The sequence below is a fragment of the Micropterus salmoides genome, unplaced genomic scaffold, assembly GCF_014851395.1.
Source record: "Micropterus salmoides isolate LMB-PRFRI ecotype aquatic unplaced genomic scaffold, ASM1485139v1 Ms_hic_scaffold_3, whole genome shotgun sequence".
Lineage (NCBI taxonomy): Eukaryota > Metazoa > Chordata > Actinopteri > Centrarchiformes > Centrarchidae > Micropterus > Micropterus salmoides.
Window position 1 is genome coordinate 4177582 of NW_024042261.1, and position 116918 is coordinate 4294499.

The 116918-nt window shown below is 40.9% G+C and overlaps 2 protein-coding genes and 1 long non-coding RNA gene across 5 annotated transcripts; 1 reads left to right on the forward strand and 2 right to left on the reverse strand.

The window, feature by feature from the left end:
* Positions 1–22645: 22645 nt before the first annotated feature.
* On the reverse strand, positions 22646–75692 carry ngef (neuronal guanine nucleotide exchange factor). Of its 2 annotated transcripts, XM_038693063.1 has the most exons (16): positions 75165–75692; positions 69894–69920; positions 69580–69685; positions 68197–68526; positions 67744–67808; positions 62543–62793; positions 50914–51074; positions 50682–50834; positions 40074–40203; positions 39821–39895; positions 38640–38729; positions 30618–30781; positions 27929–28087; positions 24654–24733; positions 24460–24564; positions 22646–24314 (listed from the first exon to the last, which is right to left on the reverse strand). In XM_038693063.1, the coding sequence occupies exons 1-16, from the start codon at positions 75376–75378 to the stop codon at positions 24073–24075; spliced, it is 2352 nt and encodes a 783-aa protein (XP_038548991.1). In that variant the 5' UTR covers positions 75379–75692; the 3' UTR covers positions 22646–24072. The 2 variants fall into 2 exon arrangements, with proteins under 2 accessions (XP_038548991.1, XP_038548992.1); XM_038693064.1 differs by lacking the exon at positions 69894–69920 and having other exon boundaries at positions 75165–75690.
* An 11809-nt stretch (positions 75693–87501) lies between these two features.
* Positions 87502–101855, forward strand: mrps23 (mitochondrial ribosomal protein S23). Of its 2 annotated transcripts, XM_038692225.1 has the most exons (5): positions 87502–87657; positions 92244–92420; positions 98230–98307; positions 98555–98678; positions 100830–101855. In XM_038692225.1, exons 1-5 carry the CDS (start codon positions 87614–87616, stop codon positions 100947–100949), a joined length of 543 nt encoding a protein of 180 aa, XP_038548153.1. In that variant the 5' UTR covers positions 87502–87613; the 3' UTR covers positions 100950–101855. The 2 variants fall into 2 exon arrangements, with proteins under 2 accessions (XP_038548153.1, XP_038548154.1); XM_038692226.1 differs by lacking the exon at positions 92244–92420 and having other exon boundaries at positions 87529–87657.
* A 3679-nt stretch (positions 101856–105534) lies between these two features.
* On the reverse strand, positions 105535–107416 carry LOC119882239. Its single transcript, XR_005440477.1, has 3 exons — positions 107277–107416; positions 106581–106796; positions 105535–105615 (listed from the first exon to the last, which is right to left on the reverse strand). It is a non-coding gene; the product is annotated as an uncharacterized LOC119882239 (long non-coding RNA).
* Positions 107417–116918: the final 9502 nt, after the last annotated feature.

Consider the following 116918-nt stretch of genomic DNA (forward strand, 5'->3'; position numbering starts at 1 on the left):
AAGCTCTTCATGGCCTCTCGCCTTGTCATATTTCTGAACTTTTAGTCCCATACACACCAGCACGTACCTTGAGATCCTCGGGCAGAGGTCTGCTATCTGTTCCAGAGTCTCGACTGAAAACTAAAGGGGACAGAGCCCCGAGGCTCTGGAACAGCCTGCCCGAGGAAATCAGGTCGGCTGAGTCAGTGAACTCTTTTAAGTCCCTTCTTAAAACATACTTTTATAGGAGAGCCTTTCCCGATCTTTCCCGATCTTATTTGACTTTATTTTATCCCTTTTATTTTATTGTATTTTACTTATTTTATATTTATCTTAAACGTCTATTTTAGCCTTTTCAATGTTTTCATGCTTTTATCTTGTATTGTTTTTGTATTATTGTCTCTTGGGTATTATTGTCTTTACACTTGTTAAAGCACTTTGTAACTTGTTTTTGAAAAGTGCTTGTTATTATTATCTCGGCCACACTTTGGACCTCATTATCTTACATGGGCTTTCAGTTTTACTTGAGGAAATAACAGAATCCGGTATCTCAGATCACTTCCCTATTAGATTTGAGATCAGTGTCCCACCACCCGCTAGTAGACCTGTCTCCTCAGCCTCTAGGCGCCGCTGCATCACACCCTCTATAGGTGTAGAGTTTGCTTCTGCGTTTATGGGCTCACAGTTTTATGCTATGAATGGTCTGGTCTCTCCTTTTTCCCCAGATAATGTTCTCTCTGTGTTTCATTCCACAAGCACTGAAATTTTAGACTCTATTGCCCCTTTTTGGACTAAAGCTATTAAACCTAAGGTGGATCCCTGGTTAAATGACGCCTTAGGCAACATTGTCGACAAGCCGAACGAAGATGGAAGAAGGACAAATTATTTACTTCACTGTGCCTATTAAGGGACAGCCTAGCCGCATACCAGAAGGCTGTAAAGGTGTCGAAGATCTTTCTTCGATCATAACTAGCAGTTGCCATGAACCTAGAGTTTTATTTAATACCATTAACTCTGTGTTGAATCCATGTACCTCTGATCCGACAGAGGTTTCAATTAGTACATGTGAGAAATTTCTTGGCTATTTTACTGACAAAGTAGCATCTGTCAGGCAGAACTGCAGTGCTAATTTTAACGTGTTTGTACCTGCTGCTCCTGTGCGTTCTGCTGTTTTTGAGGATTTTAAACCAGTTTTGCTTACGCTGCTTTCTGAGGTAGTGCAACACACGAAACCCACTTACTGTCCGTTAGACATTGTCCCAACCAGGATAGTGAAGGAAGTTTTTAGTCTACTCACGTTAATTAATTCTTGTCTTAGTCTAGGTTGTGTCCCAGCTGCATTTAAACATGCTGTGGTCAGGCCCCTACTTAAGAAACCAAATCTTGACCTTCAGTGTTATCTAATTTTAGACCAGTTTCTCATCTGCCTTTTCTGTCAAAGGTCTTGGAAAAAGTTGTTTTTATACAGCTACAAGCCTTTATGCAGAAAAATTCTGTGCTTGAAAAATTTCAATCTGGTTTTAGATCACGTCACAGTACTGAGTCTGCACTGCTCAGAGTTCACAATGACATTGCCTTGTCTCTGGATGCCGGGAATCCTGCTATTTTAGTGCTTTTGGACCTCACGGTGGCATTTGATACGGTGGACCATGCAGTTCTCCTCTCTCGCCTCGAGCATGATGTAAGCATTCGTGGTTTGGCTCTTCAACGGTTTAGCTCCTATTTAGCAAGTAGGAGCTTCGCTGTTATAATTAGTGAATGCTCTTCGTCAGCTGCTCCTCTTTCTTGTGGGGTACCCCAGGGTTCAATTCTTGGCCCAATCTTGTTTTCTTTATGTATGTTGCCGTTAGGGAGTATTATAGGAAAGCACAACCTGTCCTTTCACTGTTATGCCGATGATTTGCAGATTTATTTGCCTTTAAAACCGAATGTTAGTGTCGCACTAGACTCCCTACTTAGTTGTATTAATGATATTAAGTTGTGGTTGTCACAACATTTTCTTAATTTAAACAAAGCAAAAACTGAGTGTATCATCTTCGGTAACCCAAATGGTTCAGCGTTGAATTTGGGGGCTCTGGCTCCATACCTTAAGCCTGTTGTCAGAAATTTTGATTGCAACATGAAATTTGACATGCAAATCAGTAATGTTGTCAAAATGGTTTTTTTCCAGCTTCATCTTCTATCTAAAGTTAAGGCTTTTCTTAACAGGCATGACCTAGAAAAAATGATTCATGCCTTTATTAGTTCAAGGTTGGATTATTGTAATGTTTATTATGTTGGTTTAAATCAAAGCTTCATCTCACGACTTCAACTTGTGCAAAATGTTGCTGCTTGGTTTTTAACAAATACATCTAGGCGTGCTCACATCACTACCGTCCTCTACACTTTACATTGGCTCCCAGTGCAGTATAGAATAAATTTTAAGATTTTGCTGTTCGTTTTTAAGGCCCTAAATGGCCTGGCCCCGGAGTACTTAACTGAGATTTTAACCCTGCGTGAGCATAGCCGGTTGTTATGGTCTTCAAACCAATTGGTTTTAGAAGTCCCAAGGTCAAAGTATAAGCGATGGGGTGATCAGGCATTTGCAGTCGCTGCTCCGAGACTCTGGAACAAGCTACCCCCTGATATTTGCACAATTGCAGATGAAACTATTTTTAGGTCTAAACTTAAAACCCACCTGTTTAGAATGGGTTTTAATACGCAGTAGTGGTGTGACAATTTCCCTTTTCTTGTTTCTTTTTAACTTTTCTTTTCTTTTTTTGTTATATGTATCTATTGTATGATATACTGTTTTATTATATTCTGTGATGTGAAGCACTTTGGATACCTGACGGTTGTTGTAAAGCGCTATAGAAATAAATGTTGATTGATTGATTGATTGAAAGTCATCGCACCACCTGCTGGCAACAGGAAGTGACACGTTTTATGCTGTAATGTACTACTCCTAGCAGGTTGGACATATCACCTTAAAACTGTTCCAGAAAACCCTTAACACATTGATGAAGCCAAGTTGTAAAACATGTGTTTGCAGTTAATGGCGTGGCAGCGAAGTTCCACGCTTCGCCATGACACAGGAAGTTGTTGTAATTTGACTGTACATGCTCAGACCTCTATCAAATTTTACACATTTATCAAGAGTCCCCCCCTGAACACATGTACATGCCGTGCACGTTTCACCTACATGTATGAAATTTCTGTGGCACATGTGTCCAGACGTACCAAAAAGCCTCTTGGAGCGATGCTCTAAACCAAACAGGAAGGCAGCCTGTCATGGAACTGCCCCATGCCGTCATTTAAACCAGTGGTAGCATGCTAAGCCAACTTTAGCATGAGCATTAGCATTACCTTTAGCATGTGGGATAGCATCAATGGACACATAGCTTGCCATTTCATGTCATTTCAGTTCAGTTCATTTAAGTACTAGTCGAAAGAGTAGAAATCATGATTAGATAAATATAGCACATACAGTTAATTTCAAGTCGTTTATTTTAGGTTATTGGATTTTACCCAAGGTCATTGAAATGTTTGCATGTTTCATTCACCTGTTCTCATCTTAAAGCAGGGATCTGGGTCGAAGTGGCAAACAGGAAGTGACGGAGTAATTTACAGGGGGGAAGACCTGGAATGGTGGGAGCCAAGATGGCGCTGGTCTGAGGAGGCTGTTTTGAACTCTGTCAGAAAAGTGGAGGTTTTTGATTACACAACCTAATTAGTTTGACTTGAAACTGGTGTAATGATGGCTTGAATGTAAGGTGAAACCATTTTTGGTGCTATGGGGCAGCATGTTGTGAAAATACGCTCACCATATACATTTAAAAAAGCCGTCAAAAGGAAAAAGTCACAATTGGCGGTACACTAGGCTAAAGTTTTGTCACAGGAACGCACGCCATAGGGGGAAAACAATGGAAGACAACTCTAACGTCAGTACCACGGACGTTTCTATGGTAGACTCAGGTAAACAAGATGTATCGGATAAACTTGACATTAACCCAGAGGTCACAGGTGACATTCTTTCCACTTCACCTCATACTGTAACTCTAAGAAACCTGTCACAAAGAAGAAGAAGGGTGAGCACAGTAATGGAAACGGTGACAGCGAAGAGAGTGGCCATGCGGACATTTTGGCTGCTATCCAAGATTTAGCCAAAACTTGTGGTGAGCTAAAACTTGTGGTGAGCTAAGTAAAAAATTCAACAATTCATTCCATAAAATTTCGGTCATTGAACTGACAACAACTGCAACCTCTAAGCAAATTGATAAACTCTCATTTACTGTTGAAGAACTTGTGGTGGACGTTGAGCAAAATAAAGAAGTACTAGAAAACACGAAGCAAGAGACTGAAAATCTGAAAGAAGAAAACCGAATCCTCAGGGAAGGAGTCGCCGAATGCAAGCGTTATAGCTGGAGATGGGCGCCAAAGCTGCACGGGCTGAAAGAGGAGGCCAACGAGGATGTGAGAAAGGTGGTGATTACTGTGATTGGAAAGGTCGCTCCTGGGCTACAAGAATACCTGGAGGAGGGGATCGACATTGTCCATCGTGTTGGCCCTAAAAAATAGGATGGTCCCCACAGATCTGTCAGTATTCTGTTTGCACTCCGCTGCATCCGTGATGGTGTTTGGAAGAGCGCCAAAGGGAGCAGGTTCCTGCATGACAACAAGCTGCGGCTTACCGAGGCTTTGTCTCCAGAGGACAGAATTGCCAGAGAGAAGCTCTGTGTGTGTGTGTTTGGTTCTGGATTAACCTTATATAATATGTTCTCCTAAAGGAGTTAGTAACTTTTCAAGGTAATACCTTAAGTTCAGGTGTATAATTAAACTAAGTTGATATAAGTAGTATATACATAGCTATGTTAAAGGTAGTTTGGGATTTAGTTTATTATACCAAATCAAATATATGGTGCCTTAATATACATTTATTTAGTCACCATTTGTTCACCATAATCTTAATGGTTGTGTATCAATCCTTCTTTCAACGGTTACTAAAACACTTATTACATTTCGTGTTACATGTTAGTTAAGAGCTTGTTTTAGTTGTGTCTTATTGTTTTTCTTTAATTTATTTGATGGATGTTAATTTAAATTCTCTTACTGTGATGTCATTGAATGCCAGGGGTATACGGGACTCTGTAAAAAGGAAACCTATTTTTTTTGTTTTGTAAAAGAAGTGAGGCTGACTTGATTCTACTTCAAGAAACACATTCTTGTGAATCGGATATTAAGTTTTAGAAAGGGCAATGGGGAAACGGAATTTACTGTAGTCATAGCACTAATGACTCAGCAGGGGTCTCTATCTTTCTACATAGATTTAAAGTTGATATTCTAGAAGTGGCATCTTCTGATGATGACAGATGGTTAACTATTGTTATTAGGCAGGATAATGCAATCCTTATTGTATGCAATGTTTATGGTCACAACTCACGCTCTCTGAACAAAGGGCTTTTCTCCCATATAGTCTAAAAATTACAAAATGGACGAACTGCTGCTCCTCAACAGAACTAACTCGGACTTCTGCAGATCTGCCGCCCTCTGTTTCACCGAATCATGACCTTTTAAGAGGCAGAAACCTCGAGCAGAACCATGGCTCAGGGTGGGCGGCCATCTGCCTCCACCAGTTGGGGGTGAAGGAGAGAGAGAGAGACAGAGAGAGCGAGAGAGGGCGAAAGAGAGAGGGATTGAAGGAGAGAGAGAGGGGAGAGAGGCACCCTACATAATATACACACAGAGGTACAGACAGTAAAGGTGATGTTGCTATAGACTAAATGAAAAATGGTATAGATATTTATAGTAGTGTTAATGATAATAATCGTAATGTTAATGATTATAATAACAATAATAACAATAGGACTAGTAACAATAGTTGTAGCAGAGGGTGTCGAGCAGGAACACGGGGGCAGCAGGTGACCCGCAGCCACAGATCCAGACTCCACAGCTCCAGAGCCAGAAACACCTGCAGGAAGTGATAGGAGGAGAGAGGAGAGGGACGAGAAAGCACAAGACTACCAGAAAGGGGAGAAGTTGTGTTAGTAACATGCAATAATGGGATGAGGTTGCATACAGAGGGAGAGTAAGTAGAGGAGAGAGGAGCTCAGTGCATCATGGGAAATCCCCCGGCAGTCTAGGCCTATAGCAGCATAACTAAGGGATGGTTCAGGACGAACCTGAGCCAGCCCTAACTATAAGCTTTATCAAAGAGGAAAGTCTTAAGCCTACTCTTAAATGTGGAGATGGTGTCTGCCTCCTGAACCCAAACTGGAACCTGGTTCCACAGGAGAGGAACTTGATAGCTGAACGCTCTGGCTCCAAGTCTACTTTTGGAGACTCTAGGAACCACAAGTAACCCTGCATTCTGGGAGCGCAGTGCTCTGGTGGGGTAGTACGGTACTATGAGCTCTTTAAGATAAGATGGTGCCTGACCATTAAGAGCTTTGTAGGTAAGAAGAATGATTTTAAATTCTATTCTGGATTTTACTGGAAGCCAATGCAGAGAAGCTAAAACAGGAGAAATGTGATCTCTTTTCCTGGTTCCTGTCAGAACACGTGCTGCAGCATTCTGGATCAGCTGAAGAGTCTTAATGGACTTTTTCGAGCAGCCTGATAATAAGGAATTGCAGTAATCCAGCCTAGTTGGTATGGGGTCTAAGAGGCAGGTTGATGGTTTAGATGAAGAAATTATTGAAGTTAGTTGGTAAAGATGGAGGGGAGCAAAACAGTCTAAACATATATCTGGTTCTACAGCTGTTTCTAAGGTTCCTGAGTTTAGAGTTATAAGTTGGTGCCAGTTGAGGGCAGGTGTTTCTAATAGTTAGAATTTTATCATTAAAGAAGCTCATGAAGTCGTAACTACTGAGAGCTATGGGAATACTTGGCTCAATAGAGCTGTGACTCTCTGTCAGCCTGGCTACAGTGCTGAAAAGAAACCTGGGGTTGTTCCTATTTTCCTCTATTAATGATGAGTAGTACGCTGCTCTGGCATTACGGAGGGCCTTCCTATAAGTTTTAAGACTATCTTGCCAAATTGAGTATTTTCCTGTTTGGTGGAACGCCAATTCCTCTCAAGTTTCCACGATATTTGCTTTAATTTGCGAGTTTCAGTATTATACCATGGAGCTAACCGTCTTTGTTTTATTATTTTCTTTTTTAGAGGGGCTACAGAGTCGAGTGTCATTTGCAGCGAGCCTGCTACACTATCAACAAGATGATCGATTTGGGAGGGACTGAAATTAGCATAGGAGTCCTCTGTTACTTTGTGACTTGATAATGAATATAGAGCTGGTGGAATCGCATCCTTAAATTTAGCTACAGCACTATCAGACAGACATCTTGTATAGAAATGTTTGCCCAATGGTGTGTTGTTCAGCAATACAAACTCAAAAGTTATCAAACAGTGGTCAGATAAAGAGGGATTCTGTGGAAACACTATTAAATGTTCAATTTCAATACCATACACCAAAACAAAGTCGAGGGTGTGGTTAAAACAGTGAGTCGGTTCATGAACACTCTGAGAGAAGCCAATGGAATCTAAAAGAGAGATAAACGCAGTACTGAAGCTGTCATTCTCAACGTCCACATGAATATTAAAATCCCCTACAATAATAACTTTGTCCGTTTTAAGGACTAAAAGATCACTGTAGCTGTGTGAAGTTCCCTCCTGCTTCAAACGCTCCACAGTCATCCCGGTCCCTAAAAAACCCTCCATCTCTGGACTACAGGCACATCGCCCTGACATCTGTAGTCATGAAGTCCTTTGAAAGACTGGTGTTGGCCCACCTGAAGGACATTACAGGCCCCCTGTTGGACCCCCCACCAGGATCCTGTTCGTGGACTTCAGCTCGGCGTTCAACACCATCATCCCGGACATCCTCAGCACCAAACTCACCCAGCTCACTGTGCCAGCCTCCACCTGTCAGTGGATCACAGACTTCCTGACTGACAGGAATCAGCAGGTGAGGCTGGGAAACATCACATCCAGCACTGGCGCCCCCCAGGGGTGTGTGCTCTCCCCACTGCTCTTCTCCCTCTACACCAATGACTGCACCTCAGGAGACCCATTTGTCAAACTCCTGAAGTTCGCTGACGACACAACGGTCATCGGCCTCATCCGGGACGGTGGCGAATCGGCCTACAGACGGGAGGTTGATCAGCTGGCTCTATGGTGCGGTCAGAACAACCTGGAGCTTAACATGCTTAAAAGTGTGGAGATGACCGTGGACTTCAGAAAGAGCCCCCTCACGATGCCCCTCATCACCATACTCAACAGCCCTGTGTCTGCTGTGGAATCCTTCAGGTTTCTGGGTTCCACTATATTCCAGGACCTGAAGTGGGAGCCCAACACTGACACCATTATCAAGAAGGCCCAGCAGAGGATGTACTTCCTGCGTCAGCTCAGGAAGCTCAACCTGCCTAAGGAGCTGCTGATCCAGTTCTACACAGCCATCATCCAGTCTGTCCTCTGCACCTCCATCACTGTCTGGTTTGGATCTGCCACCAAAAAGGACAGGAGCAGACTACAACGGACAGTCAGGACTGCAGAAAAGACCATCGGTGCCAACCTGCCCTCCATTTAGGACTTATACATTTCCAGAGTCAGGAAACGAGCAGAAAACATCACTGCAGATTCATCTCACCCCGGACACAACCCGTTCCAGCTTCTCCCCTCTGGTAGGCGCTACATAGCACTGTACGCTAAAACCAACAGACACAGAAGCAGTTTCTTCCGACAAGCAATCACTCTGATGAACAGCTGATTTCTGACTCACAGTGTCAGGAACAATTCCTGTGCAATAACCCAGTAACTCTGTCTCTAATCAGCCACCTGTCCACCTGTTTACTGGTTACCACTTATTATTTATTTATTCACCATTCTCTATTTCAGTGCTTTTCATACTATGTCATATTCTATACTGTATACCAATACACCCATCTCAGGTCATAAGGTCATAGGTCTTATTCATTTTTTCCAGCATCCTTTGCACTATGATCCATCACACTGTGTACATGTGTACATGTATGCATGAATGTGTATGTGTACCTGTATATCACATCCACCTTCAACATGTACATAATAATAGTTTACTCTTGCATCCTTTGCACTCTGATCACTGCACTAATTGTCAATGTCTAAATTGTTTTGTTCATAGTGTGTATATTAGTGTTGTCTATACTGTAGTTTGTGTCTGATTTTATTTTATTATTATTGTGTTATTATGGTATTTTTGTATGTATGTATGTATGTATGTATGTACAATCCTGAGTCAAATTCCTCGTATGTGTACACAAACCTGGCAATAAAGCTAATTCTGATTCTGATTCTGAAATTAAATGAACTCTTACAGAAGTATTCAAACTCCCTTTTAATTTTAAGTGGTGACTTTAATGAATGTGCTGATGATGCAAAGGACAGGTATCCTCCCAAGATTTGCCAAACTTGACAAAGTAACAATCTGATTTTAAAACTTGTTGTGACTTGTCTCTGACTGATGCATGGCATGTCATGTGGTGGCTGAGTGCAAGAGCAGAGAACTGAGGTGTGGACCCAAATGCAGACTGTAGGCAAAGTAAGATCATTTATTAACACAAACAACTTACTGAAGCAGGCACAGTCCAGTCAAAAGTAATCCAAACGGAAAATGTAGGGAAAAATCCTAAAACAGAGTATCCACAAGACACATCCAAAAGATACAAAGAACGAGGCACGGTGGAACACTCAACATAGACGACGCAAGGACGTGACGAAGACTGAAGACACAAGCAGGCATATACACACACACACACACACACACACACACACACAGGGACTAACGAGTGGGGCAGGAGCAACACAGGTGAGGGGGATCAGGACTAATGAGACACAGGCAGGCAGAGAGACAGCAAGGGAAACAGACAGACCCCAATAAAGGCCATAGGGAAACTAATAACCAGGAAGAAACAGAATATAAATAACTGAACCAGAACATAAGCAGACAGATCACTAATATACCAAAAAACTACAACTAACAGGGAAAACAGACTGAACTAAGATTAAACAGAACACAGAGCAAACATGGACAATGTACACAGAAGCCTGCAAATAGGTGTAGACACTAAGACACGAATAAAAATGCAGGACATAAATAGAATACGAGACAAGACAGATACTAAGAAGACATGCGAATGAACAAAGGACTAAACTAGCTACAAAACCCTAAACAAGATCAAATAAAGCTATAGAAACACACAATCCAAAAACAGACTAAAACAGGAAAGACATGAACACAAAACACTCCTAACAAGGCGCTTCTTGAATCCTGATATGTTGGATTTGTTGGACTTGGTCTAATAGAAGTTTGTCGTGCAGATCTAGAATTTATTTTTTTTAATTTCAACAAATGCTCTTCATTTTGTTAAAGACCTGTCTAATTCTTCTGCCCCTTTATCAGATGATAAACAAATTATTCTGAAATTAGGTGGTTCACAGGAAACTGCAAACTTAAGAGGTTACTGGAAATTCAATAACTCTCTTCTCCAGGACGTCAACTTCAATGATAGTATTAAAAAATAATTGAAATATATAATGATAATACAAATTGCAAATTCAAGCAAAAATGGGAATACTTTAAATATATGGCTAGATGTGCTGCTATTAAGAGAAGTAAAGAACTTAAATTCCTTAGAAATCAAAAAGAATCAGAATTATTTAATAGAATTAACATTTTTAATTAAAAGTACTGTCGTGGGTTGGTCTCTCTCCCCTCTTTTCCTCTTGTTCCCTGTTTCCCCGCCCCTGTTTCTGTCAGTCATGTGTGTCTTGTCCCATGTCTGTGTGTGGTTGGGCGTGTCCGAGCCTGGCCTCTCTCCACCTGCAGCACTCCGCACCTGGGACTTATCAACTCATCAACGCCTGCAGTCTTAAGCTCTGGTTAAGTCTCCACTCGTTGCCAGTTTGTCCGTTTACCCACAGTGGCATATCGCTCCGGCCTACTTCCTAGTTTTGCCTAAATACCTTTTGTGATCTTGCCTAACCTCTTGTTTCCTGTCTGCCACAGTTTCACCCTGGTGCGGAGTCGCTGCCTGCCTGCCCGAACTCAGGATTGCCAGCCCGTTGCTCTCAGCCTGCCTGAACTCAGGATCTCCAGTCCGTTGCTCACTGCCTGCCAGTCCGCCTGCCCATCTCTGTGCTCTTTAAATAAAATCCTGCCTGTGTGCCTGCCTACTTCCGCTCACGAGTCCTTTCTGTGATCCCTAACAAGTACTGTATCTTCCGAAATGGAGTTAAAGGAAATACAACTAAAAATAGATCAAATGTATAAGGATTTAGCTAAAGGTGCATTTATTAAGGTCTAGAGCCAAATGGCTGGAGGAGGGAGAAACCAACTCCAGTTACTTTTTTGCTCTGAAAAAAAGAAATGGAAGGAGGGAATCACTGAATGTTCTTAATATTAATGCAATTCACTGTTCAGATACAACAGAGATTTCCAACTTTGTCTCTTCATTTTACAGTCCCCTTTACACTTTCAAATGTGAAAATTTCATCTCTGAATTAATGAAGGATATTCTCTCAAGGATGTGATATGTTACTATGATAATAGTAAAGATCAGTCTCTAATTTATGTGGTTAACTTTTTTTTATTTTACTGGGGAAATTTTTCATTCAAACAAATTCTCAGGGTCTCAACCCTTATTCCCTCTCTTTTTAGTGGAATTTCACTTTTCAAATCCCTTTCCCTGAAACAATAGCAAAAGCAACAGATTCATAGTGTTATAAAAGTGTAAGCTTCCCTGATATCATGGCGATTAATTTATCCTTTATGTCTTGTTAGTGTATGATGAGTTTACTTTTTTTTTTTTTGTATCCCGTGGCTGGTTATTTCTTACATGTATTCTCTTATATTCTTTTTTGTATGTATGTTGTTTTTTTTTCAGACAAGAAAAGGAAGCTACAAAACAGGAACAGAAATACAGTGTGCTGAATCACCAAGTCACACAACTTCAGTTGGATCTTGAGGCCTCCAGGGGTGGCCATCAACCAACACAAACAGCTGGGGCACTAAAAGGAGAGCCTAAGCTGCAACGACTTGAAGACTTTGATGACATTGAACATTTCTAGGGCTGTCTCCGACTAAAGATTTACAGAGTCGAATCAGAATCGTCATGTCCTGCCTATAGTCGAATCAAGTGTGTTTTTGTGCGCGGCGAAGAGAAGCTGCAGTCTCTATTCATTCAACTTACACTGTCAATTTCCAGCTAAACTGAGGCTTTTTGAAGACCCTTTTCTCTCTCTCTCTCTCGCCTGTCATTCACCGGTCTTGTGCAGAGTTTTGCGTGCATGCCGTGCTGCTGACAACTGCACGCACGTCGCGGTTCCTCGCAGGTCTCTTTCAGGTAGCCGGCTATTTAAAAACAATAAAATATGTTTAGTTTGATTCATTAACAGTGATAAATTATCCAAAAGTCCCGCGGGGTGCGGACAACTTGACACAACACCAATGAAGCTGGGGCTCGGTCTCTTCAGCAAGTGTTCCTCTGCCACTACACACACGCTACGCCTACACATGCGCACTGATGACTTAGGGTTACAATTTTAGACTTATTCACACACTTTGCATTTGTTGGAAGTTTTATTCTTTTTACATATTTATTTACAGCATTAAACATTGAAATGTATATTGTAATGTATTAACTTGGGAGATATTAACTGGGAGAAAACTGGTAGTTCTATGTAAAATCAGACATTGAGCACCCCCATATAGCCAAAATGGCATGATCCTTGTTTCGCTGCGAAGCTTCAACTGTGAGACTGACAGTCGAATTAGGCTCCGCCCATCAAATCTTCGACTATTGGGGGTCAGCCCTAAACATTTCATTACTACTTTTGCGAGGTTGGCTGAGGTCTACAACTGGCCACATCAAGAGTGGGCTGTACGTCTGATCCCACTTTTGACTGGTAAGGCCAGAGGGGCCTTTGTGGCAATGAATCCATCAGATACAACAAATTATGTCTTGTTGAAAGCTGCAGTGCTGAAAAAGTGTGAAATCAATAGAGAAACTTACCGTCAACGATTCCGCTCTTATGACACACCAGCTGAGGAGTCCCTCCAAGAACTGTGTGCTTGACTCAAAGACTCTTTTTGCAAATGGATCCAGCACGACACCTGCAGGAAAGAGGAAATAATGGAGAAAATTGTCCTGGAGCAGTATTTGAAGGTGCTTTATCCAGAAGTGAAAGCCTGGATATGATCTGACTACTGCTGCAATGGCTGCTAAACAGGTGGATGCCCATGTTTCTGCTCACAAGGGACCAGGATCTTACCGTTACGCAGGACAACGCAGACTGCAAGGGGGAAAGTCTGAGGGTTTTTTGAATCAGATCAGACAAACCAAAGGGTTTGGTCAGGTCGTAAAGCAGATGTAGTTTGTCACTGCTGTGGTTAGGCAGGCCATACACACCTATTTTGTCCAGTTAAAAAGCCCAAAGCTACCAAAGTCATCTGATTCACTAACTGTTACAGTCCTGGTAAATGGTAGAAACCTAACTGCATTACTAGACACAGGTTGTACCCAGTCTCTTGTCCAGGCCAAGCTTGTGTAATGAGAGCTTTGGAATATAGAGGAGACAGAATCAGTTGTTTGTGTTCATGGCCACACTTCGGAGGTGCACACAAGAGTTTTTTTGTTTTTTTTTTAAAGTACACAACCAACCTTACCTCATGAAAGTAGGGGTAACTCCAGAGTTGCCATATCCTGTGTTTTCCCATTCTCTTGGACTTAATTTAAGAGTGTAGGGAAAAGTTGTTTGGAGTTATCACTAGGTCTAAGGCAAAGGAACTCTCACCTTTACCAGTGTTAGTGGATCCAGAGACTGAGTCCCATTCAAGAGGGCTATAGTCAGTTAGCCCTGTCTCACCCTTTGAGACTGCCTGAGTGGCTCAAGCCAGCACCAGTGGATGTAGGGAGTTCAGCTTTAGAGGCAGTTCAGCTTTAGAGGCAGGTCCTGCAGAGAAGCAAATAACTGCTATAGACAGCCACATGCCCTCTAAGCAAGTTCCAGACCCAGTTGACACATTACATCTTATGCCATTTCAAGCTGTGTAAGGAGTCACACAGGATGACAGGTTGGAGTCACACAGAGCAGGTATTGGAATGGTTAAAACAGCTGAACAGCCAGAGTTGGAAGTTGAGGCTCCAGGGCCAGCTGAGGAAGATGTTTCCTTCCCCTGTAATCTTGCTCGTCAGCAGAAAAATGACCCCACACTAGTAGAGTGCTTCAGAAATGCAGGGACTAGTCATGGTTCACTTGCTGAGCTTTTTGTGGTGGAAAGTGGTATGTATCTACTGAAATCCTAGGCTAAACAATGGTATGATTGTTCAGCCAGAAAAAGGAGCTTGGCAGTGGCTGAGCAGGTGTTACTTTTGCAAACATCAGAAAACAAATTGCTGGCAAAATGGCAAGGCCCTTATGAGGTGAAGCAGAAGATGGGTGAGGTGACTTTCATGCCAGAGCGGGAAACAACCACTTCAAACATTTCACACTACTATGCTGAAGAAATGGGTCCCCCGGTCAGTTCCAGAGGCATCTTCACCTTATTCTCTTTTTTCGAGCTGTGGAGGAAAGGAGGATTTGGTGGAACAATATCTACCTACTGAAGAGGAGGAGAAGCAACTGGATCTCACTCACCTGTCAGGTGGGAGGAGAAAGGAACTCCTTGACATATTGCCTCTCAACCTTTTTCTACAGACACCAGTCGTAGAACAGGTCTGTAGAAATGCTCCTTAACTTCTCTGAACCACTTTAGGGATCTGAGAATGTGCTGCCACCCTCGTATTCTGCGATACCCAATTCTCAACATCGACCTGGATCATCCTCCTGGGCATCGGTTGTCTGGGATGGCGGTGGGGGTGCTGGATGGTCCTCCCGCAGGAAGTGCACATCTCCCGACAGCACTTCCTCAAATTCCCGGGATGCCTCTCCCTCTGGTAAGTGCCCCAGTGTGGACTCATCGCTGGCTTCATCTGCTTTACCTGGACTCCCTCTCCCACCTCTTGCCACAACAACCAGCGTTAATGTGGCTACAGCTAACAGCAAAGTCTGCTAATGCAATTGTCTCTTCTTCACATCTCACAAATATATCCTTATTGGCGATTCCATGGTCAGATCAGTAGCTATTCCAAACTTGGCTTGTGGTTATGGTTACATTGGACTCATTTTGGAACAAAGACCACCTGTACAAACAAGACAATCTTCACCTCAACAGCAAGGGAATAACAATTCTGGCTGCCAACGTTTCCTCCTATCTTTCCAGTCCTGCAGACTGAAGCCCAGACCCTATTATATCCCCCTCTCCATCCATAAAAAACATTCTGACCCCTTCACCTGCCCAAACAAACTCCATTCAATTCCCTGTCATTGTAAATCACAGACCTAAAAACGACCAACAGCTACAAAACACTTCTCACTGTCTATCACTGTTTCTGGAGACACTGCTCCATCAACGTCCTTTGTTTTAAACAAATTATTTATATAATAAAATATTAGGTCCTTAGCAAGCAAGTCATTTTTAAATAATGATTTAATTAAATGAAGAGAACATCAATTAGACATTGTGTTTTTAACTGAAACTTGGCTCAATGCAAATAATAGTGGTATGGTACTTATTGTGTCAGGTCCCCCCAGTTTCTGCATTATGAGTGAGGTCAGAACCAACAAAAAAGGCGGTGGAGTGGCTGCCCTGTACAGGTACTTGTCATAAGAATAAGAATATCATCAAAAAGTTGATTTATTTCAGTAATTCCATTCAAAAAGTGAAACTTGGATATTATATTCATTCATTACACACAGAATGATATAATTTAAATGTTTATTTCATTTAATTGTGATGATTAAAACTGACAACTAATGAAAATCCCAAATTCAGTATCTCCAAAAATTAGAATATTACTTACAATATACAAAAAAAGGATTTTTAGAAATGTTGGCCAACTGAAAAGTATGAGCATGTACAGCACTCAATACTTAGTTGGGGCTCCTTTTGCCTGAATTACTGCAGCAATGTGGCGTGGCATGGAGTCCATCAGTCTGTGGCACTGCTCAGGTGTTATGAGAGCCCAGGTTGCTCTGATAGTGGCCTTCAGCTCTTCTGCATTGTTGGGTCTGGCATATCGCATCTTCCTCTTCACAATACCCCATAGATTTTCTATAGGGTTAAGGTCAGGCGAGTTTGCTGGCCAATTAAGAACAGGGATACCATGGTCCTTAAACCAGGTAGTGGTAGCTTTGGCACTTTGTGCAGGTGCCAAGTCCTGTTGGAAAATGAAATCTGCATCTCCATAAAGTTGGTCAGCAGCAGGAAGCATGAAGTGCTCTAAAACTTCCTGGTAGACGGCTGCGTTGACCTTGGACCTCAAAACACAGTGGACCAACACCAGCAGATGACATGGCACCCCAAACCATCACTGACTGTGGAAACTTTACACTGGACTTCAAGCAACGTGGATTCTGTGCCTCTCCTCTCTTCCTCCAGACTCGGGGACCTTGATTTCCAAAGGAAATGCAAAATTTACTTCCATCAGAGAACATAACTTTGGACCACTCAGCAGCAGTCCAGTCCTTTTTGTCTTTAGCCCAGGCGAGACGCTTCTGACGCTGTGTCTTGACACAAGGAATGCGACAGCTGAAACCCATATCTTGCATACGTCTGTGCGTGGTGGTTCTTGAAGCACTGACTCCAGCTGCAGTCCACTCTTTGTGAATCTCCCCAACATTTTTGAATGGGTTTTGTTTCACAATCCTCTCCAGGGTGCGGTTATCCCTATTGCTTGTACACTTTTTTCTACCACATCTTTTCCTTCCCTTCTCCTCGCTATTAATGTGCTTGGACACAGAGCTCTGTGAACAGCCAGCCTCTTTAGCAATGACCTTTTGTGTCTTGCCCTCCTTGTGCAAGGTGTCAATGGTCGTCTTTTGGACGGCTGTCAAGTCAGCAGTCTTTCCCATGATTGTGTAGCCTACAGAAGTAGACTGAGAGACCATTTAAAGGCCTTTGCAGGTGTTTTGAGTTAATTAGCTGATTAGAGTGTGGCACCAGGTGTCTTCAATATTGAACCTTTTCACAATATTCTAATTTTCTGAGATACTGATTTTGGGGTTTTCATTAGTTGTCAGTTATAGTCATCAAAATTAAAAGGAATGAACACTTGAAATATATCAGTCTGTGTGGAATGAATGTATACATTATACAAGTTTCACTTTTTGAATGGAATTACTGAAATAAACCTTTTGATGATATTCTAATTATATGACCAGTACCTGTATAATGACACACTACAATGTAAGCAGATATCATTTGGAAAGTTTACCACCTTTGAATATCTTGCAGTGGTATTAAAATCATTCTCAGGTGTCTTATTACTCACGGTATATAGGCCCTCAGGATTCTCAGCAAACTTTCGGATGATTTCACGCAGCTCCTGTCTATCATATGCATCGATTTTGACTCGTTAGTTATTGTCGGTGACTTCAACATCCATGTAGACAACATCAAGGACAGCAGTGCATACGCTGGACTTAATTATATCCAAAGGTCCTGATATTTCCAACATGTCATTCACTGATGTTGCGCACTCTGACCATTACTGTATTTTAAATGTCTGTCAATGCCATGATTCACACTAGATTAGAGGTCACTTTGAGAAGGTATGTCAAAGAGAACACAGCTCAGTTATTTATTCAGGCCTTCTCTGCCAAACCTGCTCTTACTGCAGCTTCTGCTAGTGATCTTGTAGGGGAGTTTAACTCAAAAGTGCCCAATGTTATCGACACCATTGCACCTGAAAAAATCAAGACAATGTCTGGTAAGAGGAAAGCCCCATGGAGAAACTCTCATTTAGTTACGTAAATGTCATAAAACAGAATGCCGGAGAGCTGAACGCAGGTGGAGGAAAACAAAAAAGTAATGGTCCATCGAGACACTTACAAGGGGAAACTATCCACTTATAGGCTGGCACTGAAAAAAGCCAGAGTAATTTTTTTCTGAACTTATCAACAAAAATATTAATAATGCACATGTATAATTTTCCACTTTTGATAAACCCCAAAGTGAGTATAGCCGCTGAATTGCTCTACACCCAGTCATGCAATAACTTTGCCTGCTTTTTCTCAGAAAAAATAATAAAAAGAAATCAGCTCCTCCACTCCAAATCTGGTCTCAGTGACACCGGTGCATTTACACAAAACAAACTTACAAATCATGTCAAAGTTTAATCCAGTCAACCATAAAACACTAGAAGAAGTGATGGTCCATCTAAAACCCACTACATGTTGCCTTGATAGTCTTCCGACAAACTTTTTCAAAAGTGTCCTTAATTGTATTGCCACAGATTTACTGCAAATTGTTAACATGTCCCTCCTTTCAGGTGATTTTCTGAAGGCCATGAAAACTGCAGTTATTAAGCCTCTGCTAAAAAAGAACAATATTGACTCTTTGGTAATCAGTATTTATAGACCCGTTTCAAATCTACAGTTTCTATCCAAAATAATTGAAAAGATTGTTTTCTTACAATTAAATAGTTTTTTAACCTGTAATAACATTTTAGATATCTTCCAGTCTGGATTTCGTTCCCATCATAGCACAGAGACTGGTTTAATAAAGGTTTTAAATGAAATCCGTTTTAACCATGATTGTGGGAAAACAACAATTCTTGTTTTACTGGACCTGAGCACTGTGTTCGATATCGTAGACCATGACATACTCATAGATAAACTGGAAAAATATGTAGGTCTATGTCAAGTAAGTCCTATGTTAAAGATAGAGTCTACTGTATCCACTGTCACTAAGAGAATAAAAATGACGTGGAGTTTCCCAGGGGTCGATCCTCATGCATCTCCTGTTTAATTTGTACATGTTACCAATTGTCCAAATTTTCCAAAAAAACACCTCCTACAATAATTATGCAGATGACACTCAGATCTACATAGCACTATCAGCTGATGAATACGGGCCAATCAATTCACTAACCAAATGCATTGAAGAAATTAACAACTGGATGCACTGTAATTTCCTGCAGAAATAAACTCATTGTCTTCTGTGCCAAAGAGGAGAGACTTAAAGTTATTGCTCAACTCGAACCCCTTTCATTAATGACCACAACAAAGTAAAAAATCTCAGTATAATTATCGATTCAGAATTAAATTTTAACAGCCACATCAAAACCATTACAAAATCAGCCTACTATCACCTTAAAAAAATATCAAAAATCAAGAATCTAATGTTCAAGGAGGACCTTGAGAAACTCATACACGTATTTATCTTTAGTAGACTACATTATTGTTACAGTGTTTTCACAGGCCTCTCTAAAAGTTTGATAAAACAGCTTCAGCACATTCAGAATGCCGCAGCTGGAGTTTTAACCAGGACTACAAAATTTGATCACATCACTCCAATTTTGAGATCACTTCATTGGCTTCCAGTAAGTGAAAGAATCAAGTTTAAGGTTTTGTTGCTTGTTTATAAGGCACTCACTGGGCTAGGACCAGTTTACATAAATTACCTCCTTCAAAGGCATGAACCTGCTAGACCCCTCAGGTCTTCAGATGCTGGGCTGCTTGTAGTTCCCTTCTCAAGAACAAAACATGGAGAAGCAGTTTTACATTTTTATGCTCCTCATGCCTGGAACAAACTCCCAAAGCACCATAGACTAGCTAGCACCTTACAGTCTTTTATCTATCTTTTAGTCAGGTCTTAAAACATTCCTGTTCTCTGAGGCTTTTTAAACCTTTTAAATTTGTATTTATCTAATAAAGGTTTTTAGCCCAGTCCGATACATTTCTCTTTTAATCATTTAATTGTGTTTTAATATAAATTTTTACTTTTATTTTTAACTCTTGTTACAGTATTTACATTTTTTTTTTTATTCTCTTTCGCATATGTAATGCACTTTGACAGATAGATGTGTATTGTTTTAATCTTTACTTATCTATTGCACACTAATTATCTAGCTTCATATTATAAAGTAGGCTACCTCTGTATCTGTTTTTGTATCTTTGTGTCTGTAAAACACTTGAATGACTGTAGTGTTTGGAAGGTGCTATTTAAAAAAATTGCCTTGCCTAGGCTCCGGCCCCCCCCCCCCGCGACCCTGTACACAGGATAAGCGGTTGACGATGGATGGATGGATGGATGGATGCCTTGCCTTGCCTTGAAGAGTCCTGATTTACAACAGCCATTCATTCTCCAGACAGATGCATCTGAACTTGGGGTCGGGGCCGCTTTGGGAGAACCAGGTAATCTTCAGCCTGTGTTGTACATCAGCAGGAAACTCAACAAGAGAAAGAATGTGGAGAAAGAATGCCTGGCCATTAAGTGGGCGTTGGACTCTCTTCACTGTTACCTGCTGGGACGGTGATTCATTCTGGAGACAGACCACCGGGTGTTGACATGGCTCCAGAATATGAGGGACACAAATTCCAGGATAACACTGGTTTCTCGCCATGCAGCCTTTTGACTTTGACTTTGATGTTCTGTATTACTCCTAGCAGGTTGGACATATCAACTTCAGAACTGTCCCAGAAAACTCTTAACACATTGATGAAACCATGTTGTAAAACTTGTGAGTTTTTAGTTAATGACGTGGGGCAAAGTTCCACGCTTCGCCATGACACAGGAAGTTGTTGTTACTTGACTGTACATGCTCAGACCTATACCAAATTTTACATTTTTATTAAGAGTCCCGCCCTGAACACATGTACATGCTGACATTCACCAACAGTCATAGCACCACCTCCTGGCAAAAGCAAGTGACCTTTAAAGAAGCAGCCCCCTCCGTAAGTTTCACCTACATGTATGAAATTTCTGTGGCACATGTATCATGTCCAGACGTACCAAAAAGCCTCCTGGAGCGATGCTCTAAACCCAACAGGAAGTCAGCTATTTAGAATTTTATGGTCATTTTTGGATGATTTACACACTCCGTACTTTAATGAACACCTCCTAGGGATTTAGTCCAATGCACTGCAGAAAGAGCTAGGGGCAGTATCGCTTTCATTGTCTGCCATGACTGCATGACTACAAGAAACGAAGAAGCATTCAAGTGAGAAGCAGAAAGCAGCAGAGAAAGAGGCTAACAACATAACCATTAATTTTTTTTTTTTACAAGTTTTGTACGCTATTTCATCACTAAATACACTTTTGAGAAGTTTTGAGGGGAGAAATCAACTATGTAGATTTCGAATATTGGCAGTTTTCGAGGTTGAGAAGTTCCACAAGCGTCTGCGGGGTTAGTGTGTGAAGCCAGCCATAAAACTTAGGAGCACTTAATAAAAAATAAACAGAAGTAGTAGGAAAGGGGACTGTTGCTTTATTATTCTAATTCTTTTTTTATGCACCAATATACCAAAGAAAAAATATTGTAAATTAAAACCTACTTGGCAATAAACCTAATTGTGAGATTATTGTTTTGGCTGATAAAGCTTGGCTGTTATCTTGGAGCATTCCTGCCTTTCTATAGTTCTTTGCATTCTTGCTGGCTGGAGTAGCCTACTCTGTCTTGTCGTCTTCCCTATTTTCCCCCTGGCATTGATACTCGTATTCATTCTGAATAGTAAAACCTTGTTCACTTAATGGTAGCTAGTTAATCTGTGTGTTGGAGATCAGTAATTCACTTGAAAGAAATTTAATTAGTTAAATGGTTTAATTAGGGTTAGGGTTACAGGGTGACAAAAATAATTGTGACTAGTCGACTAATCTGTTAATCATTTTTTCGATTAGGAAAATAACCATTAGTTGCAGCCCTACTGATACTGGAAAGTCCCTGGTTGTCACGTTTGGCATACTTAAGCTCAGCTGGGACCCTATCATGACCTGTGGAAACCTGTATGATAGTACAAAATGCATGAAAATTCTGAGGCATGTCAACTGAGCTCCAGTAATGACACTGTGGCTGCGACACACCCCATGCAGGAATGTGCAGCCCGAACATCGCCGCTTGCCGCTTAATTTAAAATTAAATCTATAACACAATAAAATGTGATAAAACTGAAGAAGTCTGAATATTTTCTGAACCCATTGTATGATTCACCCATACCTTTTGCACAGGCCCAATGAAATTTGCGCCAGTTGTTGCACCAATAAAATAAGGCCCAAAGTGTCCAGTTCATAATAGATTTATGTTCCTCCTGTCGCTCTGGGTCTGTCGCTGTTTCCTCTTTTTACATTGCCAGGCCTTTGGACACACATTTTTGACACAGTAACTCTGTCAAAGATCCACCAGACACCCTGTATATCCAGCGGAGAAACCGAGCGGAGAAACCTCACTGGTTAGCTCCACTGACCCTCCTTGTCTCACACACGATGTAGCCACGCCTCCTACAGTCATTCCCTCACTCTGTTGCATTTTAAAAATATGCTTGGAGTGGGTTAATGGCTAATGGCACTCTCATAATTTGAGGGTGTAGTTACCCTTTAACTATAATTAAATGAGAATTGTGTGCCAACAGAATGCAGAACTGCAGTTCAGTCCTGAAACCTCATGTTTTAGTGTAGTTCTATCAATGCAAACATTTAGGAGAGGGGCTCCTTCCTGGCAAGTGTGAAGTTGCAGTGGAGTTTAAAGGAAAAAGAACAGCTATGCATGGGAATTTGTGTATTCCACATTGGAGAGAAAATAAACAAACAATTAAAATAATTAAGTCAGGCACATCTCTGATTAATCTTTTTTATGAATAATAATTTACATCTTACAAAATGAAATAATTATTTTAGTAATTATGTAAACACTGAATGTTTGCATTACTGTACACCATATTTAAAGACACACAGGCTTTACAATCATGCTGATCCAAAGTTAGGTTCATAGTGTTATACATTTTATACATTTACGACATATTGCAGATATTTGGTATTGAATTGCTATTACAGGATTTATCCCTTGTGTTTGTGTGTGTGTGTGTGCTCCTGTTAAATTGACAATTTTAAAATGATATGCCACACAAAATCTATCTTTTGAGTATTAAACACTGAAGGGCTTAGTAGATGGCTGTTGGTGTATAGCTACAGTCAGCTTGTGTTCATGAGAAAAAGAAAAAAGTTTGTGGTGGCTGGGCCTCACTGATTACTGTACTAAACCACTCCTTTCTAACTTTAGTCGATGATTTTGATTGATCAGATTTTATGGAGACAATATTAGCTGTAGCTACAGCTTACTGTAGCGTTAGCAACAAGTAAAGGAGTTTCCTGATGGACAGATAGACCTCACAGTGACCTCATTGGGAGCTGAAGCAGAGTTGCCGTAAGACATCAGAGGGAAAACTAATATATTTACCTTTCCTTCATAACCATAAAAGCACTTTCCATGAGACAGATTGAATAACCTCAAGCTCTAGCACAACAATGGCGCTTGGTGTTGTATTGATGAAAAGGTTTGGACAGTGGGGGGCATGTGTTTTCAGTATTCAAAACAATTTTTAATGATTCTGCACAGCACAGGGCTCACTGGATGTATATTAGATGAGTAGGCTATACGTTTTAGTGTGTGACCTGATCGGCTGCTGTCTTTCCTTAAATTTAAGTATTCTCAAGGTAAAAAGGGCCCATTAAAAATCTATGCACTGGGACCCATCCTTAGTAGCAGATGCCACTGATTTTTTTGGATGGACTGACACTTTTGTAGCCAAGCGGACTACTGATACTGTTCTACATAATAGAGCAACCTTTATAGCCACCTATCAAGTCTGGCTATAGTCAGTGTTTCACACTGATAAGATACATTTCTGGTGGAGTATCACTTTGGCTGATTCACTCATTTGAATATTCATATACACAAACTTTTTAAACAATCATTAGTGATTTTCATACAATACTATTTTATGTATTTATTTTATTAGGACACTTCACTGTTTGTATTGGGATTGTGTGGTACACATGTGTTGAAAGGTATTTTACAATAAAACAACAGTTATAAAACTTGCTCCTGCAGCTGAGGGATATTTACAGTACCTTTACAAGAACGTTTAGGGTTCTTGCCATCCCCACACATAGCTCCTAACCAAACAGAGACCACCATGTATCTTGACTATTTTTCTCTAAGTGCATATGGCCCTGAATGGTGACATTCATCACTGTTACAGATTCACTGCTTTACTTCACTGCCCTCCCCCCCCCACAAATTAGAAACCTTTGGGGTACGTCTCCCCACCCTTAAACCAATCTTGGCACTAGTTTGCAGGCCTCCTCCACTTTCCTGGGCCTGCTGGATCTTGAAGGCCTCCCTTAGGTTCTGAGCTCGGACCTCCTTGCTCTGGATCTCTTCTACTACTCGACAAGGGAACCAGCCCCTTTCCCCGTCATGGAGCCTTTCACCCATCATCCAGCCTGGAATAAAACAGACACAGAAAAACCAGAGGTAGCATGAAGATGAAAGAGAACATTTCAGAAAACAAAGACTAGAAATGTTTAATTGTTTATTTAGTGATAGTGCCTCAAAAGGGATTTAAAACAGATTTATGCCTCTACACACCATTGTCTGTTCTCTCTAGGAGGTTCAAAACATCAGCCATCTCAATGGAGAGTTCATCAGGCTCTTGAGATGAGTATGACTGAATACACTGCACCTGTGGAGAGTCTGATACATATCACAGATATGAGTTCATATCTCCACATCTGTATTTTGACAATTGTACTTAGTTTTGTTGTTGTGATATTTTGTCTCACCTGCTTGATGGGCATTAGTAGACGTAAAGCGTGTGCGCCGGTTAGGAGTGAGAGCACACATCCATCGAAGCTTATCACTCCTGTCCACAGGATGCCATTGATTAGTAAACAGTTAAAGGTAAATACATTTATTTATAACCTGAGTTGTTATTTGGTTTGTTCATCGTTCTGTATTTTTCTTAAGACCCATTAAAGAACCAAAATAAACAATGAAGTGATTCTACTAACACATTTTCTCTAAAGAATCCTCCAGAGTTGGTCGTTTTAGCCGGAGTTTCTAAAACCACAATTAACAAATTGCAATATGTTCAGAACTCTGCCGCCCGAATCCTGATGGGAACCAGGAAATGTGACCATATTACTCTTGTTTTGAAGTCCTTACACTGGCTCCCGGTCAGGTTCCATGTCGATTTCAAGATCATGATGTTGACATACAAGGCATTACATGGCTTGGCTCCACAATACTTATCTGGCTTATTAATCCCTTATACCCCAAATCGCAGACTGCGCTCCTCACAGTATAACCTCTTAACTGTCCCACTAATGCACCTCAAATCTATGGGTGACAGGGCTTTCTCTGTTTATGCTCCTGTTTATGCTCCTTCACTTTCCTCCTGAACTCAGGGAAGCCCAGACTCTTGGCATTTTCAAAGCTCTTCTCAAGACACACTTTTTTAAACTTGCATTTGACTGCTGATGTCTATTTATGATTGTTTTATAGTTATTTTTATTATCAATGTTGTTGATTTTTGTTCTTATTTATTTTTATTTGCTGTATTTTTCTGTGGACTGATTTTATGTTCAGCGCTTTGAGAAGCTGCTTTTAAAGGTGCTCTATAAAATAAAGTTTATTATTATTATTATCACAAATTACTGTGAGATCAGTTGTAACACCAGCGTATGCCGTGATAGTAAGCAAGTGCACTTCGGGCCGTGAGTTTAATTTAATTTCTCATCCAGTTCTGTGTCTGTAAGACGTTCTGACTGTATCAGCCAGGAAATAACGCAGGCTAATGCACACACAGAATTTGAAAAGTATGTACACGCTGAAATATCCACATGTATAAAACCAGGCATACGACAGGTCCTGCACACCTTTCCTTTATACATCTCAATCAACGTGAAATTGAGCACACATGCAAGAGCCAAATACTCAACCTTGGTTCCTCCCATAAATTACTAGGCAAATGACCATAAATACGCCAACGTCACCTCCTAAGGTCCGCATAACAACAGCTAATCTAAAAGAGAAAATACACCGAGTGTGAGATTGAGATGATGAAGTGGAGCCAAAAAAGAAATATTTTGATAGTTTGAACAGAGTGGCAGATTTTCACAAAGGTAGTCAATGCAGCCGGCTCAGAGACTGTACAAAGAAATAAAGAAAACATTGTCTGGCATAAAAGTGGATGTCAAAAAAAGACGAGTTTCTCTGATACAGAAATCGAGGTGTTTGTGAGGTTGAAGTTAAAAAACACACATTGTTTGATGCGGCTTGTTCAGAAACAAAAGATAATTCTGCGACTACAGAATTATAATATTCACAAAAGGGGCTTGGATGAAATAGCAAACATTATATATTTTTGATCACATCAAAGACACACCTGTTTGCTCATTCCTGCTACTAAGAGCCGGCTGCCAGAAACCCCACAGTGGTTACAGTCTACATGTACAGTATTAACCGAGATGGCGCTCTTCCATCGGGTTGATCTGTCTAATGCTGGACCAGTTCAGCACACAGATTCAGCTCTCGTCAATTTAAATTTACGTATTTGCTAACCATCCTGAGGCAGGAAATCATGGTCCCTCATTGACACTCTCTAATTCTTCTATTTGCGAGGTCCTCTGCAGTGTAGTGCAGTGTAATGCTGCATTACGCACGAGTGTCACGCAGTATTTATATGTTTACAGCACTCATAGTGAGTACTTCACACCTTACCAAAATGATCGCTTCAGTCAGTGGTATCTTCCACCCTGAAATATAATGTGAAGATGGAGATTTGACAGGTACTGTGGCTCAGGAGGTAGAGTGGGTTGCTCCCGATGGCTGTTCTATCGGTGTATAAATGTGTGTGAATGGTAGTTTGAATGTTTAAGACCTAGGCTCAGTGTTGAATGAGTTAATGTGATGTAGTGTAACAGCACTAGAAAGGCGCATACAGAGCATTTACATGTTGGTTTTATTATGTCTGGCCTGAATTTATGATGAGGACTTATGGTGAGGTTGGAATGTAGCGATTGTGCGAGAGCTGTCACTGGCTTTATTTCCAGACATTGCTAATTCACACAGTCAGGTGCAGTGCAGGTGGTGAAGATGTGCAGGTAGGTGAGAAGGCAGATCTATTTGTTCGGCTGACACCACTTTCTGTTCACTGCAGCGATTTTACAATCAAAAACTAAACTGGAGACTAAATGGTGATATACGCACAGAAGATATTATAAAAAAACTATTGATGCTCTGTTCTGCAAATCTTTAATGCTTTTAAATGTTATCTTGGATTTTTTGGATGATGATAATTCCATCAGTTAGCCAAGTTAAAGTCTGAAAAGGACTCGGTAGCTTTGTTTACATGTAACTGCCTGACATTATCCTGGCTTTATGCCGGCAGTTAAACAGCTGTAGTTCTCCACAACTGACACTTTATTATGTTTTTTGTAGACTAGCCAACTTCAAAGACAGAAACTGGAGTGGAAATATTAGGCCTATTTTAAAACATTTGGTGAGTTTCAGTACTTTGGAGTTTACTGACAGAGCCAGTTATACATCAGATGCGTGAGTTAAAACCAGCATACGTTACCTTTTTGTGCATAGGAAGCGTTTCTACATGAGGCCCCAGGAGTTTGTAACTGAATTAAAGTTAATTAATTTATCACTGAGGGGAAAAGGTACCACAAGCACATTTAAAGAGGTTGCTTCCCCAAACAGAAGACACAAAAGAGGAGGGAAGACTAAATCATGTGTCCGCAGCAGGGATTTTATTAAATGAGAAAAATAGATCTACATGAGAAACATATTTAAAAGCAAAAGCTGCAGAATGCCTGAGAGCTATTCTATCATGTTTTTATATTTTGAATTTTCACCTGCAGTATGAATTTTGTGTTTCCCTATTATATATATTTCCTCTATAAATTGATGCAGAAGTTTTTACTAAAATGCAGGAAATTAAGTGTTTAATGTTCACCTAGGGCTCTGACACTCTCAGGGCAAGCCCCGCCCTTACCCACCTCTTATTAGCAACCACTCATCCTAAGCTGATTCTGCTTCAGATACTCACATACTGGAGGTCTTGAGCATGTAGCTGACTGGACGCTCCTCTTGGTTTTCAAGTAGTTTAAGATTAAAGACATTGGCCAGTAGTTGGCCCTGGTCTTCAAGATCTTCAGTCCTCAACATAGCCCGTGTGCATGAATCAAGAACCTGGAACTTGTCCCCACTGATAACAAGTAAACTGAATTAATATTGCATGCTTTCAGTGCAAAAATTAACTGATGTGCATAAACACAAACAACAGTACACTTAGCTAAAACAAGTGAATAGTGAAGTGATGAAGTGATCAAATACATCAGTCCTTCAATAAATCCTACTTATATAAAGATTATAAAAGAGAGGTGTTGTTCAACTGTATCGGCATTTTGTGGTGCTGTTGAATTTTATTTTGTTATTGACAAGTGTTTGTATTATTTTGTCCACCCCATTTATATCATTGAGGGTAGGGTAAATAACAGAAACAACTCTCTGTATAATGCAATATAACTCAACAGCACCACAAACTGCATCCTCCAGTAGGATCATAATGTTGCATGTCACATTTTCAACAACAACACTAGACCTGCAAGCAGGTATTAATGGGGTTCAAGCCACCCAGCGCAAGCCGCACCCAGCAAACCCGCAAATCTGAAAAGAGTGACACCTAGTGGCTGACTGTTGCCTAAATTTGCACAGAGCCTCACTGGGACATGGTAATAAGCGGGGTGGAAATATATCAAATATTAATTGATAAAAAAGGAGGTGATGAAAATGGATGTGAATTGAAAAATAAAAGGGTTAAAACGGATGTGAAATGAAAAATAGAGTGATTTGATTAAAACAGTAATGATAGAAACATCCATCGTCAACCGCTTATCCTGCGTACAGGTTTGCTGGAGCCAATCCCAGCTGACATCGGGCGCAAGGCAGGGTACACCCTGGACAGGTCGCCAGTCCATCGCAGGGCCACACATAGACGAACAACCACTCACGCTCACACCTAAGGACAATTTAGGGAAACCAATCAACCTAGCCTGCATGTCTTTGGATGGTGGGAGGAAACCAGAGAGAACCCATGCTGACACGGGGAGAACACGCAAACTCCACACAGAAAGGCCGGGGCAACTGGGGTTTGAACCCACGACCTTCTTGCTGTGAGGCAACAGTGCTAACCACCGAAGCACCGTGCCGCCCAGAATTAAAACATAACCATTTTTATTCATTAATCATCATTCACAACCCAAAATTAGCATTCATCATTTAAAGCAGGGAGCCTCAAGTGTTAAAGTAACAAAAAGTTGATAATAAAATGGAGGTGATGAAAATGCATGTGAACTGAAATACAGAGTGGTTAAATTTAACGTGAATTGAAATCTAAAGTAATAAATTGTCAGCTGATGTGATAAACTTCATTTACCTTTCATCGTTCACAGCACCCTGCTGTCATTCATCGTTCTCCGCATGTAATTTTTGTTACTTCCTGCTGAAACTGTCAATCACAAACCACTCCCCCCGACGAACTGATCGAGGTTTTGGCTCCCAACTTGTCATCCTCTGAGCACGTGCTGGAGCTGGAGCGAGCCCAGCTGACCGGAGGAATATTATGCCGTGCTCTGCTGTTAATTGTACAACAGACTGAAGCCACTGCTCCAGTTGCTTTGGTGAGTGAAATTGTAGTATTTTATTTATGTGTTAGCAGGTATGAATGCCAATTTTGGGTTGTGAATGATGATTAATGAATAAAAATGGTTATGTTTTAATTCTATCATTACTGTTTTAATCAAATCGACTTAATTAATCAAATCACTTCAATATTTATCACTATTTTCACATTATCACATCTTTTTTAACCCTTTTATTTTTCAATTCACATCCATTTTCATCACCTCCTTTTTTATCAGTTAATTGTTATTATTTCCACCCCTCATATGGTAAAAGTACTGGCACAAGTTTATCGTAAATCGCATGAGGCTATATGGAGATGTCACTTCGTGTTTTGACCAGAACTTGCAGGAAGTTGTTCCTATATAAATAAGCACATTTTTTGGACTATCAAAATGATTTTAATAACTTTTAATCATTGAGTCTCTGTGCAAAGATTTGTGCAGATCGAACTCACCGCAAGGAGTTGGAAAAAGCAGGTTTCAAGGTATTTGAATATGCGACATGTGGGAGTTATGGGCCAAAACACAGATACTTTGATTATAATGCCACCTGCTGGCAGACATTTATAAATTTTGGTGTCTGCTGTGCACCATTCTATACATATAAAAAAATGATTTTAGCGTATATCAAGAGCGCCACCTAGTGGCCGGTTGGCGCCAGTGTTTTTGCACAGCCTCAGGGTGTCACGAGAAGCTACTGGCCCGAGTTGTGGGTAAATCAGACATACCAATGTGGAGATATGAGATCACTTCATTTTTAATGCCACCTAGTTTTTTTTTTACCACATTTTGCATAGAGTCCCTGTGGGGCATTGGAATATATCGTGCAGCAATCAAGTCCAAGAACGCTGGTACTGTGATTGGCTCAGACTTGAACCTCTAATTATAACCTTCATGAAGTTAGGATGAATTGCAAGACTGTTGTATTAGACAGCGTTAAATTTAGCTAGTTGTCTCTAAAAAACTTGCAACTGAGTGTAAAGAGACTGACAAAACAAGTAATTTGTTAAAAAACAAGGATTTCACAGTGAGAATACCTTACCAAATGCTTACCTAGAGCTGCGCTTGGTGACCAGCAGCAGATTGTTAAAAAGGAACAAGTAGACTGGTTGGTAGAGCTTACGACTCCGCATCGTCCTAGTGCTCTTAGGTCCAGCCATTAGCTGCACCTCCCCCTTCTTTAACAACCAGCGTGAGTGCGAAATGATGGGCACAGACTACAGAAGATAACAGATGTAAAAAGCGGTATAAAGCAATGTTTCAACAACAAATTCATAAAACTGTAATTTTTTAATAGTCTGTATGTCATTTGGTCACTTTGGATATTACAGAAAATCTTGTTACCCTAACTGATAGATGTACCATACATTTATATTTGCAACTGTGTTTTGTTTGACCTCTATGACCATCAGCAAGTGTAGAGAACAATCCGTGTATGGTCCATTCTTTGATTATTCCATTTAAAAACCAAATCAGAAAAACCACAAAAACAAGTTGTCTTTTGTCTTTTTTCCATTTTAAAACTAATCATTGAAAAATGGAAAAATGGTAATAAAAAAACCAGACATCTGTTTTTGTTTTGTTTTTTAACCCAAAACAGAAAAACAAAGCAGCTGCGTTTTGTTCTATCTGTGACCAGTGTTGTATCACTACTGGTTTTCAAACTAACTGGCTGCTGTGCAAGTGTGCGTGCTGTTGTTTGCAACAGCTGTGGTCTGCCTCCACCCCCAGATTGGTCACTGTAACTGACTCTGAGAAAAGTCTATTAAGAAGGTAACCACTTCAAATCTTTATTTTATTAGTTTCCTCTTTTAATATTATGAGTCCTTTATTAAAGCTCTTAAAAAAGGATAATTAAGACATAAGCTCCTCTGAAAACATGATTTGTGATATTTTTGGGGGGCCCCTAAAATATTAACAATATGCTATTTTTGCCATTCACTATTTTTCTGTATCATCATGGATCATGTGTAAATAAGGAGCGTCAGGGTTCACTGTCCATCCGCAGTGCACCGGGCCTCCTCTCCCTCGCCCTGTACACTCCAGTGCACAGCAGGCTAGCATCAGAGGTTTCCAATTTTTTAAGTTCAGAGAAAAATTATTTTCCGCCATCTTGAACCTGAATCTGCGAGCACTCACGTGGTCAGATCCACCCCTCTCTTAGTCTCTCCCTCTCCTTTGTCTCTCTCTCTCACACACACACTTGCTGGATTGTTGTATGTGTTTGTATGATTTGTTTATTGGCTTTATTTCATTTTACTTAGAATAGTTAATAGTGATTTACTTGCTAGTTGTTGGTCATTGATGTATGCTGGAGTTCAATAAATCCTATTATAATTTTAAGAAGTCGTTGTCTGTGATTATTTGTGTATAATGTTGTAGTTAGAGTTGTTTGCAACAGCCAGTGTACGGACTTACCCTTCTCTGTTTGCCATCTATAGGTGGACCCCTTTTTAGACTGATCATACTTGGCTCATATTTGGTTATTAGTCCCTGATACCAGAGTGGTATTTCTTAATAATAATTAATCATTTTGAATATTAATAATTGTGACATTTTAACCGTTTGTCTTTTTGGTATAATTAACAAAGGCAGAAACCAGAAACAGGCCATTTTTTCATTTTTTGAATTGTGTGACAAAACTAAAAAACAATATTCAGCTTGATTTTTCGTTTTTTTTTTTTTTTTAATCAAAAATGTCTCATTTTCCTTTCTTACAGACAAAACCAATTTATTACTCAATATTTCCTTTCATTGGTGGGTGGGACTTCATCAACCCCTTGCTTCTGATTGGATAGTGTGTTCTATCAGTTATGTTTGTGCTTCAGGCTACTCTTTAAAATTAAGGTTCTACCAAAGAATCTCTATTACTGCTGTGGTTCTCCCTCTTTGCCATAAGACGATGCAATGTCTACACAAAATTTTACACTTAGTTGACAGTTTATTAGCAAAAACTAATTACATAATGCAATAAATCCTCCTTCATGATAAGAGATTAACAGTTTATGAGAGGTGGCGATTCAACTGTATGAACAGTTTGGAGCATGTAGTTTGTGGTGCTGTTAAACCGTAGCGTATTAAACAAGGTGTGTCTGTCATTTAGTCTCGCCTCACAGATTAAGGCAAGCATGCCAAAAGGATTTTTTTTTAAAATGACCTGCAGGTGTTGCACTGCACTCCCTCAGCTGTGATCACCTGGAGCCACTTGAGAAAACTGCTCCACTGAGTTAATTCTGCAGTGCTTAAAGATTCATCACACCTGACATGGTCTAGTTAGGCTTAGTTTTATGTCTACTCAATTTCTATTGCCAATAGCAAGGCTAGGCTGAAGAGAGTGAAAACTTTTAGGGAGGCGAGATCATCAAAACCAATGATGCAGCACCGACATTTTCCACACACAGGATGAAAACAAATTGGTATAGCAGGCTGATAAGCTACAGTTGTCAAAAAGACCAAAAAGATAATTATCCCTATCTTGCGCAAAGCGCAGCGCAAGTGTCTAGTTTCCAACTGGCGCAGTTGACATTTGTGCGCCAAGCGACCAAGTTATAACAAATGCACTTGCGCCCATGGGAGTGTTGGTCCCCCCCCACAAAAAACAGGTCTAAAATCAATGGCACAGTATTTCATTATTTTTGTTATTTTAGGGCCGCATTACTGTGACACTGTGCGCATTTATGTACGAGGCACAGCAGCGTAACTTCATTGATTATTAAAATCTCCTGACATGCTCTGACAGGATTGGTCAGGATCTAATGTTAATTGATGTTCTGTGTTCTTTTACACATCCAAAAGGTCACAGTCCAGTCCAGGTTCATACATTGAAACTGTTTGGAGTAAATATTGGAGCCGTCCTCCATCAGAGTGTCTAAATAATTTCAGAAGCTATGTTGAATTCTGTTTCCTCTGGAGAGTTTCCTCTGTCCTGTCATATCAAGTTTATAACTTAAGCTTTTTTCTTTTTTGCTGCTCAAATACCCCACAATATTTGATGCAACTTTATTTAGCACATGATGTTTAAAATGACCGACAGCAGCCTCTCTAAGCATGAAAGTAAATCGTTAAAGAAAATATTCATACATCAATAACACAAAATAAAGAAACCAGTGTAGAGGAGAGATGTGACCCACGACCGGTTATCATAGTTTATGTTAATGCAGTGCAGTGAGAATCCAGCATCTGTCTGTTAACAGACTGGAGTTCCGACACTTCACTGATAAATTGCAACACAGGCTTCATGATCAGAGATGGTTTTTATATCACGTCCACACTTCTCTCCATCTCCACTCTCTGCTGTGAGTCTGCAGTTCAGTCAGTCAATTGGTGTTTTTCATAATGCGCCATTCACGCTATTATAATAGCAATGCGCCAAGGTACAAGCGCACCTGGCTTTAAAAGGGAAATGACACTGATTGGTGTATTGCATGTTATGCCCTACACACCCATGACTAATTCACAGACTAAGTGCGGACCTTTTTAACCATGCGCTGCCGTCAAACTAGCAAAATTGGAGTTGGATATGTATAAAGATTTGCCCACTCGCCATTTTTAATTGCCCCCTCAGTCACTTCATCCTAGCGCTAGGCCTGGTCAGACCGTCTGAGATGTAACGTTCTGTGTCTGACGCTGAGGCTACATCAAATGACTTGAACTGTGACGTACTGGCATTTGGGTTCTCCATCATGATAATACGCACACTCACAGACTGGAGATAGTTTAATGCGCTTGCTACGGCAATACGGGAAAAATGGTCACAGGAGTGTACATATGTTAGTACATATGTTTCATTAAAACTAACAAAAGCTGTTTGCTGTTTTGTATAGCAGCTGTTTTATTTGCAAATTTGACAAAACCTGGGCAATAGTAATTAATAAAATATGATATGGTTATTTAGTCTTATTGGCTTGCATCTGACATCAAGGCTATTTTTCAAAATCATATCAGGGGTGATAGAAGCTTCAGACATAATTGTGCTAAATGATCATCTATGGCTACAAAGATGCAAAACCCCTTCTCTTACTCAGGATTTGTTCAAATGTTGGCAGTCTTAAGTGTGTGTAGAGATGTTACTGTCAGCGCTATATTTAATATATTTAATGTGGTTTCCACTGTAATGGACCAAGCGGTTTCCCTTTTCTACCAGCAAATGGCACAATTTAAATGAATGCCTGGTTTGTGTCTTTGGTAACTGTTTTAAATCCAGATTATTGATATAAATGCATTTATTATTGTTCATTTTATTTATTTATTATTATTTGCAGCCTAGTTATCATCTTCATCATCCACCCTCAGCCCAGAGTTAAACCTGCATGCCCTTCTGTTCTAACCTGGTTCTAACACTGCTGTCAGCTTCTAGCAGCTCTGACAACAATGTAGGCCCTCTGGGCAAAAGAATGATTTACCAGTGTGCTATATACTGTGTGACTACTGTTTTAAGAGGTGAGTATATGAGAAATTGTATGGGCATGAAACGTACTGAACGTGGGTCATGCAGCAAGACAACAACCCCAAGCACACAAGTTGTTCTACCAAAAAATTGTTAAAGAAGAATAAAGTTTTTTGGAAGGCCAAGTCAAAGTTTTGACATTAAAATGATAGAAATGTTGTGGAAGGATGAGGAAGCGAGCAGCTCATGTGAGGAAACCAACCAACATTCAAGAGTTGAAGCTGTAATGTACAGAGGAATGGGCAAAGATTCATCCAAGTCAATGAGCAGGACTGTTCAACAATTAGCGGAAACGTTTAGTTGTTTAGTTGCAGTTATTGCTGCACAGGGGGTTGATATCAGATCCTAAAAGCAAAGGTTCACACACTTTTGCCACTCACAGATATGCAATATTGGATAATGCTGAGGCAGATTGGAGAGTACATATGGAGGTTTGTGGGGTGAGGAGTTCCTTGAAGTAGGGTGGGAAGGGGGTGGCTTCACCATGGATGTACTTGTGGGTAGGAGGGACACCTCGACTCAATCCTGAGTGAGACAGGAAGCCAGTGGAGTGATTTGAGGATGTACAGAAATATAGAAAATTGTAAAAGGTGCAGAAACTTCGAGCCCCACTTCGAACGTGAAACTGTAGACAGGAGTGTGTGTCCTTATTGAGCAGTAGGTTGTTCTCTGAGCACCACTCTGCAAGATTATCAATTTCCTCCCGATATGAAGTCTTATCGATGTTTGAAATCCGTCCGATGATGGTGGTGTAATCCGCAAACTTCAAAACAGAGTTGTCTTCATGTCGGGGGATGCAGTCGTGGGTGTACAGCGTGAACAGGAGGGGGCTGTGCACACTGTGTTGAGCACTAGAGTGGAGGAGGTGAGTCCGCCAATCCAAACTGACTGGGGCCTGTTTGTGAGGAAGTCTAATATCCTGTTGCAGAGTGTTGCATTAAATGTGTGAGTGCTGAGTTTGTTGATCAGTTTCATGGGGAGATTGTGTTGAATTCTCAAGGTGTGTGAGGGCTGAGTGAAGGGCAGTGGAGATTCTGAAAGAACTGGTGAGGGTCCAGGCTGGCTGCAATGTTTTTTTTATGTGCTGAAGAACCAGTTTCTCAAAGCACTTCATCAGAATGGGGGTGAGAGCCACAGGGCGGTAGTCGTTCAGACTAGACACTGCAGACTTTTTAGGTCCAGGAACGATGGTTGCTGTCTTGAAGCAGGTGGGAACCCTCTCCTGAGATACTGAGATGTTGAAAATGTCAACTAGCTGATTGGCAGGTTTGTAGTTCACGGCCAGGAATGTTATCAGGCCCAGCTGATTTACTCATATTCACTCTCAGCAGGACTCTCCTCACATCTGCTGTGATACTGACAGGGGCCGGTCCTCTGGAGGTGGAGTAGACTTTACAGCTGACTCTTTGTTGAGGAGATCAAATGGTGCGTTCCATTTACCTCGGAAGTCGGAGGTCAGAGCTGGGAATGACGTCACACCCGAGTTGACGACGTTCCAGTTAACAAGTTGGAAAACCTCGCTCAGCCAGGTTAGCCATTGATACGCCGGTTGATTAAAAAAACGCATTGGGCGGAATTTACTCACACTAAACACTGTAGCCACACGACCACATACAGCACTTTGTGTACGAACATTTCTATGAGACACAAGTACAGAGAAGTGCTAATAAACAGTATAAACTAGAGCTTTCACTAACTGTTGATACCCCGACAGCCATCTTAAGTCGGGATTCCAACTTTGAAATTTTGACCTTTGAACTCGGAAAATCCGACTTCCCATGTCAAATGGAATGCACCAAAAGCAAGCATAAAAGGTGTTAAGTTCATCAGGTAATGTGGCCTCACACATGATGGGGGAGCTCCTGCTTATGTAGCCTGTGATGTTTTGATGGCCTGCCACATATATTTGGTGGTGTTGGTGTTGAGGTGTTTAAAATGTTCTGGCTGATATTGTACAACAGTATGTTTAAATCTTTTCATTTCAAGCAAAAAGCTATTAAAGTTAAAAAGCAAAAAAAAGACTACCTTGGCGTGTGGCCTTCTTAATTTCTAATAGTGTCCCTCAACGTATTGACCACACCTGTTATTGAAAGAAAGTCTGAGCACCCAGTGTTCACCTGATCAACAATCAGGGCCGCAGTGCTGTAAGTGCGGGCATACTGTACCTGCTGAGGCCCAGCAGGTCTTCTGGCAGGCAGCTTTTCTGCAGTTAATTTTTGTAATGCCTATGTGTTTTTTGAATAATATATACATAAATACCAATTTTTTTTGACTCACATGGGGAGGAGTGCTCTCATAAAACACCTACAACATCGTAATCCTGACCGTTTTTTCTCTTCATGGAGGGAGGAGCTGCTCTCATAAAACATAGGAGGGAGGAAATGCTTGGTCAGGTCAAAGTTCAACTAAAAAGACGAAGTAGTCTTTTTTTGAATTTTAACTTTGTTTTTTGTTTGTATTTGTTAGCATACAATATCAGCCAGAACATTTAAAATATGGCCTCAGAGGCCTGACTGACGTCCTGAGAAGACATTCTCAGCGTTGACAATCTGTCTTTTAAATAATTTAATTTAATGTTTTTAGATTTTCTTTTGAGGACCTCATAAAATGTTACCTCATGGCTTCACAGTCAATGTTCTGCAGCCATAGATTGTACGTAGGTGCTATATATGTTGAATAAATGTTTAAGACTTAAATGGATTCTCTTCACTTGCATGACACAATGGGAGTGTTGTATGTTATACACACTGGAATGTGTATGGAGAAGAAAGATTCACTCCTACATTAGGACATTTCTGATGTGAGTTTGTTGTCAGTGCTGCTAGAAGCAGATTTTCATCACCCTGGCACAACGTTAGTGCTGCATAATGTTACAGATCTGACGATTGTACAAGCTTGGCTTTTATTTTAATATATTTACTATTACTTCCGGGTCACCTGGCCCACCCGTCTTGCTTTTCTTAATGTCTTTCTTGGATTCAGAAACCAAAAACTTTGTTTGTTTGGTTTGAAACGAAAAAAAGGTGGTTTTCCCATTTGTTCGTTTTGTGGTTCAAACGAAAAAACAAACTATCAAAATATAAACAGACCCAGGATACTCCAAGTAAGTATAAGGGGCAACTCAGCAATCCTCAATGAATTTCAGAGGTACTGGGTTTGTTCTTTTGGCTTTGTATATAAGACACTATATAGCTTTAAAATGAATCAGATTTTGTTGATTTTATTTATTCTATTTACAGTTGACTAGTGACCATCTGAATGCAAATACTGGGGAATTACGCTTTAAATAAGATTGTGGGATACATGTGCCTGCAAAGGATAAACCATGTGTCCAAAACAGGGCAAAGGAAAAGCACATTCATTACCTACATTTCTCAAACCTTTGGAATGGGACAAACTTATTAATTTATGATATGATGATAAAACATTGCACTGCTGGATGTTTAGAAGTTTAGAAGTTTGTGCTGACCCTCTCCTCCCGTTTTGTTCCAGCGACATCAGTAAGGCTTCATATTAAGAAATAAATGCAGGCCACATCAAAATTAGGAAGGGTACAGAGCCCCATCACGATAACTGAACAGTATGACTTCATTTCAGTTGAAATTGCAAGACAATAAGACTTAGTTTACCTTGGATTTAAATTCCAATGTTTTCTCAATGCTGATTAGCTCCTCAGTGCGACTCATTTTTCGCACCCCCTCGTTACACTCTTTCACAATCTAAGGAAGACAAAGACAAAGGCAATGTTCAGACTGCAGGCCAGAAGTGACACAAATCTTTTTTTTTGCTCATATGTGACTCAGATCTGATCTTTCTGTAACAGTGTGAATAGGCCAAGTCACATGGAATCTGATCTTTTCCAGTTTGGATCAAATGTGTGTCTAGACTCAGGTCGGAATTGATGGAACTTTGACGTCACTCTAGAGGGAGCAACGGTGAATGAAAAAGCTCCACAAAAGCCATAATTCTTCTCTACCTTGCTATTATCTGCCCACAAATTCCCTTTCTTGCACCTGAAATCCACCGGACCGCAAGCTCTCTATTGAGTTCAACACATGCTACTTGTCCAAGCAGACGCAGTACAGCGAGAGAGAGAGAGGGAGGGAGTTATGGGGCAGTTGCGTTGAGAGAAACCGGAATGAAAAGGACAGAGAGTTGTGAACACTTTTCATAATTCGGGAGAAATTTGACCCATGAGAGAACAATGAGGTTAGCAAGTAGGAGCTAACCGGAGCTAACCTCTATGGCTCTGTTTACTTCTACACGATAGCGTGCTATGTGTGACGTAAAAATCTGAATTGACCATTAATGCCTGCAGTCTGAACGTAGACAAATATACACCATCAGTCCATATCCTTAGAAAATCATACAATATTGTTTTCTCTTCTTTGTATTTTGTACTTAGTTGTCATCGTTATGGATTTATAAAAATACATGTAGTTTTTAAATACTAAAACTGGCAAAAAAAGTGAAAAACAATTTGAAAATCATATATTGAAATCATGAAGATGATGAACAGGGAGGTTGTCAGACACCAAAACAGTGCACAGCTGTTTGTAATTTTTATATAATATTTACAACATTAAAAAGTTATCATGGTAACAATAATTGTATCCTTCAACTCATCAATGTAAATTGTGCTGTTCATGATGCAGTAATATATGAGGAATCTGTGCTTGCACATATTTGATCTAGCCAATGCAGTGCGTAAATAAACGTGCCAACATAAAGATGGTCATTTCATTATGTTAGCACTATCCTTACAACTGCCTCACTGCATTTATGAACCCTACCTGATATTGATGCTCACCTGTTCCAGTTGCTGATGGGCTTTAATAGCATTAGCTTCCCTCTCTGAGTTTTCCTCTGCTTTTTTCAGGATATTCTGAGTAGAGAAAGTAAAATAAAAACAACAACAAAAAAAATCTACAGTGGCACCAAACTCCCATTTATTACTGTAAATGTAAATGTTTAAAATATGTCCAAACCCACTGCTAAATCTTACCATTTTATTGTACAGTATGTTTTTTATCCATTTAATTAACTCAAGTTGACACACTCACTTGTACGAGCAGCTTGAGCCTTGTGATTCTCTGGAAAGGAAGGATTAGGAATGAAGTAAAGGACAGCCCCCTAACACGTGGATGGTTCTCCAGCGTTGCCATGGCCTCCCGAAATGCCTGGTTTCCCTCCCTGAACAGATGTTAAGACAACACAATGCTTAGTTGATTGTCCATTACACACACACACACACACATACACAAATTCTTTCTCTTCGATGCAGTGATATGAGACAGAAGAAGACACTGTTACACTTGCCTTTGTCATCAAGATCACAATAGCTGTGTTGAGGGTTGATTGATTTCATTTTATTGAAGTTTCCCTGGCTGCACCACAACAACCCAGATCAAGCTATTACATTAAATGTGCAGAGAAGGCAGACTGTGTTTAAGTCAACGATGCTTGGTGCTCAGACGCAGTCATGGGGATTTGGACAATGTTTACCAGCTGTGGAATTTTGTATTGTTAAGATGTCAACCACATAATCTTCCCAGGGAATTCGCCAGTGTTTTTGTTGTTGCTGGTTACCTTCCTCCAGAAGTCAAATTCCCGTGCAAGGTTCTTCTCAGCTTTTACATTGGAGAAATAAAAAAGCATCCTGACTGAAAACATCACTAACTGGCATGGGATGTCAGAAGATCATTGGTACCCATCTCCTGAGCATCAGTGATATCGGTGAGGTGAGGTGCCTGCAGAGCCCAAAGGATACTAAAGGACAGCACCCAGCCAGCCACACCCTGTTCACCCTGATGCCTTCTGGGAAGAGATATAGAAGTTTCTGCTGCCACACCACCAGACTGCAGAGCAGCTTCTTCCCCCCAAGCTATCAGACTCTTAAACTCTAATTCATCCTCAGCACTGCTCCAGTGAATATTTTTCACACATCCATATGCCAATATTCACTCAGAGTCACAGCGCCACCTGCAGGCAACAGGAAATGACACATTTTACGCTATAATCTACTACTCCGAGCAGGTTGGACAAATCACTTTCAAAAGTGTCCCAGAAAACCCTTAACACATTGATGAAGCCGTGTTGTAAAACTTGTGAGTTTGCAGTTAATGTCGTGGTGGAGGCTTAGCGGCGAAGTTCCATGCTTCGCTGTGACACAGGAAGCTGTTGTAACTTCACTGTACATGCTCAGATCTGTGCGAAAGTTTAGTTCCCGCCCTGAACACATGTACATGCCGACATTCACCCATAGTTATAGTCCCACCTGCTGGCAACAGGATCTAATTAGTCTGTAATGTTGGAGATTTGAGTGATGTGAGCTGATCTCAGGGGGAGATTAGCTTTGGTGTGAGAGGTTGGACATGAGGATACATTGTGATTATAATTGGATGCTTATAACTTCAGCCATGTACAGTGATTACAGAGCAATTTATGTTGTGATATAGGCTTATTATAGTATATTATTAGATGCTTGGTGTTTGATGGGTGTTTGGTGTGGATAAAATTGGTTGGTTTGAGCTTCTAGCTGAGCCTCCTAGCTTCACAGTAGCATGAATAGGGTGACAAAACAATCTGATCGTCCACTGATTTGCCATTTGCGTTTTGCACAATACCGGGGGCGTTGGTGTTCAAATCAGACTGGAACTTTTCATAAACATTAATTAAAAATGTTTGCAGATGGGTAAAAACTACTTTCTCCAGGACTTTAGATAAGAAAGATAGTTTAGAGAAGGGCCTGAAGTTAGAAAGAACAGAGGGGTTGAGATTTTCCGTTTTTAACAGGGGCTGCATAACAGCCTGTTTAAAGGCAGACAGAACATAACCAGAGACAAGACAGGTATTTATCAATGACAAAATACATGGTCTAATAGCGTCAAAGACTTCCCTAATCAGACAAGAGGTAATGCTGTCTGAGAGACAATTCGTGGGCCACAGATGATGAACCTCTTCAGATAGGGAGGAGACTGATATTGGCTGAAACTGATCCAGGACGTCAAGGCACATAGGAGGAACAGATGGTTCATGGTCAGAGGATGTGGTTACAGAAGATTGAAGGGCAAAAATCTTTTCAAAAAATAATTTTAGAAAAGTCACAGAGGTCCAATGTAGGTATAACAGGATCAGAATCACGGGGATTTGTAAGGGTGAGACCAGGTTAGATCTAAAATTAGATTATGCAGATTTTACAGCTCTCTCTAGTCAGACAGATATTGCTGTAGGATGTCATATGACTCCACTTTCTCCATCCGCAGGTCTCCCAGCAGCTTCCGCTCCCCTATTTCCAACCTCCGGTGGATGCCAGCCTTGAAATTGGTGACTCCAGCCTTGAGGGAGCCAGGAGTGTGTCGTCTCTGTTCCACTATATGGCAAGGCAAGCTAACATTGAGCTAAAAGGATGCTAACATCAGGCTAACATGCGGTCTGCCCGTGGATCAGCCGGCTGTCGTTAGCCACACTGTGTGTGCCACTGCTGTTATGTTGTAACCTGCAGCTCGAGCACACAGTCCACTCCGTCTGTTCGGTCAGAGGGCCCTTTTCACACACCCCTCTTCACTGTCTGTGAACACTCCCCTTCCGGCAGAGACTGGCTGCGGGCTCGTTTGTGATCACGGCATCACCAACGCGTCCCCCTGTTTGAATGAGCCAACGGAAGCATTAATCACGCTTTGTGCGCACATAACATTACAGACACGCACCATATCAGATGATTTTCGTCCCGTAAAATCTGCTGGGTGCTATTTTGTCTTTATGCCACACTTTACGCAGTTCAGAACGCTGCCCTCCAGGCGGAACCGCAGGAACTCCTGGAGAAACAGGCTATCTCCAGGGTTCCTCTGGGGCAGGAGAATGAAGGGTTCTACTCCCATTATTTCCTGGTCAGAAAGAAGACGGGGACAATGGGGCCCATCCTAGATCTGTCATTGTTCAACAGGGCGATTATGGAAAGACCTTTTTGCATGTTGACGGTGAAGCAGGTGTTCAAGTGGTATGCCAGGGGGGACTGGCTCACCTCCATCGACCTGAAGGAAATGTACTTTCACGTACCCGTCATCCCAGAACACAGAAATTTCCTGCGGTTCTCCTTCTGGGGCTCTCAGTACCAGGACAACTGGCTGCCTTTTGGTTACTCGCTGTCCCCACGCACTATTTCCAAGTGTTGGGACGGCACTGGAGCCGTTGCGGTGGGAGGGCATCAGGGTCCTGTTTTATCTGGACTACCTGCTGCTATTGGTGCACACCTGTCACACCTGGGTTTTACAGTGAATTGGAAGAAAAACGCTCCTCTCCCCTCCCCTCCCAGAGGCTCACCTATTTGGGAGTGGTGAGCTGCTCTGCCATGTCATTCCACAGGTGGTAGTAAGGGCTCTGTCGATCATTAGGCTTCTGGGTCTCATGTTAGCAGGTCACGTGGTGGTTCCCCTGGGCCTCCTGCACATGAGGGGGCTACTAGCGGCCCCTACTGGGGTCCTGCTGGGCAGGGTCACATCCCATATCTCAGTCTTCACAGAAGCCTCCCTGTTGGGATGGGTAGAGACGTGCCTCTCTCAAGTGGTGGGCTATGGCAACCGGCAGCGCTTGTAGAAGCAGCAGCTGGTAGCTCCTACAAACTTTGCTACACTTTTGTTTTTTATCTGTTTTTCCCGGCTTTATTGCGTTACCTCTGACATAAATACTGTCATTGGAAGATGAAGACGAGGTTTTTGAATTAGAGCAGCCCCCCCTTCCAAAATATTGCTTCCAGCGCCCCCCATCGTCCTCGGAACGCCTCCTGGGGGGCACTGGAAGCAATATTTTGGAAGGGGGGGCACTGAGCTGCTTTTGGGGGGCGTTTGTTGGATAGAAATTCTAATGCGAGTTTACACTAAAGATTCACAACAATACGAGTTTGAACTTTAAACTACTTGCAAAAAACTGGTCTGCAACATTAAAACCTGCCAGTTTAGTCCACTGTGACTGGACGAGACTGTATTTTCTCTCCGTCAGCTACTTGTGGTGCAGCTCCGTGCTGCCTTCACGGGAACGGGAAACAATTTTACCCACATGGCGTTTACTGTGTAAACTCTGGAAAACTGACGTTCTCTTTCTTGGTGGAAAAGTGTTTATTTCTCTGAGGAATACACCATGAACACATTTACAAGACGGATATTCTGCTGTCGGACTCACCCTGAAAGCAACTTGGCTGCGACACCAGCGAGTGCTGAAGTTAACGTGTGTGGAATTATTCGTGAGCTTTCTGTCGGAACACAGGTGTTGGTTAGTTTTTTTCCCCCCGGCATGAGCGTCTCCTCGTCTCATTCAGTTCTGTCTGTTAGACGGCGAGGGGAAACTTCCAGCGAATCAGTAAGATAATGCAGTGCAGGGCATGTAGTAAAATATTCTGAATTCTCTTTAAATAGGCTAAAGACGTTAGTCTCCTAATATTACGACTATTTTTCTTTGCATGTCAGAGAACACAGATACGTGGGAGAGATTCTGAATGTGCACAAAGTTTTGAACATGAGCAGATAAGTTACAGTGTTTCCCGTACATTCATTTATTTGTGGCAGCCCGCCACAATATCAACGCTGACTGCCACATATTGATTTTCGATTTTAGGCCTATTTAAAACCTTATTTGAGCTGCAGGCAGCGCGTATTCACGCAGCACATCCTCTCGCTCGTCTCTCTCATCCGTCCCACGATCTCTCTCTCTCCCTCGTTAACACAGCTGCACACATCTGTCCAAGAAAACGCTGTCAATGTCGGAGACTCAGCTATTAAAAGTTATTAGCAAGCATGTAAGGAGCCTTGCTAATAAGGAGAGCCAAGTTAATGTTAGAATACAGCTCCACAGTTACACTGTCATTCTGTGGGAAACACTGAGTTATGATAAGTTATTAACAGATGAGCTAATAAAGTCCAGTCAATAACTGAATTAAAACGGATTAATTTATTACTGAGATGAAAGAGATGGTAAGACTTAATCATGTGTATTGACTCAGCAGGGATGATATTAAATAAGTTGATCTACAGGAGAAAAATATTTAAAAGCAATGAGAATGCCTGAGAGCCTCACTACATTATATTCTATTAGATTTATATATTTTGAATTGTCACCTGCCACCTGAATTTTTAGACATTTCCACCATAAATTGGTGCAGAAAAGGCAGAAATTGGAGGAGAATTTTCACCAGAATTCAGGAAATTAATTCAATTCAATTCAATTCAATTTTATTTATATAGCGCCAAATCACAACAACAGTTATCTCACAGCGCTTTTCATAAAAGAGCAGGTCTAGACCGTACTCTATGATGCTAAAATTAAGTGTTTAATGCTCAAAATCTTCTGGGGGAGGACCCCATACTCGCCGCTTATTAAGGGCGCTGGCCCAAAAAAGGTTGAGAACCACTGGTTTAGACCTATGCTGCTGCCATCTTGTCCTGTCATGAAGGTTTCAGTGACAGGTTTTCAGTTCGCTCACCCCTTGGGGAAGCGTTTCCTGAACAGGGCGCAGCTGTCCTGTGCCCTAATCCTAATCCTAATTTTATGATGCTCCTATGCTAAACCTGCTCGTGCAGGCCCTGCTTTGTGCGCAGCTGGAACAGTCGCAGTGCGTAACCTTCATCTGCACCTGCAAAGGCCCCCCCTATCCCATCTCAGGCCTCTTACGCATGGGGTTTGCCTCTTCCATATCGTCGGTGATTGGGCGTAGGCAGGTGGGCCTGTGCTTGGTGGTTCTGTATGGGCCCAGTGAGGCGTTGACTCATCCTGTTTCACCTCTAACCCAATAGCGATAGTCTAAGAGGGCTGCGCCTATACAAAATAGAACGTTACATGTTAAGATTCTATGAGTATAGGCGCAGCCCTCTAAAGCTGCGTTTCGACCTAAGGAACTAAACCCCGGAACTAGGAACCTTTGGAGGAACTCACTGTTTTTCCACCAGAGGGACCAGGGTCTAAATGTAGCTCTGGGGTCTTCATTTTACACCCCAAAAAGTCCCTGCTCGAGGGGTAGTACTTCCCAAAAGTACCAGTACTTTGGGGGGGTGGGGCTTGCATTGCAGTGAATTTCTGCATGGGCGAGTAGAGGCTACTGGCTTTAACTGGAGAATGTAGGGTGATTTTCTACGACTGCTCATCTCTTTTCCACCTTTGTTTGCAAACCAATAAATCACAATCAACAGTCAAATAGCCGCACAAGTCTCACAGATGTATGCCTGAGATCATATGTTGGCATTAAATATATTGGAAATAGCAGCCAGCTTGCAGCGGTGTGTTTACGCTAAATACTGGGTCGTAAGTTGTTTTAAGTTTTCATCAGTCAGGAGGTTTTTACACAGAGCCGAAGTCGGTCTCCTCCTCTCCAAAACAAGCGGGACAGCTGATTACAGCAGGTAATAAAGCTCGTTAAACCTCCCGTTCTTCTAGCGCAGCCGCAGACATGAGTCCTGCAGCTGATCTACAGCTTTTGTCGGCTGTTGTTTTAATAAACTGTCGCGATTTTATTTTTGTGTTGCTTTCTCTGTGGTGGAGTTATTTTAAGAACTTTATGGGTTTATCCAGTTTATTTGGCTAGTCCTGAACCATCCCTTAGTTATGCTGCTATAGGCCTAGACTGCCGGGGGATTTCCCATGATGCACTGAGCTCCTCTCTCCTCTACTTTCTCTCCCTCTGTATGCAACCTCTTCCCATTATTGCATGTTACTAACACAACTTCTCCCCTTTCTGGTAGTCTTGTGCTTTCTCGTCCCTCTCCTCTCTCCTCCTGTCACTTCCTGCAGGTGTTTCTGGCTCTGGAGCTGTGGAGTCTGGATCTGTGGCTGCGGGTCACCTGCTGCCCCCGTGTTCCTGCTCGACACCCTCTGCTACAATTATTCCGGACTATTATGTCAATTATGTCCAGACTGTCCAGAACTCAGCTGCCAGGCTTTTAACCAGAACAAAGAAATATGACCACATTACTCCTATTTTAGCTTCATTACACTGGCTCCCAGTGTGTTTTAGAATTGACTTTAAAATTCTATTGATCACTTTTAAAGCTCTTCATGGCCTCTCGCCTTGTTATATTTCTGACCTTTTAGTCCCATACACACCAGCATGTACCTTGAAATCAGGTCGGCTGAGTCAGTGAAGTCCCTTCTTAAAACATACTTTTATAGGAGAGCCTTTCCCGATCTTATTTGAGTTTATTTTATCCCTTTTATTTTATTCTATTTTACTAATTTTATATTTATCTTAAAAGTGTATTTTAGTCTTTTCAGTGTTTTCATGCTTTTATCTTGTATTGTTTTTGTATTATTGTCTTTTGGGTATTATTGTCTTTACACTTGTTAAAGCACTTTGTAACTTGTTTTTGAAAAGTGCTCTACAAATAAAGATTATTGTTATTATTGTTACTAGTCCTATTATTAACATTATGATTATTATCATTAACACTACTATAAATATCTGTACCATCTTTCATTTAGTCTATAGCAACATCACCTTTACTGTCTGTACCTCTGTGTGTATACTGTGTAGGCTGCCTTCCATCCATCTCTCTCTGCCCCCTCTCCCTTCTCTCTCTGTTCCTCTCTTGCCCTCTCTCTCTCTCCCCAACTGGTCAAGGCAGATGGCCGCCCACCCCGAGCCATGGTTCTGCTCGAGGAATTCTATAACTTGGTTATTGACCACTTCACCACCATGACAGACAGGAGAATGGCCTTACTTTTCAGATAGGGTGAGTGAAATGTCACGAAGTATCTAGGCCTATTTAATACATGCACTGCTACTATGCAAATGTCTGCAATTGTCTTCTGATTGATCTTGTGAATGCTTCTTTTATTCTTAACCCACACTAAAAGCAGCGGGCTATATATGCTGAGAGAGTGAGAGAGAGAGAGCGTACATCTCGGTAAATGCAACTTTCAGCTAACATCAAATAGATGGATTTTCTTGCATCTCCAAAATGTTAGTTCATAAACTGCTGATAGGCCTTTTGATTTTCTGAATACATTTCACACAACCAGTAGGTCTGATAGGTTTTTCCTGTAGCTGGTGTAAGTCCCATTTAGGCTACATTCAGATTGCAGGGTTTTTTTTTGCTCATATGTGACTCAGATCTGATCTTTTTATGAATATTTGAACAAGCCAAGTCACACGGAATCTGATTTTTTCCAGTTTGGAATTGGGCCACTTCCATATGTGGATCTTTTTAAATGCAACCTCAGTCTGGACACTTATGGAAGATTTAATTGGACTAATATTTGTAACCCACAGAAGACAATCCACAAATGTTTACTATGATTTACAAATGTAACGTGACCCACAAATTGACAGGAAGTAATCCGCAAATGTGTAAAAAACAGTTTTGTGTGTACATATCACTCTGTATTTTTGTGGATATGATTTGACACAACACAAATGTAAAAACACACATTTGTGAATAGTGAAATATTTGTAAATCATAGTACACATTTGTGGATTGTCTTCTGTGGGTTACAAATATTAAAGTCCAATTAAATCTTCCATAGACACTAAGGTTGCAATTGATGCGACTTTGACAGCACTTTAGAGCAGCTGTTGTCACAGTTCTGCTGTAGATGGAGCCGTGGTGAACGAAAAAGCTCTACAAAAGCCTTTATTAAACATTTGGCTCTCTTCCTTCTCTACCTTGCTATCATCTGCCCACAAATTCCCTTTCTTAAACATGAAATCCACCGGACCGCGAGCTCTCTTCTGAGTTACGTACATGCTACTTGTCCGAGCGGACACAGTGGGGAGAGAGAGAAACTGTGGGTGAGGGAGTTGTGGGCAGCAGTGCAGACAGAAACTTTGGACCCCATGACAAAAAATCTAATTGGGCCCCTCTAAAGATTTGCAACTGTCTTGTTTCTTGTAGTTCAATACTAGTACTAGCACAATATTTACTGATTTGTACATGCAAGTCTGTATATAGTATGCAGTTCACTATTTGATGCAATACTAAAAGCCACCATAAAAAATGTCCATAAGGCAATCTTTTACAGTCTCAATGTATTTTTATAGTAAAATGAACTATCTATAGATGTTATTTAATGGCCATAATTAAATCTAAATGAAATCAAACTGGATTATTTTAATATTGTCTGTAAATTACACGCAGGCTGAGGTAAGCTACTCACTGTTTCCAACTGTCCAGTATCTAGTGCAGTTATTATTTTATTTCATAATGATTATTATGTGAGAAAATAATTTATGTTTGAATTTCTGTCATTAATAAACATTTCATTTTCTTTTTTGTTACGATAAAAAAAGCAAGAGAGACAGAGAAATCCCCACAGCCTCCCTGGAATGATGCTAACTGGCCTGTCATTCACACAGTGTTGCTCATCTTCTTCACTGGGACAGGGAGGCTACAGTGATGGGGAGACTGAGGTGCTGCTGAATCATCTGTTGTTAGTCTGCTAAAAGGAGCAGGGAAAATGACTTAATATGAATTTCTTGCTAAACGTTTCCCTGCACTGATTAAATGTTGATGAAATGTGGGCTAACGCTAGTCTGCAGCTAGCTAGCTTATTTCACTGTGGACATTAAGCCAACAGGTTAACACCACTCACAGACTAAAGGCTGCCCACCTTTCTTGGTGAAAAACTGGGTTACAGATTGACATCCTTTCCTTTGTCTTTCCTCTCTCTCTTTCCTCTCTTTCCTTTTTTGAAAATCAGATTTTGGTTTACTAGGCAACATTGTTATCACTGTGTTTCAGGCGCATCTACTGACTGCAACTAAACACGTTACTGATGATATTTGATATTAGTTTCTACCTATTTTTTGGGGCCCCTGTCAGTGAGGGGCCCTTGGAATTATACTAACTTTTCCCCCCTATAAAGGCGCCCCTGGTTGTGGGGCAGTTGCGTTGTACAGCACCAGAACCGTAAATAAAAGAACAGAAAGGTTTGAACACTTGTCATAATTCTGGAGAAATGTGACTCGTGAGAGGACAATAAAAAACGTGAGTCTCCCGTGAGCTAACCTCTTTTGCTCCTTGTTTACTTCTTTAGCCTGCAACAGCATGCTACGAGTGACGTTGTGTTATTCTTCTGCGCATGCGGGTCACTTCACACTGGAGTCTGAAATGGACCACATTTAAACAGTAATGTGAACTGTCAAACAAAAAAATGGGAATTGAGCATTAAGGCCTGCAGTCTGAAGGTAGCCTTAGTGTTTGCCACCTGAGGAACCTGTCCTCTGCAAGTGGTGTGTGTTTAATGAAGCGAGACATAGCCCATACATTCATAGTTAACCACACCCTGCAAATCGCATCTGTCATGATCAAACCTGTTAGGGCTGACAACATTCACATACACTGCAATGTAAGAGGGATTTTTTTCCTCATACTTCCTCTCCAAGCATGTATTCATCATCAGTAAGCAAGCCACAAACAATATCGTTCTCTGAACAGGCCTTGTATTATTTAGTGCTTTCAAAAGACAAAAATACTGTCCAATATCAAAAAATCCCAATATATTTGATAAAACACCACCATTTGCTTAAACAAGAAATGGCTATCTGACTCATTTTTTACTCCACACTTAATTAACAACAATTAACAACTACGTTGTCCAGGTGGCTGAACATGTTAACAAATCTAACTACAAGTACATGAGAAAGGCTTAGTCCACAATGTAACAGATGTATTTCTAAAATAGGAACTCACAAAATGCGTCTGTAGTTCTTCTCTTGGTACACCTGGTTGATGACGTATTTGATGAAGACACTGAAGTGTTCCACAGCGTGGTAGCTGACAATGTCACACACATCAGAAATCAAAATAGACTTCTCAATTCGGTGCTCAAGATCCATCAGGAACCTGAAATATTAAGAGATCATTATCCAGGGATATGAAGCATATCATAAAATTATTTGTGTTAGCAAAGATCTTGTCCTACCTTTCACTGGCTGTCATGACTTCCTCAATGTTAGAGAAGAGAAAATGCACGTCGGATTGGCTGAGAGTGTTGATCAGAAGTGGGTTACGTAGGAAGTGAGTCTCTAAAATTTCCAAACTCTTGTAGTAGGATGCTTCTGAGGAAACAAGTTCAAACATGGCCTAGACAGAAAAGCAAATCATAAGGTCACATTAATACTGGCGGCAGATTCCTATACCTAGTGAGCAGCTGTCAAAGGTCTTCGACCAGGAGTCAGTGGATGGCCAGGGAAAGATTGAGGAGGACCCTCTTTGAACAGAGAAAGAAATTAGCATCTCCCCCATATATTAACACCTGTTATCATGTAAAAATGTAAATGCTCTGTATTTGCATAGCGCCTTTCCGACCACTCAAAGCGCTGTTACACTACATCGCATTCACCATTCACACACATTCATACACTGGTGGAACAGCCACCAGAGGCGTGGTCATATACTTTGGTGTTCAGTATCTTGCCCAAGGACACTTGAACATGCAACCTGGAGAAGGCGGGAATTGATCCACTGAGCTTTCAATTAACAGGCAAACTGCTCTACCTCCTTAACGACAGCCGCCCCCAAAGTGTGACAAAATTTCCACACTTTGGTCACCTGATGACAACTGAGCAATCTCAGTTGCTCAACAGGACCATACAATGCGGTTGAAAGCTTAGAAAAGCAAGTAAGTGAACCTTTATGCTTATTAAGGTAATTACAGTTATACAAGGTCCATTTTTATAAAAAGCTAATTACCCAGCACATACCCTTTGTCCTTGGTTGAACAAAGCACCGTGAAATTTGCATCTGGAATGAAGCAGTTTAAGTACTAGCACCTACAAACTATTGTGCAAGTATGCTCACTTCCAGCCACTCACTATTTACTCTGTAAACTTATAGAAGTTATGTTTTACTTTGCATTTAATTGTGGGTTCAACTCAATGTTATCTTTTTGATTTATGTAGTTGTGTTCCCCAAATTTATATTGTAGCTTGTTTATGACATATGATATCCAAGTCAAAATTAGCACAATCATTCCAACTTTTCCTTCAGACATAGGGAGTAACCAGGGGTGGAAATTAACTTTTTGGTTCACCTGCCAATGGGACTGGTAGATGAAAAAATCCAATGGCCAAACATATTTTTACCGGACAAAATAATGAATTTCCTTTTTGTGTCACATATATATTTGTTTCAATCGTTTTATTTGAGATAATAAGGTATTGAGTCGAATATAAACTTAAAGAAGAGGCCAGAGTGAAATTTGAAGGTTAATTATATTATTGCTATTAAATGTACTTAAGACATAATAGAAAATTGTTTTCTAAACTTACAAGACTCTTATTAATCATTCAACAAATCTAATCGCTGCTCACTCTTAATCACACTTTATCATTCAACTTAAACCTCCACATCAGACACTTTGTACAATCACCCTCTTTGCATGGTCCAGGAAGTCTGGAAGTCCTGGTCCCACAGCATCACAGCTTTTGTGGATCAACATTTTTTTATACAGTCTATGGATCATACTCCTTGATCGGCGTTGCATTGACATTTAATGGTCTTTTTCTACGTAACATAAACATAAACAACAACCAATGAACCGTCCTAATCTGTGTGTTACAGCAGGGACAAATTTAAGTGTGAAACACAACAAACAGGAACACCGGGCAGCTGTTAGTTACCGTCAAATAGATATTATATGTTGATATCATGCCGAATACATTTACCCTCCAATGTGGCGGGTAGCCATCCAACATTTAGCTGCCAAACGGAAAATCTACCCGCATTTGGTGCTTGGCGGGTGTTAATTTCCAGCCCTGGGCGTAACTGACAGCTGTAAATTTAATTTAGAGAGGGTAAACATCAGCTTGATCAACTTTCACCCTGAATTCACTTAAGCAACATTGCATTATGGTGGAAACCAAATGAAATACTAGTGCTAACATTAACAACTCTGCACACACAATAATTACTTACCACAAGCTATTTTACGAACTGTATTGCACCAGACAATGTGCTAATTAATCAAAGAATTAACTCTTGCTCTGTACATGGATAAATGCACAATATTAAACTACATGTAATCAGCTAGGATGCCGATGTGTTTCCAGCAGTCCAGCTTTATTTATTTATTTTTCTTCCAATGTTAGTGCTTGCATAATGTTTTAGAAGGGCCATTATATACGCTTGGCTTTTATTTTGATATATCACTTTCATGTCCGGGTGGCCTGTTTTGATTTTCTTGATGTCTTTCTTCAATAGGAAAAAAAGTAAAAGAAAAAGGAATTAGCAAAAAACTAAATTAGACCATTATTTGATTTTGGTTCTCTGATTTTTTGTTTCAGCTCTGTCTGTGGTTTCCTTCATTTCTCCTAGACACAAATGAGCTACTTTTAATACTAGAGCTTTTTCTCCTACTTCTCAAATTCAGCTCAGGAGAAACAACCATATACAATCTCATTTATGTCTGACTCTGAACTGAACTTACTCTTAAATAAGTGTAATCTAAGTCTCCTGAACATGGGATCATGAGAACAGAGAAAAAGCTCAAAGAAAACTCAGCTAATACTCCTAGGATCTTATGAATCTTCCCAAATATGTCTAAGTTTCCTCATAGTGACCTCAATAGCAAATAACTCATCTGTGTCATCTGATCAAAACTGATCTTAAAGAAGTCTAAGATACAGTATGTCTCAGTCTTAGGCTACGTTCAGACTGCAGGCCTTAATGCTCAATTCCCAGATCCGATGTTTTTTGTTTGACAGTTCACATTACTGTTTAAATGTGGCCCATATCAGACTTCAGTGTGAACTGTCCGAGGCGTTAAAGTGACCCGCATGCGCAGAAGAATAACACGACGTCACACGCAGCAGCAGCTGTTGCAGGCTACAGAAGTAAGCAAAGAGCCACAGAGGTTAGCCATTTTCTGTCCAGTATTACCTGTCTAATAATTAATGTGCAATATTCTCTGCTGCTATTTATTCACTAGTCCTTTTTGGTTCACCATAATAATTCTTAATAATGTAAATATTGTACATACCCAGACACCTTTATATTTGTCTTTATTTTTTATATTTATACTATTATATTTATATACTCTTTATCTATCTACCTTTGATAAGTGCAATTGTGACAAAAGAATTTCAATAAATCAATAAAGTATTTCTGATTCTGATCATGAAAAACTCAATGAGAGTGAAGTATGGGAACATCAATCAGGTAAATGTGTTCTCTCCTCTACAAGTCTGATGTAGATCTCACTTAGCCTGTGTGCAGCTGCAGTGAATCTCTCTGTCTGTCCTGCTAACCAGCTAAGGAGCACAGCTCTTGTCAGAAATGCTCACACGTCTTTGAGCAAGAGTCCAAGTCAAGTCTCAAGTCACTCATAGTTATAATGAATGTTTCTATCACCTGCTGTGTTCAATCCAGGCTGCTTATAACACTGCATAGTTACAAGATATTCTGTAACTGTAACTGTTTTTCACTTACAGAGCACAACCATGTAATGTGCAATGCAATTAATGACAGCTTATTAACTAGCCTACTTTAAGCCAACATGTCACATTCTGCCTGTCTGCTATGCTTAGATTCGCTCTCTGTGAGTTTTGTTTATTGGTCAGTTCTGTATCTGTTGTGTTTTGGTATTTTCCTTATTTCTGATCTGTTCCATGTTTAGTGTTGTTCTGTTTCCTGGTTGGTCCTGTCTCTGTTCCCTACCCCGTTCTGTTTAGCAGTTGGTCCATGTTTTCTGTGGGGTTTTGTTCCTTGTTTAGCCTTGTTTATTCCATTGTTCATTTACATGTTCGGTTTAGCTCACTTAGTACCCGTCTGTCTTTTATCTTAGGTTGAGCCCTGCATTGTAGTTCTGTGTCTTAGTTAATGTCTATGTATTTACTCCTAGTTTTGTCTTTGCATTATTTTGGCTTTGTCTGCTCTGTGTTCTGTTCTGTCTGTTTTCCCTGTTGGTTGTAGGTTATTTGTATTATTTTGTGATCTGTCTGCTGATGTTCTGGATTAGTTTGTTATTTATATTATTCTAATCTGTTACTTCTGTTCTTATTTTGATATGGTCTGTGTTTAGTGTTCAGTCACCTGTGTTCTGGCTGTTACTCCAGAATCCCTCTGCCTGTCTGTCTCTCTGTTTTCCCCTGCTGTCTTGTTAGTCAAATGTTTGCTGTTTCTGTTCAGTCTCCGTCCAGTCATTGTCATGTGATGAGTGTTCTGCCTGTCTCTGTGTTGCCTGATCAGCTGTGCCTGCTGCATGTAAGCCTGAATTGTTATGTTTGGATTAAAACCTGTGCTCCTTCAGTCAACTTTCCAGTGTCTTGCATTTGGGCTCTCTCCTGCTTTGCATTAATCAAAACCCTGACACAGCACATCCCGCAGACTCTCAAATCCAGTGTAACGCTAACGAAATAAAACTGTAACGTTACATGATCAACAATAAACCTGTAACCTGTTTTTCACAGAGCCCAACCATGTAGCCTTATGCACAATAATGAGTCTACAACTAATGACAGTTTATAAACTACTGTAAGTCAACACCCCCCCAGACTCTCAAACCAGTGTAACGTTATAACTAAATAAAACTCTAACGTTGCATGATCAACAATAAAGCAGTAACCTGTTTTTCACAGAGCACAACCATGTAATGTGCATTGCAATCAATGACAGCTTAAACTAGTGTAAGGCAACACATCCCCCACACTCTCAAACCAATGTAACGTTAACTAAATAAAACGGTAACGGTACGCGGGACGTAAACGATTATGTTAATCGACCACCACAACTATGGCAAGTAAATAAATGCTCATTCATTTTTTCATAACGAGCGACAGTCGGAGTTAACATCCCAAAGGTCGTAACTAAAGCAAGAAGCAAGCTAACGTTAGATGGCCAATGCTGAGCTAAACATGTTTACTAACACAGGTTACTAACCTATTTTGGGCCTTGTTGTATGAAGTTTTAAAGCCAAAGTTTATGATGAATGGTTCAGCAGCTGCCGGTGTTTGTTGTCCTCTGTCACTTGTGGCCGCGCGCAGAAGATACTATGTGTTATGTAGGCAGGTTATAAGTAACAGAGGGAGAGGAATAACAACAAGCTCATCAGACGTTTCCTAAAAATAAACATTGTTCATGAGTCCCAGACCTCGAGTCTCAAGTCGAGTCTCAAGTCACTGTGTATGTGACTTAAGTCCGAGTCTGAGTCTCAAACTCGAGTCCCCATCTCTGGCTATTGTCTGTCGTGTCTTGGTTGCTTGCCAGACTGTGACTGTACAATGTTAGAGTGAAATACAACTATTTACTACTTTTGATAAACGCAGACGGGCCACAGCGTTTAAAAACTGTAGCTGGGAATGATGACCTCGTTGCACGTGGAAATATATGCACGTGCAAGAAATTAAACTCTTTTATTTGAGCAAGAAACATCTGTGGGAGCAATCCAGACAGGATGTGATGGCACTCCTCATACATCATTTAAAAACAAGACAGTGAAGTTTAGTTACAGCTATGGATCCAACAGTGGATACACATTGACTATTAAAATGTTGATTAGCGGGGCAGACTGGGCAATATAGATGCACATCTCAGTAAATAATAAGGATCACGTATTCAGCCCAGTCATTTTATATATAGTGTTTTATATTTGAAAATGTATTTAAGGAAACTTGGAGGAGCCAGCTTGAATGGGCCTGATGCAACTTAATATAGAAAATATCTATAATTTATAGGGGCTATGCTGAAGTTTGTCAGTAGAGTAGAGCACAGCTGATCCACATCCAGCCTGAGCCAGTACCAGCACAGACCAGTCCAGAATTTTTTAGCAGGTCACACAGACCTAAGTCAAACACAAGCAGCCTCAGACAGTACGAGCACAGCCAGAGATGTACAGCCAGCATCAGATACAAGCAGCTCAGACCCTAATGGAACAGATGCTGATCCATCACATGACCCAGCAGATTGGCCCCCAGTCTTATCAGACTTTATTAGGACTGGGATTTGTGTAGAAGAATTTCCATTCAGGCTTCTTTATACTCCTGCGTAGGGTCTACGTGCGTAGCTACGCCGCATTTATACTTGTGCGTAGCTGTGTCCGTCATTCTGCAATTACACCCTTGAACGCTAGTTGGCAGTAGCGCCACAGCGTCCACTGTGTTGACTTTTGCCGGGCGAGCAAGCTAGCTTCCGGTTTAGCCCTCCACTAACGGGAATTAGTGATGGCAAGTTTGAGTCTTTTGACAGACTCTTTCATTCAAATCTCGTTCATTAAAATGAACTAATCTTTTTTTTGAGTCATTTCATTCATTTGAACTAGGCTGGTTATTGCGGCGCTGCAGCCCTCTAGTGGGCGATTAAAAAACAGCGCATTCTCAAACACTGAAGGCTGCCTGGCTGACTCAAACAGACCCACAGTTGAGAGTCGTGAACTAATCAATTCTGTTTCCTGTGCTGACGGAGCCCATGCAGCTGCTGGGTGACGAGTGAACGTAAGAGTCCAAAATCCTTCACGCATGAGTGAAAATGAACGAATTACTCACTGAGACAACCCGTTCCTCCCGAGTCATACACACGATTAGGTCTTATGAACGAAACGTTCTTTGAACGACACAACACTAACGAGAATGGGGGTAAAATTGTATACGTGCGGCTGATATAGCCGTTTCAAATGTTATCGACCAAGTGGATCACATTCTGATTCTCTATAACTTATAATGCTGTATTCAAACCCGTCTTGAGTGAATTTAAAAAGATTGCTTTTTGTAAGATCAATAGATTTAAATGTGTAGTACTTTTTACTTTTGATTACTTAAGTATTTTTAAAAGCGGGTACTTTTTTACTTTTACTTAGGTTTATGACTTTTACTTTTATTTGAGTAATATTTTTATGTGGTATCTGTACTTTTACTTAAGTAGGAAAATTGAGTACTTCTTCCACCACTGTTTTTCAGCTAGAGGTTGAACTAATCCATGCTCGTTGCATGACAACATTTCATTTACTGCATTTAGCCAACATGATACGCAGGTTTTTCAGTAACTAGATGTATATTTTTTTATTAGATAGACTCAGCAATGTGAGCACAGCTAAATGTATTGGATGATTTGTTACACTCTGCCTGTCAGCCATGCCAAGTTTTGCACTCTTGAGTTTTGGTCAGTTGATTATCTGTTATTTTGGTCTGTTGGGTATTGGGGTTCTGTCTTGTCTATCGTCTAGTGTTCAGTAACCTGTGTCATGTCTGTTCCCACAGTTATCACTCTGCCTGCCTGAGTCTCGTTTGACTCATGTCCCTCACCTGTGTACCTCCTCCCAGCTCTTATCCCTGTGTCTATATCCTTGCTTGTTTCCCTCAGTCTTTGTCTGGTCATTGTTGTGTTTAGATGCTCTGTCTGTTGTTGTGGTTTGTAGCCAGCCTTGCCCTGTCTCCTGTGTGTTTTTTTTTTTTATATCTGCCTGTAACTTTGTCTGCCAGTATTTTGGATTTGTGTTTCCCCCATTGGACTCAGCCACTGCCTGTAAGTAGTGATGGCGAGATGAAGCTTCATGAAGCATTGAAGCTTTCCACCCAATTGGTTCACTCATGGGCCGAAGCTTCACGGTGCTTCATTTGCTCTACTGTGCCATCAAGTGGACAATAAATGTAAAACGGGCAGAGTGATTATAACGGCAACATGGCTTTGGTGTGTGGCTCTTCCTTTTTTGGAGATGATTTTACCTGCTTTAGAAAATTATTATTTGGGTAATATGGCGTAAGAGTTTAATTCTTACCAAAGCCACAAAATGTATTTTTGAAGCAATTCTGACATAATTTGATAAACTTTCTTAGCCATTTAAAATGAGCTGTAGATAAAATCTAATTTGTTCAAGTTCAAAAGTCCACAAAATGTTGAGGAGGGTCCGTTGCATTTTGCTGCTCCTTTCGAATTGCAGGCCAAACCCGCAAACCATCTCCTGAATCGGTCACGAACGTCACCACATAACACGTCATCAGCACAAGCCTCGATACGCGCTTCACAAAAATCATCCTGCATTACTCGACACAGGCTTCGAAAGCCTCGATACGGACGGACACGTCACAAGTGTACTTGCTTTTGGTTTAATAAACCTTTCTTTGAACGGAACCTGCCAGCTGTGAGTCCTCCAACCTGCCGCCCAACCACGCACCCTAACATGATTATGAAAACAGTTTGAGCTAGAGTGAATATTATAAATTGTTGCAAAACTTCAGTATAAAGGTTAGATCGTGGTAAGTAACATTACTGTATGTCTATGAAGATTCTCAGTCATCCAGGTCATAGTTATCCAACGAGGGTTAAAATGAAGGGCAACTGGACTTGGTTGAAGATACTGGAAGACGTTTCGTCCCTCATCCAAAGGACTTCTTCAGTTCTGACTGACTGGCAGGGAAACTCAGCTATTTAACCTCAGTGGGGTCGTTGGCCCGGGTCATCGATACCGCTGGTTCGTTAGTGTTCCTTGGTGTTGTGACGACAGTCGTTACAGTCGTTACAGTCGTTGAGACTACCTGTGGCCAAGACTGAACGACCATCGTTGGTATCTTCACCTGAGGCCAATGGGTTACGTTTGTTGAGTTTCCTGGGAAGTGATGAAAGGACAGCATTGTAAGTGGGGGATAAGTGGTGGCGTAGACCCCCTCCCCTGTTCAATGACGGCTTCTCAACCCTGGTGTAGATGGCTTCCTTGACACCTCTTTCAAACCATCCATCTTCTCTGTCTAAAATGTGCACCTGGTGGTCCTCAAACGAGTGTCCTCTGTCCTGTACCAACAAGCGCCCAAGCCAGAGAGAAGGAACAGAACCACCTGAAGGGGGCACTTACAGCCTGTGGATACCCTAAATGGACCTTTGTGAAAACAGCCACAAGATCCAAGAAGAACAAAACTACAGGGGAAAAGAAGGTCAAACGCAACAACATTGTGATTCCATACGTGTCTGGAGTATCAGAGAAACTCAGGAGGATTTTTAACAAACATAACATCCCTGTGTTTTTTAAACCCAAGAACACACTAAGACAGATGCTGGTCCACCCCAAAGACCGCACACCCAAACACAAGAAAAGCAATCTAGTGTATGCGGTCCAATGCAGTGAGGAATGCACAGACCTGTATATTGGGGAGACTAAACAACCACTACACAAACGCATGGCTCAACACAGAAGGGCCAACTCCTCAGGTCAAGACTCTGCAGTCTACTTACATCTGAAGGACAGAGGACACTCGTTTGAGGACCACCAGGTGCACATTTTAGACAGAGAAGATGGATGGTTTGAAAGAGGTGTCAAGGAAGCCATCTACACCAGGGTTGAGAAGCCGTCATTGAACAGGGGAGGGGGTCTACGCCACCACTTATCCCCCACTTACAATGCTGTCCTTTCATCACTTCCCAGGAAACTCAACAAACGTAACCCATTGGCCTCAGGTGAAGATACCAACGATGGTCGTTCAGTCTTGGCCACAGGTAGTCTCAACGACTGTAACGACTGTCGTCACAACACCAAGGAACACTAACGAACCAGCGGTATCGATGACCCGGGCCAACGACCCCACTGAGGTTAAATAGCTGAGTTTCCCTGCCAGTCAGTCAGAACTGAAGAAGTCCTTTGGATGAGGGACGAAACGTCTTCCAGTATCTTCAACCAAGTCCAGTTGCCCTTCATTTTAACCCTCGTTGGATAACATTACTGTATTGAATGAACTGTGGAGGTGTCCTGCACTGTTAAGTTGCATTGTATATTATGTAGTTCATAAGTTACAGCAACTGAAACGGTGGAGAAGCTAATAGCTAAAAGCTAATTAATATTACAACAATGGCTAAATCCACATCTGTCAACCGCAGAGGTTCTCTCCACCTGGAGGAGAAATTAGTATAAATTTGTTTTAGTACATTATTATAACAAATGAAACGTTTAATGTTAGTATAATACTATACAGTTTATTTGGCTAGTGTATGCCTACAGATTGTTTATAGTAGGCCTATTTGTCCCATTTCAACAGGTTATTTACATTCAACAATTCATCTGATTCACAAATAAAACTCTTTTCTGTCTTACAGTTTAGGGCTAATATTAGTGTTCATTCTAATTTCTAGTATTCTAGCTTAGCAATAGTGTTAAAGGCCAGCAACACTTGGAACCTTCCACCCCTTATTTTGTGATACCCCCCACTTTAAGGGGGGCCCTTAAAGTGGTATGTTCTATCCGCCCAGCGCAGTTCACAAGATCATGGAGAGATCTGAGTTATATTAATTCCAGTTAGACTTTCATTATGGTGTGTCAATCTCATTCATTAAATCCTTGTGGCTTCAGCACAAAACGTAAATGTTTTTTAGATGGAGTTTGTGTTGGAGTCTGTGCTGGGAGATGTCGTTTTTTTTGGTGTTGGCGGACACTTCATTAGCTGCGTGTTGTGATTAGGCCTTGCCTCCTCCTATTTCCTAGCGTCTTCCGTGTAGTTCCCTCCCCTGCTGTTCCTGTCTGTCTCGTTCGTCATGTGCTGTGTGTATGTGTTCATTGGCGCGTCCGACCCTGGCTCCTCTCCACCGGCAGAGTCTCACACCTGTGGCTAATCCATTAATCACCACCTGCAGCCAAATACCCTGGTTGAGCTCCCACTCTTTGCCAGTTTACCTCCCGTGGTACAATTGCTCTGGCCAAATTCTCATCTGTTTTGAGTGTTTAGCGAACTGTTTCTTTGTCCACCTCAGTATCGCCTGAGACGCTGCCCGCCTCCCTAGCTGAACTCAGCCTGCCAAGCCACGCCGCCTTGTACAGAACAAAAGGACGCCATTACCAAGCCCCGCACTGTCTGGAGATCCCTGTTTAGTCCCAACCTCCTGCTCCTTTCCCTGCACCATTTACAATAAATCTGATCCTGTGTTTGACATCTCACTTGTGTCCGCCTCTGAGTCCTCCAGTCTAGCCTAACCCTGTGCTGTTGTTCCTGTACGAGGCAAGGGGCTTGGGAGCGCACATGCAGGAAATGCACCCAATCCGTTCACACGACAGACAATAGTGGTTGTTCCGAGGGATCGGGAAAGCAAGCGTTTCATTTTCATGTGAGGTTACAGGCTGTTCACAAATGGGCGTTAAAGTGATTTCTTTGAAAAACTACATATAGCCCTTTAACTCTAACATGCTACATTTTCACACAGGATCATTTCATAGTTTAACACAATGGAACAGAGGATGGCAGGTTTAAAACCTAGTGTCATTTAATAAACTTGATGATTTACCTGTTTCAAATGTCATGCTACTTGCAGCCAAAAAAGCAGATACTCCAGCATGCATTGACCATCAAAAGTACCGTCTTCTCCTCTATTTTGTGAAAGAGTTAGGCGCTGTCTTCTTCATCCTCTTTACACATACATTGTCTAAACCAAGAACCACTTCTGCCTGTTGTCACACTGACCATGATGGCTAACATCCGCCAGCTTGTCTGTATTCAGGTCCTTCTTGGATTCCTAGGTTGCCTTGCGCACCTTTAATATTGACTTCTTTAACAGTAAAGAGTGAAACCTAATGCTTACCTCTTGAATGCAATATTTTAACATTTGTACTGATCCAAATAATCCTTCCCCCTTACAGAATTGCTCACCTCTTGCATTATGATTTCTTTCTGCGGTAGCTGGGTGAGTAGGCCGCTGGCCTGCACAGCTTCCAGGTTCTGCCACAAGCTCAGTGAGCGATCACTGTTCCTCAGCTGCAGCTGTAACACAGGGGGGGACATGACACCAGATTTTGCCACCACAGACCCTGCTGTGACCCCAGGTGAAAGGTTCTCACGCCACCGCCGTTGCTCAATCTCCTGCTGCTTGGAGGTGTCCCTGTATTCCTGGTACAGACAGGCTGGAGGGTCAAAAGAAAATGAATCAGGCAATAGGAACACATGTTGAATTTCTTTTTGCTTTTTGCAAATGCCTAGATTATCACTGTGCCTCAGTGGCAATTTTGAGACATAAGGAACAGCTTTAGAAAAGTCCTGCCACACTTCTTAGAGAGCCTCTGTTAGTCACAGGTGATGAGTACTTGGGCAGATGTGACACCCTACATAGCTACATCACAGCATTTCCTGGTAAAAAGAAGCAAACAATTGAGAACCAACTGAACTTGCCTGTTCATTTGAGGCCAACATAAATTATAGTTGAAGGTTTGAAACAAGTAAGACTGCCGTTATTAGCTTGAAGGTTGTTGCATTATTAGAGCTTGGCAGTGAACAGGTCCACAATTTCAAATCCAGATCGCATGGACAAGTGCTCCTTGGCCCATATCCACAACAAGTAATTAACATTGGCTCATTGAGCACATGGCTAATATTTTTTCTTTACATTGTTAACCATCTTTCTTGTTTTTTGTCAAGTGTGTTGTTTGATCATATAACCGGCTGCACCACATCCATGCAATACTCTCCAGTCCTCTGTAACAATCAGAAAATTGGAAAACACAGATAGGCCTATCAAGCCTACAGGCTACTATTGAGAGAGATTGCACTTTTTTGACTGGGCAATGGCAGAAAAGACTGCTTTATATGAAGTGAGGGTAACTCTTTGGGCGTGTCAAAGTCATTGAATCTTGTTGCAAAGTTGTCCTTCATTGTATTTAACAAACTGGACATTACTTGAATGATGTTTGTCAGGGTGATCAGACGAGGAAAATAACTAGTTTCTTGTCACGATCCCGTCTGTGTGTCTTGTTGGGGAGTCTGGGTTTTGGTTCCATGTCTTTGTTCTCAGTCCTGTGCCTTAGTTCATGTCTTAGTATTTGCTTCTAGTTCTCTGTCTGCATTATTTTGGTTTAGTCTGCTCTGTACTCTGTGTTCTAGTTCTGTGTTGTCATTTAGGTTCTGTCTGTTATGATCCCTGTGTTATAGTTGGTCAGTGTTTGTCTGTTTACATGGGTTTTTGTTGTCTGAAGTTAGATTCTTGTCTGGTATTTTGTAACATGTGTTCTGTCTGTGTTGGTTATTATTTTGCCCCATATCTGCCTGTCAAGTGTTCTGTCTGTTCCCCCTGCCTGTCTCTCTGTTTTCCTCGTTAACCTTGATTCCTGTCACATGTGTTGCTCCGCCCTGCTCGTTAGTCCCTGTGTATATATGCCTTTCTTTGTCCGGTTATTGCAGTGTTTTGTAGTGTGTGTATGCTCTGTTATGTTGTATGGAGGAGTGTTCCGTCTGTTGCCATTTCTTAGTCGTTTTTATAAGTCAACTAGATGTAAGCCTGATATTCTGCTTCTGTTGGATTAAATCCCCTGAACTGAATCTCTGCCTTGGTGTCTTGTTTTTGGGTAGTGATGGGCAAAGCGAGGCTTTGTGAAACATTGAAACGTTTGAAGCAATTGTGCTGGAATTGGGTCGAGGCTTCGAAACACTTCGACAGCCGTCTCCACTGTGACACCTACTGGTCACTTTTGATATCGACACATCTTGGTAGGGGTTTCATTGAAACAATGACTGACCCGCGTTTACAATTCTAAACATCTTATCGATACGTGACCAACAGGATTTCAGAGAAATCACCATACAACAAACAAACAAATGCCTTCAGATTGTCAGAGACAGCAGATGGGGATTGCAATAAAAGTGTGTTTAAATAAAACACATCTGTGTGTTGTTTCATAAGTACTCACTCATTTAGCTGATGCTTTTCTTAAAAGGGAATCACAATTGCTATGTCAGAGGGCGCAGCTTGGGAGCAACTAGGGGTAAAGTGTCTTGCTCAGGGACACATGTATCACAGTGGGAATCGAACCCAGGTCACACACCAAAGGCATATGTCTTAACCACTACCCCCATAGAGACAACTTGTTCATGTTCAGAATCGGAATACTTTATTGATCTCTGAGGGTGAATTCTTGCAGATACTCGCAAGACCAAGACATAAAAGGAATAGGAATAATAGGTAGTTGAAGTTAGTGAGTAGAGATTATAATAAAGTATACAAATCTAAGAATATAGCCTAATAATGGTAATAAATGTGGATATCTACAGTTTTATACCATAGCTTATTAACAAAGGTGTAGATATAGGCCCTATACATTTGTTATATGTCAAGAATTGTCTTCAGAAATATTCAGCTGTTTTGGGGCTGAGTCTGTTTTTTTTTTCATAATTGACATCACCTGCCTTGGAAAAATTTGGTCACATGGAACATTTTTTACTGGCAAAGATAAATATTTTTTTTGCCATCATAGGCCTACAGGTGCGGATATAGCTACTACAGCAGGTCGCTCAAATAAACCAAATGACTGTGTCCTTGGGACAAATCTGTCAAATGAGTTTAAAGCTGATGTGCAGTTTGTTCCAAACAGTGTGAATCAAGCGTAGAAGCGGCAGGTGTGCCACCTGTCGAAACAGGAGTGAAACGCACCAAAGCCTCGCTTCACTGCGGTCACGTGACATTGACGTTTTGAACCACGCTTTGGAGCAGTGTTTCTAAACGCCTGTGCTTCGGGATCTCGACACAGCGTTGACACGTCAGTATTGAGCATCCCCATCCCTACTTTTGGGCTCACACTCTTGCTTGCACTCGTTCTGTAAACCGTGACATTTCTTTTGAAACAGTGATTTTTTCAACAAGATCAACCACTGTTCCCAGATTAAGTGAATTTCAATGATAAAATATGTCACTTAAAAAGCACATCTCTGACACAAGCGAGATATGCTGGCTGCAGCAGTGGAGTGATTTAATCCTTGTGCAATAGCAGACAGTTGTGCAGGGAGTGCTTTAACTCTTCCTGGTTTTTAAATGTGTTACCTTCCATTTGCTAGCAATATAATGTTTATAGCCCTTGTCATTTTGGAGATATTAAATTTGGGCGTGCATTTTCGATATAGGCACCTTACCCATGGGCCTAGTGAAGAGGTTAAAAGATGTGGGATTATTATTGTTAAGATGTCGGCCATATTATCTTCCCAGAGGATTCTCCAGTGTTTTTGTTGTTGCTGTTTACATTCCTCTAGATACAAATTCAAAAATGCAGGAACTGTTTGAGGTCATCAGCAGTCACATGACAAAACAACGTGAAGTTATTGTTTTTATTGTAGCTGGTGATTTTCCTCACATCTGTTTTACCTTAATTCCACCAGCATGTCCACATCCCCACTAGAGGAAAAAATACCCTGGACCACGCTTACATGAATATTCCTGGAAGCTACAAAGCCCTCCCATCCCCATTCTATCAGACCATTGTTTCTGAGTTTTGCAAGATCTCCCCTCTTTCCCTCTGGACTCCTATAGCCCAGTGCCCACCCCTTGCCAATAAAACACAAGTAACGTGAAACAAACAACAACTAATGAACCCCCCATAATCCATGTGTTACAGGAATCCCACAGGAACTGCTGTTAGGCTACGTTCAGACTGCAGGCCTTGATGCTTAATTCCTATTTTTTTTACCAGATCCGATTTTTTTGTTTTGTTGACAGTTTACTCCAGTGTGCACGCAGCCTGAAAGTGACCCGCATGCGCAGAAGAATAACACAACGTCACACGTAGCATGCTGTTGCAGGATGTAAACAAGGAGCAACAGAGGTTAACTCACGGGAGACTCACGTTTTTTATTGTCCTCTCATGAGTAACATTTCTCCAGAATTATGACAAGTGTTCAAAGCTTTCTGTTCTTTTATTTACGGTTCTGGTGCTGTACAGCAACTGCCCCACTTTAATGCTCACCTCGAAGAAAGCAAGCCAGCAGAGGCAGCGTGATGCTTTGCCACAGCACTCCTTCAGATGTCTCCAGACTCCAAACCACATTCTTCCCTAAGGCTTTGAGACTTCTTCATTCATCCTCAACACTCCACAATGTAAAATAATTTTATTTATATGAGTGATAATTATTTATTCACTCAGCTACTGTTAATATATTTTGCATATATATTTTGTGAGTAGCATAAAGGGAACTACAACTTAATTCCATTATACAACCTTGTGTTGAATCTATCATGTATCTTGTTTGTTAGATATTAACAATAACCTGTGTGTGTGTGTGTGTGTGTGTGTGTATATATATATATATATATATATATATATATATATATATATATATATATTATATACTAATGCTTAAATTATGAGAGATTTTACTTGTGTTCACTATAGCCAGCAATAGCAACCAGACGATAAGAGAAAAAACTGGAAATGGAACAAATAATATTAAAGATAACAGTTTCAAGTTTCTTTCTCCATGTGTGTGGCAATAAGTGATTAGTGAATATAGGTTTGGTTAAGTTTATTCAACTAAAACATTTGATAAGAGCAGATGCACTTTTCAGGGAACATTGGCTATGTGTATATCAAGAGAGAAGGTGATGTTGGACAACAGCGATCTGTTACATAATCTCCTTCAGTCGTATATTGCAGATTGCTTTGGTGGGCGTAGAACTGCACTGAGAATTACATAAGAGAGAAATGTGCACACACAGCCAAAGAAATGCACAGGGAGAGAAACAGTGCCTATACATATATCTGTAAACCTTATGGAAAGTCTTTTCCTTAGTCCTGCTGTCTAGAAAGAATCTGGACTAATCCTCACAAATAACCATTATCCTGTGTACACAGTGAACTATACTATGGTGAGTAGTATGCCAACATAGCCAGCTATCAGCTTAGAGAGGTACACTTACAGAATGACTCAAAGATATGCAGTGACAGATACAACTCAGTACACAGTACTGAAGCCTTATCAAGCCCGTTAGGTAAACAGTTATGCATTGTGTAAAAAAAGATATTTGCATATGTGTTGGATCAGTTAGCCTTAGTCAAATCATATTTGATAGCGGAATTTAAATTATATGCTTTCCTCACCAATGTTTTTAATGATGTTGAGGCTGTGGCTGATAGTCTGGGAGCTCTCTCTATTGCTCAGCAGCCTGAAAAGACATAAAAAGGGATATAGATTTTTGGACAGGCAGGTAGGTAGTATATTATACTGTATTCTTCATTTTACCATTAAAAATGATGTAGTAGTACTGTTGGTGCATTACATCACACAGACACACAATGATGAGTTCTCTGCACTTCTCCATTAAACCAAACGAAGAGAACCCTAGCACCAGGAAAGCTTTTTGCTTTGCTGGAAATATAAAAACATCGACTGGCACCTCTTCACATTCAGTCTTTCCAAGACTAATAATAATTCTTCCAATCTCTGAGCAAAAGTACTAAAACCCTTACTCAATGATATCTTATTTACTATCAACACAAACACATAGCCTTTTCATTTCTGTCCTTTACATCTGCAATGTTGTTTGGTCTGACCTGAGGTTGAATTTATCCCGGTCTGCTCCATCAGAAATGGGCTGTTGTGAGCTCATGGTTTCTCCTCTGATCTCCTGTACAGTGCAAGCTGTGGCTGTTTGCTCAGACAACTTGTTTATGTCTCCGCTATAAATGCTGTGGGTCTGGTAACTGATCATGTCAGCTGTAACATCTCTATGCAGGCTGTTGGAGGCAGCCGATATGTCTACACTCCTCTCTCCTCCCACTCCTCCTTTTCTCCTATCCACGGCATCCCTGTTGGCATGTCTGCTGCTGGCATCACCATTGCTGGGCAACACAGTTCTGGAATGATGGCGCTGTGGTGAAAGTCTACATATGACAGCAAAAAGAAACTTTAGAATCACATCACAGCCATCTACATCTTCACCTACAGGTTGTAAGATTTAGAATTTTCAAACACTTAGTTTCAACCTTTCAGAACTTTACTTTCAGTTTTGAAAAATGGCAGGATATTTATCCCATACACACAGCAGATGCCATAAATTAAACATATCCACCAGCAGTTGGCATCTTGTTATATTTGAGAGTTTTACTGGACCCTTGCATATTTTTACTGGCCCAGGAGAAAAAAAAAGAGAAAAATAACACTGCAAGTTTATTAATCGTGCACTATATATACATTGTAATTATTTATTCAAACATTTTAATACACATTTTTGATGAATGCGTTTTCCCATTAATGTGCTATTTGCTTCTGCATGTTTAAAAACACAAAGACAGGGAGGGACTGCAGGCTGCTTTGACATACATATTGGCATTCACGTTTACTTTCTGTAATACTGTAAAACATTCAAAAATGACTGTATACTGTATATATATATGGACTGTATATATACTGCATATACTGTAATATTGTCAATAAAGATGGATATAAAAAATCCTGTCCATTCAAATAATGCAAAACCTAAAATTGTTGTGTAACCTCATGACTTCATTATATCGACTGACTTTCTCTTGGCACCCCCGACACTGATTGACTTCCAACATCCCTGGCTTTCTGAAATTTAGGTGACCAAAGGATTGGAAGTTTTTTGCAGAATACTCATTAAATTGTAGCTATTAGCTTATCTAGAAATACAAAACGCAACCTCTAACCTCTCAACCTCTAGCATACTGCTTTCTGGGATCACAGTCTTCTGAGTAGAAATGAATACATCATAAGACTGTTGTTTGAGTGACAATGAATTATCCTTCAGAGAGATTGAATGGGGTGTGTGCTTATCACAGACAATAAGACAATGACAGTACCCAGTATGAAATATAAAAGTGACGTGTGTGAAGTGTTTAAACAAAGCTGTATGTGCTTTCTGGGTGTGCCTGTGTTCAGTGATAGGGTTGGGCAGTGAAGGCATGCAGACTCACCGTCTTGTCCCAGGCAACAAAGGTGATTTGTGTGGTAAGGGAGCATTAGAGGAGGAGACTCCTGCTCTGTTGCATGGACCATGGTCCAAAATAGGTCTTGTAGAATCTGGAAAGAGAGACGGAAAGAGAGAGAGAAACAAGCAAAAGAATAAAGTGTCTTAATAATCAGGTACAATAGTGAGGACAAGGAAATTAAACTTATCCTTCCAAAACCAATCACTTGTTTGCTCATATTTTTGGGCTAGCACACTTCAAATGTAAAAGCATTTTTCTGTTCATTTTAATTAAGTAATAATGTATTGTATTATACATACTGTAATCATTGCAGTGAAGTTTTGGATCTGAACACATCAAGTAAATGAAACAACAGGGTTAGGATCAATGAGCATAATGATAGGTATTTTAACAACAGAGAATAATTTGTTTTAATTTAAGTTATGCATCTACATTGTATGAGCATAATGTATTTCAATGCGAAACATGTCTCGCTAAATGTTTTTGTTGTTGTACTCAGTCAGTGTTAGTTATAATTGTGAAGAAAAAGTATTTTTTTGATGATCTGTTGTGTTTTTTGTACTAAGAGTGGCGAGTTGAGTTTAACAGCATTCAAATTGTGCAATCAGCTGATAATGCATCAGTGCTATTTTTTTACGCAGTAACAGAATCTCTTGTTGGTACTGCACGTCACTGTAGCAGTCCCAACGTGTGTGGGTGTGTGCTATGAATATTCCACTGAGAGTAGACTTTGACTTGTGCCTTTCCACATAATACATTTGAAAAACCTCTGGACAGATTACAAAGATTGAGTTAGCTGAATAAAATGCACTAAAGCCCTGAGGATATGCTGCTGATCAAGCAGCCTCTATAATATTAAAATGATTACATATAATTGTTGGGACCTCACATTATGGGGAAAAAAATAAGTATCCTGCATGTAGGCCAGTAACCTGTACAAACGGGCCTTCATGTAAAACAAGTCTGGAACACGGCGCAGCAAAATCCCTCCCGTTAACTCACACCTGAGAGTAAGTGGAATCAAAATACTGGATTGCTACTGGCCGAAACTTTTAAGGAGCGTAGGACCCCCTGTGGTGCAGCCTTCACATCACTAACACATTAACAGAGTGTTTCTACAGGGGGTAACTTTAATCTCATGTCAACGCTAGGTGAAGGTCTAATTTGCTGGTCTAGAACGGACTGTCTTTTGTTTTCTCTTTTGTTTTGTGTTTCCCGAAAACAGTTTTGGATCCCAAAAGAGACTTAAACACACAACTAAACAATCTCATCCCTTCCACTGTTTGCTCACAGAGTGAAGGATAATCTTTGATGCATCGCTCTCTCCCAACAAAGTTGACTTCACCATTTTCCCTACTGCTATGAGGATCAGTGCGCCACTGAACCTGCTGACACCCGGGCTATAATCAGGATCCAAGCTGAAAAAGACTTTGCTTTAATAACGGACATCTGAATCCTATTTATTGCTGTGTGCTTTCGTGCGTAGAGCGTTGCATTTTGTATCGGTAGTGCGCTACTGGCTCTTTACTTGTTGTTCCTGAAACTGTGTATGAAGCCAATAACCAAAGTCCAGTAACACTGCTGCCGAATAATGAAAGTTAGAGCAGATGATAGTGGTGTGTTGGCTGAAGTTGATGTGCTAATGTTAAATAAATCCAATTGTAGCCTACCTTTTAAAGAGCAGCTGCCAGTGCTTCTTTGTTTATTGTGTTTTTAACAGCTTGTTGTGACGGTCAGTGCTCAGATTCTACCTTCACTGTCCACCTTATTAATGTAAAATAGTATTTAAATAGGCTATTGGCATTTATAGGTGGGCAAACCACTCTTTGAGACTTTCAACTATGGTTTTTGGTCACTGATTCCAGGGTGGTGCCCATATTGATTAATCTTGATTAATAATTTTGTAATATTAACAACTTTATTAATATTTGAAATATCTTGATTTTTGCTAACAACCAAACCTGCCCTTAAGTGGTACAAAAATATAGGAAATAAAAAATGCACAGCACAGTTAAAAAACACACATGCAGAAAAGGATGATGTAATTACTTTTCAAATGACACTTCCATGGCTCTGTGTAAATCAGCTCTTGGTTGGCCTTCACCAACAGTCTCCTGGTGTTTTGTTACTTGGTATTGTTTAATACCAAGAAAAGGGGTTTATAAGGTGTAATATTTACAAAAAATAGGCCTACAGCTTGCACTAACTTAAGTGTTTTCGACATATACTTTACTTGGGCGGGCCGGACAGGTATAGTTGCACTTTAGCATTTTGCAGAGAAACGGTGAGGGAGAGGTCATCTGGTATTATGGTCATCTGCAGATGTCACTCACTAAAGTTAAAGGGGCTATATGTAGTTTTTCTACTAAAATGAATCCTTTTTTTATTGCCTGTTAGTGAAGGGGTTGTAATCTGACATTAAAATCATCCACTTGCCAGGTTTGGCTATTAACTCTGAAGGCAAGTATTCCTTGCCTGAAAATGAGCATAATACCACCTCTTTAAGGGTTGTGCATGTTGAACCTTGAAGAAGATGGGTTACATATATATATATATATATATATATATATATATATATATATATATATATATATATATATATATATATATATATATATATATAAACTATTTGAGCACATTTTTGTTCCGCCATCACTTCTCGTAAAACTGTCAATATTGAAATCTACACAGCTGATTTCTCACCTCAAAACTTCTCAGAAGTGGATTTAGTGATGAAATTCCATACGAAAACTGTAAAATATAAAACTTTCTGTTACTCGCCTCTGTCTGGTGCAGCAATGATGATGCAGTGAATAGTGAATATTCTCTCTGACCAATCAGCAGTCTGTCTGTTTTCACGTTACATTTTAGTATCCCTCAGCTCGCTTGGAACCTCGACAGAGGTGAGGTGATACGAAAAAAAGTACCTGGAAGCAGGTACAGGTGCAACATTTCTACAATGGAAAACCAAACAAAGGCAAGTCGAGCCAAAGGGCCTCCGCTCAGACCTCTCAGGTCCTCTCCAGAATTAGAATTACGTTGCTCCTGTTGTCTAAAATTGCACGTGCAATATTTTAGAATGCAGAATATAGTACTCTTTATTTGTTAGTAAATTGGGCCCTGAAAGTAATGGAAAAACTAAATTATGACCAGTGTTGGGGGTAGCGCGTTACAAAGTAACACATTACTGTAATCAGATTACTTTGATCTGTAATGCAGTAATTTAACGCATTACTGTTGATAACTTCAGTAATCACATTACAGTTACTAATAACAAAATCATTGCGTTACTTCAGAACTGGTACTATCTTACGCGTGCAATTTTAGTACCTGTTATGGGTGATTTACTAAGAATTATTGCGAAGATGACAACAAGAGCAAACACAATGGAGGTGGGAGTATTTAAATGAGGGTTTTGCTTGTTTTAATGGTTTATCTATCTGCATAACAGGAGGAGAGAAAAATAAATCAAAAGTCCGTTTTTGTGCCTTTTTGCGTAACACTTTTCCCACCTCACTTTTGACTTCAGCGCCAGTCCATGAGGACACAGAAACTGCAGAGCTGCCAAAGCAGTCTTTCAAGGGGTGGAGGTAAAAGGCCTATTTTATTGTTTTGCGAAAGGACAGCGATGCCCTCTAGTGCGCCTGTGGCGAGGCTCTTTAGCCTGGGCAGTCTTGTGCCAAATCCGAGGAGGAACAGGTTGTCTGACAAACGATTTGAGAGACTTCTGCTCAGGTTGTGAACTACAGGGGAGCCAGGGGGTGCTTAGCTCCCCTTGATAAGACTTCCATGATTTATGATATTTTGGGGGGTCTCTAAAATATTGACAGCATGCTTTATTGACATTAATCTCTATATTTCTCTGTCATCATCATGTGGAGCGTGAAACTTCATCCAGTCAGAGTGAACTATCACTGACCGTCTGCAGCGGGCCAGTACGGGTTGTGCACTAATAAGACCGACGCGCTGTGAACAGTTCGTGATCGTTCCCCTCTGGCTGGATGAATATTACGCATGATCCATGCACTGCAGCTGGGGGCTGTCTGCAGCGCCACGCAACTTTCTAAAGAAAAGAAATAAATGTTTCAATGAAATGTCCAAACAAAGTTTTAAGCATTATGATAGGCTACTGTACTGTAGCCTTGTTCTTCTCTTGACAAATGTTGGGCTGATGTTCACAACTTTGTTGTCAGATAGCTTTGTAGTATTAAAGAGCATAAAACAGCTCCTGTGTACGTTCTCATTAAAATAAGGAGTATGTTGTGTGTTGATCTGGGCATTTATGAGGTATAACTTTATTGTGTATCACTGGTTATGTTGTGCAGTAATCCAAAAGTAATGTAACTAGTAGTGTAACTAGTTACTTCCAGCAGTAAGTAATCTAGTAAAGTAAGGCATTACTTTAAAAAAAAAAAAAGTAACTAGTAATGTGTAATTCATAACATTTTTTGAGTAACTACCCCAACACTGATTATGACTGACACTGATCTTCTCACTCCTGGTATGAAAGAAAACAAGCCCTTTTAGAAGCTACATCATTATCTTTTCACCTTTACTGAGATTGAGATTCATTTAATTTATCAGACATGCTATCAAAGCAAATATTATAGGATCATATCCCTGATAAAATGCAAAGGACAAAGTTATCAGTGCCTGTGAAAATGATCAATACAGGTTAGCTGATAAATGGTAAGATCAGAAAATCTTACTCAATTGAATTTGGACTGGGGTTCCAATCAGAAACCTACCTCTGAAAACAATCATTAGTGGTTTAAGTTCACTAATGGTGATTTAAGTTCAAGTTCTTTATTTCAGGTAATCAATAATCAGGTGACTGGATTTTGTTACATTTTTCAACAGACCTCAATGTTTTATTTCTTAATTTTATCCATTCAGGAGACTGATGCTGACGGTGTAGTTATGTATTAAGTAATCACTTTTATCCCTCCCTTTGTGGCCTATCAAAGAGGCCGGGCAAAGTCTAAGCTCAAAACTTTGTTTCTGTGATTGTGCCTCTTAAAAACTGTTGACGATTGATTTGCAGGATGGCAATTAAACATTCATATAAGAAATTTGCAAATAATTTCAGACACTAATAAACATGATATTAGGTAGGTATCCTGGTTGTTTCATGTTTTTTTGCTTAAAATCATGAGGTGACCTGTGGAAAGGTATTATGCAGGTATTATGCATACTGTTATGCTGTTCAAACAGAACTAGTTTCTCTGGTTGTGTTCATGTGAATTTCAACGGAAGGATGAGCCTTTGTTCCATGGTCAAAAATAACTGCATCAACTGTCAATGAAACAACAAAACAGAGCAACAGTAAACAGAATCTACGAAGACCATGCTGCTGCAATGTGATGTTTCCGTTGAAGCCTGTCAATGTTCTCTGTGTATTCAGTTGACAAAGTGTGAATAGGTTTCAAATAGGCTAAAAATCTATTGCTTTAGGGCCAGAAAAGTCAACTTAAATATAAATTAACTTTTGAGACATGAGCCCATATTCGAGGTACAGTAGAAATACAATGTTAAATTGTAAGCACTGTAGACGCCTGTTGTTTCCTTACTTTCAGACTGCTCAGATGAGACCAGCCTCTTCTTCCTCATTGACCGGTAAAAGCGGGAGTTCCTGCGGATAGGCTCTCTGCTAAAACCAACACAGGATTCATCCTCATCATCGTCCTCCTCATGGCTGGGTTGAACCACAGCAGCTTGATGCTTCTCTGGGGTTTCATGTGACTTCTGCCCCCACTTGCCCCTGAACAGGGCAGTCACAGACATGGTAAAAGATTCCTTTTCCTTTTTAAAAAAAAAAGTGAGTTGAGAGAAACTGGAAGGAAGAATTATCAATAATTAGCCAGAATCCAGGAGCAAATCCATGCTTAGAACTGAAAAAAATGCTGTTGAAAAATAAATCCCAAGAAAGAGTACAGTACAAATAACAACTCAGAGAACAGAGAAGTGGCCCTGTCTTCCTCCAGTCAGAAGGACAACAGTGCTGTTAGCTACGCAGGCGACCTGTGGAACCAGGAGAGTGTGTTGCTTATTTCTGGCTAAGCTGTAATTATTGCATTTATGACTCTCTCTCTCTTGCTCTTTGTCCCTCCTCTGTTTGACTACCTCCCTCTGTCCCTCTCTCTACACCACCCTGTGACGTGCTGACATTCCTGAATGTCAACCTGGTCTTACCAGCCTGCCTGTCTGAAACTCTCTCTGTTGTGGAACCTGAAAAGCAACCTCGTGATTGTCTTTTCTCTTCTCTTTGCTTTCAGAGTTTCTTAGATTCATCCACAAAATCAATGTTCTCACTCTTGGGCCTTTGTATTCAGGTAAAGGTTCAATTAGAGGGCAAATTACAAAAATACAGCATGCATTTTGCAGGTGGTGGATGTTATTTCCTTTGTGTTAATGCAATGTGTGTAATGTTTGTGGTCATGTTGAGCCAGGGCCCCATACGGTTTTATTGCTAGTCAGCTGACAAGGAGAGTTTAAAGTTCACTCTCTCCATTTTTCCCCACACAGCAATAAGCCTGCTTGTACTGCCTGGAAATGATTGTTTTTGTCCAAGTAGGGTAGTACACTATTGTATGCATGGTTTGTTTTGGTGCTATTACCCCTTAACCAACAGTTTCCCCCTTTATTTCCTCTTAAATGATAAGACAGGTATTATTGTATATTTTCATTCCAACAATCCATCTACTTTCTGCTGCTTATCCAGGGCCAGGTTGCAGTGGCAGCATCCTAAGCAAGTCAATTTCCCCAGTAACGTCTTCTGGCTCCTCCTAGGGAATCCTGAGACATTCTCAAGCCACATAAGATATACAATCTCTCCAGCCTGTTCTGGGTCTACCCCAGGGTCTCCTAGGTTGTCGTTCCCAGAAAACATCCAAAGGAGGCACCTGGGAGCCATCCTTATCAGATGCCCAAACCACCTCAACTGGGTTCTATAAACATGAAGGGGAAGTGGCTCTACTCCAAGCTCCCTACAGATGAACTCCTTAACCTCAGGCAAAGGGTGACCCTAGCCATCCTACTGAGGAAACTCATTTCGCCCACTTGTATCCGCAATCTTGTTCTTTCAGTCTCTAACCAAACCTTGAGGCCATAGGTGAGGGTTGAAAAGTAAATTGACTGGTAAATTGAGAGTTTCACCTTCAGGTTCAGCTCCCACTTTACCACAACAATCCAGTACAATCCCTGCATTAGTGTTGACACTGACCCAATTTGCCGCTTTACCCTCACTTGTGAACAAGACCATGTGGTATTGGAGGATTTGGGGCAGAAATATTTATAATATTTCTTATTGTCAACAAATCCCAAGAAAACAACAAATTAAACCTTCTGTCCATCTTATACCAAAGCCTACTAGTTCCTACTGAAGATGTAGCCTAAATCTTTAAAAACACCTCATAAAGATAGAATTACTCTACCACCATGAGGAATCTCTGGGTTATCTTTGATCAAGACATGCCCTTTAATTCCCACATAAAACAAACTTCAAGGACCGCCTTTTTTTCACTTATGTAACATTGCAAACATCAACAACATCCTGTTTCCAAATGATGCAGAAAAACTGGTCCACGTATTTGTTACTTCTAGGCTGGATTACTGCAATTCTTTATTATCAGGCTCAATAAGTCCCTTAAGACTCTTCAGCTGAATGCTGCGGCATCTGTATGCAGAAGAACCAGAAAAAGAGATCATATTTCTCCTGTTCAGGAGGCAGACACCATCTCCACATTTAAGAGTAGGCTTAAGACTTTCCTCTTTGATAAAGCTTATAGTTAGGGCTGGCTCAGGTAGTCCTGAACCATCCCTTAGTTATGCTGCTATAGGCCTAGACTGCCGGGGGACTTCCCATGATGTGCCACTCTCTTCTTCCTCTCTCAGTTATGTCACTCAAACCACAAAAGTCAATGCAAGTGCAAAGATTCTTATATTTCTTTTTAACAAAAAAAAAACAGTACCTACAGGTGAGGAGGATGTGCGGAGAAGACCAGCAGCTAGGTTGATGTGCTTCTCCATCGCCTCTCGTTCCTCTCAAGACTCTATTGACCCAGTGGTCCTGTCAATGTGTGGGTTATGGCGCACCACTGGATCCAGCTTTGGTTACAAGAAAATGAGTCAATGAAGTTATCATCTGAACTGAATCAGTTAATGCCAACAAGTGGAAGGAGCTAAGACGACCAAAAGGGTGGCTTCCAGCCAGGCACGTGCACACATAGACATCAAAAAGGGTTTCAGCACCTGCCTTTTTTCTTCCTCGAGAGAAAGTGCCCTTTTTTCTTGGATGCTTGTTCTTTGTTTTTGTTTTTTTTAATAAAAGAATATACAGTATATTTATTCCTGTTTGCAACAGATTCCCTGTCAGACCAATATATTTATTGGGAAAAAAATCTAAATAGGCTATCAGGTCGGAAGATTGGAGTTCCAATGACCTGGTCTTATATGGTCTACACATGAAAAAAGGAGATAAATCAGCATTTAAAGCATTTTCACAAATTGAATAAAGGTTTCACAAATCTGAAACTATGTTTGTTTGAAACTTTAGCCTCTGTGGGACAATCTAGTCCAGATTTGAGAGCTCTAGGTATAGGGGTTTTGGATCTGGAACTGGTCTAATGTGGTCTGCATGTGGAGAAAAAGCTGTGAAATCACCCTAAAATAAAGTTTTTTCAAATCTAAAAAAGGGTTTCAAACAGCCTAAAATGCATAACAGCTTTCACAGCAGTAAGAGGTGCAAAAAACGGAGATTCGGTCGCTCAGCAACGTAAATTAACTTTCACTTAAGTTCCCTTTAACTGCCGAATCGGAAGCTAACTTTAGCGTCGTCTGATGGAGACATTTGTGTCAAATAACGTCATCACAATCACCACACTGATATGCAAATTAGGTGTTAACTTATTAAAATGTGCACATTTGACAAGTCACTGCAGGTGAATGGGATAAAGAAAATAACTAAAGCATATCACCACAGAACTTCCCCAGTTAATGACTTGCATCAAGAGTTGTCTATTTTCCTCTGAAATGTGCTTTGTAAATATGCAGATTAGCTTGTTTTGGTTAATATAGAATAAATCTATAGATGCAAACAGACAGGGCAGTGTGGGCAGCTGTGGCTCAGGAGGTAGAGCAGGTTGGCTGTTAATCGGAAGGTCGGCGGTTCAATCCCTGGCTCCCCCTGGTTGCGTGTCGAAGTGTCCTTGGGCAAGATACTGAACCCCAAATTGCCCCTGGCGGCTGTTCTGCCAGTGTATGAATGAGTGTGTGTTTCCGTTTGAGCACTTAGGCTCAGTGTAAAAGCGCTTTGAGTGGTCGAAAAGACTAGAAAGGCGCTATACAAGTACGGAGCATTTACAGAGGGTATTAGGCTTAAAACCAACACCATCTAAATGTTTATTCTTGAAGTTTTATTTCCATTAGAGTAAATGAAGACATGGAAGCAAAATAATAAAGTATTTGATCAATATATTAATGTATTCAGGCAATTCAGTATTGCAATCCAATGTTGCTTGGCTGTGTGAAGCTGAAGGTTATCTTTGCTCATTTGGCATCTTGCTTGTAAAACAAAAAGTATTTAAATAACATTTATTTTAATTAGACTATGCCTGCAGCCCAATGCTACAGTTTAGTGTGAAGATTTATGTATGAAGATTTATCTAGTAGCCTAGCATAGAAAACCTGCACATTGTGGCATGGTTTGCTTTGCTGTCGCCTGCTCCTGTGATAAACCTAGTGAATACTGAAGAAGACTGTGGTCTCTGTGTGAACTGATTATTTTGTAGAAAAGTAAAAATGTTGTTGAGTTAATATATTTGTCTTGTTTAAAAAAATGCCCTTTTTTTCACTTGAGCCCCTGCCCACCAAAATGTTTGTGCACGTCCCTGCTTCCAGCTGCATGTGATTAAAATCGACTGTAGGTTTGGAGGTAGTCTGGCTCATCAGTGCCCTTCCAGTTACTAACAAGCCTGATCATTTAACAATAAATGACAGCTAACAGGGTGGTGACCAGTCACTAGGGTGAGGTATTGTTAAAATTTATTGATACCAGTACCAAAACCAGTACCCTTAAAGTAGGGGTGGACTGGGACAAAAATTCAGCCCTGGCCCTGCCACACCAGCACACATTACCACACATCCCACAAATACAATTCACTACTTAGGCTACATTTGTGTACAGATGGTGAAATAATATCACTTTGTGTGTGGTGGGAACTTAAGGTCTGAGATTTGGGGTGAGATGAAAGACTCTGGTTACAAGAAGAAGATGAGAAGACATTTTTACATTATTTTGAAGAAATATTTAATGCTGAAATGAGTAGGAGGCTGGGGGCCCTCCTTGATCCTTCGACACGACAGGACACGAAGTTGCATGTAAATGGACTGTCCATAATGCAATAATAATAACAATAATAATAATAATAATGCATTACATTTTTATAGCGCTTTATCATTGAAACTCAAAGCGCTTCACAATGTAGTGGGGGAGCCTCACCTCAACCACCACCAATGTGTAGCACCCACCTGGGTGATGCACGGCAGCTATTTAGCACCACAACGCTCACCACTAGGGATGCAACGATTACAGATTTTGTTGGTACGATTATTGTCAGAGAAATAATCACGGTTTCATGATTATTATGATTATTACGCATTAATTAATTTCACAACACTAGTAATGACTTAAGTTGATTTTTAATATTTAATGACATTAACAATTAGATTTCTATAATATGTAAGTATTATTAATGTAAGAGGAATATTAACTTTTGTCCACCAGGGGAAATTGTAACAAAGGAGAATAAACTGTACTGTTACCGTCATCAAGCTGCTCATCACTAAACTACTTTGACCGCAGCATGCGCACGAGCTCGCCGTGCGGTGCACGTTTCTTGATGCAGCAATAAACCAAGCTATTGAAAATAATGGGCCTCAAAGCGCAGCGGTGGGTCTGAAAGGTAACACCTGCCTTGTTCGTTTACGTTGCACTGGAAGCTCAACTCTCACCGCTACGGCATCGATTATAAGTGACGCGTTTATATTTGGTTCCCCACCAACTTGCTAGTTATTCAATATAATGTATTAGGCCTACCTTTACTTAGGCGTGCAAAGCTATGGTGATCCCGCAGGTGCTGCATCAAGTTTAATGTAGTTATTCGCTCCTTTAGCAGGAACCTTTTAACGGCAAGTTTTTGAACAGGTGATCCGTCATCTTCAGTAACGCCCTGGTCAGTCTAAAGCTGATGATACATGGGGCAACTTTTTGAGCAATCTTGCTGGGCAATCTTGCTAGTGGCAAGTCCAACTATGTTTTGAACGGATAGCGGCGGGAAGTTATTTATTTACACTCTCCGTACTTTAACAAACTCCTCCTAGAGTCATTTCAAACTCAGTCATTTTGAGCCAACAGCATTTTCTAGCTAAGGCGTTCCGAGTCGTCTTTACCTAAATCAGTATAATAATTTCAAGCAAACAGTAGTTTCTAGTTAAGTCGTCTTCGAGGTAAGTCGTTTTGAGAAAACGTTGAGCTAACAGTCGCCTCGAGCGAACGTCGAGCTAACAGTCCTTCTTCAACCCAACCGTCGTTAAACCAAAATAGTTTCGAGCCAACAATTGTTTCAAGCTAACATCCCGCTAACAGTTGTTTCGATGCAACATCCGGTCATGGCCACTTTAAGCTAACATCAGGCTCAGTCGTTTCGAGCTAACAGTCGTTTCAAGAGAACATTGAACTAATAGTCGTTTAAAACCAAGTCACCTTTAGTTAAAGTCACTAGAAGCTCAGCCACTTAGATCATACGTTAAGTCAGTTGTTTCACGTTAAAGTCGTTTCGCGTTACAGCCTTTTGCATAAAAGTAGCTTCAAGCTACTTCAAGCTCACATCAAGCAGACAGTCGTTTCGAGCAAACATTGAGCTAACAGTCGTTCCAACGAACAAGTCATTGTAAACCAAAGTTGTTTCGAGCTCAGTCACTTCAAACTTGCTCGCTTCAAGCTCACATCGAGGTAACGTCATTTCAAGCTTAGGTCAAGCTAACAGTCGTCTTTAACCGAAGTCAATCCAAGCTAAGTCAATCTAAGCTAAGTCACTCACATTGCGTTAAGTCATTTTGTGCTAAAGTCTCTTCGAATGCTCAGTCGCTTTGAGCTCACATTGAGCATGGCCGTTTCAAGAGAACAACAAACTACCAGCTTTCGAGCTATCACAGAGCCAGCAGTCATTTCATTCAATCCAAAATCATTCGAGCGAACAGTCTTTCAATCTAACAAGTGTTTCAAACTAAGCATTCGAGCATAGTCATTTTGAGTTAAAGCCGTTTCGAACTTAAAAATGTCTCGAGCGAGCAGTCTCATCAACTAAGTCGTTCGACAGTCGTTTCGAGCTAAAATCATTTTGAGTCAACAGTTGTTCGAACTAAAAGGTGGCTCATTCCCAGTCATTGCCAAACCGACCGTGCCAAACCGACCGTGCCACCGGTCAGGCGAACAGAAGTGTCACACTAAAGTCATTTCGAGGGAACAGTTGTTACAATTAGAAAGGGCTTCTGGCACCAGGATGTCAAAGCCTACCGCTGATCGCTCCCAGTCCACGGTTTAGGGGTTCTATAAGGATAGATGGTTCGCAGCGAAATGGTCGCCAAAACCTTAACATTAACAGCATAGCTCTCTCTCGTGCTAGAGGCCAGCTTGAAGAGCTCCCGCCATGTCACAACTAGTACAACGTATTCACATCACTCAGTCATCCCAAACCTTAGAAGCTACGTTCACACATGCTCCGGTTTCACCTCCCTGCATCTCCCCTCGTCTCAGCCTTCGAGGTCATACTCACAATTCAGACTCATTCCCCAAACAACACCGGGTTCTACTAAAGAAACCATATAAATGGGCCTGCTTAGACATGTCTTTTCTCCGGAGTCCAATGACCCTGAACCCTTGCAAGACCCTCGTGAACCATTGCAACTCTTGGATTCTAGAGTACAACACGCCAGATCGTCGCCGAGTCGGTTCCAGTGGCCTCTCAATTACCAGTGCCACCGCCACTCCCGCCAAGCACTCTCTCGTCATGCCTTCTCCCATCCATTACCCCAATCACTCCTTCAGTATAAGAGTTACCCTCTCAACCTCCGACGTCATTCCCGAGCACCCAATACATACCATGCACCGCTGATCCTCCCACATGTACCATCATCACACTCATTCAGATCTTAAAGACCTCAGATCAGCCAATGCTCTCACGTAACGAGAAGCTTTTGGGGTGCTACGGCGGATTTCCCTGTTGTAGCTTCCCCACAACACCTCAAATGTCTATTCAGCGAGTGCTAGCATCTTTCTGTTTCGATCATCAATAAATCACTTAATCGTACCTGTTGATTGTGTGGTCCTTGCTAATGAATTTGGATATTGGATTTCTATCAACCCCACCTCATATGCTGATTTAAAGTGTAAAGGCTTGGATAGCTTTGTTCTAAAATTTGCTATTGTATTGCTGGGGTAAAATAATATGGTCGAGTTACTGGGCAGGGTGACAAAAAAATCCTCCACATCCATTTATATGTGTGTTTGGAAGGTGCTAGGGCAACTAAATGACCTGTTTTTCTGAAATCCAAGACTTAAATTTACCTGGCCAGCCGACCTATTTGACTAACACCATGTCCTGACCTTGTCTTTTCTTTCGATATAAAATCTATTTTAAATGTTTTGTTTTTATCTATAATAACTTTTTGCATCTCTGACTCATAAAATGTTCCCTGTAATATTTTCAAGTCATAATCTTTTAATCTGTAAACAGAAGGATCCCATGACACACATTCCTTTGTAGTAAAATATTCATCAATATAATTTTGCCCATAACCTTTTTCAAAGGGTCCACGTAGTTTTGAAATTCTTAAAGTATCGCCAACTTTATATTCAAAACAAATTACTCTTTTATCTTTTGTTTTATACAAGTTGTTAAATACAATATCTTCATTGTCTTTTGTTACCTCAATCAGTTTCATTTTAATACTGCGATGATAACTCTGATTGTAGGAGCTGACCAGGTCCTGCAATACATCTATGTATCGTTTAGAATTATTGGCTGTTAAATAACGCCACATTTTAGATTTCAGGGTCCTATTAAAACACTCTACTACAAATGCCTTAGTCTCATTTGATGTGGTAAAGTGAATGACACGATTAATTTTCATTAATGCTTCAAAATCTTTAAGAACTCTGTTTGTATTTTATGTGGTATTCTACCTTCAGCTACAATATCTTTAGGATGCTGCGACGCATTTACCGCTCTTGTTTTTTAAGCAACATACCCATGCATATTTTGAAAACAAATCTAACAAATCTATACAAGTTAATAAATAACGTACCCCATCATTTTCTGCAGAATAAGCGGACATGTCAACTAGATCTAGCTGGAATTGCCAATCTATTGTATTCACTAAAACCTTGTTTCTTAAAATGCACTGGAGTGTCTTGTGAAGAGTACAGGCATCTTGTTTCATGAGCCAGTTTTCTATGTCTGAATCTGCACACCGAACTCCAGTACTGTCAAATATAGCCTTGTTGAGTTTTTGCTTGCCTCCGTAACCCCCTGCATTGTCTGTCGCATAGAATACATTTCTCATCACCTCCTCCATGATCTTTATTACAAAGATTGACCCTTCAGTGTCTGTGCTCAAGTATTTTATTTCATATAAAATATTTAAGTACACGATATATCTGTCAGTGAGGTTTACAAGTATAGACTTTTCAGAAAATCAATACAAGCAACTATGTTTTTACAAACCAAAGATTCAGTGAAGCAATACATCACATCATCAACATCAACATGTTGCTTTCTGGTTAGCATTAAAACACACAAATCAATACTAAAAGTATAAAAACAAAACACATGCCCCATATGAAAATCATTATCGTTCATTTAGCTGATGCTTTTATCCAAAGCAACTTACAATTGCTACACGCCTCTGGAGCAACGAGGGGTTAAGTGTCTTGCTCAGGGACACAATGGTGTAGGGGTCACAGCGGGGGATTGAACCCAGGTCTCTCACACCAAAGAAAGGTATCTTATCCATTGCACCATCACCACCACCATCACAGGAAAAACATTTGCTGCATCGAGTAGAGTAGATTTCACATCTGGATATTTATCTGCTGGATATTTACCCGATGTCATTCGTCTAACACATTCTGTCTGTTTTTCAAATCTAGAACAACATAGTATCCTATCGGTGTCACATATTGCATGGTTAAAAGTTTTACACAACAGTGCTCTCATCCTATACATGATCTTTCTCTTTTTGACATAGTTTAGTAGACTAGACACATTCCCCATTGTTGTTCAGTGTTTTTCCCCCTTCCAAATGTCCCGAGAGATAAATAATAAGCTACGGTTACCTGTATAATACTGCTAGTAGTAGTGTTAGATGATATGGCCTTATTGCAACAGTCCAGAGTGTCCAAACAGGATCCCTTAAACGGCTTCTGATTTTTCTTCAGGAATGAGAAATGTTCAATTTCTTTTCCCCAGTTCTTTGCCATAGTCATCCACCCAAGAGATATTGACGACATCATCCTGGAGTAATGGAAAAATATTTAGGCCTGCTTGATACACCCTCATCCGCTGCACATGTCCTCGTACCTGCACAAAACACATACTTTTTTCCTTGCATTTTGAATGACAGAATCGTCCTTGCATGATCTAAAAAAGACGTAGGATTCTGGGTCGTAGACTTCAAGGTCTGTCTCTACACGGTAGACCCGCACCATTGTGTGGTATAGACTCCGTTTGATTCACTCAAATCTTTACAGACTTTGTTTACTTAAGTAATTCCAGTCTTTGGCTGAAAAACTAATGTGCGGTGGGCTTTCACAAACAAACAGTTCATCAAGCTCTCTTTTATAAAGATGAACTCCTTACTCAAACAAGAATCCTGACATTCTAAAATCTTCTACTGCCCATTCAAACTGAGGTGCCCAAGCCTTTTGGTCCAGAAAATCGGCCAATGCTGTAGGGGGAGTCTTCATTTCTAGGAGCCATACTCAATGCAACAGGATGTGCAATTATACGTTGTTTTGGAGTCATTACTCTCGATTGTTTACCTGTGGTGTCCATGATTTTGATACAACTGAGATGGCGCTGTTGTTCTGCACGAAGACAGCTCTATCCGATGCAGATTCACCCAAAAATCGTTCAGTCATCCCGTTCCACGCTCTCGGTCAGATGTATACTATTTCAAAATCTATCCTGTTAGATATACAACTGACTGTTTAAACCCCTCCCAAACCTCAACATCCGTTTTTAGAGGATAAGACCGGACATCCCCAAACACAACCCCCTTTTTCACAGCGATCTTCACGTTTTGGTGTTCAAGCCCCACCATGACCCCAACATTTTTTTCCTTTTATTTATTTATTTATCTATTTTTATTTTTAAAAAATGTATTTATTTATTAATAAATTAATTCATTTTGTATTAATTAATTATTTATTTCATGCCATTTCGTGCACGCCACCTTGTGCGTGTGCATGTTCACATGCACGCGTATTGCAGACATTTCATTACTACTGACACCTATGGATATCACAATCTGGTACACTGGTACATTGGCAAACAAAGTGAAGAGGTTGATTTGCGACTTGTGAAAATAAAACCTACCGTTGAGATAACTAGGACAATAACGTCAGTGAGTGAAAGGAAGTTATGGAAAGCTTCAGAGTGGTGAGCATTTCTCCTCTTCTTTGCTCTGCCTGTACCGAAAGGCATACTTTCATATGTTGTTTGGCATATACATTACTGCAGGATAAGATCAAGACTAGAAGCATCCTTATATCATAAGTGGCTCAAAAAAATTTTGTCATTGAATTTCAAACATTGCAAGCCAATGTGACGCAAATCCGATTTTTTTGCCCATATGTGACTCAGATCTGATATTTTTATGACAGTGTGAACAGGCCAAGTCACATGGAATCTGATCTTTTCTAGTTCGGAATGTGGTCCAAATCCAATACAGATCGGATCAGATCGGATCTTTTTAAATGCGACCTGAGTCTGGACACTCTTGACGTCACTGTAGAGCAGCTGTAGACGGAGCTGCACTGAATGAAAAAGCTCCACAAAAAGCCATAATTAAACACGTGTCTCGCTTCCTTCTCTACCTCGCTATCATCTACTCAGAAATTCCATTTCTTAAACCTGAAATCCACCGGACCGCAAGCTCTCTTCTTAGTTACGTGCATGCTACTTGTCTGAGCGGACACAGTGGGGGGAGAGAGAGAGAGACAGAAGAAGGGAGTTGTGGGTCAGCTGTGAACAGAAAGAACAGAAAGTTGTGAACACTTGTCATAATTCGGGAGAAATGTGACCCGCAAGAGGACCATGAAAAAGGTGAGTCTCCCGTGAGCTAACAAGAGCTAACCTCTGTGGCTCTTTGTTTACTTCTGTAGCCTGCAACAGTGTACTGCGTGTGACGTTGTGTTATTCTTCTGCGCATGCGGGTCACTTTCACGCCCCGGACAGTTCACACTGCAGTGTGTTATGGGCCACATTTAAACAGTAATGTGAACTGTCAAACAAAAAAACATCGGATCTGGGGAAAAAATCGGAATTGAGCATTAAGGCCTGCAGTCTGAACGTAGCCAGTAAGTTATGTCCCTAGACCATAGACTGTATATAAAAAGGTGTAGACAATACAACATAAAATAAATCAACTTCTTTAGTCACTAAGGAAGGCACAACGCCCAGGACCTTTAATTGTCAGGTCTCTTGAGGAAAACAATAAGCAACATATACTGGGATTATATTGTGTTTTTCAAAGAAATTCATTCAGCTCAGTTTTTTCTCCTTTTTGTTGTTCCACACTCCGGTCCACTTGGTGGCGGACTTCTATCTAAGCTGTTTGCCAACCGCCAATAACCACGGAAGTAGAAGGAAAAAAAGAGGAGAGGTGGAGGAGGTCTTGTTGCAGCTTTCTTTTATACAGTCTATGGTTGCAGCGCTACAGCTGTCGATGAAAAGGCCGAATGGCCGGCAGCAGGCTAGAGAGGGTCGGAACCGTGTTTACCCGGTAAGAGAGCCGAATTTACGCTAAGTGGATAGGTAGCTAATGTTAACGTTAGTTAGCCGAGGCCTGAAGGACATCCGTTAACACCTGTTAATATAACCACAGGGACAGCACAGCTTCTCGGGAATAACGGTAGGCCACGCTGTGTCAGAGGTGCAGCAGGGTCAGCAATGACCCGCGGCCCCGGCGATACTACATGTACGAAACAAAGGTCAAGTGAACCGATGGTAACGTTAGAGTTAATGTCGTATTTCAAGAGCATGGTGACCGAGGGCCTTTCCGAAAGTACTTGCTTCTCCCTCCCCCTACCTACTTCCATTCCGTTTGCGCGGAGCGGTAGTGTGTTATAAAGTCACCCAATGCGATGATCGTCACGACGCTGAAGTTCGCTTCGATTCGGTAGTTATGTTAACTTACATTGCTGTGCAACTGATTCTCGGGTTTTTGCACCTAGTACAGCTGTGAAAGCGGTTAGGCATTTTAGGCAAAGCCTTAACAATGTCTGAAACACAGTTTCAGATTTGTGAAACCTTTGTTCAATTTGTGAAAATACTTTAAGCACAATTTATCTGTTTTTTTTGCATGTACCAGGTCACATTGGACCAGGTCCAGATCCAAAACCACTATTTGCATCTATAAATATTTTTTTCAAACCATGATTATTTTCAGGATTATATTTGTGCCCATGTTTACATAGGATATAGATTATATAAAAAACATTTTTTGTAAATATTTTGTCATTTTTGAACGTCCCCCAGTTTAACTTGCCACCCCCCTTATACTAACTAGTTTTGTCCATAAAAATGTAATGTTGCTTTAAATGACATCACATCTGGCTAGAACAAAGGCAGGCTCCTATGAAAACAGCTGGCTTAACTTTCTGGATTTTTATAACTTAAATAATACCTTTAAAATAAATTGGCTGAAACAATTATATAGACCATTGGAATGTTTTACCACTTCATGTATTATCAAAGCTGGGTGGCATGAGGTTGTTCCTAGTTTGTAACTATGATATTGATAAGGTATCTGTTAAAATGTCTGCCTTTCATCGCCAGGCTTTCTTGTCATGGTCTCTCATCTACTTCATACAACCTCACAAATATCTTATATGGAATAACAAGGACATTTTATATAAACACAAATCTCTCTTCATGGAATATTGGTTTAACAACAGCATTGTGTTGGTAGATCAGTTATTTAACCGGAATGGTCTTCTGTTTACTTATGAAGAATTTCTTTCAGAATATAATATACCTGTTATACCTGGGGACTATGCAAAGGTTTTTGGTGCAATACCCTCTGGAGTCTATATGCTATTCAAATCACAAACAAGGGTTACTGCACAGCAACTGCCCTTGTTATTTCAGTCCGACACTTCCATAGGAAAAATGAGTTTCTCCAGTCATTCAATAACAGATCTATAAGAGCTTTTTTCCAAAGAGACATTGCTACAGTACCATATGTGATTTCATACTGGAATCGATTTGTAGATGATATAGTATGGAAGAAGGCATGGCTTCTACCTTATCAATACTTAATCATCAATAAAATCAAAGAAATGTCCTTTTAATTAATACATAAATTCTTTCCAGCTCAGTGTTTCCCACAGATTGACAGCGTAACTGTGGCAGAGGGTGTTGTGCTGAATTTTGCATGCCTGCCGAGAATTGCATGAAAATGCATTAAAGTTCTGCTTTTAAACGCTATATTATTCTTTGTGGGGTTCATCAGTAGTGATAAATGATCAGTATATATTTTATGAACGTTAAGAATCGTTAATATATTATTACACTTAGTAAAAGTACCATTTCTTAAGATTCAGCAAAAACATGTGACGTTAACCTCATTCAAACAGCAAAGTGTCCTAAAAGGACTTTAATAAGTGAATGCAGAATTGGGCAAAACGAATGTCGTAGGCTACCTGCAGAAATTTGCATCCACCTCTTCTCAATATAAAAGAGCATTACCTCACGCTAGGTGTATGCAATTCATGGCAGGCATGCAGAATTCGGCACAACACCTGCGCTGTGATTTTTATTTTAGAAAAAATCTTTTGCTTTGCTTTGGAAGAATATATTGTTAGGTTTCCCAGAAAAAAATAATGCACCACGAAACACTTGTGTGTACAGATTTCATATTCACAAATGTAAATTCGAAACTATATGTGCATCTCAAAATATTAGAATATTAAAATAAAGAATTTATAATACAGAAATGTCAACCTTTTGAGAAGTTCTGAAAAATGTTTTATGCACTCAGTGCTTGGTCTGAGGTCCTTTTGCAGGACTTACTGCATCAGTGCGGCATGACATGGAGGCAATCAGCCCGTAGCACTGCTGAGGTGTAATGGAAGCCCAGGTAACTTTGATGTTGTTCGGTAGACAAACTTATTTGCCCCGTTAAAATGACAGGTAACGTGAATTACAGATAAGCAAGCTAGCTAGCTCCACACACGGCCGTTAGCAAACTTCCAGGAACGGGAGCACGCAGTCAGTCATTCAGCAGTTGGAACAGCAGCGGACTTTTTGTGGCCGGACCCGTTAGCGGGGCGGGACCTCACATCTCCGAAAACGTTGTTGCATTTTTTTAAATCAGCTCTGTCTTGACAAGTCAACCACATATTTGGAGTTTTTACAACTATATTCTCGCATAAAAAACTCTTAAAACTACTATATATGTGTCACAAGAACAGCAGTATTACAAGTTACAGTTCTGAGTTTTCTCCTCTGACATTTCCACTTTGTGTCGGCAAAATGCATTCTGGGATATCTGACGTCTACACAAGTCACAGGTTATGCGTATAGGCCTATATGAGTTCCGTTAATGTCCAAGACGATCCGCGCGTCACACCAATTTAGCTGCTATAATCGTGACAATACAGCTGCTGAAGTCAAATGCTCAAGCAGAGCATTCAGCACTGATCTGTTTCATGTTTTAAAAGCCTAATAGTGCCCATTTAGTCTGCACATGCCATTCCAACAGAGTCCTGTGAGGACAGCTGTAATTGAGATAAATGTTACTGTGTCATTTTGTAAAGGGACTGATGATGAAACGCTCTGCTGCTCTGACAGAGATCACAGCTCAAACAGTGGACAGATGATGCAGCTGTGCAACACCTCATATTTAATTGACGTCGCTTTAAAAAGACTGCGCAGAGGAAAGGACATTTCGTTAAATGCCCTTTTCCTCGACTCCTCGAGCTCGCAACTCAGGTGGGCAGGACTAAAATGAGGATCGAGGAGTCGAGGAGGTGGAAATTTGGGAAATGAGAAAGGCCCCAGGACTCTGTCAGAACCAGGAGGCCAGAAGAGGGTGATTGTAGAAAGTGAACAGTCTGGTGAGGTTTAAGAAATAAAACAATTTACCGTTACGTTTTAAGTGCATTTAATAGCAGTAATATAATTTTGCTTCAAATTTCACTCTGGCCTCTTCGTATTTGACATAATACCTTATTATCTCAATTAAAAGGATGGAAACAAATGTATATGTGACACAAAATGCAATTTATCATTTTGACTGGTAAAAAATTTTTGGCGGTGGAGTTTTTGATCTACCACCCACCTTAAGTAATATTTTCCATATGAGAGGTTCAAAATGAATTGCCTAGTCTTTTACAATCAATAACAATCTTATCATAAAAGAATGTATGACCTGTACGATAGCAGTAAATGATGCAGTGGTAACGTCAGATCCTATTTACGCTAAGTTGGCGCTGTATTTATACCCTAAGCTTTAAAGGAGCTTGATTTGGCTGTGAGGGTACAGACCAGAGTACACTCCGTGACGGAGTAGGAGGGGAGAGGGTCTGTTAAACTAGACTCTCAGCCAAATCGATCTCCCTAACCTTCTGCATGAATGCGCAAACGATGTGGAAGTAGGTAGGAAGAGGGAGTAGCAAGCAGTTTCGGAAAGGCCCCCAGAGTCTAGAGATAGTGTTGTAACGTTATGGCATGCGACCAAGACAGAAGTTGTTTTTATTAGGTCTGGGCACGTTGAACGCATTAATTAAAGCCAACAATTATTTTATCTCACGTTAATGCATTTTTGAAATTATTATTTTTAAAATCTGTTGCTCACTGGCTACATGGCATTCACCATTCACACACATTCATACACTGATGGAACAGCCATCACTGGCAATTCAGGGTTCAGTATCTTACCCCAAGGACACTTAGACATGAAGCCTGTAGGAGCTGGGGATTGAACCAATCTTCAAATTAATGGGGAACCCGCACTACCTCCTGAGCCACAGCCGCTTACATTGCACTTATGCTTAACTGTAAGAAAAAGAAGTTTTATGTACATTTGTCTTTTACATACAGCTCTGATTTGAATTTAGCAATTTCATTATTCTCTGTATTATACCTTGCACTTATATAATAGAAGATAATAATGTATCATCTTCTATTTAATTACTGCTTAAGCACTTCTGGTTAGATGCTATCTGCATTTCGTTGCTTTGTACCAGTGACATGGGCAATGACAATAAAGTTGAATCTAATCTAAATACATTTCTGCTTTACAATCAGTGATATTGCTGTCAAATGCCACTTTAATAATCAATTTTGTGATGGCATGATCGACAGGGTTCGAGATCTGATGCGCTCTGGGGTCGTGAAGCCAACAGAGAAACCTGTCTGGTATGATGTATATGCGGCTTTTCCACCAAAGAGGGACCAACTTCACTTGAAGCCACACATCAGACCCTGGACGAAACAGGAGACTGTGCCTGAAATCTTCTATAGGGAGGATGGAGTTAGAGCGTAAGTCAGCTACTCACAGTAGTGACATTAGTAGCTATGCTTATACTCCTACATGCTCACTTTGTAAATGTGAAAATAACACCTGGAACAGGTGTGTCATTTGTCAGTGGCATGTCATTTACTGCTCTGCTCCAGAGATGTTCAGCATGAGTTACCATGGCCCACTGTCGTAGGACTGAAAACTCAGGGTTGAACCTGGAGTTAGTCTATACATTTTTACACAAAGCTGTCACTGTCTGAGACCCACCTTCAAATAACTAATAAGCAAGCATATAAGGAGCCTAGCTAATAAGGATAGCTATGTTAACGTTAGAATACAGTTGGGTTCCACAGTTCCACAGTAATTCTGTGGGAAACGCTATACAGTGCACTTACAGATGTCTGGTGGTTTCTCTTAAAGCTAATAAGCCTATTTCTTACATTTCACTGACTTGCTGCAATGCAACACCGCCCTCTGGCGATCAGATCGCCAATTGGTGGTCTCAAGTAGCCATGATCAGACGATGTGAAAATAGAGCCTAAGACGGGTTTCTGTGTAGCGTCATCAGAGATGCAGGCGCAACTAAGGGGCAGAAAGCAGCACTCTGTCTTTGCAGCACATCAGTCTGTATGGCATATCTAGCAGCACTGTTGAGCAAATTAATCATGAATTGTAGTGACTTTTTACTTATTACTCCTTTAAAAAGTAAATATATTGGTTTACTTATTACTGGGTATTAAAAGTACATAGTCACAGTACTCGTTATGTTACTGTTACTTTCAACCACCCCATCCCATCCTTAAAAGTCAAGGAGAACCTGTTCAGCAGCACATTTTAGAAATGAATCCACTTTACTGGAACAATAATTAACCTGAGGAGTCAACAACCAGCCGAACTGAAATGTGCTTCGGACGCTGCACAGAGGTGTTAATTATCACTTCCTGTGTTCCCTTTGTGGCGCTATGACTATAACTGAATATTGGCATGTAGATGTGTTCGGGGCGGGATGTAAAATTTGGTGCAGATGTGAGCATGTACACTGAAGGTACAACTTCCTGTGTCATGGCAAAGAGTTTAACTTGGAAGCCACACCACCACCACGCCAATAACTTCAAACTCACGAGTTCTGCAACATGGCTTCATCAATGCGTTATGAGTTTTATGGAAATGACAGTTTTGAAGTTGTGTCCAACCTGCTAGTAGTAGTACAGTACAGCATAAAACATGTCATTTCCTGTTGCCTGCAGGTGGTGCTGAGACTTTGAGTGATTATTGGCATGTGGCTGTGTTCAGGGCGGGACTCTTATTATACATTCCAAATTTGCTGCAGATCTGAGAATGTAGACTGAAATTACAACAACGTTTTGACAGCACGCCACAGGCAAACTGGTCTTGTGGTAATAACCGTTTGTACAACTTTTCATCCTCTGTGTGTTTAGACTGCAATGCGTTCGTTAAAGTATGGAGTGTGGAAATCACCAAAAATGACCATTAAATCCAAAATGGCAGTTGGGTTTAGGCAATAGGTGCGTTTGACTTAATGCGGCACTGCACAGCGCTGACTTAACGTGATACGTGCTGGACTTAAAACAAGGCATGCTGGTTAGAAATTGTGTTTCCGACTTTCGTTGGCACTGCAAAACGTCACCATGTCACATGACATTAAAACCTCACAGGAACAGGGCGGAACAATTCTTATCTGAATTTGCAGATAAGCTGCAAAAACTCAGATAAGAATTCAGAGTACGGACCAGGTGTTCGGTACACAACAAAAAGAATTGGTTGCAGTGATTTCCAACTTGAGTGCGAAAGACTAAGAACAAGGCTTTCAAATGAGTTATAGTTTAGTTTAGGTTTAGAGCTGATTAGTGGGCTAGAGTCGAAGATAGCTGCAACTCCACCTCCTCGGCCTGTGCCTCGAGGGATGTGAGTATTAATATGACTGGGAGGGGTGGATTCATTTAGGCTAACATATTCTCCATCACCCAGCCAGGTTTCAGTAAGACCAAATAAATCAATATCATAATCTGATATTAGTTCATTTACTAGTACACCTTTAGATTTAAATAATTTCGATGGTCAGGGGACAGACACCGTCACTGTAGGGATTTTCACTAAGTAACTCCTGAAATGGAGGAGCAGAGAAGTGTGTTAGACTGCGACTCTGCGTAGGGTTTTGGGCTAGTAGTCCTTAACTGAGAACTGCACACGTGCAACTCCCAACAAAGATCATTTAGAGACAAGATGCATCACTCCATAGCTAAAACGAAGCCTTCAACACAGGGTGAAAAGAGGAGCTGCAGCAATGTGCAGTATCACAAAAAATATGGTGTTTTTTGAAAATGAAACCATGTTAATCTCTTCTAGTACAACCACTAAATAAGATTTTGAACCTGAAAAAGAGCATAATATGACCTTTTTAAATCAATTTTCACAATGTGCTCCACACTTCACATACTGAAACATAATGTATAGTTACTGGGTGCTCTGTGATGTTTAAGTCCTCCGTGCAGCGCTCGAATCGAGTGAAAATTCATAGCCGCACCAGCAGAGCTGCGGAATATAGGGCGCAACCCTGTCACACCCCAATACACTGCACATGCGAGGGCCCACCAGGCACTATTTAGTTTTACTGAAACCTGGCTGGGTCATGAAGAATATGTTAACCTAAATAAATCGTAAATAAAAAGTTATTATTAGCTTTGATTTGCTTCTGTCAGAGTGGCCAAGACCCTCCGTAATGCCATTTATGACATATTACTAGTCATAAATAGAGGAAAATAAGAACAACCCCCAGTTTCATTTCAGCACTGTAGGCCAGGTTGACGGAGAGTTGCAGCTCTATTGAGCCATCTTTTGTTTTATATAAGAAACAAAATCCATCATCTACTGCCCTCAACTAGTACCGGTTTATCTTCAAACTCAGGAACCCTTAGAAATGGCCAACAACCAACATTTTTTAAACGACTTCTTCATCTAAACCAGTGTTTCTCAACAGGGGTGGTACAGTTCAGAGAACAACGGGGGGCGCTGGAAGCAATATTTTAGAAAAGGGGGCATTTAAGGCGACAATAAGAGTTCAAACTTTCAGCTACTTGAAAAAAACTGATTTGCAACATTGAAACCTGCCAGTTTACTCAACTGCGACGGGACGAGACAATGTATTGTAACTCTTTCTCTTAAATGTTTCTGTTAGCTACTTGTGGTGCAGCTCTGTGCTTCATTCATGGGAAGGGGAAGTCAGAGTATCATCTGTAAAATTTCACCCACGGTTGGTTACACATATACAAGAGTCCGCTGTCGTACTTCCCCTGAAAGCTACTTCATCCAGCACCTGATGCGTAACCAGCAAGTGCCTTGTGGACCTACCTCGCACTGAGTGTTGGTAACATGACATGTAGAGTTTCAATATAAAAACGTTAAACTGAGGTGCAGCCTTGGTCTATTCGGGACCGTGAGCTGCACTTTATCAAAGCTTAAGTTAATGTGTGGGGACTTGTGGTGAGATTTCTGCCTGATCACAGGTAGGGCTGTCAAGATTATCGCAAAATTGAAATGCCATGCTACTGGCCAAGCCAACCGCAGAGGATGGCAAGCCCCCCAACAACCGCAATGTCCATACTGTTAAATCAGTACATCAGTGCTTCAAAAATTCCAAAAAACATAACAAGCTCTGTAATGGTTTAAGGACGGATTGCCATGGGCTGTACATGACCCGACTTAAAATTTTGAAGCTGTGAGTGTTGCTATGTTTTGTGTTGTTTTACCATGTGTGTTCTAGGTTAGTTAACTTGGCATTAGCATATTGCGCGGCTAATGTGGCTAGCAGGTTGAGATACTGGGGGACAGTCAAGAGAAATTGTGAACGGTAGCCTCATTTGAAGCTCACTAACTAACAAGCATAGTGTCGGATGCCTGCAGCTGCTGTTCATGTTGCGTTCTGTGGAAATTTAGTTATAACGTTAATTAGAGTTGTTGTTGAATGGAAGCCCATTGTGTGTGCGTGTTGCATAAATTGACTTGATAAACATACCCTGAAGGTAACGATATAGCTACGTAGGAAAAAATGCGTTCAAACTACAGAAATTACTTTGCTCAGTCCGAGCAATGTTGTGCTGAGTTATACAACATTGCTCGGACGTGAGATTTGCAGTGAGGTGATATCCACAGACACACTTACACCAAATTCTTCATTGATCAAAAATGGCAATAAAAGTGCATACCATGCTGTTGAGCCCAAACAAATAACCGTTGGGGAAAATACTTCACTGCGACAGCCGTAATCACAGATGTTGTCTGTTAATTTAGTTATCTCCGAGCACGAGCGCCTCCTTGTCTCATCCAGAACAATCTCAGACGGTCGAGGGGATACAATAACGTAATGCACAGCACAGTATAGGGCAGATAGTAAAATATTATGAATTGTCTCTTAATATTCTTTTAACTTTTTTTCTCAACATATCAGAGAACACAGATATATGGGGGAGATTCTGAATGTGCAGAAAGTTTTGAACATGAGTAGATAACCTGCTAAAAAACAGGAGCTATTAAATTCCAGTCAATAACTGAATTAAAATTAATTAATTTATCACTGACGTGAAAAGGTGCCACGTCACATTTAAGTTAATTCCCCAAACAAAAGAGGAGGCAGTAAGTGCAGTAAGGGACCTAGATAATTGATAGGGGGCGCTTGCCCAAAAAAGGTTGAGAACCACTGATCTAAACCATCAGCAGGTCTTTTAGACCCCATCCCAACTTGGTTACTTAAAGAAATTTTACCCTTAGTTAGCACTTCTTTATTATATCAGTCTGTCTTCACTAACAGGCTATGTACCACAGTCCTTTAAAGTAGCTGTACTTTAACCTCTTCTAAAAAGCCACTCTTTATCCAGAGGTTTGCTAAAACCCCTATAGACCTATATCTAACCATCCATTTCTCTCTAAGATCCTTTGACAAAGCAGTTGCTAAACAGCTGTGACTTTCTACAGAGCAACAGTTTATTTGAGGATTTTCAGTCAGAATTTAGAGCTCATCATAGCACTGGTGAAAATTACTAATGCACTCTAGTTTAGATTACTGTAACGGTCTTTTTACTTACTTGAGCAAGAAGGAGCTTTACCGTCTCCAGGCTGTTCAGAACTCTGCTGCAAGGCTTTTAACTCACATTAACAGCGCACACATCACACCTGTTTTAGCAGCACTTCACTTGTTACCAGTCCAGTATAGAATTCAGTTTAAAATCCTGGTCCTTACTTTTAGAGCCCTGCACGGTCAAGTTCCTCCCTACATCTCTGACTTGATACAGCTTCGTACTCCCACATGTAGTCTGAGGTCATCAGGTCAGAGGTCGTTAGTGGTTCCCTACACTAATTTCAAAACCAGAGGGGATCGATCATTCCAAGCAGTGGCACCTAGGCTGTGGAATGCACTGCCTCCCTTTCTATGTTGTGTGAATTCTGTCGATCCTTTTAAAAAGCAACTGAAGACTCTGCTATTCAAGCAGGCTTTTAGTTAGATGATTTTTATGGTTTTTGTTCTATGTCTTTCATTTGTTTTAAAATTTTCTTATGCATTGTATTTTACTTTGTTGTGTTTATTACATTGTATTGTGAAGCACTTTGTGATTTTTATCTGTAAAAGGTGCTATACAAATAAACTTAACTAACTTACTATTTATACAGTAATAGATTTATGGAATGTAATTAAATTCACTTAAGCTCATCTGGATTTAGAATGTTCGTATTGAAATGAGCTGTTGCTCGTGTCAGCATTAAAAGTTGGAAGATGTGTTTGCAGGCTCCACTCACTCATAACTGTCTTGCTTTCAGGAAGTTCTATGAACAGTATGGGACGGGTCCTCGGCCTATTGATCTTTCCAAATCAAACTTTGTTTCTGCGTGTCAAAGGTATGTGCTTTCTAAACTTAAAAATGCTTAAAAAAACATAATTTAGGTTTGCCTGTGTATGGTATACAAGAGTAGAGGCATCTGTGAGATGGGAGGAGGTGATTCCAAGTTCTGCTGGGATCTAAATGAAAAAAATCAATAAGTTAATTTAAGCACTTGAATTTTATGATTACTGTATGTTAGAAAATCCACTGAACATTATTTCCATACCAGCGTTTCTAAATGTTTTTTCATTCTGATCCCACAGGTTTGTAGACAAGTACACAGAATTACAGAGCAACAGTGAGCTGGGGGAGACTGCTCTGTTTGAGGAGACTGGGAAGGCTTTACTCACAGATGGAATCGTGCTGAGAAGGAGAGGAATTCCTCCTGTAAGTCTTGCTAAAAAAAAAAGTGCTAACCAGGGCCACCTAAACAGCTGATGATTACAACCTCATATTTTCAGGTGTATTGTCAGAATATTTTTGGCCCATTATTGTAAGCAGGGTAATACAAGGTAACAGCATGGCAGGCTGCAAGTCTTTTCCGGAAATGACCCAACTGACTGAAATGGGAAGATGGGTGATGGAGAAGGAGCCCTGAGGCTGACATTTTTTCAAGAACCCTGTGTGTCACACATGGGTGATCTGCATACGTTTGAACACCTTAATTTTAGCAGCTTAACAACCAGTGTTGGGGTAGTTATTCAAAAAAGGTAATTGGATTACACATTACTAGTTACTTTTTTAAAGTAATGGCTTACTTTACTACATTACTCACTGCTGAAAGTAACTAGTTACACTACTAGTTACATTACTTTTGGATTACTACGTAACATCACCTGTGATGCACAATAACAATATATAGTTACACCTCATGTATGCTCAGATTGACATACACTGGATCTCTCTTGTATGCTATTTAATACTACAAAGTGAAAACAGAGTTGTTAACATTAGCCCAACATTTGTCAAGAGAAGAACAAGGCTACAGTACTACAGACTGATTCTTACTGCTGAATCACAGCTTATAGCTGCAAGCATGTAGGCCTGGGGCTGACAGTGAAAGAATTAGGCATGTATGTCTTATTATTATTATTATTATTAATAATAATAATAATAATAATAATAATAATGATAATAATGATGATGATGATGATGATGCAATTATTATATGTAGCCATTTTGCTACAATTACGCTTGACACAACGGCTGCGGCTGTGTTTGGGACCTGACCTTTCTTTTCTCTGAGAGGGAAGAATTTAGAAAGTTGCGTGGCGCTGCAGAGAGCCCCCAGCTGCAGTAGTGCATGGATCATGCGTAATATTCATCCAGCCAGAGGGGAACGATCACGAGCCGTTCATGGTGCTTAGCGACACAACCTGTACCGGAGAGGGGCGGTGGAGCTTACTGGACCAGGAGATCAAGGAGCGACCAGCTCGCTGCGGACGGTCGTTCATCATTTCCTCTGTAGTCTGACGCTCTGCATGATCCATGATGATAGAGAAATACAGAGATTAATGTCAATAAAGCATGCTGTCAACACAATATCACAAATCATGTTTTTAGGGGAGCTGATGTCTTATCAAGGGGAGCTAAGCACCCCCTGGCTCCCCCGTAGTTCACAACCTGAGCAGGAGTCTCTCAAATCGTTTGTCAGACAACCTGTTCCTCCTCGGAGTCGGAACGAACTGGCACTGAATTCAAAAGTGAGGTGGGAAAAGTGTTACGCAAACACTCATGAAAAGGGATGTTGGATTTATTTTTCTTCTCCCATTATGCTGATAATGCAAGTAACACAGTGATTCTGTTATTAGTAACTGTAATGTGATTAAGTAATCTGATTACAGTAACCCCCATGTTGGTAATGTTGTAAACAGTGTTACCCTCAACACTGCTTACAACATTACCATTACTAGAGTGAAAGTTGCTTTTGTCACATTAGTATGTTAGCTAAAAAGCCACATCAAACCGTTAGCATTGCCCTTAATTTCCTCGTCAAACTATAATGCTAAAAATCATTTGCTTGTCACACAATAAACCAAACTCATTTGACTTAAATTGACTTATGACTTGTATATCACTAATCTGTTGCCATTTAAATTCTTTAAACAAGTCGGCATGTATGTTGGTGAGTTATGGGGTGGTGGTGGCGCAATGGATAAGACACATGCCTTTGGTGTGAGAGACCCGGGTTCTCCAGTGTGTGCCTGAGCAAGACACTTAACCCCTAGTTGATCCAGAGACATGCAACCTCTGACATATATAGCAATTGTCAGTTGCTTTGGATAGCTACGCCATAGGCTACGCACGTAGACCCTACACCGGCCGAGCAGGCTAACTTCCAGTTTAGCCCTCCGCTAACGTGAATGGGGGGTAAAACTGTATACGTGCGTACGTAGCCTTTTCAAATGTTATCGACCAAATGGATCACATTCTAATTGTAAAATGAGTCATTCCATTTTAAAATCAGGACCGTTTACCCCTCAAATGCCCTTGTTGCAGTTTGATTAATGTGATCACAGTACTTTTGTTTTCCTGCAGGTTTCAGCAGAGAACAGGGATCCAGTGCTCGAGCTGAAGCTAACAGACATGTTGGCAGAGCAGCAGTCGGTCGGTGCGAACAACGAGGAGACAATGGAGCACACCACGCACAAACTATAGACCTCAGCAACTCAAGGATCATTTAATGAGCTGCAGATTCTCCATCATATATGCTGTTGGACTTTTAGTAACTAGTTCTGTTTTTGTTCCTCCTGTGGAAGTGATGGTCATCTATACAAAACTGCTTTATTTTAACCACCAATTCATGACAGGGATTGTAACCAATTTCTGGAACTGGTCTGTGAACTGTTGCATGCCAACTTCATGTTTCCTAGGCTAATGTCATTTCGATGTAAATTTCCACAGTGTGCTGCACCACCAGCAGGATGTTGTCATTAAAGGATCAAAAGAGCTACAACCCAGTCTACATTGCTGTTGAGAATGGCCCTAAACAAAAACTGGAAATAGTTAATGCACATACAGTATATGGAAGTGTGTATATGTGTGAGGAAAGTAAATGTGTTTTCAGTTACTTGTATAACTTGATATATTTTTAATTTTCCAGGCCCTCCACTCCCATTTTCAGATTGAAATGTGTTCTCAAGTTAGAGGTATTCTACATGGGGGGACATGTGCCCCCCCCCCCCCAATTTCAAAATCTGTTTTGTCCCCCCCACTTTTTTCCATCGATTTCGGAAGTTTGCTCATAGCCGAGGCGGTTTGAATGACTAATGAATCAATCAGACACTCCGCATCCGACATGATCAAATGGTTGAAATGCGGACAAAAATCACGTAGGCCTACAGAAAACACGTGACACAAGGCAAAGGTGGTGCTGAAAAGTTAAGGGAGGGGGAAAAACTTTGCTCGAAGCAGGTGCAGCAAAGTGCTTCAATAAATTTCTTTTGTGCTGCTGTTACTTATAGCCTATACCTGAATACAGAAGTGAGGACTCCTGCTGCAGGGTGGGTAGTAACTTGTTACAAATAACGCAAATTTGCTAAATAAATAAAATTTAAAAAGTAACTGGCACCTTGTCACTTTCCTATTTTAAAACTGTACTTTTACTCTTTACTCCAGTATTTTCTGTAGGCCAGTAATCTTTTTCTACTGATCTACTTTTTTTTTAGAACGCTACATTTTCCATTCATACCTTCATAACTTAACCAGTCTGTAATCTGCATTTGCTTCATTAACCGAAATGATCCAGGCAGTGTGTGTGCAGTTACGCAGAAGAGCGCCTGGTCTCAGGCGCTTGTCACGGTCACAACTGGGAAGATGCAAACATTTAGAAAATCAGGCAAACACCTTTTTCAGTTTAAGGCTTTAATGTCCTAATAATATAACTGAAAACCAGTGAGCGCACACCATGTGTTGGAAAGCAGCTTACGTTGCTCTTTAACAAGCCGGCAAATAGCCTAAATACTTTCACTTTCCATTAACAGCGTATTAAACGCGTATTTACTTGCAGAGCAAACATAGACTTAACACTGTAACATGTTAGATGATCGATTGATTCTGATATATTAACAGTATCCTGTTGTTGAAAAGAGCATCGCTTTCTTTTGATGGACATTAACCTTTTTTCACATTGGTTACCATTGTTTATGGACTCACGGTCGGTGAGTCCATAAACAGAATGTCGCCGGTGAAACTAATCTTGGCTTCACTCAGCAGCTACCAGCTGTATTATTCAGGAAACAATTATTTTTGAGATGCAGAGAGAGAGAAAATATGGGTGGATAAAACAGTCCTGTTGGGTTTTACACGACTCACAGCTTCCTCTGTATGAAGGTTTACCTGCTTCAACAACGAGCTGCTCTGGTGTTACTGCCACAATAATTCTTTGCGTTGTGAAGATTATTTAGATGCTTTAGGAATAATCAGATTGTTTTGGCAGCCTGTGCTACTGCAAAGCAAGTGGTTTGGTTGGCTACATGTCCATAATAAGACACATGCAGCAATAGTGTCTGCAGCAAGCTGATATTTAAATGATATAAGTGATCTTATCAATACCTTCATGGAGATTTAAAAAGGAAAATAATTTTTATTCTATTTGAAACAGAAATAGCTAAAGATAATCAACCAGCAAAGCAAATTGCATTCCCTAGAAATAACCATGTTGCAGCTGTTTCTAACCAGATGAACAACAGATGAAATATATCATTATACTTGAGTAGGTTTGTAATTTTTTCCTCTTACTTTTTATGGGAGTAATTGTACTTTTTCTTGAGTAAAGATTTTGAGTACTCAACCCGCCACAGACCAGCAGCACCAATACTAGGGCTGTCATGGTGAACATGAGACAGACCGCAGAGATGAGGGTGAGAGCAGAACAGAGTCAAAGCCACTGTGATCCATCCACCAATGTGTCCCTGAACAAGACACTTAACCCCTTGTTGCTCCAGAGGTGTGCGACCTCTGACATATATAGCAATTGTAAGTCGCTTTGGATAAAAGCGTCAGCTAAATGAATAAATGTAAATAAATTTGTACTGTGGCTAGCTACATTAACTAGCAGCTGTTCCATGTTTTTCATGGTATGTAGTCTGTTTTGTTCTAGTTATATTATACTCTGTTTCTGACCCTCTCCAGTCTATTCTCCATCTTCTGTCACTGCAAAGACCCTTTTCAGCCACACTTAAAAGTACATTGTTTTCAAAAGAAATGAGCATTTAAGTGCTTTATTTTTTATTTTTTTAATCAGGGGGGCATGCCCCCCAACCCCCCTAGCATTTCAGGGCCCCCCCAAGTTCAAAGTCGCTCCTACGCCCCTGGTTGCACACCAAAACAAATTCTGTGTATATGTAAAAACTTGGTAATGAAACCATTTAGGGTTCTGATAAAGAATTTCTGTCACCTTTTTTTTTGGGACAGACAATAAAGCTATCTATCTATCTATCTATCTAAGTAATCTTCTGAAGCGTTTTTCTGTATTGATTTAGGTAACATCAAGAATAATACTATAAATGACAATGGCATTGACAAGGTGTTTTACTGGAAATTTGCGAATTATGACACTTAATTTAGACACAGAGCTAGTGTTAGTCAGAACACAGTAACAATTTCTGGTCACACTCAATTCAAACATTCACAGAATGCTGGTGGTGGCTTCACAGCCTCTGCATATTATGTAAAAATAATTTAAAATGTTACTCTCTTATTGGTTGTGAATAATCAGATATTTAGTGTTACATCAAAGCCTTATCTCAAATAGTATCTGTTTTTGGAACACAGACAAATGTTTTGTCAGTCACCAACATGTATTCACACAGAATACAGATATGCCCTGGATGACCTGACGGCCCGAAAACTTCAGGTTGCTGGTCATAGGCTGTGGTAAAATCAACATCCAGATGCTCATTAGCTCCCCCTACTTGCAATGATGAATCTGGTGTGCTGCTCTGTCTAGATCTCTCTGCTGTTTCCGCTTCAGTCCATGTATTTCTCTTATCTCTTCCTTGCATTAACCCAGAAAACAAATATGTATTGGTGTACATTTTTGCTGAAACATATCAAGCAAGACTTGTAGCTGGGGAAAATGCAGACAAACTACTGCAATTTCAAAATTGTCCTTCAGAGACTCACTGGGGCCCTCAAAAATTCAGTGCTCAGCATTGCCAATAATTACATGAGGTCAGGTTTTTGTGGCTTTGAGGGATTACTAGCATGGTGTGAATGCTGAAGGCTGACGCTAAACTGGATTGCTGGCTTGAATTATACCATTAACTTGACAGATGCGTGTAATCCCAATTTCCGATAACTTAAATTATTAGGTGGCAAAACAGTTGGCAAAGCCTAGCTTTGTGTGTGCAAGTCCGAACAAAGGTAGCTAAATCAGTTTGTCAGTATTTGTCTCTTTGTTTGGGATCTTCAGCCATCTACCATAAAACGTGGAGCGACATTTGTGTGTGTGCGCACGTGTATGTATGTTTGACTTTGACTCATCAATAAAGGTATTGCAGACAGGTATTCCAAAAAAAACTCCACTTTAGGCCACCAATTAGTCCTTTGTGCTCTGCTTAGCTAATTAACATCAGCAAGGTAACCAGCTCTCCCTAGACAGATAGGAAAAATCTGTCAAATAAATCTCCAAAAAGGGTAAATAGGGCGTGTCCATGAAATGCCCAGACCAGCAAAAGACGTGTGGGTAATTTTATATTTAATTTTTGTGGATAAATTAAAAAATGTGAACATTTCAGAGAGCTCAAAAAACTGGCACATTTGAGAAATTTCAAGAAATTATCCAATTAATAGTGTGGCAAGTTTCTTTAGTCATCAACGCCAGTTGAATACCTTTGAAAGATACGGGAAATCCGACACTGTTCCGATACCAGACAGATCAAATAAATTTCAAATAAATCAATTCACCCAATATCAATATCTCATAAACAAAAATCATTAATATCTAACATATATAAAACTACATAACTAAATAATATTAACAAAACATCATATAAGAACTATATACAGTACATGCCGGAACCTCACCCTTATCTTTAGGCAGTTCCAAAATTTGGAGACTGGACAATGCCAGATATCATACAGTCAGAGAATGCTTCATATGAGGCATGTAATGGCAGCCTCAAGACCAGAGCGCAGGTGTTTGCCTCAGGAAAAACCCTCCTCCTGCTGTTAACTGGCTCATTTGAAAAAGCCAGTGCAGGCACCTCATTGAACCCAAGTGGAGGGATTTGTTCTGTGCCATTCGCAAACATCAGCACATCTTCAAGGGTCACATTGACTGGCTCAAGTCCATCCTCCACAAACAGGACAGCATCTCCACCTGCAATGAAAAAGATGCGATCCATGTTAATCAATGAAATGATAGAAGGAAAATATTTCTGTACAAGATTGCTTTGATGGCAGAAAAATAAAAAATATGACAGCTACACAGATGATCACTTCCTTCCATGTTATTGTGCCTACAAAATGAATCAATACATTTTTATTGCAGCAACGCTTCATGTTGACTTTACTGAGAGCTTTTACTTTGAAAAGTTCTGAAGGATATTCAAAAGAGTGTCTGGCTTGCTTGACACAACTCTGAAAAAGCTGTCAGCAAACATGTGCCTGGAGATGCTGGGTAAATGCAAATAACTGTCCATAGTTTTATGAATGCAGGTCGCCGGGATGCGCACACAGACCCACACGCTTAATGTGAGCATGTGTAAAAGTGTCGTAAACGAGTGAGGGGAAAAAAATATTCGCAGCATGTTGGGATCAATCATACAACCCTCCCATTGGGAGTCCTGCGCAATACTGACTGAGCTAAACAGGCAAACAATAAGACAAAGATTTACAATTATTTGACTATGTTATGGCCCACCATGTAACTGGCTCGATGCCAGACAAAGGTTTGCATAATTATCACACATAGTGATAAAGCTGTTTAAATAAAAATCACAATTAAGCATGCAGGTCCCAAAACTGATTAGGTCTGGTTTTATTGTAATGCTGTTGTTGCAGCAGTTCCTTTTATTTGAGACAAATTTCTCCATAGGGACATAAAAGTGACCTTTATACATAATTGACTGGAACTTGATCTTTCCCATTTATTTAAGTTGTTTTATGTACTCACTCTCAGTAATGCAGATATACTTTGTGGTGTTGATCTGTAACCACTATGATATCATTCCTGAAATTACATTTTTGTATTTGAAAACTTCATGAAGAATTACTGTGACTAAAAATTGTGCACTAAGGTAATCTTTTCACATTTTTAATTTCAAGTTTTCAAAGTGTGCATACCCTCAATATCAATGAGCCAGTCCCTCCAGTGGCCAACAGCTTTCTCTTCCTCCAAACGCCAGCGAGCTTCCTGCCACAGAGTATGCCATCTTAAAAAGGTTGGTCATCGTGATTGCTGTCAGTGGGGCAGGAGCACCTCCAACAAACATCACCCTCAACGCTGGGTCCTTTTTAAGTGCTTCCAGCAATCCCAATGCTTCCATGACCTCCCGCAACCTTGTAAGGACATTGCATAAAATTAGATTAGTGACTTGTTACATTACTACACGTCTAGCCAGAGTACCAGTTTCTCTATAAAATGTTGTTAATATTAAGCCTTATTTATATTAGAAAAAGGCTTACTCTCACTTTTGTCTGTTTGTATACATTTAGAAAATCACTTTGTAATATCAAAACCAACATTCAGGACATTAACATGCACTTACGTAATCAGGTTACTCAAGAGTCAGGGCAACATACTGTATTTTAGATGCTGTAGAAACTTTAGCGTAATGTATTTTGCTGCATTATTGAGATACTTCTCATGTTCCTTCTTTTTTATTTTGGTATTAGTGTAGGATCAGGGGTAGCGGAGAAATCTGTTAAGTGACCTATAGTGCGTTAACACAGAAAACATATCACACCAATTGTCTTTTAATCTTTCAAATACAGATGCCATTTCCTGCTATGTTCCACAGACACAATAAAAGCACTTACTGTCTGAGGTGCATCCACTCTTCCTTCTAAATAAAATGTCATGGCCGAAGAAAGAATGTCATCCCTGTCATTTAGAGACCGGATGACGGTCAGGGACCCCAATAGGGACAGGTTGGGGTTTCCTCCAACGTTGCTGCTTGTTGGATCTGCAACGAACAAATAATTACTTTCAGACAATACAAAGTTACAAAACCTGGCTGGATAATATGGATTTCATGTATGGGTGTGCAAAAGTGCCCCTCACAATTTTCAAAACAAAAGCCAACCTCTCTGATTCACCTCCGTTTACCAAATTGTGGAGGCATGTGTATCATACCTAGACACACAAAAAAGCTATTGGAAGGGTCAGGGTAGGGTAGTATTAAAACTCTAGCCTAAACACATCGTGAATTCTGACATTAAGAATATCATAGCATTGATTTATTTATTTTTTTACTGTTTAGAGCCTTCGTACATTAATATACTCCTACAGCAGTGGACAATAATAATGATCGCGATATAATTTTCCTCAACAATATAACCTAATGTTCAATAAAGGTTTGAATCATGAATTAGCACGATGATTTTCTATTAAAAGGTATTTAGTTGAGGAAAAGACATCATATCATAATTGTTGTACCTCAGATTTGTTAAGTGATCCACTGTTTGGAAAGTGTTTGTCATGTTCTAACCATAAATAGAAAACCACAATTAACCATCTGGTTTTCTACTCAGGAGCAAAAATCTGCCTTTAAACCTGAAAGAATTGATGATTGGACATATCAAATTATATGAAATTTTTTATTGTGATAACATTTTATGGCCATATTACTTAGCCCTACATCAAGGACAATAAAAAATACACCACCCAAGATTTTGTCCTAAGGTTGCCCATCTAATATCTGACCCCGGTTGTCCAAGGCCTTTCTGTGTGGAGTTTGCCTATTTTCCCCATATCTGCATGGATTTCCTGTGCAAGAAGTGTAAGAACATCCAGTGTTGAACATTACATTACATTAACTCATTTGGCAGACGCTTTTATCCAAAGCGACTTACATTTGAGGAACAACATACAGATCTACAACTGACAATACATACTAGTAAGAGCAGCAATAAATACTAGTAAGAGCTCACAGTACATATCACATCAATGGGGTAAATACCTAGGGAAGGAACTAAGAGTTAACAAAAAGTGCACTCAATACAAGATCATTGTAGGGGATAGAAGAAGAAGAGCACAGGAAGTGCATGTTGGAGGTTAGGAGTTAGAGGTGTTATAAGAGGAACTGTTGTTTTGAGTTTTCAAGAGCTTCTTGAAGTTAGAGAGGGACGCCCCTGCTCTGATGGCGTGTGGTAGCTCCTTCCACCATCGTTTGTATTATGGAGTTTAGGTAGATGGGTGCAGACCCAGTCGTCACTCTGTATTCAAGCATTAGTGACTTGAATTTGATTCTGGAGGCCACGGGGAGCCAGTGGAGGTCACTGAGTAATGGAGTGACATGAGTCCTTTTGGGCTGATCAAAAACCAGACGCGCTGCTGCGTTCTGAACCATTTGTAGGGGTTTCACCGCACAAGCTGGAAGACCTGCTAGGAGGGCATTGCAATAGTCGATGCGAAAGATAACCATGGCCTGTGCCAGAAGCTGGGTGGCGTACTGAGTGAGGTAGAGCCTGATTTTCATTATGTTGTATAGAGCAAAGCGGCACGACCGAGAGACAGCAGCAACATGGTCTGAAAAGGACAGCTGGTCATCAATCATGACACACAAGTTTCTCACCACCCTCTTTAGAGTCATCGTTGAGGAGTCAATTTGTAGTTTGATGTTATGGTGGACAGATTGCTTGGCTGGAATGACCAAGAGTTCAGTCTTAGAGAGGTTTAGTTGAAGTTGGCAAGCCTTCATCCATGCAGATATGTCCGATAGACAGTCCGTGATCCGCGCCGAGACAGTGGGATCGCCTGGCGGGAAGGATAGGTAGAGTTGTGAGCGAATGATCGGCCCCAATGAGGTGGTGTAAATTGAGAAGAGAAGGGGCCCAAGCACTGAGCCTTGGGGCACCCCTGTGGAGAAGCAGTGGGAGGAGGATAATTGTCTTTGCCACAAAACATTGTAGGAACGCCCCGAGAGGTAGGATTCGAACCACAGGAGTGCTTTACTCGAGATGCCCATTGCTGAGAGAGAGCGGATGGCAGGATCCTGTGGTTGACTGTGTCAAAGGCAACCTGGGAGGGCAGAGGAAAAGATGTAGTAGGACTGCTACAATGGTTGAGTTTGAGTGTTTCAGAGAATTGGCTAATTATAGCCGCCACTTTGCCTGTGAAGAAGGCAGCAAAGGTATCAGCAGACAAGTTTGTGGGTGGTGGAGGTGGAGGAGGATTTAGTAGTGCTTTAAAAGTGGAAAATAATTTCCTTGAGTCAGTGGCACTGCTTATTCTGTCATTATAGAATGCAGTTTTGGCAGCACTGATGCTTGTTGAGAAGGAGGATAGAAGCTCAGAAATTACTGTATTTCTTGAGGAAGCTTTAGAAGGCCAAATTCCCACGCCAAGTTCTTGTCAGCTTTTACAGAGGAGCAATAGAAAGAATCCTGACTGGAAACATCAGAAACTGGCATGGGATGTGCACGGCCCAGGACCGGAGGGCTCTGCAGCGGGTGATTAAACTGCTCAGAAGATCATTGGTACCCATCTCCTGCATCAGTGATATCGGTGAGGTGAGGAGCCTTCAGAGCCCAAAGGATACTAAAGGACAGTACCCAGCCAGCCACAGCCTGTTCACCCTGCTGCCTTCTGGGAAGAGATATAGAAGTTTCTTCTGCCACACCACCAGACTGGAGAGCAGCTTTTTCCCCCAAGCTATCAGAGCCTTAAACTCTAATTCATCCTCAGCACTGCTCCAGTGATGGTAATTTATTTCTGTTTACAAATTTTGTAATTGCTTCTTTATTAATGTATATTGTCTGCTACGTTGCAGAAGAGAGTTACAAACTCAATTTCACTCTATAACTTGTTATATTGTGACAAATAAATGTATCTACCATCCACAGTAGTTAACAGACTATTCTGGTAGCTTTTTACCCAAGTTTGTGGCTAGATCACCATTTATGTTCACACTTGTTTTTATTATTCTTTGCATTAATGTGTTTCATTTGTGAAAATATTTTAAACATCTTGTTTGAAATAATTTCAAACATCATGTCAATTACTTTTATGCTATAAACCACCTACAAGAGCCATACAATAGGGCTGCAGCTAACGATGATTTTAGTATTTGAAGCTTCTATAGATTATTTCAACGATTCATCGATGCGTTGTTTAAGAAGTACTTCAGCTTGACGCTGCCAAACCACTTTTACCAAGAAAAAATATGAAACAGGAAATGAGCAATCCTGCACACTGCTGTTTGTGATTATAAAGATGGCAATTATAAAGACAAAGAATCTGGGTGAAAGGATGGATTAGCAGAGAGAGCTGGAGGGGAGTAAAAATGTGCAGCTCCCCGACATCCAGTTAACTCAAGACTGTGAGGTTACAACTAGTGAGGGCAAGTTTGAGTCTTTTGACAGACTCGTTCATTCAAATCTCGTTCATTAAAATTAACTAATCTTTTTTTGAGTCATTTCGTTCATTTGAACTAGGCTGGTTATTGTGGCGCTGCAGCCCTCTAGTGGGCGATTAAAAAACAGCGCCATTCTCAAACTTAATTGACAAAGTATAATGCACAAATTCACCTCTTGATTACTGTATATCATCATTATATACACCCCCTGGGCCCACAACCAAATTCAAACCATGTAAAAACCACAGAAATATGTTGTCAATATGTAATCACCACTACTCCAGCTAAATCCTTCCATTTTCACAATCTTTCCTGAGTATACAACCAGACTAGCCATATAAAGGCTTATGCATATAATTACTATCAGTTCAAATGAATGAAATGAACGAAATTAAAAAGATTAGTTCATTTTAATGAACGAGATTTTATTGAACGAGTCTGTCAAAAGACTCGAACTTGCTATCATTAGCCTACTGTGTGTCCCCGCCTTTAGACTGTTGCAGGCAAGGAAGTTTTTCCTTGCCTCTGTCGCCTAGTGCTTGCTCTTGGTGGCAACTGTTGGGCAACTGTAAATAGCATCAGAGTACGGTCTAGACCTGCTCTTATATGAAAAGCACTGTGAGATAACTGTTGTTGTGATTTGGCGCTATATAAATAAAACTGAATTGAAATCACAAAAACCCCTGCACAGTCTTTTCTTCTCAGTCTATTTGCATTTCAGCTCGCATAACCTGACTACAGCAGAACCCTTGCTAGCAGGGTGTTGCCATCAAGGTTGTTTCTGTGATTTTGTCGTTCAGGCTGTTCCAGAGGTTCATGGTCCTGACTGCAAACACTCTGTCCCCTGCGTCGTGCGTCGTGCACTTAGGAGCAAGACGCTGAGCCAGCAGGTCAGGAGGCCGGGGAACGGTGCAGGGAGCTGAGCCTGCAGCAGCCGCAGGCCTACCATGGTGCTCGTGGTCCTTCTTCTGGTCGTGGTGGTCCCGCCGGTGAGCCGGGGAGCGGAGGGGGGCAGTATCTCCGCCTCCTGGGCCGTGGACCTCATGGTGTCCACCAAGGTCACCAAGGCCCATCTGGGCTCACCGGGGCCTCAAGCAGATCCTTCCTGATGGCCTCAGGGACAGCAGACTGCTGGAGCCACAGGACTCGTGGATTTGGGACTGCCAAACACCGATCCGGGCAGCAGTGATAGTAGAAGCAGTGCACTCTGTGAGCTACGCGCTGGCCCCTTTGCTATTTTCCCCCTTTTCCTCCTCCATCGTAGTAGTGGAGTTGGCCGCCAGCTTTGTGAAGGAGGACGCAATCAGCGCTGTGTTGTTAACAGAGGCTGAATTCTGGAAGGCGCATTGGTGGGTATTATCAGCCCGCTGAAACTTCAGGTCCGTAGTTGCACCCTCCTTCCACCGCCGGATGGGAGGAAAGCACGGCCAGACCAGATGCAGCTTAGCCGGCTGACTGAGATCGAGAACCATGTTACATCGTTGATACAAATTTTGACTGGCAAACCATTGTTGATAATGATTGAGAGCAGAATATAAAGGTGATCGAAGCTGTGTCACAGGTTAATCTGGGCGCTCTGCCACAGCTAACAGCGGTCTCCACTTTGCGGTCCATCTGAGCGTCAAACACCTCAGCCTGTTTCCCTTATGTAAGTAAGAACACATTTAAACCGACCGTGGTACAAATGAGACAGACAACATGAATATTTGGACGTTTTGACGTTTTGTATGGTTTTGAACAGCGACACAGTCCCCTCCATGGTCACGCTCAATGTCCTCACTTTGAACTCATCTGCAGGTGGGAGAGGTCCCTGTGAATCATTGTGCAGCTAACGATGTAGCCTGCAAACTACATTCAGAAGCATATATCTACATAACGATACATTACGTAGATAAAGTTATCGGAACGTATTTCCTGCTTTGCGGTCAGTGGATCCTGAAGTCACGCCTGCGACACATCTGGGACTATCACCAGTTAATTTTGCCACCAGTTAAACTGTCACACCAGTGTGGAATACAAGAAATGGTCAAAAACAAATGTCCTGATTGGCCAAGAAAGCGCTCTGTGCATCTGCACTCGATTGCTCTTCCTCAAGGACCTTGACCTGCCTGTGACCTTAAAACTGAATCTTGTGGATTGAAATTGAATTTAGAGAACTGAATTTTAATTGAGAGAACTGAAAGTGAAAGCACAACAAAGACTTGAATTTTTATTGAGGCTCAAATACAGTTTCACTTTAGATTCATAATATCACATTCAGTTTCAAGTTTATTGGAATTCAGTTTTTTAATTCAAGCAATTCAAATTCAGTTCTAAATTATTCAAATTCAGTCTGTACTGATAGAAAAATCAGCCCATGAGTCATTGTATGAAAGGGGTGACATTTCCACATTATAATTTTCCAATTTTTTTATTTATTTTTTTTACTTACAACTTATAAAGATATGTTAAACCCCCCAGAAAACATATTTTCCCACCTCCTGCACAAAATCCTTAATAAAAAATTAAATATTATCCTTTTTATTCAGACATGGGAGCCATTCTTGTACCACCCTGTCACGGACAATTTGTACACCCTTTGAGTATTATTACAAGAAAAACTTTTTAAAAATCTAATGTTTTCGTACTAGTAAAATGCCCGTACGTTGGAAACCATCAATAATTAGTAATTTAATAATGTTTTTTTTAATTCTTAAATTTTAAATCTTGAAGTATGAATTCAACGTATCAGTGGCCTCATTGTTTGTACAAAAAATACCAATTCACTTAAAAATGTCTAGTAAAAGTTACATTTATTTGATTAGTCCACAAAACAAGAATTCTATTCAACATGCATTTATGGAACATTTCACTTCCTTTCCATTATTTTCTAACAATATGACCCTGTGACAGGGTGGTAACTGATGTGACGGGGTGGTACAGACAAACTGTTTCTCTATATGATCTGTTTGTTTAAGCCTTCATCTAACATTAGAAACTTTTGTTAATTTTGGATATTAATGTAGGTGTGACTTAATCAGAATCAGAATCGGGTTTATTGCCAGGTACATTTTCACATACGAGGAATTTGGCTTGGTGCTTACAGTACACAAGTATACAAAAAATATAAACAAAATACTATAATACAATGCTGACAAGTTTGCGCAAAAGTTGGCAACATGAGCATAAAGCACAGTTGAGCGTTGTTGTAAGTCAGGAGAGTGTATGAGTGTGTGTGAGTTTGGGGAGGGGGGCCTGAGAGTCACCGACAGTGGGGGCCCGGGCCTTGTTGATGAGGCTAGCTGCAGATGGGTAGAAGCTGTTTTTGTGGCGAGAGGTTTTGGTCCTGATGGACCGCAGCCTCCTGCCAGAGGGGAGAGTCTGAAACAGTTTGTGACCGGGATGGGAGGGGTCAGCTACAATTTTTCCTGCTTTCCTCAGAGTCCTGGAGGCGTACAGGTCCAGAAGTGATGGAAGATTGCAGCCAATCACCTTCTCTGCAGAGCGAATGATGCGCTGCAGCCTGCCCTTGTCCCTGGCAGTGGCAGCAGCGTACCAGATGGTGATGGAGGAGGTGAGGATGGACTCAATGATGGCGGTGTAGAAGTGCACCATCATTGTCTTTGGCAGGCTGAACTTCTTCAGCTGCTGCAGGAAGCACATCCTCTGCTGGGCCTTCTTGGTGAGGGAGGTGATGTTCAGCTGGTGATGGGGGAGCCACACAGGATGATGGGGGAGGGTGGGGCTGTTCTGGCCGCACCAGGTCACCGGATGGTCGATCTCCCACCTGTAGGCAGACTCATCCCCACCAGAGATGAGCCCAATGAGGGTGGTGTTGTCCACAAACTTCAGGAGCTTGACGGTCAGGTGACTGGAGGTGCAGGTGTTGGTGTACAGGGAGAAGAGAAGAGGAGAAAGAACACAGGTTCAGGCATGGTGTTGAAAGCAGAGCTGAAGTCCACAAACAGGATCCTGGCGTAGGTTCCTGGGGAGTCCGGGTGCTGGAGGATGTAGTGAAGGGCCATGTTTACTGCATCATCTACAGACCTGTTGGCTCTGTAGGCGAACTGCAGGGGGTCCAGGAGTGGGTCTGTGATGGATTTAAGGTGGGACAACACAAGGTGTTCAAAAGACTTCATTACCACAGAGGTCAGGGCGACGGGTCTGTAGTCGTTTAGTCCAGTGGTCCTTGGTTTTTTGGGGACAGGGATGATGGAGGAGGCTTTGAAGCAGGCTGGCACATGGCTTGACTCCAGTGAGGTGTTAAAAATGTCTGTGAACACCGGAGACAGCTGATCAACACAGTGCTTCAGGGTGGATGGGGAGACAGTGTGACGGGAGATGGTGTCAGGTCTGTCCCATTGTCTTTCAAAGCGACAGTAAAACTGGTTCAGCTCGTAGGCAAGGCGTGAGTCATTCATGGAGTGGGGGGATTTAGGTTTGTAGCTGGTGAACTGTCTGAATCCTCTCCAGACAGAAGCAGAATCATTCCTTGAGAAATGGTGTTGTAGTCTCTCTGCGTACAGCTCAGCTGTCTGAGCTTAGCTGTGAATCAGGGTTTGTCATTGTTATAACTCACCCTGGTGCATATTGGTATACAGGTGTCCTCACAGAAGCTGATGTAGGACGTCACAGCCTCTGTAAACTCAACCAGATTGTTGGTAGCAGTCCTGAAAACATCCCAGTCAGTGCAGTCCAAACACGCCTGGAGGTCCTCAACAGCTTCACTGGTCCACTGCTTTGATGTCCTCACTACAGGTTTACAGATTTTTAGTTTTTGTCTGTATGTAGGAATCAACTGAACCATGGCGTGATCAGAGTGTCCCAGTGAAGCACGTGTCACGGCATGATAGGCACTGCTAACTGTGGTGTAGCAGTGATCCAAAGTGTTCCCCTCTCTCGTTGGACACTTTATAAACTGTCTGTATTTGGGGAGTTCATGGCTGAGGTTTCCTTTGTTAAAGTCACCAAGAACAATAACTAAGGAGACCAGGAATGTCCGCTCTACCCACAGTATCTGATCGGCCAGCGTGCGCTGTACCTCCTGCACGTTGGCCTGCGGTGCGATGTAAACACCGAGCAGAAAGTAGCTAGCAAACTCATGGGGGGAGTAGAATGGCTTACAATGTATCAATAAATATTCCAGGTCATGAGAACAGTGTTGCTGAATCACTGTCACATCGTTACACCAGCCACTGTGGAGGTGTCTGTAAAAACAGACACCTCCTTGTTTTGCCAGAGTGTTCCATGTCGCGGTCCGCTCTGTAGACCTGGAAGCCAGCAGCTGCAGCACGGAGTCCGGTATTGATCCAGACAGCCACGTCTCGGTGAAGCACAGAACAGAAGATGAATAAAAGTCAAAGCCAAAGTTCGTCCATTTTATTGCACAGTGAGCGCACGTTGGAGAGAAATATTCCCGGTAGAGGTGTGCATTGTCCTCTTCGGCGTAGTCGCACCATCGTACCGGACCTCGTTCCCCTCCTCCGGCGTCTCGCCGCATGAACAGCGGAAAGTGAAGCCTTGACCAGAATGTCCAGTAATTCCACTGATGACACAAGAAAAGTCGGAATTAAATCCACTGGCGTTGTTCCCCTGATGTTTATGAGCTCTTTCCTGGTGAAAGGGCTCCGAGTATCACAGCAGAATGCAAAAGTTAACAAACGTAAACAAAACACACAGAGAGCATCAAAATACCACGGCTGCCCTGAGTGGCGCCATGTTCTCTCTCTTAATGACATAAAGATATATATATATATATATATATATATATAAAGTCCACTGATGTTTTGATATCAAAAATAGGTTTTATTAATACAAAAGCCAATAATACATTAACATTAACAATGGTTAAAAAAAATTATTTTAACTTTTTGAAAACTTTAAAAACAAGGGGAGGGAATACTGTACATTAAAACTGGAAATGTAATCGAGAACTTACATTAAAAAAACAAAGTTGCTGTTATTGTGAACGCCTGCTGATAATACAGACTTACTAAGAGATCGGTACATTTGGCCTAATATAATGCAAAGAGGCCTCCTCCCTCACAGCAGCTGTTGTAAGAGAGCAATTATCTATACTATAATCTTATGTGCATCTCAGAAAATTAGAATATCGTGAAAAAGG

Coding starts and splice junctions, on each gene's coding strand:
- ngef (XM_038693063.1), bottom strand. CDS start 75,378: ATGTCTGTGACTGCCCTGTTCAGGGGCAAGTGGGGGCAGAAGTCACAT. Junction 39,896..40,073: donor GGCTCAAGCTGCTCGTACAA/GTGAGTGTGTCA, acceptor TTCTCTACTCAG/AATATCCTGAAAAAAGCAGA. Junction 24,734..27,928: donor ATGCTCAAGACCTCCAGTAT/GTGAGTATCTGA, acceptor TCCTGTGGACAG/GAGTGATAAGCTTCGATGGA.
- mrps23 (XM_038692225.1), top strand. CDS start 87,614: ATGGCCGGCAGCAGGCTAGAGAGGGTCGGAACCGTGTTTACCCG. Junction 98,308..98,554: donor TTTGTTTCTGCGTGTCAAAG/GTATGTGCTTTC, acceptor CTGATCCCACAG/GTTTGTAGACAAGTACACAG. Junction 98,679..100,829: donor GAAGGAGAGGAATTCCTCCT/GTAAGTCTTGCT, acceptor GTTTTCCTGCAG/GTTTCAGCAGAGAACAGGGA.